Below are 144,179 nucleotides of genomic sequence, written 5' to 3'. Positions count from 1 at the left end.
TAAAACATATTTTTGATTGAGCAGTTATGAAACACTCTTTTTGTAGAAAATGCAAGTGGAGATTCGGAGCGCTAAGAGGGTAATAGTGGAAAAAGGAATGTCTTCAAATATAAACTACACAGAATCATTCGGTGAAACTTCTTTCTGATCTGTGCATTCAGCTAACAGAGTTAAACCATACTTTTGATTGAGCAGACCTGAACACTCTTTCTGTAGAAAATGCAACTGGACATTTGGAGTGCTAAGAGCGTAGTAGTGGAAAAAGGAATATATTCAAATATAAACTACACAGAAGCATTCTGTGAAACTTCTTTCTGATCTGAGCATTCAGCTAACAGATTTAAACCATACTTTTGATTGAGCAGTTTTGAAACACTCTGTCTGTAGAAAATGCAACTGGACATTCGTAGCGCTTAGTGGGTAATAGTGGAAAAAAGAATATGTTCAAATGTAAACTACACAGAAGCATTGTATGAAACTTCTTTCTGTTCTGTGCATTCAACTAACAGAGTTGAACCTTACTTTTGATTGAGCCTTTCTGAAACACTCTTTCTGTAGAAACTGCAATAGGACATTCTGAGCGCTAAGAGGCCTATATTGGGAAAAATAATACCTTCAAATAAAAACTACACAGAAGCATTGTGTGAAACTTATTTCTGATATGTTCATTAAGCTAACAGAGTTAAACCATACTTTTGATTGCGCAGTTCTGAACACTCTTTCTGTAGAAAATGCAAGTGGACATTCGGAGCGCTAAGAGGGTAATAGTGGAAAAAGGAATATATTCAAATATAAACTACACAGTAGCATTCTGTGAAAATTCTTTCTGTTCTGTGCATTCAACTAACAGAGTTGAACCTTACTTTTGATTGAGCCGTTCTGAAACACTCTTTCTGTAGAAACTGCAATTGGACATGCTAAGCGCTAAGAGGCCTACATTGGGAAAAAGAATATCTTCAAATAAAAACTACACAGATGCATTCTGTGAAACTTATTTCTGATCTGTAAATTCAGTTAACAGAGATAAAACATATTTTTGATTGAGCAGTTATGAAAAACTCTTTTTGTAGAAAATGCAAGTGGAGATTCGGAGCGCTAAGAGGGTAATAGTGGAAAAAGGAATGTCTTCAAATATAAAAAACACAGAATCATTCGGTGAAACTTCTTTCTGATCTGTGCATTCAGCTAACAGAGTTAAACCATACTTTTGATTGAGCAGATCTGAACACTCTTTCTGTAGAAAATGCAACTGGACATTTGGAGCGCTAAGAGAGTAGTAGTGGAAAAAGGAATATATTCAAATATAAACTACACAGAAGCATTCTGTGAAACTTCTTTCTGATCTGAGCATTCGGCTAACAGAGTTAAACCATACTTTTGATTGAGCAGTTTTGAAACACTCTGTCTGTAGAAAATGCAACTGGACATTCGTAGCGCTAAGTGGGTAATAGTGGAAAAAAGAATATGTTCAAATATAAACTACACAGAAGCATTGTATGAAACTTCTTTCTGTTCTGTGCATTCAACTAACAGAGTTGAACCTGACTTTTGATTGAGCCTTTCTGAAACACTCTTTCTGTAGAAACTGCAATTGGACTTTCTGAGCCCTAAGATGCCTATATTGGGAAAAATAATATCTTCAAATAAAAACTACACAGAAGAATTGTGTGAAACTTATTTCTGATATGTTCATTAAGCTAACAGAGTTAAACCATACTTTTGATTGCGCAGTTCTGAACACTCTTTCTGTAGAAAATGCTAGTGGACATTCGGAGCGCTAAGAGGGTAATAGTGGAAAAAGGAATATATTCAAATATAAACTACACAGTAGCATTCTGTGAAAATTCTTTCTGTTCTGTGCATTCAACTAACAGAGTTGAACCTTACTTTTGATTGAGCCGTTCTGAAACACTCTTTCTGTAGAAACTGCAATTGGACATGCTAAGCGCTAAGAGGCCTACATTGGGAAAAAGAATATCTTCAAATAAAAACTACACAGATGCATTCTGTGAAACTTATTTCTGATCTGTAGATTCAGTTAACAGAGATAAAACATATTTTTGATTGAGCAGTTATGAAACACTCTTTTTGTAGAAAATGCAAGTGGAGATTCGTAGCGCTAAGAGGGTAATAGTGGAAAAAGGAATGTCTCCAAATATAAACTACACAGAATCATTCTGTGAAACTTCTTTCTGATTTGTGCATTCAGCTAACAGAGTTAAACCATACTTTTGATTGAGCATATCTGAACACTCTTTCTGTAGAAAATGCAACTGGACATTTGGAGCGCTAAGAGAGTAGTAGTGGAAAAAGGAATATACTCAAATATAAACTACACAGAAGCATTCTGTGAAACTTCTTTCTGATCTGAGCATTCAGCTAACAGAGTTAAACCATACTTTTGATTGAGCAGTTTTGAAACACTCTGTCTGTAGAAAATGCAACTGGACATTCGTAGCGCTAAGTGGGTAATAGTGGAAAAAAGAATATGTTCAAATATAAACTACACAGAAGCATTGTATGAAACTTCTTTCTGTTCTGTGCATTCAACTAACAGAGTTGAACCTGACTTTTGATTGAGCTTTTCTGAATCACTCTTTCTGTAGAAACTGCAATTGGACATTCTGAGCGCTAAGAGGCCTATATTGGGAAAAATAATATCTTCAAATAAAAACTACACAGAAGCATTGTGTGAAACTTATTTCTGATATGTTCATTAAGCTAACAGAGTTAAACCATACTTTTGATTGCGCAGTTCTGAACACTCTTTCTGTAGAAAATGCAAGTGGACATTCGGAGCGCTAAGAGGGTAATAGTGGAAAAAGGAATATATTCAAATATAAACTACACAGTAGCATTCTGTGAAAATTCTTTCTGTTCTGTGCATTCAACTAACAGAGTTGAACCTTACTTTTGATTGAGCCGTTCTGAAACACTCTTTCTGTAGAAACTGCAATTGGACATGCTAAGCGCTAAGAGGCCTACATTGGGAAAAAGAATATCTTCAAATAAAAACTACACAGATGCATTCTGTGAAACTTATTTCTGATCTGTAAATTCAGTTAACAGAGATAAAACATATTTTTGATTGAGCAGTTATGAAACACTCTTTTTGTAGAAAATGCAAGTGGAGATTCGGAGCGCTAAGAGGGTAATAGTGGAAAAAGGAATGTCTTCAAATATAAACTACACAGAATCATTCGGTGAAACTTCTTTCTGATCTGTGCATTCAGCTAACAGAGTTAAACCATACTTTTGATTGAGCAGACCTGAACATTCTTTCTGTAGAAAATGCAACTGGACATTTGGAGTGCTAAGAGCGTAGTAGTGGAAAAAGGAATATATTCAAATATAAACTACACAGAAGCATTCTGTGAAACTTCTTTCTGATCTGAGCATTCAGCTAACAGATTTAAACCATACTTTTGATTGAGCAGTTTTGAAACACTCTGTCTGTAGAAAATGCAACTGGACATTCGTAGCGCTAAGTGGGTAATGGTGGAAAAAAGAATATGTTCAAATATAAACTACACAGAAGCATTGTATGAAACTTCTTTCTGTTCTGTGCATTCAACTAACAGAGTTGAACCTTACTTTTGATTGAGCCGTTCTGAAACATTCTTTCTGTAGAAACTGCAATTGGACATTCTTAGCGCTAGGAGGCCTATATTGGGAAAAATAATGTCTACAAATAAAAACTACACAGAAGAATTGTGTGAAACTTCTTTCTGTTCTGTTTGTTCAACTAAAAGAGTTGAATCTTAGTTTTGATTGAGCCGTTCTGAAACACTCTTTCTGTAGAAAATGCAAGTGGAGATTCGGAGCGCTAAGAGGGTAATAGTGGAAAAAGGAATGTCCCCAAATATAAACTACACAGAATCATTCTGTGAAACTTCTTTCTGATCTGTGCATTCAGCTAACAGAGTTAAACCATACTTTTGATTGAGCAGATCTGAACACTCTTTCTGTAGAAAATGCAACTGGACATTTTGAGCGCTAAGAGAGTAGTAGTGGAAAAAGGAATATATTCAAATATAAACTACACAGAAGCATTCTGTGAAACTTCTTTCTGATCTGAGCATTCAGCTAACAGAGTTAAACCATACTTTTGATTGAGCAGTTTTGAAACACTCTGTCTGTAGAAAATGCAACTGGACATTCGTAGCGCTTAGTGGGTAATAGTGGAAAAAAGAATATGTTCAAATATAAACTACACAGAAGCATTGTATGAAACTTCTTTCTGTTCTGTGCATTCAACTAACAGAGTTGAACCTTACTTTTGATTGAGCCTTTCTGAAACACTCTTTCTGTAGAAACTGCAATTGGACATTCTGAGCGCTAAGAGGCCTCTATTGGGAAAAATAATATCTTCAAATAAAAACTACACAGAAGCATTGTGTGAAACTTATTTCTGATATGTTCATTAAGCTAACAGAGTTAAACCATACTTTTGATTGCGCAGTTCTGAACACTCTTTCTGTAGAAAATGCAAGTGGACATTCGGAGCGCTAAGAGGGTAATAGTGGAAAAAGGAATATATTCAAATATAAACTACACAGTAGCATTCTGTGAAAATTCTTTCTGTTCTGTGCATTCAACTAACAGAGTTGAACCTTACTTTTGATTGAGCCGTTCTGAAACACTCTTTCTGTAGAAACTGCAATTGGACATGCTAAGCGCTAAGAGGCCTACATTGGGAAAAAGAATATCTTCAAATAAAAACTACACAGATGCATTCTGTGAAACTTATTTCTGATCTGTAAATTCAGTTAACAGAGATAAAACATATTTTTGATTGAGCAGTTATGAAACACTCTTTCTGTAGAAAATGCAAGTGGAGATTCGGAGCGCTAAGAGGGTAATAGTCTAAAAAGGAATGTCTCCAAATATAAACTACACAGAATCATTCTGTGAAAATTCTTTCTGATCTGTGCATTCAGCTAACAGAGTTAAACCATACTTTTGATTGAGCAGATCTGAACACTCTTTCTGTAGAAAATGCAACTGGACATTTGGAACGCTAAGAGAGTAGTAGTGGAAAAAGGAATATATTCAAATATAAACTACACAGAAGCATTCTGTGAAACTTCTACCTGATCTGAGCATTCAGCTAACAGAGTTAAACCATACTTTTGTTTGAGCAGTTTTGAAACACTCTGTCTGTAGAAAATGCAACTGGACATTCGTAGCGCTACGTGGGTAATAGTGGAAAAAAGAATATGCTCAAATATAAACTACACAGAAGCATTGTATGAAACTTCTTTCTGTTCTGTGCATTCAACTAACAGAGTTGAACCTTACTTTTGATTGAGCCTTTCTGAAACACTCTTTCTGTAGAAACTGCAATTGGACATTCTGAGCGCTAAGAGGCCTCTATTGGGAAAAATAATATCTTCAAATAAAAACTACACAGAAGCATTGTGTGAAACTTATTTCTGATATGTTCATTAAGCTAACAGAGTTAAACCATACTTTTGATTGCGCAGTTCTGAACACTCTTTCTGTAGAAAATGCAAGTGGACATTCGGAGCGCTAAGAGGGTATTAGTGGAAAAAGGAATATATTCAAATATAAACTACACAGTAGCATTCTGTGAAAATTCTTTCTGTTCTGTGCATTCAACTAACAGAGTTGAACCTTACTTTTGATTGAGCCTTTCTGAAACACTCTTTCTGTAGAAACTGCAATTGGACATTCTGAGCGCTAAGAGGCCTCTATTGGGAAAAAGAATATCTTCAAATAAAAACTACACAGAAGCATTGTGTGAAACTTATTTCTGATATGTTCATTAAGCTAACAGAGTTAAACCATACTTTTGATTGCGCAGTTCTGAACACTCTTTCTGTAGAAAATGCAAGTGGACATTCGGAGCGCTAAGAGGGTAATAGTGGAAAAAGGAATATATTCAAATATAAACTACACAGTAGCATTCTGTGAAAATTCTTTCTGTTCTGTGCATTCAACTAACAGAGTTGAACCTTACTTTTGATTGAGCCGTTCCGAAACACTCTTTCTGTAGAAACTGCAATTGGACATGCTAAGCGCTAAGAGGCCTACATTGGGAAAAAGAATATCTTCAAATAAAAACTACACAGATGCATTCTGTGAAACTTATTTCTGATCTGCAAATTCAGTTAACAGAGATAAAACATATTTTTGATTGAGCAGTTATGAAACACTCTTTTTGTAGAAAATGCAAGTGGAAATTCGGAGCGCTAAGAGGGTAATAGTGGAAAAAGGAATGTCTTCAAATATAAACTACACAGAATCATTCGGTGAAACTTCTTTCTGATCTGTGCATTCAGCTAACAGAGTTAAACCATACTTTTGATTGAGCAGATCTGAACACTCTTTCTGTAGAAAATGCAACTGGACATTTGGAGCGCTAAGAGCGTAGTAGTGGAAAAAGGAATATATTCAATTATAAACTACACAGAAGCATTCTGTGAAACTTCTTTCTGATCTGAGCATTCAGCTAACAGAGTTAAACCATACTTTTGATTGAGCAGTTTTGAAACACTCTGTCTGTAGAAAATGCAACTGGACATTCGTAACGCTAAGTGGGTAATAGTGGAAAAAAGAATATGTTCAAATATAAACTACACAGAAGCATTGAATGAAACTTCTTTCTGTTCTGTGCATTCAACTAATAGAGTTGAACCTTACTTATGATTGAGCCGTTCTGAAACACTCTTTCTGTAGAAACTGCAATTGAACATTCTGAGAGCTAAGAGGCCTATATTGGGAAAAGAATGTCTACAAATAAAAACTACACAGAAGAATTGTGTGAAACTTCTTTCTGTTCTGTTTGTTCAACTAAAAAAGTTGAACCTTAGTTTGATTGAGCCGTTCTGAAACAATCTTTCTGTAGAAAATGCAAGTGGAGATTCGGAGCGGTAAGAGGGTAATAGTGGAAAAAGGAATGTCTCCAAATATAAACTACACAGAATCATTCTGTGAAACCTCTTTCTGATCTGTGCATTCAGCTAACAGAGTTAAACCATAATTTTGATTGAGCAGATCTGAACACTCTTTCTGTAGAAAATGCAACTGGACATTTTGAGCGCTAAGAGAGTAGTAGTGGAAAAAGGAATATATTCAAATATAAACTACACAGAAGCATTCTGTGAAACTTCTTTCTGATCTGAGCATTCAGCTAACAGAGTTAAACCATACTTTTGATTGAGCAGTTTTGAAACACTCTGTCTGTAGAAAATGCAACTGGATATTCGTAGCGCTAAGTGGGTAATAGTGGAAAAAAGAATATGTTCAAATATAAACTACACAGAAGCATTGTATGAAACTACTTTCTGTTCTGTGCATTCAACTAACAGAGTTGAACCTTACTTTAGATTGAGCCTTTCTGAAACACTCTTTCTGTAGAAACTGCAATTGGACATTCTGAGCGCTAAGAGGCCTATATTGGGAAAAATAATATCTTCAAATAAAAACTTCACAGAAGCATTGTGTGAAACTTATTTCTGATACGTTCATTAAGCTAACAGAGTTAAACCATACTTTTGATTGCGCAGTTCTGAACACTCTTTCTGTAGAAAATGCAAGTGGACTTTCGGAGCGCTAAGAGGGTAATAGTGGAAAAAGGAATATATTCAAATATAAACTACACAGTAGCATTCTGTGAAAATTCTTTCTGTTCTGTGCGTTCAACTAACAGAGTTGAACCTTACTTTTGATTGAGCCGTTCTGAAACACTCTTTCTGTAGAAACTGCAATTGGACATGCTAAGCGCTAAGAGGCCAACATTGGGAAAAAGAATATCTTCAAATAAAAACTACACAGATGCATTCTGTGAAACTTATTTCTGATCTGTAAATTCAGTTAACAGAGATAAAACATATTTTTGATTGAGCAGTTATGAAACACTCTTTTTGTAGAAAATGCAAGTGGAGATTCGGAGCGCTAAGAGGGTAATAGTGGAAAAAGGAATGTCTTCAAATATAAACTACACAGAATCATTCGGTGAAACTTCTTTCTGATCTGTGCATTCAGCTAACAGAGTTAAAACATACTTTTGATTGAGCAGATCTGAACACTCTTTCTGTAGAAAATGCAACTGGACATTTGGAGCGCTAAGAGCGTAGTAGTGGAAAAAGGAATATATTCAAATATAAACTACACAGAAGCATTCTGTGAAACTTCATTCTGATCTGAGCTTTCAGCTAACAGAGTTAAACCATACTTTTGATTGAGCAGTTTTGAAACTCTCTGTCTGCAGAAAATGCAACTGGACATTCGTAGCGCTAAGTGGGTAATAGTGGAAAAAAGAATATGTTCAAATATAAACTACACAGAAGCATTGTATGAAACTTCTTTCTGTTCTGTGCATTCAACTAACAGAGTTGAACCTTACTTTTGATTGAGCCGTTCTGAAACACTCTTTCTGTAGAAACTGCAATTAGACATTCTGAGCGCTAAGAGTCCTATAATGGGAAAAAGAATGTCTACAAATAAAAACTACACAGAAGAATTGTGTGAAACTTATTTCTGTTCTGTTTGTTCAACTAAAAGAGTTGAACCTTAGTTTTGATTGAGCCGTTCTGAAACACTCTTTCTGTAGAAAATGCAAGTGGAGATTCGGAGCGCTAAGAGGGTAATAGTGGAAAAAGGAATGTCTCCAAATATAAACTACACAGAATCATTCTGTGAAACTTCTTTCTGATCTGTGCATTCAGCTAACAGAGTTAAACCATACTTTTGATTGAGCAGATCTGAACACTCTTTCTGTAGAAAATGCAACTGGACATTTGGAGCGCTAAGAGAGTAGTAGTGGAAAAAGGAATATATTCAAATATAAACTACACAGAAGCATTCTGTGGAACTTGTACCTGATCTGAGCATTCAGCTAACAGAGTTAAACCATACTTTTGATTGAGCAGTTTTGAAACACTCTGTCTGTAGAAAGTGCAACTGGACATTCGTAGCGCTAAGTGGGTAATAGTGGAAAAAAGAATATGCTCAAATATAAACTACACAGAAGCATTCTATGAAACTTCTTTCTGTTCTGTGCATTCAACTAACAGAGTTGAACCTTACTTTTGATTGAGCCTTTCTGAAACACTCTTTCTGTAGAAACTGCAATTGGACATTCTGAGCGCTAAGAGGCCTCTATTGGGAAAAATAATATCTTCAAATAAAAACTACACAGAAGCATTGTGTGAAACTTATTTCTGATATGTTCATTAAGCTAACAGAGTTAAACCATACTTTTGATTGCGCAGTTCTGAACACTCTTTCTGTAGAAAATGCTAGTGGACATTCGGAGCGCTAAGAGGGTAATAGTGGAAAAAGGAATATATTCAAATATAAACTACACAGTAGCATTCTGTGAAAATTCTTTCTGTTCTGTGAATTCAACTAACAGAGTTGAACCTTACTTTTGATTGAGCCGTTCTGAAACACTCTTTCTGTAGAAACTGCAATTGGACATGCTAAGCGCTAAGAGGCCTACATTGGGAAAAAGAATATCTTCAAATAAAAACTACACAGATGCATTCTGTGAAACTTATTTCTGATCTGTAAATTCAGTTAACAGAGATAAAACATATTTTTGATTGAGCAGTTATGAAACACTCTTTTTGTAGAAAATGCAAGTGGAGATTCGGAGCGCTAAGAGGGTAATAGTTGAAAAAGGAATGTCTTCAAATATAAACTACACAGAATCATTCGGTGAAACTTCTTTCTGATCTGTGCATTCAGCTAACAGAGTTAAACCATACTTTTGATTGAGCAGATCTGAACACTCTTTCTGTAGAAAATGCAACTGGACATTTGGAGCGCTAAGAGCGTAGTAGTGGAAAAAGGAATATATTCAAATATAAACTACACAGAAGCATTCTGTGAAACTTCTTTCTGATCTGAGCATTCAGCTAACAGAGTTAAACCATACTTTTGATTGAGCAGTTTTGAAACACTCTGTCTGTAGAAAATGCAACTGGACATTCCTAGCAATAAGTGGGTAATAGTGGAAAAAAGAATATGTTCAAATATAAACTACACAGAAGCATTGTATGAAACTTCTTTCTGTTCTGTGCATTCAACTAATAGAGTTGTACCTCACTTTTGATTGAGCCGTTCTGAAACACTCTTTCTGTAGAAACTGAAATTGGACATTCTGAGCGCTAAGAAGCCTATATTGGGAAAAAGAATGTCTACAAATAAAAACTACACAGAAGAATTGTGTGAAACTTCTTTCTGTTCTGTTTGTTCAACTAAAAGAGTTGAACCTTAGTTTGATTGAGCCGTTCTGAAACAATCTTTCTGTAGAAAATGCAAGTGGAGATTCGGAGCGGTAAGAGGGTAATAGTGGAAAAAGAATGTCTCCAAATATAAACTACACAGAATCATTCTGTGAAACCTCTTTCTGATCTGTGCATTCAGCTAACAGAGTTAAACCATACTTTTGATTGAGCAGATCTGAACACTCTTTCTGTAGAAAATGCAACTGGACATTTGGAGCGCTAAGAGAGTAGTAGTGGAAAAAGGAATATATTCAAATATAAACTACACAGAAGCATTCTGTGAAACTTCTTTCTGATCTGAGCATTCAGCTAACCGAGTTAAACCATACTTTTGATTGAGCAGTTTTGAAACACTCTGTCTGTAGAAAATGCAACTGGATATTCGTAGCGCTAAGTGGGTAATAGTGGAAAAAAGAATATGTTCAAATATAAACTACACAGAAGCATTGTATGAAACTACTTTCTGTTCTGTGCATTCAACTAACAGAGTTGAACCTTACTTTTGATTGAGCCTTTCTGAAACACTCTTTCTGTAGAACCTGCAATTGGACATTCTGAGCGCTAAGAGGCCTATATTGGGAAAAATAATATCTTCAAATAAAAACTTCACAGAAGCATTGTGTGAAACTTATTTCTGATATGTTCATTAAGCTAACAGAGTTAAACCATACTTTTGATTGCGCAGTTCTGAACACTCTTTCTGTAGAAAATGCAAGTGGACATTCGGAGCGCTAAGAGGGTAATAGTGGAAAAAGGAATATATTCAAATATAAACTACACAGTAGCATTCTGTGAAAATTCTTTCTGTTCTGTGCGTTCAACTAACAGAGTTGAACCTTACTTTTGATTGAGCCGTTCTGAAACAGTCTTTCTGTAGAAACTGCAATTGGACATGCTAAGCGCTAAGAGGCCTACATTGGGAAAAAGAATATCTTCAAATAAAAACTACACAGATGCATTCTGTGAAACTTATTTCTGATCTGTAAATTCAGTTAACAGAGATAAAACATATTTTTGATTGAGCAGTTAGGAAACACTCTTTTTGTAGAAAATGCAAGTGGAGATTCGGAGCGCTAAGAGGGTAATAGTGGAAAAAGGAATGTCTTCAAATATAAACTACACAGAATAATTCGGTGAAACTTCTTTCTGATCTGTGCATTCAGCTAACAGAGTTAAAACATACTTTTGATTGAGCAGATCTGAACACTCTTTCTGTAGAAAATGCAACTGGACATTTGGAGCGCTAAGAGCGTAGTAGTGGAAAAAGGAATATATTCAAATATAAACTACACAGAAGCATTCTGTGAAACTTCTTTCTGATCTGAGCTTTCAGCTAACAGAGTTAAACCATACTTTTGATTGAGCAGTTTTGAAACTCTCTGTCTGCAGAAAATGCAACTGGACATTCGTAGCGCTAAGTGGGTAATAGTGGAAAAAATAATATGTTCAAATATAAACTACACAGAAGCATTGTATGAAACTTCTTTCTGTTCTGTGCATTCAACTAACAGAGTTGAACCTTACTTTTGATTGAGCCGTTCTGAAACACTCTTTCTGTAGAAACTGCAATTAGACATTCTGAGCGCTAAGAGGCCTATATTGGGAAAAAGAATGTCTACAAATAAAAACTACACAGAAGAATTGTGTGAAACTTATTTCTGTTCTGTTTGTTCAACTAAAAGAGTTGAACTTAATTTTGATTGAGCCGTTCTGAAACACTCTTTCTGTAGAAAATGCAAGTGGAGATTCGGAGCGCTAAGAGGGTAATAGTGGAAAAAGGAATGTCTTCAAATATAAACTACACAGAATCATTCGGTGAAACTTCTTTCTGATCTGTGCATTCAGCTAACAGAGTTAAACCATACTTTTGATTGAGCAGATCTGAACACTCTTTCTGTAGAAAATGCAACTGGACATTTGGAGCGCTAAGAGCGTAGTAGTGGAAAAAGGAATATATTCAAATATAAACTACACAGAAGCATTCTGTGAAACTTCTTTCTGATCTGAGCATTCAGCTAACAGAGTTAAACCATACTTTTGATTGAGCAGTTTGGAAACACTCTGTCTGTAGAAAATGCAACTGGACATTCGTAGCGCTAAGTGGGTAATAGTGGAAAAAAGAATATGTTCAAATATAAACTACACAGAAGCATTGTATGAAACATCTTTCTGTTCTGTGCATTCAACTAACAGAGTTGAACCTTACTTTTGATTGAGCAGTTCTGAAACACTCTTTCTGTAGAAACGGCAATTGGACATTCTGAGCGCTAAGAGGCCTATATTGGGAAAAGAATGTCTACAAATAAAAACTACACAGAAGAATTGTGTGAAACTTCTTTCTGTTCTGTTTGTTCAACTAAAAGAGTTGAACCTTAGTTTTGATTGAGCCGTTCTGAAACACTCTTTCTGTAGAAAATGCAATTGGAGATTCGGAGTGCTAAGAGGGTAATAGTGGAAAAAGGAATGTCTCCAAATATAAACTACACAGAATCATTCTGTGAAACTTCTTTCTGATCTGTGCATTCAGCTAACAGAGTTAAACCATACTTTTGATTGAGCAGATCTGAACACTCTTTCTGTAGAAAATGCAACTGGACATTTGGAGCGCTAAGAGAGTAGTAGTGGAAAAAGGAATATATTCAAATATAAACTACACAGAAGCATTCTGTGGAACTTCTACCTGATCTGAGCATTCAGCTAACATAGTTAAACCATACTTTTTATTGAGCAGTTTTGAAACACTCTGTCTGTAGAAAGTGCAACTGGACATTCGTAGCGCTAAGTGGGTAATAGTGGAAAAAAGAATATGCTCAAATATAAACTACACAGAAGCATTGTATGAAACTTCTTTCTGTTCTGTGCATTCAACTAACAGAGTTGAACCTTACTTTTGATTGAGCCTTTCTGAAACACTCTTTCTGTAGAAACTGCAATTGGACATTTTGAGCGCTAAGAGGCATCTATTGGGAAAAATAATATCTTCAAATAAAAACTACACAGAAGCATTGTGTGAAACTTATTTCTGATATGTTCATTAAGCTAACAGAGTTAAACCATACTTTTGATTGCGCAGTTCTGAAAACTCTTTCTGTAGAAAATGCAAGTGGACATTTGGAGCGCTAAGAGGGTATTAGTGGAAAAAGGAATATATTCAAATATAAACTACACAGTAGCATTCTGTGAAAATTCTTTCTGTTCTGTGAATTCAACTAACAGAGTTGAACCTTACTTTTGATTGAGCCGTTCTGAAACACTCTTTCTGTAGAAACTGCAATTGGACATGCTAAGCGCTAAGAGGCCTACATTGGGAAAAAGAATATCTTCAAATAAAAACTACACAGATGCATTCTGTGAAACTTATTTCTGATCTGTAAATTCAGTTAACAGAGATAAAACATATTTTTGATTGAGCAGTTATGAAACACTCTTTTTGTAGAAAATGCAAGTGGAGATTCGGAGCGCTAAGAGGGTAATAGTTGAAAAAGGAATGTCTTCAAATATAAACTACACAGAATCATTCGGTGAAACTTGTTTCTGATCTGTGCATTCAGCTAACAGAGTTAAACCATACTTTTGATTGAGCAGATCTGAACACTCTTTCTGTAGAAAATGCAACTGGACATTTGGAGCGCTAAGAGCGTAGTAGTGGAAAAAGGAATATATTCAAATATAAACTACACAGAAGCCTTCTGTGAAACTTCTTTCTGATCTGAGCATTCAGCTAACAGAGTTAAACCATACTTTTGATTGAGCAGTTTTGAAACACTCTGTCTGTAGAAAATGCAACTGGACATTCCTAGCAATAAGTGTTTAATAGTGGAAAAAAGAATATGTTCAAATATAAACTACACAGAAGCATTGTATGAAACTTCTTTCTGTTCTGTGCATTCAACTAATAGAGTTGAACCTTACTTTTGATTGAGCCGTTCTGAAACACTCTTTCTGTAGAAACTGCAATTGGACATTCTGAGCGCTAAGAAGCCTATATTGGGAAAAAGAATGTCTACAAATAAAAACTACACAGAAGAATTGTGTGAAACTTCTTTCTGTTCTGTTTGCTCAACTAAAAGAGTTGAACCTTAGTTTGATTGAGCTGTTCTGAAACAATCTTTCTGTAGAAAATGCAAGTGGAGATTCGGAGCGGTAAGTGGGTAATAGTGGAAAAAGGAATGTCTTCAAATCTAAACTACACAGAATCATTCGATGAAACTTCTTTCTGATATGTGCATTCAGCTAACAGAGTTAAACCATACTTTTGATTGAGCAGATCTGAACACTCTTTCTGTAGAAAATGCAACTGGACATTTGGAGCGCTAAGAGCGTAGTAGTGGAAAAAGGAATATATTCAAATATAAACTACACAGAAGCATTCTGTGAAACTTCTTTCTGATCTGAGCATTCAGCTAACAGAGTTAAACCATACTTTTGATTGAGCAGTTTTGAAACACTCTGTCTGTAGAAAATGCAACTGGACATTCGTAGCGCTAAGTGGGTAATAGTGGAAAAAAGAATATGTTCAAATATAAACTACACAGAAGCATTGTATGAAACTTCTTTCTGTTCTGTGCATTCAACTAACAGAGTTGAACCTTACTTTTGATTGAGCCGTTCTGAAACACTCTTTCTGTAGAAACGGCAATTGGACATTCTGAGCGCTAAGAGGCCTATATTGGGAAAAAGAATGTCTACAAATAAAAACTACACAGAAGAATTGTGTGAAACTTCTTTCTGTTCTGTTTGTTCAACTAAAAGAGTTGAACCTTAGTTTTGATTGAGCCGTTCTGAAACACTCTTTCTGTAGAAAATGCAAGTGGAGATTCGGAGCGCTAAGAGGGTAATAGTGGAAAAAGGAATGTCTCCAAATATAAACTACACAGAAGCATTCTGTGAAACTTCTACCTGATCTGAGCATTTAGCTAACAGAGTTAAACCATACTTTTGATTGAGCAGTTTTGAAACACTCTGTCTGTAGAAAGTGCAACTGGACATTCGTAGCGCTAAGTGGGTAATAGTGGAAAAAAGAATATGCTCAAATATAAACTACACAGAAGCATTGTATGAAACTTCTTTCTGTTCTGTGCATTCAACTAACAGAGTTGAACCTTACTTTTGATTGAGCCTTACTGAAACACTCTTTCTGTAGAGACTGCAATTGGACATTCTGAGCGCTAAGAGGCCTATATTGGGAAAAATAATATCTTCAAATAAAAACTTCACAGAAGCATTGTGTGAAACTTATTTCTGATATGTTCATTAAGCTAACAGAGTTAAACCATACTTTTGATTGCGCAGTTCTGAACACTCTTTCTGTAGAAAATGCAAGTGGACATTCGGAGCGCTAAGAGGGTAATAGTGGAAAAAGGAATATATTCAAATATAAACTACACAGTAGCATTCTGTGAAAATTCTTTCTGTTCTGTGCGTTCAACTAACAGAGTTGAACCTTACTTTTGATTGAGCCGTTCTGAAACACTCTTTCTGTAGAAACTGCAATTGGACATGCTAAGCGCTAAGAGGCCTACATTGGGAAAAATAATATCTTCAAATAAAAACTACACAGATGCATTCTGTGAAACTTATTTCTGATCTGTAAATTCAGTTAACAGAGATAAAACATATTTTTGATTGAGCAGTTATGAAACACTCTTTTTGTAGAAAATGCAAGTGGAGATTCGGAGCGCTAAGAGGGTAATAGTGGAAAAAGGAATGTCTTCAAATATAAACTACACAGAATCATTCGGTGAAACTTCTTTCTGATCTGTGCATTCAGCTAACAGAGTTAAACCATACTTTTGATTGAGCAGATCTGAACACTCTTTCTGTAGAAAATGCAACTGGACATTTGGAGCGCTAAGAGCGTAGTAGTGGAAAAAGGAATATAGTCAAATATAAACTACACAGAAGCATTCTGTGAAACTTCTTTCTGATCTGAGCATTCAGCTAACAGAGTTAAACCATACTTTTGATTGAGCAGTTTTGAAACACTCTGTCTGCAGAAAATGCAACTGGATATTCGTAGCGCTAAGTGGGTAATAGTGGAAAAAAGAATATGTTCAAATATAAACTACACAGAAGCATTGTATGAAACTTCTTTCTGTTCTGTGCATTCAACTAACAGAGTTGAACCTTACTTTTGATTGAGCCGTTCTGAAACAGTCTTTCTGTAGAAACTGCAATTAGACATTCTGAGCGCTAAGAGTCCTATATTGGGAAAAAGAATGTCTACAAATAAAAACTACACAGAAGAATTGTGTGAAACTTCTTTCTGTTCTGTTTGTTCAACTAAAAGAGTTGAACTTTAGTTTTGATTGAGCAGTTCTGAAACACTCTTTCTGTAGAAAATGCAAGTGGAGATTCGGAGCGCTAAGAGGGTAATAGTGGAAAAAGGAATGTCTTCAAATATAAACTACACAGAATCATTCGGTGAAACTTCTTTCTGATCTGTGCATTCAGCTAACAGAGTTAAACCATACTTTTGATTGAGCAGATCTGAACACTCTTTCTGTAGAAAATGCAACTGGACATTTGGAGCGCTAAGTGCGTAGTAGTGGAAAAAGGAATATATTCAAATATAAACTACACAGAAGCATTCTGTGAAACTTCTTTCTGATCTGAGCATTCAGCTAACAGAGTTAAACCATACTTTTGATTGAGCAGTTTTGAAACACTCTGTCTGTAGAAAATGCAACTGGACATTCCTAGCAATAAGTGGGTAATAGTGGAAAAAAGATTATGTTCAAATATAAACTACACAGAATCATTCGGTGAAACTTCTTTCTGATCTGTGCATTCAGCTAACAGAGTTAAACCATACTTTTGATTGAGCAGATCTGAACACTCTTTCTGTAGAAAATGCAACTGGACATTTGGAGCGCTAAGAGCGTAGTAGTGGAAAAAGGAATATATTCAAATATAAACTACACAGAAGCATTCTGTGAAACTTCTTTCTGATCTGAGCATTCAGCTAACAGAGTTAAACCATACTTTTGATTGAGCAGTTTTGAAACACTCTGTCTGTAGAAAATGCAACTGGACATTCGTAGCACTAAGTGGGTAATAGTGGAAAAAAGAATATTTTCAAATATAAACTACACAGAAGCATTGTGTGAAACTTCTTTCTGTTCTGTGCATTCAACTAACAGAGTTGAACATTACTTTTGATTGAGCCGTTCTGAAACCCTCTCTCTGTAGAAACTGCAATTGGACATTCTGAGCGCTAAGAGGCCTATATTGGGAAAAAGAATGTCTACAAATAAAAACTACACAGAAGAATTGTGTGAAACTTCTTTCTGTTCTGTTTGTTCAACTAAAAGAGTTGAACCTTAGTTTTGATTGAGCCGTTCTGAAACACTCTTTCTGTAGAAAATGCTAGTGGAGATTCGGAGCGCTAAGAGGGTAATAGTGGAAAAAGGAATGTCTCCAAATATAAACTACACAGAATCATTCTGTGAAAATTCTTTCTGATCTGTGCATTCAGCTAACAGTGTTAAACCATACTTTTGATTGAGCAGATCTGAACACTCTTTCTGTGGAAAATGCAACTGGACATTTGGAGCGCTTAGAGAGTAGTAGTGGAAAAAGGAATATATTCAAATATAAACTACACAGAAGCATTCTGTGAAACTTCTTTCTGATCTGAGCATTCAGCTAACAGAGTTAAACCATACTTTTGATTGAGCAGTTTTGAAACACTCTGTCTGTAGAAAATGCAACTGGACATTCGTAGCGCTAAGTGGGTCATAGTGGAAAAAAGAATATGTTCAAATATAAACTACACAGAAGCATTGTATGAAACTTCTTTCTGTTCTGTGCATTCAACTAACAGAGTTGAACCTTAGTTTTGATTGAGCCGTTCTGAAACACTCTTTCTGTAGAAACTGCAATTGGACATTCTGAGCGCTAAGAGGCCTCTATTGGGAAAAAGAATGTCTACAAATAAAAACTACACAGAAGAATTGTGTGAAACTTCTTTCTGTTCTGTTTGTTCAACTAAAAGAGTTGAACCTTAGTTTTGATTGAGCCGTTCTGAAACACTCTTTCTGTAGAAAATGCAAGTGGAGATTCGGAGCGCTAAGAGGGTAATAGTGGAAAAAGGAATGTCTCCAAGTATAAACTACACAGAATCATTCTGTGAAACTTCTTTCTGATCTGTGCATTCAGCTAACAGAGTTAAACCATACTTTTGATTGAGCAGATCTGAACACTCTTTCTGTAGAAAATGCAACTGGACATTTGGAGCGCTAAGAGAGTAGTAGTGGAAAAAGGAATATATTCAAATATAAACTACACAGAAGCATTCTGTGAAACTTCTTTCTGATCTGAGCATTCAGCTAACAGAGTTAAACCATACTTTTGATTGAGCAGTTTTGAAACACTCTGTCTGTAGAAAATGCAACTGGACATTCGTAGCGCTAAGTGGGTAATAGTGGAAAAAAGAATATGTTCAAATATAAACTACACAGAAGCATTGTATGAAACTACTTTCTGTTCTGTGCATTCAACTAACAGAGTTGAACCTTACTTTTGATTGAGCCTTTCTGAAACACTCTTTCTGTAGAAAGTGCAATTGGACATTCTGAGCGCTAAGAGGCCTCTATTGGGAAAAATAATATCTTCAAATAAAAACTACACAGAAGCATTGTGTGAAACTTATTTCTGATATGTTCATTAAGCTAACAGAGTTAAACCATACTTTTGATTGCGCAGTTCTGAACACTCTTTCTGTAGAAAATGCAAGTGGACATTCGGAGCGCTATGAGGGTAATAGTGGAAAAAGCAATATATTCAAATATAAACTACACAGTAGCATTCTGTGGAAATTCTTTCTGTTCTGTGCATTCAACTAACAGAGTTGAACCTTACTTTTGATTGAGCCGTTCTGAAACACTCTTTCTGTAGAAACTGCAATTGGACAGGCTAAGCGCTAAGAGGCCTACATTGGGAAAAAGAATATCTTCAAATAAAAACTACACAGATGCATTCTGTGAAACTTATTTCTGATCTGTAAATTCAGTTAACAGAGATAAAACATATTTTTGATTGAGCAGTTAGAAACACTCTTTTTGTAGAAAATGCAAGTGGAGATTCGGAGCGCTAAGAGGGTAATAGTGGAAAAAGGAATGTCTTCAAATATAAACTACACAGAATCATTCGGTGAAATTTCTTTCTGATCTGTGCATGCAGCTAACAGAGTTAAACCATACTTTTGATTGAGCAGATCTGAACACTCTTTCTGTAGAAAATGCAACTGGACATTTGGAGCGCTAAGAGCGTAGTAGTGGAAAAAGGAATATATTCAAATATAAACTACACAGAAGCATTCTGTGAAACTTCTTTCTGATCTGAGCATTCAGCTAACAGAGTTAAACCATACTTTTGATTGAGCAGTTTTGAAACACTCTGTCTGTAGAAAATGCAACTGGACATTCGTAGCGCTAAGTGGGTCATAGTGGAAAAAAGAATATGTTCAAATATAAACTACACAGAAGCATTGTATGAAACTTCTTTCTGTTCTGTGCATTCAACTAACAGAGTTGAACCTTAGTTTTGATTGAGCCGTTCTGAAACACTCTTTCTGTAGAAACTGCAATTGGACATTCTGAGCGCTAAGAGGCCTCTATTGGGAAAAAGAATGTCTACAAATAAAAACTACACAGAAGAATTGTGTGAAACTTCTTTCTGTTCTGTTTGTTCAACTAAAAGAGTTGAACCTTAGTTTTGATTGAGCCGTTCTGAAACACTCTTTCTGTAGAAAATGCAAGTGGAGATTCGGAGCGCTAAGAGGGTAATAGTGGAAAAAGGAATGTCTCCAAGTATAAACTACACAGAATCATTCTGTGAAACTTCTTTCTGATCTGTGCATTCAGCTAACAGAGTTAAACCATACTTTTGATTGAGCAGATCTGAACACTCTTTCTGTAGAAAATGCAACTGGACATTTGGAGCGCTAAGAGAGTAGTAGTGGAAAAAGGAATATATTCAAATATAAACTACACAGAAGCATTCTGTGAAACTTCTTTCTGATCTGAGCATTCAGCTAACAGAGTTAAACCATACTTTTGATTGAGCAGTTTTGAAACACTCTGTCTGTAGAAAATGCAACTGGACATTCGTAGCGCTAAGTGGGTAATAGTGGAAAAAAGAATATGTTCAAATATAAACTACACAGAAGCATTGTATGAAACTACTTTCTGTTCTGTGCATTCAACTAACAGAGTTGAACCTTACTTTTGATTGAGCCTTTCTGAAACACTCTTTCTGTAGAAAGTGCAATTGGACATTCTGAGCGCTAAGAGGCCTCTATTGGGAAAAATAATATCTTCAAATAAAAACTACACAGAAGCATTGTGTGAAACTTATTTCTGATATGTTCATTAAGCTAACAGAGTTAAACCATACTTTTGATTGCGCAGTTCTGAACACTCTTTCTGTAGAAAATGCAAGTGGACATTCGGAGCGCTATGAGGGTAATAGTGGAAAAAGCAATATATTCAAATATAAACTACACAGTAGCATTCTGTGGAAATTCTTTCTGTTCTGTGCATTCAACTAACAGAGTTGAACCTTACTTTTGATTGAGCCGTTCTGAAACACTCTTTCTGTAGAAACTGCAATTGGACAGGCTAAGCGCTAAGAGGCCTACATTGGGAAAAAGAATATCTTCAAATAAAAACTACACAGATGCATTCTGTGAAACTTATTTCTGATCTGTAAATTCAGTTAACAGAGATAAAACATATTTTTGATTGAGCAGTTAGAAACACTCTTTTTATAGAAAATGCAAGTGGAGATTCGGAGCGCTAAGAGGGTAATAGTGGAAAAAGGAATGTCTCCAAATATAAACTACACAGAATCATTCTGTGAAACTTCTTTCTGATCTGTGCATTCAGCTAACAGGGTTAAACCATACTTTTGATTGAGCAGATCTGAACACTCTTTCTGGTAGAAAATGCAACTGGACATTTGGAGCGCTAAGAGAGTAGTAGTGGAAAAAGGAATATATTCAAATATAAACTACACAGAAGCATTCTGTGAAACTTCTTTCTGATCTGAGCATTCAGCTAACAGAGTTAAACCATACTTTTGATTGAGCAGTTTTGAAACACTCTGTCTGTAGAAAATGCAACTGGATATTCGTAGCACTAAGTGGGTAATAGTGGAAAAAGAATATGTTCAAATATAAACTACACAGAAGCATTGTATGAAACTTCTTTCTGTTCTGTGCATTCAACTAACAGAGTTGAACCTTACTTTTGATTGAGCCGTTCTGAAACACTCTTTCTGTAGAAACTGCAATTGGACATTCTGAGCGCTAAGAGGCCTATATTGGGAAAAAGAATGTCTACAAATAAAAACTACACAGAAGAATTGTGTGAAACTTCTTTCTGTTCTGTTTGTTCAACTAAAAGAGTTGAAACTTAGTTTTGATTGAGCCGTTCTGAAACACTCTTTCTGTAGAAAATGCAAGTGGAGATTCGGAGCGCTAAGAGGGTAATAGTGGAAAAAGGAATGTCTCCAAATATAAACTACACAGAATCATTCTGTGAAACTTCTTTCTGATCTGTGCATTCAGCTAACAGAGTTAAACCATACTTTTGATTGAGCAGATCTGAACACTCTTTCTGTAGAAAATGCAACTGGACATTTGGAGCGCTAAGAGAGTAGTAGTGGAAAAAGGAATATATTCAAATATAAACTACACAGAAGCATTCTGTGAAACTTCTTTCTGATCTGAGCATTCAGCTAACAGAGTTAAACCATACTTTTGATTGAGCAGTTTTGAAACACTCTGTCTGTAGAAAATGCAACTGGACATTCGTAGCGCTAAGTGGGTAATAGTGGAAAAAAGAATATGTTCAAATATAAACTACACAGAAGCATTGTATGAAACTACTTTCTGTTCTGTGCATTCAACTAACAGAGTTGAACCTTACTTTTGATTGAGCCTTTCTGAAACACTCTTTCTGTAGAAAGTGCAATTGGACATTCTGAGCGCTAAGAGGCCTCTATTGGGAAAAATAATATCTTCAAATAAAAACTACACAGAAGCATTGTGTGAAACTTATTTCTGATATGTTCATTAAGCTAACAGAGTTAAACCATACTTTTGATTGCGCAGTTCTGAACACTCTTTCTGTAGAAAATGCAAGTGGACATTCGGAGCGCTAAGAGGGTAATAGTGGAAAAAGGAATATATTCAAATATAAACTACACAGTAGCATTCTGTGGAAATTCTTTCTGTTCTGTGCATTCAACTAACAGAGTTGAACCTTACTTTTGATTGAGCCGTTCTGAAACACTCTTTCTGTAGAAACTGCAATTGGACAGGCTAAGCGCTAAGAGGCCTACATTGGGAAAAAGAATATCTTCAAATAAAAACTACACAGATGCATTCTGTGAAACTTATTTCTGATCTGTAAATTCAGTTAACACAGATAAAACATATTTTTGATTGAGCAGTTAGAAACACTCTTTTTGTAGAAAATGCAAGTGGAGATTCGGAGCGCTAAGAGGGTAATAGTGGAAAAAGGAATGTCTTCAAATATAAACTACACAGAATCATTCGGTGAAACTTCTTTCTGATCTGTGCATGCAGCTAAGAGAGTTAAACCATACTTTTGATTGAGCAGATCTGAACACTCTTTCTGTAGAAAATGCAACTGGACATTTGGAGCGCTAAGAGCGTAGTAGTGGAAAAAGGAATATATTCAAATATAAACTACACAGAAGCATTCTGTGAAACTTCTTTCTGATCTGAGCATTCAGCTAACAGAGTTAAACCATACTTTTGATTGAGCAGTTTTGAAACACTCTGTCTGTAGAAAATGCAACTGGACATTCGTAGCGCTAAGTGGGTAATAGTGGAAAAAAGAATATGTTCAAATATAAACTACACAGAAGCATTGTATGAAACTTCTTTCTGTTCTGTGCATTCAACTAACAGAGTTGAACCTGAATTTTGATTGAGCCTTTCTGAAACACTCTTTCTGTAGAAACTGCAATTGGACATTCTGAGCGCTAAGAGGCCTATATTGGGAAAAATAATATCTTCAAATAAAAACTACACAGAAGCATTGTGTGAAACTTATTTCTGATATGTTCATTAAGCTAACAGAGTTAAACCATACTTTTGAGTGCGCAGTTCTGAACACTCTTTCTGTAGAAAATGCAAGTGGACATTCGGAGCGCTAAGAGGGTAATAGTGGAAAAAGGAATATATTCAAATATAAACTACACAGTAGCATTCTGTGAAAATTCTTTCTGTTCTGTGCATTCAACTAACAGAGTTGAACCTTACTTTTGATTGAGCCGTTCTGAAACACTCTTTCTGTAGAAACTGCAATTGGACATGCTAAGCGCTAAGAGGCCTACATTGGGAAAAAGAATATCTTCAAATAAAAACTACACAGATGCATTCTGTGAAACTTATTTCTGATCTGTAAATTCAGTTAACAGAGATAAAACATATTTTTGATTGAGCAGTTATGAAACACTCTTTTTGTAGAAAATGCAAGTGGAGATTCGGAGCGCTAAGAGGGTAATAGTGGAAAAAGGAATGTCTTCAAATATAAAATACACAGAATCATTCGGTGAAACTTCTTTCTGATCTGTGCATGCAGCTAACAGAGTTAAACCATACTTTTGATTGAGCAGATCTGAACACTCTTTCTGTAGAAAATGCAACTGGACATTTGGAGCGCTAAGAGCGTAGTAGTTTAAAAAGGAATATATTCAAATATAAACTACACAGAAGCATTCTGTGAAACTTGTTTCTGATCTGAGCATTCAGCTAACAGAGTTAAACCATACTTTTGATTGAGCAGATCTGAACACTCTTTCTGTAGAAAATGCAACTGGACATTTGGAGCGCTAAGAGAGTAGTAGTGGAAAAAGGAATATATTCAAATATACACTACACAGAAGCATTCTGTGAAACTTCTTTCTGATCTGAGCATTCAGCTAACAGAGTTAAACCATACTTTTGATTGAGCAGTTTTCAAACACTCTGTCTGTAGAAAATGCAACTGGACATTCGTAGCGCTAAGTGGGTAATAGTGGAAAAAAGAATATGTTCAAATGTAAACTACACAGAAGCATTGTATGAAACTTCTTTCTGTTCTGTGCATTCAACTAACAGAGTTGAACCTTACTTTTGATTGAGCCTTTCTGAAACACTCTTTCTGTAGAAACTGCAATTGGACATTCTGAGCGCTAAGAGGCCTATATTGGGAAAAATAATATCTTCAAATAAAAACTACACAGAAGCATTGTGTGAAACTTATTTCTGATATGTTCATTAAGCTAACAGAGTTAAACCATACTTTTGATTGCGCAGTTCTGAACACTCTTTCTGTAGAAAATGCAAGTGGACATTCGGAGCGCTAAGAGGGTAATAGTGGAAAAAGGAATATATTCAAATATAAACTACACAGTAGCATTCTGTGAAAATTCTTTCTGTTCTGTGCATTCAACTAACAGAGTTGAACCTTACTTTTGATTGAGCCGTTCTGAAACACTCTTTCTGTAGAAACTGCAATTGGACATGCTAAGCGCTAAGAGGCCTACATAGGGAAAAAGAATATCTTCAAATAAAAACTACACAGATGCATTCTGTGAAACTTATTTCTGATCTGTAAATTCAGTTAACAGAGATAAAACATATTTTTGATTGAGCAGTTATGAAACACTCTTTTTGTAGAAAATGCAAGTGGAGATTCGGAGCGCTAAGAGGGTAATAGTGGAAAAAGGAATGTCTTCAAATATAAAATACACAGAATCATTCGGTGAAACTTCTTTCTGATCTGTGCATGCAGCTAACAGAGTTAAACCATACTTTTGATTGAGCAGATCTGAACACTCTTTCTGTAGAAAATGCAACTGGACATTTGGAGCGCTAAGAGCGTAGTAGTTTAAAAAGTAATATATTCAAATATAAACTACACAGAAGCATTCTGTGAAACTTCTTTCTGATCTGAGCATTCAGCTAACAGAGTTAAACCATACTTTTGATTGAGCAGTTTTGAAACACTCTGTCTGTAGAAAATGCAACTGGACATTCGTAGCGCTAAGTGGGTAATAGTGGAAAAAAGAATATGTTCAAATATAAACTACACAGAAGCATTGTATGAAACATCTTTCTGTTCTGTGCATTCAACTAACAGAGTTGAACCTTACTTTTGATTGAGCCTTTCTGAAACACTCTTTCTGTAGAAACTGCAATTGTACATTCTGAGGGCTAAGAGGCCTATATTGGGAAAAAGAATATCTTCAAATAAAAACTACACAGAAGAATTGTGTGAAACTTCTTTCTGTTCTGTTTGTTCAACTAAAAGAGTTGAACCTTAGTTTTGATTGAGCCGTTCTGAAACACTCTTTCTGTACAAAATGCAAGTGGAGATTCGAAGCGCTACGAGGTTAATAGTGGAAAAAGGAATGTCTCCAAATATAAACTACACAGAATCATTCTGTGAAACTTCTTTCTGATCTGTGCATTCAGCTAACAGGGTTAAACCATACTTTTGATTGAGCAGATCTGAACACTCTTTCTGGTAGAAAATGCAACTGGACATTTGGAGCGCTAAGAGAGTAGTAGTGGAAAAAGGAATATATTCAAATATAAACTACACAGAAGCATTCTGTGAAACTTCTTTCTGATCTGAGCATTCAGCTAACAGAGTTAAACCATACTTTTGATTGAGCAGTTTTGAAACACTCTGTCTGTAGAAAATGCAACTGGACATTCGTAGCACTAAGTGGGTAATAGTGGAAAAAGAATATGTTCAAATATAAACTACACAGAAGCATTGTATGAAACTTCTTTCTGTTCTGTGCATTCAACTAACAGAGTTGAACCTTACTTTTGATTGAGCCGTTCTGAAACACTCTTTCTGTAGAAACTGCAATTGGACATTCTGAGCGCTAAGAGGCCTATATTGGGAAAAAGAATGTCTACAAATAAAAACTACACAGAAGAATTGTGTGAAACTTCTTTCTGTTCTGTTTGTTCAACTAAAAGAGTTGAAACTTAGTTTTGATTGAGCCGTTCTGAAACACTCTTTCTGTAGAAAATGCAAGTGGAGATTCGGAGCGCTAAGAGGGTAATAGTGGAAAAAGGAATGTCTCCAAATATAAACTACACAGAATCATTCTGTGAAACTTCTTTCTGATCTGTGCATTCAGCTAACAGAGTTAAACCATACTTTTGATTGAGCAGATCTGAACACTCTTTCTGTAGAAAATGCAACTGGACATTTGGAGCGCTAAGAGAGTAGTAGTGGAAAAAGGAATATATTCAAATATAAACTACACAGAAGCATTCTGTGAAACTTCTTTCTGATCTGAGCATTCAGCTAACAGAGTTAAACCATACTTTTGATTGAGCAGTTTTGAAACACTCTGTCTGTAGAAAATGCAACTGGACATTCGTAGCGCTAAGTGGGTAATAGTGGAAAAAAGAATATGTTCAAATATAAACTACACAGAAGCATTGTATGAAACTACTTTCTGTTCTGTGCATTCAACTAACAGAGTTGAACCTTACTTTTGATTGAGCCTTTCTGAAACACTCTTTCTGTAGAAAGTGCAATTGGACATTCTGAGCGCTAAGAGGCCTCTATTGGGAAAAATAATATCTTCAAATAAAAACTACACAGAAGCATTGTGTGAAACTTATTTCTGATATGTTCATTAAGCTAACAGAGTTAAACCATACTTTTGATTGCGCAGTTCTGAACACTCTTTCTGTAGAAAATGCAAGTGGACATTCGGAGCGCTAAGAGGGTAATAGTGGAAAAAGGAATATATTCAAATATAAACTACACAGTAGCATTCTGTGGAAATTCTTTCTGTTCTGTGCATTCAACTAACAGAGTTGAACCTTACTTTTGATTGAGCCGTTCTGAAACACTCTTTCTGTAGAAACTGCAATTGGACAGGCTAAGCGCTAAGAGGCCTACATTGGGAAAAAGAATATCTTCAAATAAAAACTACACAGATGCATTCTGTGAAACTTATTTCTGATCTGTAAATTCAGTTAACACAGATAAAACATATTTTTGATTGAGCAGTTAGAAACACTCTTTTTGTAGAAAATGCAAGTGGAGATTCGGAGCGCTAAGAGGGTAATAGTGGAAAAAGGAATGTCTTCAAATATAAACTACACAGAATCATTCGGTGAAACTTCTTTCTGATCTGTGCATGCAGCTAAGAGAGTTAAACCATACTTTTGATTGAGCAGATCTGAACACTCTTTCTGTAGAAAATGCAACTGGACATTTGGAGCGCTAAGAGCGTAGTAGTGGAAAAAGGAATATATTCAAATATAAACTACACAGAAGCATTCTGTGAAACTTCTTTCTGATCTGAGCATTCAGCTAACAGAGTTAAACCATACTTTTGATTGAGCAGTTTTGAAACACTCTGTCTGTAGAAAATGCAACTGGACATTCGTAGCGCTAAGTGGGTAATAGTGGAAAAAAGAATATGTTCAAATATAAACTACACAGAAGCATTGTATGAAACTTCTTTCTGTTCTGTGCATTCAACTAACAGAGTTGAACCTGAATTTTGATTGAGCCTTTCTGAAACACTCTTTCTGTAGAAACTGCAATTGGACATTCTGAGCGCTAAGAGGCCTATATTGGGAAAAATAATATCTTCAAATAAAAACTACACAGAAGCATTGTGTGAAACTTATTTCTGATATGTTCATTAAGCTAACAGAGTTAAACCATACTTTTGAGTGCGCAGTTCTGAACACTCTTTCTGTAGAAAATGCAAGTGGACATTCGGAGCGCTAAGAGGGTAATAGTGGAAAAAGGAATATATTCAAATATAAACTACACAGTAGCATTCTGTGAAAATTCTTTCTGTTCTGTGCATTCAACTAACAGAGTTGAACCTTACTTTTGATTGAGCCGTTCTGAAACACTCTTTCTGTAGAAACTGCAATTGGACATGCTAAGCGCTAAGAGGCCTACATTGGGAAAAAGAATATCTTCAAATAAAAACTACACAGATGCATTCTGTGAAACTTATTTCTGATCTGTAAATTCAGTTAACAGAGATAAAACATATTTTTGATTGAGCAGTTATGAAACACTCTTTTTGTAGAAAATGCAAGTGGAGATTCGGAGCGCTAAGAGGGTAATAGTGGAAAAAGGAATGTCTTCAAATATAAAATACACAGAATCATTCGGTGAAACTTCTTTCTGATCTGTGCATGCAGCTAACAGAGTTAAACCATACTTTTGATTGAGCAGATCTGAACACTCTTTCTGTAGAAAATGCAACTGGACATTTGGAGCGCTAAGAGCGTAGTAGTTTAAAAAGGAATATATTCAAATATAAACTACACAGAAGCATTCTGTGAAACTTGTTTCTGATCTGAGCATTCAGCTAACAGAGTTAAACCATACTTTTGATTGAGCAGATCTGAACACTCTTTCTGTAGAAAATGCAACTGGACATTTGGAGCGCTAAGAGAGTAGTAGTGGAAAAAGGAATATATTCAAATATACACTACACAGAAGCATTCTGTGAAACTTCTTTCTGATCTGAGCATTCAGCTAACAGAGTTAAACCATACTTTTGATTGAGCAGTTTTCAAACACTCTGTCTGTAGAAAATGCAACTGGACATTCGTAGCGCTAAGTGGGTAATAGTGGAAAAAAGAATATGTTCAAATGTAAACTACACAGAAGCATTGTATGAAACTTCTTTCTGTTCTGTGCATTCAACTAACAGAGTTGAACCTTACTTTTGATTGAGCCTTTCTGAAACACTCTTTCTGTAGAAACTGCAATTGGACATTCTGAGCGCTAAGAGGCCTATATTGGGAAAAATAATATCTTCAAATAAAAACTACACAGAAGCATTGTGTGAAACTTATTTCTGATATGTTCATTAAGCTAACAGAGTTAAACCATACTTTTGATTGCGCAGTTCTGAACACTCTTTCTGTAGAAAATGCAAGTGGACATTCGGAGCGCTAAGAGGGTAATAGTGGAAAAAGGAATATATTCAAATATAAACTACACAGTAGCATTCTGTGAAAATTCTTTCTGTTCTGTGCATTCAACTAACAGAGTTGAACCTTACTTTTGATTGAGCCGTTCTGAAACACTCTTTCTGTAGAAACTGCAATTGGACATGCTAAGCGCTAAGAGGCCTACATAGGGAAAAAGAATATCTTCAAATAAAAACTACACAGATGCATTCTGTGAAACTTATTTCTGATCTGTAAATTCAGTTAACAGAGATAAAACATATTTTTGATTGAGCAGTTATGAAACACTCTTTTTGTAGAAAATGCAAGTGGAGATTCGGAGCGCTAAGAGGGTAATAGTGGAAAAAGGAATGTCTTCAAATATAAAATACACAGAATCATTCGGTGAAACTTCTTTCTGATCTGTGCATGCAGCTAACAGAGTTAAACCATACTTTTGATTGAGCAGATCTGAACACTCTTTCTGTAGAAAATGCAACTGGACATTTGGAGCGCTAAGAGCGTAGTAGTTTAAAAAGTAATATATTCAAATATAAACTACACAGAAGCATTCTGTGAAACTTCTTTCTGATCTGAGCATTCAGCTAACAGAGTTAAACCATACTTTTGATTGAGCAGTTTTGAAACACTCTGTCTGTAGAAAATGCAACTGGACATTCGTAGCGCTAAGTGGGTAATAGTGGAAAAAAGAATATGTTCAAATATAAACTACACAGAAGCATTGTATGAAACATCTTTCTGTTCTGTGCATTCAACTAACAGAGTTGAACCTTACTTTTGATTGAGCCTTTCTGAAACACTCTTTCTGTAGAAACTGCAATTGTACATTCTGAGGGCTAAGAGGCCTATATTGGGAAAAAGAATATCTTCAAATAAAAACTACACAGAAGAATTGTGTGAAACTTCTTTCTGTTCTGTTTGTTCAACTAAAAGAGTTGAACCTTAGTTTTGATTGAGCCGTTCTGAAACACTCTTTCTGTACAAAATGCAAGTGGAGATTCGAAGCGCTACGAGGTTAATAGTGGAAAAAGGAATGTCTCCAAATATAAACTACACAGAATCATTCTGTGAAACTTCTTTCTGATCTGTGCATTCAGCTAACAGGGTTAAACCATACTTTTGATTGAGCAGATCTGAACACTCTTTCTGGTAGAAAATGCAACTGGACATTTGGAGCGCTAAGAGAGTAGTAGTGGAAAAAGGAATATATTCAAATATAAACTACACAGAAGCATTCTGTGAAACTTCATTCTGATCTGAGCATTCAGCTAACAGAGTTAAACCATACTTTTGATTGAGCAGTTTTGAAACAATCTGTCTGTAGAAAATGCAACTGGACATTCGTAGCGCTAAGTGGGTCATAGTGGAAAAAAGAATATGTTCAAATATAAACTACACAGAAGCATTGTATGAAACTTCTTTCTGTTCTGTGCATTCAACTAACTGAGTTGAACCTTACTTTTGATTGAGCCGTTCTGAAACCCTCTTTCTGTAGAAACTGCAATTGGACATTCGGAGCGCTAAGAGGCCTATATTGGGAAAAAGAATGTCTACAAATAAAAACTACACAGAAGAATTGTGTGAAACTTCTTTCTGTTCTGTTTGTTCAACTAAAAGAGTTGAACCTTAGTTTTGATTGAGCCGTTCTGAAGCACTCTTTCTGTAGAAAATGCAAGTGGAGATTCGGAGCGCTAAGAGGGTAATAGTGGAAAAAGGAATGTCTCCAAATATAAACTACACAGAATCATTCTGTGAAACTTCTTTCTGATCTGTGCATTCAGCTAACAGAGTTAAACCATACTTTTGATTGAGCAGATCTGAACACTCTTTCTGTAGAAAATGCAACTGGACATTTGGAGCGCTAAGAGAGTAGTAGTGGAAAAAGGAATATATTCAAATATAAACTACACAGAAGCATTCTGTGAAACTTCTTTCTGATCTGAGCATTCAGCTAACAGAGTTAAACCATACTTTTGATTGAGCAGTTTTCAAACACTCTGTCTGTAGAAAATGCAACTGGACATTCGTAGCGCTAAGTGGGTAATAGTGGAAAAAATAATATGTTCAAATATAAACTACACAGAAGCATTGTATGAAACTTCTTTCTGTTCTGTGCATTCAACTAACAGAGTTGAACCTTACTTTTGATTGAGACGTTCTGAAACACTCTTTCTGTAGAAACTGCAATTGGACATTCTGAGCGCTAAGAGGCCTATATTGGGAAAAAGAATGTCTACAAATAAAAACTACACAGAAGAATTGTGTGAAACTTCTTTCTGTTCTGTTTGTTCAACTAAAAGAGTTGAACCTTAGTTTTGATTGAGCCGTTCTGAAACACTCTTTCTGTAGAAAATGCAAGTGGAGATTCGGAGCGCTAACAGGGTAATGGTGGAAAAAGGAATGTCTCCAAATATAAACTACACAGAATCATTCTGTGAAACTTCTTTCTGATCTGTGCATTCAGCTAACAGAGTTAAACCATACTTTTGATTGAGCAGATCTGAACACTCTTTCTGTAGAAAATGCAACTGGACATTTGGAGCGCTAAGAGAGTAGTAGTGGAAAAAGGAATATATTCAAATATAAACTACACAGAAGCATTCTGTGAAACTTCTTTCTGATCTGAGCATTCAGCTAACAGAGTTAAACCATACTTTTGATTGAGCAGTTTTGAAACACTCTGTCTGTAGAAAATGCAACTGGACATTCGTAGCGCTAAGTGGGTAATAGTGGAAAAAAGAATATGTTCAAATATAAACTACACAGAAGCATTGTATGAAACATCTTTCTGTTCTGTGCATTCAACTAACAGAGTTGAACCTTACTTTTGATTGAGCCTTTCTGAAACACTCTTTCTGTAGAAAGTGCAATTGGACATTCTGAGCGCTAAGAGGCCTCTACTGGGAAAAATAATATCTTCAAATAAAAACTACACAGAAGCAGTGTGTGAAACTTATTTCTGATATGTTCATTAAGCTAACAGAGTTAAACCATACTTTTGATTGCGCAGTTCTGAACACTCTTTCTGTAGAAAATGCAAGTGGACATTCGGAGCGCTAAGAGGGTAATAGTGGAAAAAGGAATATATTCAAATATAAACTACACAGTAGCATTCTGTGAAAATTCTTTCTGTTCTGTGCATTCAACTAACAGAGTTGAACCTTACTTTTGATTGAGCCGTTCTGAAACACTCTTTCTGTAGAAACTGCAATTGGACATGCTAAGCGCTAAGAGGCCTACATTGGGAAAAAGAATATCTTCAAATAAAAACTACACAGATGCATTCTGTGAAACTTATTTCTGATCTGTAAATTCAGTTAACAGAGATAAAACATATTTTTGATTGAGCAGTTATGAAACACTCTTTTTGTAGAAAATGCAAGTGGAGATTCGGAGCGCTAAGACGGTAATAGTGGAAAAAGGAATGTCTTCAAATATAAACTACACAGAATCATTCGGTGAAACTTCTTTCTGATCTGTGCATGCAGCTAACAGAGTTAAACCATACTTTTGATTGAGCAGATCTGAACACTCTTTCTGTAGAAAATGCAACTGGACATTTGGAGCGCTAAGAGCGTAGTAGTGGAAAAAGGAATATATTCAAATATAAACTACACAGAAGCATTCTGTGAAACTTCTTTCTGATCTGAGCATTCAGCTAACAGAGTTAAACCATACTTTTGATTGAGCAGATTTGAAACACTCTGTCTGTAGAAAATGCAACTGGACTTTCGTAGCACTAAGTGGGTAATAGTGGAAAAAAGAATATGTTCAAATATAAACTACACAGAAGCATTGTATGAAACTTCTTTCTGTTCTGTGCATTCAACTAACAGAGTTGAACCTTACTTTTGATTGAGCCGTTCTGAAACACTCTTTCTGTAGAAACTGCAATTGGACATTCTGAGCGCTAAGAGGCCTATATTGGGATAAAGAATGTCTACAAATAAAAACTACACAGAAGAATTGTGTGAAACTTCTTTCTGTTCTGTTTGTTCAACTAAAAGAGTTGAACCTTAGTTTTGATTGAGCCGTTCTGAAACACTCTTTCTGTAGAAACTGCAATTGGACATTCTGAGCGCTAAGAGGCCTATATTGGGAAAAAGAATGTCTACAAATAAAAACTACACAGAAGAATTGTGTGAAACTTCTTTCTGTTCTGTTTGTTCAACTAAAAGATTTGAACCTTAGTTTTGATTGAGCCGTTCTGAAACACTCTTTCTGTAGAAAATGCAAGCGGAGATTCGGAGCGCTAAGAGGGTAATAGTGGAAAAAGGAATGTCTCCAAATATAAACTACACAGAATCATTCTGTGAAACTTCTTTCTGATCTGTGCATTCAGCTAACAGAGTTAAAACATACTTTTGATTGAGCAGATCTGAACACTCTTTCTGTAGAAAATGCAACTGGACATTTGGAGCGCTAAGAGAGTAGTATTGGAAAAAGGAATATATTCAAATATAAACTACACAGAAGCATTCTGTGAAACTTCTTTCTGATCTGAGCATTCAGCTAACAGAGTTAAACCATACTTTTGATTGAGCAGTTTTGAAACACTCTGTCAGTAGAAAATGCAACTGGACATTCGTAGCGCTAAGTGGGTAATAGTGGAAAAAAGAATATGTTCAAATATAAACTACACAGAAGCATTGTATGAAACTACTTTCTGTTCTGTGCATTCAACTAACAGAGTTGAACCTTACTTTTGATTGAGCCTTTCTGAAACACTCTTTCTGTAGAAAGTGCAATTGGACATTCTGAGCGCTAAGAGGCCTCTATTGGGAAAAATAATATCTTCAAATAAAAACTACACAGAAGCATTGTGTGAAACTTATTTCTGATATGTTCATTAAGCTAACAGAGTTAAACCATACTTTTGATTGCGCAGTTCTGAACACTCTTTCTGTAGAAAATGCAAGTGGACATTCGGAGCGCTAAGAGGGTAATAGTGGAAAAAGGAATATATTCAAATATAAACTACACAGTAGCATTCTGTGGAAATTCTTTCTGTTCTGTGCATTCAACTAACAGAGTTGAATCTTACTTTTGATTGAGCCGTTCTGAAACACTCTTTCTGTAGAAACTGCAATTGGACAGGCTAAGCGCTAAGAGGTCTATATTGGGAAAAAGAATATCTTCAAATAAAAACTACACAGATGCATTCTGTGAAACTTATTTCTGATCTGTAAATTCAGTTAACAGAGATAAAACATATTTTTGATTGAGCAGTTATGAAACACTCTTTTTGTAGAAAATGCAAGTGGAGATTCGGAGCGCTAAGACGGTAATAGTGGAAACAGGAATGTCTTCAAATATAAACTACACAGAATCATTCGGTGAAACTTCTTTCTGATCTGTGCATGCAGCTAACAGATTTAAACCATACTTTTGATTGAGCAGATCTGAACACTCTTTCTGTAGAAAATGCAACTGGACATTTGGAGCGCTAAGAGCGTAGTAGTGGAAAAAGGAGTATATTCAAATATAAACTACACAGAAGCATTCTGTGAAACTTCTTTCTGATCTGAGCATTCAGCTAACAGAGTTAAACCATACTTTTGATTGAGCAGTTTTGAAACACTCTGTCTGTAGAAAATGCAACTGGACATTCGTAGCACTAAGTGGGTAATAGTGGAAAAAAGAATATGTTCAAATATAAACTACACAGAAGCATTGTATGAAACTTCTTTCTGTTCTGTGCATTCAACTAACAGAATTGAACGTTACTTTTGATTGAGCCTTTCTGAAACACTCTTTCTGTAGAAACTGCAATTGGACATTCTGAGCGCTAAGAGGCCTCTATTGGGAAAAATAATATCTTCAAATAAAAACTACACAGAAGCATTGTGTGAAACTTATTTCTGATATGTTCATTAAGCTAACAGAGTTAAACCATACTTTTGATTGCGCAGTTCTGAACACACTTTCTGTAGAAAATGCAAGTGGACATTCGGAGCGCTAAGAGGGTAATAGTGGAAAAAGGAATATATTCAAATATAAAATACACAGTATCATTCTGTGAAAATTCTTTCTGTTCTGTGCATTCAACTAACAGAGTTGAACCTTAATTTTGATTGAGTCGTTCTGAAACACTCTTTCTGTAGAAACTGCAATTGGACAGGCTAAGCGCTAAGAGGTCTATATTGGGAAAAAGAACATCTTCAAATAAAAACTACACAGATGCATTCTGGGAAACTTATTTCTGATCTGTAAATTCAGTTAACAGAGATAAAACATATTTTTGATTGAGCAGTTATGAAACAATCTTTTTGTAGAAAATGCAAGTGGAGATTCGGAGCGCTAAGACGGTAATAGTGGAAAAAGGAATGTCTTCAAATATAAACTACACAGAATCATTCGGTGAAACTTCTTTCTGATCTGTGCATGCAGCTAACAGAGTTAAAACATACTTTTGATTGAGCAGATCTGAACACTCTTTCTGTAGAAAATGCAACTGGACATTTGGAGCGCTAAGAGCGTAGTAGTGGAAAAAGGAATATATTCAAATATAAACTACACAGAAGCATTCTGTGAAACTTCTTTCTGATCTGAGCATTCAGCTAACAGAGTTAAACCATACTTTTGATTGAGCAGTTTTGAAACACTCTGTCTGTAGAAAATGCAACTGGACATTCGTAGCACTAAGTGGGTAATAGTGGAAAAAAGAATATGTTCAAATATAAACTACACAGAAGCATTGTATGAAACTTCTTTCTGTTCTGTGCATTCAACTAACAGAGTTGAACCTTACTTTTGATTGAGCCGTTCTGAAACACTCTTTCTGTAGAAACTGCAATTGGACATTCTGAGCGCTAAGAGGCCTATATTGGGAAAAAGAATGTCTACAAATAAAAACTACACAGAAGAATTGTGTGAAACATCTTTCTGTTCTGTTTGTTCAACTAAAAGAGTTGAACCTTAGTTTTGATTGAGCCGTTCTGAAACACTCTTTCTGTAGAAAATGCAAGTGGAGATTCGGAGCGCTAAGAGGGTAATAGTGGAAAAAGGAATGTCTCCAAATATAAACTACACAGAATCATTCTGTGAAACTTCTTTCTGATCTGTGCATTCAGCTAACAGAGTTAAACCATACTTTTGATTGAGCAGATCTGAACACTCTTTCTGTAGAAAATGCAACTGGACATTTGGAGCGCTAAGAGAGTAGTAGTGGAAAAAGGAATATATTCAAATATAAACTACACAGAAGCATTCTGTGAAACTTCTTTCTGATCTGAGCATTCAACTAACAGAGTTAAGCCATACTTTTGATTGAGCAGTTTTGAAACACTCTGTCTGTAGAAAATGCAACTGGACATTCGTAGCGCTAAGTGGGTAATAGTGGAAAAAACAATATGTTCAAATATAAACTACACAGAAGCATTGTATGAAACTACTTTCTGTTCTGTGCAATCAACTAACAGAGTTCAACCTTACTTTTGATTGAGCCGTTCTGAAACACTCTTTCTGTAGAAAGTGCAATTGGACATTCTGAGCGCTAAGAGGCCTCTATTGGGAAAAATAATATCTTCAAATAAAAACTACAAAGAAGCATTGTGTGAAACTTATTTCTGATATGTTCATTAAGCTAACAGAGTTAAACCATACTTTTGATTGCGCAGTTCTGAACACTCTTTCTGTAGAAAATGCAAGTGGACATTCGGAGCGCTAAGAGGTTAATAGTGGAAAAAGGAATGTCTCCAAATATAAACTACACAGAATCATTCTGTGATACTTCTTTCTGCTCTGTGCATTCAGCTAACAGGGTTAAACCATACTTTTGATTGAGCAGATCTGAACACTCTTTCTGTAGAAAATGCAACTGGACATTTGGAGCGCTAAGAGAGTAGTAGTGGAAAAAGGAATATATTCAAATATAAACTACACAGAAGCATTCTGTGAAACTTCTTTCTGATCTGAGCATTCAGCTAACAGAGTTAAACCATACTTTTGATTGAGCAGTTTTCAAACACTCTGTCTGTAGAAAATGCAACTGGACATTCGTAGCGCTAAGAGGGTAATAGTGGAAAAAAGAATATGTTCAAATATAAACTACACAGAAGCATTGTATGAAACTTCTTTCTGTTCTGTGCATTCAACTAACAGAGTTGAACCTTACTTTTGATTGAGCCTTTCTGAAACACTCTTTCTGTAGAAACTGCAATTGGACATTCTGAGCGCTAAGAGGCCTATATTGGGAAAAATAATATCTTCAAATAAAAACTACACAGAAGCATTGTGTGAAACTTATTTCTGATATGTTCATTAAGCTAACAGACTTAAACCAGACTTTTGATTGCGCAGTTCTGAACACTCTTTCTGTAGAAAATGCAAGTGGACATTCGGAGCGCTAAGAGGGTAATAGTGGAAAAAGGAATATATTCAAATATAAACTACACAGTAGCATTCTGTGAAAATTCTTTCTGTTCTGTGCATTCAACTAACAGAGTTGAACCTTACTTTTGATTGAGCCGTTCTGAAACACTCTTTCTGTAGAAACTGCAATTGGACATGCTAAGCGCTAAGAGGCCTACATTGGGAAAAAGAATATCTTCAAATAAAAACTACACAGATGCATTCTGTGAAACTTATTTCTGATCTGTAAATTCAGTTAACAGAGATAAAACATATTTTTGATTGAGCAGTTATGAAACACTCTTTTTGTAGAAAATGCAAGTGGAGATTCGGAGCGCTAAGACGGTAATAGTGGAAAAAGGAATGTCCTCAAATATAAACTACACAGAATCATTCGGTGAAACTTCTTTCTGATCTGTGCATGCAGCTAACAGAGTTAAACCATACTTTTGATTGAGCAGATCTGAACACTCTTTCTGTAGAAAATGCAACTGGACATTTGGAGCGCTAAGAGCGTAGTAGTGGAAAAAGGAATATATTCAAATATAAACTACACAGAAGCATTCTGTGAAACTTCTTTCTGATCTGAGCATTCAGCTAACAGAGTTAAACCATACTTTTGATTGAGCAGTTTTGAAACACTCTGTCTGTAGAAAATGCAACTGGACTTTCGTAGCACTAAGTGGGTAATAGTGGAAAAAAGAATATGTTCAAATATAAACTACACAGAAGCATTGTATGAAACTTCTTTCTGTTCAGTGCATTCAACTAACAGAGTTGAACCTTACTTTTGATTGAGCCGTTCTGAAACACTCTTTCTGTAGAAACTGCAATTGGACATTCTGAGCGCTAAGAGGCCTATATTGGGAAAAAGAATGTCTACAAATAAAAACTACACAGAAGAATTGTGTGAAACTTCTTTCTGTTCTGTTTGTTCAACTAAAAGAGTTGAACCTTAGTTTTGATTGAGCCGTTCTGAAACACTCTTTCTGTAGAAACTGCAATTGGACATTCTGAGCGCTAAGAGGCCTATATTGGGAAAAAGAATGTCTACAAATAAAAACTACACAGAAGAATTGTGTGAAACTTCTTTCTGTTCTGTTTGTTCAACTAAAAGAGTTGAACCTTAGTTTTGATTGAGCCGTTCTGAAACACTCTTTCTGTAGAAAATGCAAGTGGAGATTCGGAGCGCTAAGAGGGTTATAGTGGAAAAAGGAATGTCTCCAAATATAAACTACACAGAATCATTCTGTGAAACTTCTTTCTGATCTGTGCATTCAGCTAACAGAGTTAAAACATACTTTTGATTGAGCAGATCTGAACACTCTTTCTGTAGAAAATGCAACTGGACATTTGGAGCGCTAAGAGAGTAGTATTGGAAAAAGGAATATATTCAAATATAAACTACACAGAAGCATTCTGTGAAACTTCTTTCTGTTCTGTGCATTCAACTAACAGAGTTGAACCTTAATTTTGATTGAGCCGTTCTGAAACACTCTTTCTGTAGAAACTGCAATTGGACAGGCTAAGCGCTAAGAGGTCTATATTGGGAAAAAGAATATCTTCAAATAAAAACTACACAGATGCATTCTGTGAAACTTATTTCTGATCTGTAAATTCAGTTAACAGAGATAAAACATATTTTTGATTGAGCAGTTATGAAACTCTCTTTTTGTAGAAAATGCAAGTGGAGATTCGGAGCGCTAAGACGGTAATAGTGGAAAAAGGAATGTCTTCAAATATAAACTACACAGAATCATTCGGTGAAACTTCTTTCTGATCTGTGCATGCAGCTAACAGAGTTAAACCATACTTTTGATTGAGCAGATCTGAACACTCTTTCTGTAGAAAATGCAACTGGACATTTGGAGCGCTAAGAGCGTAGTAGTGGAAAAAGGAATATATTCAAATATAAACTACACAGAAGCATTCTGTGAAACTTCTTTCTGATCTGAGCATTCAGCTAACAGAGTTAAACCATACTTTTGATTGAGCAGTTTTGAAACACTTTGTCTGTAGAAAATGCAACTGGACATTCGTAGCACTAAGTGGGTAATAGTGGAAAAAAGAATATGTTCAAATATAAACTACACAGAAGCATTGTATGAAACTTCTTTCTGTTCTGTGCATTCAACTAACAGAGTTGAACCTTACTTTTGATTGAGCCGTTCTGAAACACTCTTTCTGTAGAAACTGCAATTGGACATTCTGAGCGCTAAGAGGCCTATATTGGGAAAAAGAATGTCTACAAATAAAAACTACACAGAAGAATTGTGTGAAACATCTTTCTGTTCTGTTTGTTCAACTAAAAGAGTTGAACCTTAGTTTTGATTGAGCCGTTCTGAAACACGCTTTCTGTAGAAAATGCAAGTGGAGATTCGGAGCGCTAAGAGGGTAATAGTGGAAAAAGGAATATCTCCAAATATAAACTACACAGAATCATTCTGTGAAACTTCTTTCTGATCTGTGCATTCAGCTAACAGAGTTAAACCATACTTTTGATTGAGCAGATCTGAACACTCTTTCTGTAGAAAATGCAACTGGACATTTGGAGCGCTAAGAGAGTAGTAGTGGAAAAAGGAATATATTCAAATATAAACTACACAGAAGCATTCTGTGAAACTTCTTTCTGATCTGAGCATTCAACTAACAGAGTTAAGCCATACTTTTGATTGAGCAGTTTTGAAACACTCTGTCTGTAGAAAATGCAACTGGACATTCGTAGCGCTAAGTGGGTAATAGTGGAAAAAAGAATATGTTCAAATATAAACTACACAGAAGCATTGTATGAAACTACTTTCTGTTCTGTGCATTCAACTAACAGAGTTGAACCTTACTTTTGATTGAGCCGTTCTGAAACACTCTTTCTGTAGAAAGTGCAATTGGACATTCTGAGCGCTAAGAGGCCTCTATTGGGAAAAATAATATCTTCAAATAAAAACTACACAGAAGCATTGTGTGAAACTTATTTCTGATATGTTCATTAAGCTAACAGAGTTAAACCATACTTTTGATTGCGCAGTTCTGAACACTCTTTCTGTAGAAAATGCAAGTGGACATTCGGAGCGCTAAGAGGTTAATAGTGGAAAAAGGAATGTCTCCAAATATAAACTACACAGAATCATTCTGTGAAACTTCTTTCTGCTCTGTGCATTCAGCTAACAGGGTTAAACCATACTTTTGATTGAGCAGATCTGAACACTCTTTCTGTAGAAAATGCAACTGGACATTTGGAGCGCTAAGAGAGTAGTAGTGGAAAAAGGAATATATTCAAATATAAACTACACAGAAGCATTCTGTGAAACTTCTTTCTGATCTGAGCATTCAGCTAACAGAGTTAAACCATACTTTTGATTGAGCAGTTTTGAAACACTCTGTCTGTAGAAAATGCAACTGGACATTCGTAGCGCTAAGTGGGTCATAGTGGAAAAAAGAATATGTTCAAATATAAACTACACAGAAGCATTGTATGAAACTTCTTTCTGTACTGTGCATTCAACTAACAGAGTTGAACCTTACTTTTGATTGAGCCGTTCTGAAACACTCTTTCTGTAGAAACTGCAATTGGACATTCGGAGCGCTAAGAGGCCTATATTGGGAAAAAGAATGTCTACAAATAAAAACTACACAGAAGAATTGTGTGAAACTTCTTTCTGTTCTGTTTGTTCAACTAAAAGAGTTGAACCTTAGTTTTGATTGAGCCGTTCTGAAACACTTTTTCTGTAGAAAATGAAAGTGGAGATTCGGAGCGCTAAGAGGGTAATAGTGGAAAAAGGAATGTCTCCAAATATAAACTACACAGAATCATTCTGTGAAACTTCTTTCTGATCTGTGCATTCAGCTAACAGAGTTAAAACATACTTTTGATTGAGCAGATCTGAACACTCTTTCTGTAGAAAATGCAACTGGACATTTGGAGCGCTAAGAGAGTAGTATTGGAAAAAGGAATATATTCAAATATAAACTACACAGAAGCATTCTGTGAAACTTCTTTCTGATCTGAGCATTCAGCTAACAGAGTTAAACCATACTTTTGATTGAGCAGTTTTGAAACACTCTGTCAGTAGAAAATGCAACTGGACATTCGTAGCGCTAAGTGGGTAATAGTGGAAAAAAGAATATGTTCAAATATAAACTACACAGAAGCATTGTATGAAACTACTTTCTGTTCTGTGCATTCAACTAACAGAGTTGAACCTTACTTTTGATTGAGCCTTTCTGAAACACTCTTTCTGTAGAAAGTGCAATTGGACATTCTGAGCGCTAAGAGGCCTCTATTGGGAAAAATAATATCTTCAAATAAAAACTACACAGAAGCATTGTGTGAAACTTATTTCTGATATGTTCATTAAGCTAACAGAGTTAAACCATACTTTTGATTGCGCAGTTCTGAACACTCTTTCTGTAGAAAATGCAAGTGGACATTCGGAGCGCTAAGAGGGTAATAGTGGAAAAAGGAATACATTCAAATATAAACTACACAGTAGCATTCTGTGGAAATTCTTTCTGTTCTGTGCATTCAACTAACAGAGTTGAACCTTACTTTTGATTGAGCCGTTCTGAAACACTCTTTCTGTAGAAACTGCAATTGGACAGGCTAAGCGCTAAGAGGTCTATATTGGGAAAAAGAATATCTTCAAATAAAAACTACACAGATGCATTCTGTGAAACTTATTTCTGATCTGTAAATTCAGTTAACAGAGATAAAACATATTTTTGATTGAGCAGTTATGAAACACTCTTTTTGTAGAAAATGCAAGTGGAGATTCGGAGCGCTAAGACGGTAATAGTGGAAAAAGGAATGTCTTCACATATAAACTACACAGAATCATTCGGTGAAACTTCTTTCTGATCTGTGCATGCAGCTAACAGAGTTAAACCATACTTTTGATTGAGCAGATCTGAACACTCTTTCTGTAGAAAATGCAACTGGACATTTGGAGCGCTAAGAGCGTAGTAGTGGAAAAAGGAGTATATTCAAATATAAACTACACAGAAGCATTCTGTGAAACTTCTTTCTGATCTGAGCATTCAGCTAACAGAGTTAAACCATACTTTTGATTGAGCAGTTTTGAAACACTCTGTCTGTAGAAAATGCAACTGGACATTCGTAGCGCTAAGTGGGTAATAGTGGAAAAAAGAATATGTTCAAATATAAACTACACAGAAGCATTGTATGAAACTTCTTTCTGTTCTGTGCATTCAACTAACAGAGTTGAACCTTACTTTTGATTGAGCCTTTCTGAAACACTCTTTCTGTAGAAATTGCAATTGGACATTCTGAGCGCTAAGAGGCCTATATTGGGAAAAATAATATCTTCAAATAAAAACTACACAGAAGCATTGTGTGAAACTTATTTCTGATATGTTCATTAAGCTAACAGACTTAAACCAGACTTTTCATTGCGCAGTTCTGGACACTCTTTCTGTAGAAAATGCAAGTGGACATTCGGAGCGCTAAGAGGGTAATAGTGGAAAAAGGAATATATTCAAATATAAACTACACAGTAGCATTCTGTGAAAATTCTTTCTGTTCTGTGCATTCAACTAACACAGTTGAACCTTACTTTTGATTGAGCCGTTCTGAAACACTCTTTCTGTAGAAACTGCAATTGGACATGCTAAGCGCTAAGAGGCCTACATTGGGAAAAAGAATATCTTCAAATAAAAACTACACAGATGCATTCTGTGAAACTTATTTCTGATCTGTAAATTCAGTTAACAGAGATAAAACATATTTTTGATTTAGCAGTTATGAAACACTCTTTTTGTAGAAAATGCAAGTGGAGATTCGGAGCGCTAAGACGGTAATAGTGGAAAAAGGAATGTCTTCAAATATAAACTACACAGAATCATTCGGTGAAACTTCTTTCTGATCTGTGCATGCAGCTAACAGAGTTAAACCATACTTTTGATTGAGCAGATCTGAACACTCTTTCTGTAGAAAATGCAACTGGACATTTGGAGCGCTAAGAGCGTAGTAGTGGAAAAAGGAATATATTCAAATATAAACTACACAGAAGCATTCTGTGAAACTTCTTTCTGATCTGAGCATTCAGCTAACAGAGTTAAACCATACTTTTGATTGAGCAGTTTTGAAACACTCTGTCTGTAGAAAATGCAACTGGACTTTCGTAGCACTAAGTGGGTAATAGTGGAAAAAAGAATATGTTCAAATATAAACTACACAGAAGCATTGTATGAAACTTCTTTCTGTTCTGTGCATTCAACTAACAGAGTTGAACCTTACTTTTGATTGAGCCGTTCTGAAACACTCTTTCTGTAGAAACTGCAATTGGACATTCTGAGCGCTAAGAGGCCTATATTGGGAAAAAGAATGTCTACAAATAAAAACTACACAGAAGAATTGTGTGAAACTTCTTTCTGTTCTGTTTGTTCAACTAAAAGAGTTGAACCTTAGTTTTGATTGAGCCGTTCTGAAACACTCTTTCTGTAGAAACTGCAATTGGACATTCTGAGCGCTAAGAGGCCTATATTGGGAAAAAGAATGTCTACAAATAAAAACTACACAGAAGAATTGTGTGAAACTTCTTTCTGTTCTGTTTGTTCAACTAAAAGAGTTGAACCTTAGTTTTGATTGAGCCGTTCTGAAACACTCTTTCTGTAGAAAATGCAAGTGGAGATTCGGAGCGCTAAGAGGGTAATAGTGGAAAAAGGAATGTCTCCAAATATAAACTACACAGAATCATTCTGTGAAACTTCTTTCTGATCTGTGCATTCAGCTAACAGAGTTAAAACATACTTTTGATTGAGCAGATCTGAACACTCTTTCTGTAGAAAATGCAACTGGACATTTGGAGCGCTAAGAGAGTAGTATTGGAAAAAGGAATATATTCAAATATAAACTACACAGAAGCATTCTGTGAAACTTCTTTCTGATCTGAGCATTCAGCTAACAGAGTTAAACCATACTTTTGATTGAGCAGTTTTGAAACACTCTGTCAGTAGAAAATGCAACTGGACATTCGTAGCGCTAAGTGGGTAATAGTGGAAAAAAGAATATGTTCAAATATAAACTACACAGAAGCATTGTATGAAACTACTTTCTGTTCTGTGCATTCAACTAACAGAGTTGAACCTTACTTTTGATTGAGCCTTTCTGAAACACTCTTTCTGTAGAAAGTGCAATTGGACATTCTGAGCGCTAAGAGGCCTCTATTGGGAAAAATAATATCTTCAAATAAAAACTACACAGAAGCATTGTGTGAAACTTATTTCTGATATGTTCATTAAGCTAACAGAGTTAAACCATACTTTTGATTGCGCAGTTCTGAACACTCTTTCTGTAGAAAATGCAAGTGGACATTCGGAGCGCTAAGAGGGTAATAGTGGAAAAAGGAATACATTCAAATATAAACTACACAGTAGCATTCTGTGGAAATTCTTTCTGTTCTGTGCATTCAACTAACAGAGTTGAACCTTACTTTTGATTGAGCCGTTCTGAAACACTCTTTCTGTAGAAACTGCAATTGGACAGGCTAAGCGCTAAGAGGTCTATATTGGGAAAAAGAATATCTTCAAATAAAAACTACACAGATGCATTCTGTGAAACTTATTTCTGATCTGTAAATTCAGTTAACAGAGATAAAACATATTTTTGATTGAGCAGTTATGAAACACTCTTTTTGTAGAAAATGCAAGTGGAGATTCGGAGCGCTAAGACGGTAATAGTGGAAAAAGGAATGTCTTCACATATAAACTACACAGAATCATTCGGTGAAACTTCTTTCTGATCTGTGCATGCAGCTAACAGAGTTAAACCATACTTTTGATTGAGCAGATCTGAACACTCTTTCTGTAGAACATGCAACTGGACATTTGGAGCGCTAAGAGCGTAGTAGTGGAAAAAGGAGTATATTCAAATATAAACTACACAGAAGCATTCTGTGAAACTTCTTTCTGATCTGAGCATTCAGCTAACAGAGTTAAACCATACTTTTGATTGAGCAGTTTTGAAACACTCTGTCTGTAGAAAATGCAACTGGACATTCGTAGCACTAAGTGGGTAATAGTGGAAAAAAGAATATGTTCAAATATAAACTACACAGAAGCATTGTATGAAACTTCTTTCTGTTCTGTGCATTCAACTAACAGAATTGAACGTTACTTTTGATTGAGCCTTTCTGAAACACTCTTTCTGTAGAAACTGCTATTGGACATTCTGAGCGCTAAGAGGCCTCTATTGGGAAAAATAATATCTTCAAATAAAAACTACACAGAAGCATTGTGTGAAACTTATTTCTGATATGTTCATTAAGCTAACAGAGTTAAACCATACTTTTGATTGCGCAGTTCTGAACACACTTTCTGTAGAAAATGCAAGTGGACATTCGGAGCGCTAAGAGGGTAATAGTGGAAAAAGGAATATATTCAAATATAAACTACACAGTAGCATTCTGTGAAAATTCTTTCTGTTCTGTGCATTCAACTAACAGAGTTGAACCTTAATTTTGATTGAGCCGTTCTGAAACACTCTTTCTGTAGAAACTGCAATTGGACAGGCTAAGCGCTAAGAGGTCTATATTGGGAAAAAGAATATCTTCAAATAAAAACTACACAGATGCATTCTGTGAAACTTATTTCTGATCTGTAAATTCAGTTAACAGAGATAAAACATATTTTTGATTGAGCAGTTATGAAACACTCTTTTTGTAGAAAATGCAAGTGGAGATTCGGAGCGCTGAGACGGTAATAGTGGAAAAAGGAATGTCTTCAAATATAAACTACACAGAATCATTCGGTGAAACTTCTTTCTGATCTGTGCATGCAGCTAACAGAGTTAAACCATACTTTTGATTGAGCAGATCTGAACACTCTTTCTGTAGAAAATGCAACTGGACATTTGGAGCGCTAAGAGCGTAGTAGTGGAAAAAGGAATATATTCAAATATAAACTACACAGAAGCATTCTGTGAAACTTCTTTCTGATCTGAGCATTCAGCTAACAGAGTTAAACCATACTTTTGATTGAGCAGTTTTGAAACACTCTGTCTGTAGAAAATGCAACTGGACTTTCGTAGCACTAAGTGGGTAATAGTGGAAAAAAGAATATGTTAAAATATAAACTACACAGAAGCATTGTATGAAACTTCTTTCTGTTCTGTGCATTCAACTAACAGAGTTGAACCTTACTTTTGATTGAGCCGTTCTGAAACACTCTTTCTGTAGAAACTGCAATTGGACATTCTGAGCGCTAAGAGGCCTATATTGGGAAAAAGAATGTCTACAAATAAAAACTACACAGAAGAATTGTGTGAAACTTCTTTCTGTTCTGTTTGTTCAACTAAAAGAGTTGAACCTTAGTTTTGATTGAGCCGTTCTGAAACACTCTTTCTGTAGAAAATGCAAGTGGAGATTCGGAGCGCTAAGAGGGTAATAGTGGAAAAAGGAATGTCTCCAAATATAAACTACACAGAATCATTCTGTGAAACTTCTTTCTGATCTGTGCATTCAGCTAACAGAGTTAAACCATACTTTTGATTGAGCAGATCTGAACACTCTTTCTGTAGAAAATGCAACTGGACATTTGGAGCGCTAAGAGCGTAGTAGTGGAAAAAGGAATATATTCAAATATAAACTACACAGAAGCATTCTGTGAAACTTCTTTCTGATCTGAGCATTCAGCTAACAGAGTTAAACCATACTTTTGATTGAGCAGTTTTGAAACACTCTGTCTGTAGAAAATGCAACTGGACATTCGTAGCACTAAGTGGGTAATAGTGGAAAAAAGAATATGTTCAAATATAAACTACACAGAAGCATTGTATGAAACTTCTTTCTGTTCTGTGCATTCAACTAACAGAGTTGAACCTTACTTTTGATTGAGCCGTTCTGAAACTCTCTTTCTGTAGAAACTGCAATTGGACATTCTGAGCGCTAAGAGGCCTATATTGGGAAAAAGAATGTCTACAAATAAAAACTACACAGAAGAATTTTGTGAAACTTCTTTCTGTTCTCTTTGTTCAACTAAAAGAGTTGAACCTTAGTTTTGATTGAGCCGTTCTGAAACACTCTTTCCGTAGAAACTGCAATTGGACATTCGGAGCGCTAAGAGGCCTCTATTGGGAAAAATAATATCTTCAAATAAAAACTACACAGAAGCATTGTGTGAAACTTATTTCTGATATGTTCATTAAGCTAACAGAGTTAAACCATACTTTTGATTGCGCAGTTCTGAACACTCTTTCTGTAGAAAATGCAAGTGGACATTCGGAGCGCTAAGAGGTTAATAGTGGAAAAAGGAATGTCTCCAAATATAAACTACACAGAATCATTCTGTGAAACTTCTTTCTGCTCTGTGCATACAGCTAACAGGGTTAAACCATACTTTTGATTGAGCAGATCTGAACACTCTTTCTGTAGAAAATGCAATTGTACATTTGGAGCGCTAAGAGAGTAGTAGTGGAAAAAGGAATATATTCAAATATAAACTACACAGAAGCATTCTGTGAAACTTCTTTCTGATCTGAGCATTCAGCTAACAGAGTTAAACCATACTTTTGATTGAGCAGTTTTGAAACACTCTGTCTGTAGAAAATGCAACTGGACATTCGTAGCGCTAAGTGGGTCATAGTGGAAAAAAGAATATGTTCAAATATAAACTACACAGAAGCATTGTATGAAACTTCTTTCTGTACTGTGCATTCAACTAACAGTGTTGAACCTTACTTTTGATTGAGCCGTTCTGAAACACTCTTTCTGTAGAAACTGCAATTGGACATTCAGAGCGCTAAGAGGCCTATATTGGGAAAAAGAATGTCTACAAATAAAAACTACACAGAAGAATTGTGTGAAACTTCTTTCTGTTCTGTTTGTTCAACTAAAAGAGTTGAACCTTAGTTTTGATTGAGCCGTTCTGAAGCACTCTTTCTGTAGAAAATGCAAGTGGAGATTCGGAGCGCTAAGAGGGTAATAGTGGAAAAAGGAATGTCTCCAAATATAAACTACACAGAATCATTCTGTGAAACTTCTTTCTGATCTGTGCATTCAGCTAACAGAGTTAAACCATACTTTTGATTGAGCAGATCTGAACACTCTTTCTGTAGAAAATGCAACTGGACATTTGGAGCGCTAAGAGAGTAGTAGTGGAAAAAGGAATATATTCATATATAAACTACACAGAAGCATTCTGTGAAACTTCTTTCTGATCTGAGCATTCAGCTAACAGAGTTAAACCATACTTTTGATTGAGCAGTTTTCAAACACTCTGTCTGTAGAAAATGCAACTGGACATTCGTAGCGCTAAGTGGGTAATAGTGGAAAAAAGAATATGTTCAAATATAAACTACACAGAAGCATTGTATGAAACTTCTTTCTGTTCTGTGCATTCAACTAACAGAGTTGAACCTTACTTTTGATTGAGCCTTTCTGAAACACTCTTTCTGTAGAAACTGCAATTGGACATTCTGAGCGCTAAGAGGCGTATATTGGGAAAAATAATATCTTCAAATAAAAACTACACAGAAGCATTGTGTGAAACTTATTTCTGATATGTTCATTAAGCTAACAGACTTAAACCAGACTTTTGATTGCGCAGTTCTCAACACTCTTTCTGTAGAAAATGCAAGTGGACATTCGGAGCGCTAAGAGGGTAATAGTGGAAAAAGGAATATATTCAAATATAAACTACACAGTAGCATTCTGTGGAAATTCTTTCTGTTCTGTGCATTCAACTAACAGAGTTGAACCTTACTTTTGATTGAGCCGTTCTGAAACACTCTTTCTGTAGAAACTGCAATTGGACAGGCTAAGCGCTAAGAGGTCTATATTGGGAAAAAGAATATCTTCAAATAAAAACTACACAGATGCATTCTGTGAAACTTATTTCTGATCTGTAAATTCAGTTAACAGAGATAAAACATATTTTTGATTGAGCAGTTATGAAACACTCTTTTTGTAGAAAATGCAAGGGGAGATTCGGAGCGCTAAGACGGTAATAGTGGAAAAAGGAATGTCTTCAAATATAAACTACACAGAATCATTCGGTGAAACTTCTTTCTGATCTGTGCATGCAGCTAACAGAGTTAAACCATACTTTTGATTGAGCAGATCTGAACACTCTTTCTGTTGAAAATGCAACTGGACATTTGGAGCGCTAAGAGCGTAGTAGTGGAAAAAGGAATATATTCAAATATAAACTACACAGAAGCATTCTGTGAAACTTCTTTCTGATCTGAGCATTCAGCTAACAGAGTTAAACCATACTTTTGATTGAGCAGTTTTGAAACACTTTGTCTGTAGAAAATGCAACTGGACATTCGTAGCACTAAGTGGGTAATAGTGGAAAAAAGAATATGTTCAAATATAAACTACACAGAAGCATTGTATGAAACTTCTTTCTGTTCTGTGCATTCAACTAACAGAGTTGAACCTTACTTTTGATTGAGCCGTTCTGAAACACTCTTTCTGTAGAAACTGCAATTGGACATTCTGAGCGCTAAGAGGCCTATATTGGGAAAAAGAATGTCTACAAATAAAAACTACACAGAAGAATTGTGTGAAACTTCTTTCTGTTCTGTTTGTTCAACTAAAAGAGTTGAACCTTAGTTTTGATTGAGCCGTTCTGAATCACTCTTTCTGTAGAAAATGCAAGTGGAGATTCGGAGCGCTAAGAGGGTAATAGTGGAAAAAGGAAAGTCTCCAAATATAAACTACACAAAATCATTCTGTGAAACTTCTTTCTGATCTGTGCATTCAGCTAACAGAGTTAAACCATACTTTTGATTGAGCAGATCTGAACACTCTTTCTGTAGAAAATGCAACTGGACATTTGGAGCGCTAAGAGAGTAGTAGTGGAAAAAGGAATATATTCAAATATAAACTACACAGAAGCATTCTGTGAAACTTCTTTCTGATCTGAGCATTCAGCTAACAGAGTTAAACCATACTTTTGATTGAGCAGTTTTGAAACACTCTGTCTGTAGAAAATGCAACTGGACATTCGTAGCGCTAAGTGGGTAATAGTGGAAAAAAGAATATGTTCAAATATAAACTACACAGAAGCATTGTATGAAACTACTTTCTGTTCTGTGCATTCAACTAACAGAGTTGAACCTTACTTTTGATTGAGCCGTTCTGAAACACTCTTTCTGTAGAAAGTGCAATTGGACATTCTGAGCGCTAAGAGGCCTCTATTGGGAAAAATAATATCTTCAAATAAAAACTACACAGAAGCATTGTGTGAAACTTATTTCTGATATGTTCATTAAGCTAACAGAGTTAAACCATACTTTTGATTGCGCAGTTCTGAACACTCTTTCTGTAGAAAATGCAAGTGGACATTCGGAGCGCTAAGAGGTTAATAGTGGAAAAAGGAATGTCTCCAAATATAAACTACACAGAATCATTCTGTGAAACTTCTTTCTGCTCTGTGCATTCAGCTAACAGGGTTAAACCATACTTTTGATTGAGCAGATCTGAACACTCTTTCTGTAGAAAATGCAACTGGACATTTGGAGCGCTAAGAGAGTAGTAGTGGAAAAAGGAATATATTCAAATATAAACTACACAGAAGCATTCTGTGAAACTTCTTTCTGATCTGAGCATTCAGCTAACAGAGTTAAACCATACTTTTGATTGAGCAGTTTTGAAACACTTTGTCTGTAGAAAATGCAACTGGACATTCGTAGCACTAAGTGGGTAATAGTGGAAAAAAGAATATGTTCAAATATAAACTACACAGAAGCATTGTATGAAACTTCTTTCTGTTCTGTGCATTCAACTAACAGAGTTGAACCTTACTTTTGATTGAGCCGTTCTGAAACACTCTTTCTGTAGAAACTGCAATTGGACATTCTGAGCGCTAAGAGGCCTATATTGGGAAAAAGAATGTCTACAAATAAAAACTACACAGAAGAATTGTGTGAAACTTCTTTCTGTTCTGTTTGTTCAACTAAAAGAGTTGAACCTTAGTTTTGATTGAGCCGTTCTGAATCACTCTTTCTGTAGAAAATGCAAGTGGAGATTCGGAGCGCTAAGAGGGTAATAGTGGAAAAAGGAATGTCTCCAAATATAAACTACACACAATCATTCTGTGAAACTTCTTTCTGATCTGTGCATTCAGCTAACAGAGTTAAACCATACTTTTGATTGAGCAGATCTGAACACTCTTTCTGTAGAAAATGCAACTGGACATTTGGAGCGCTAAGAGAGTAGTAGTGGAAAAAGGAATATATTCAAATATAAACTACACAGAAGCATTCTGTGAAACTTCTTTCTGATCTGAGCATTCAGCTAACAGAGTTAAACCATACTTTTGATTGAGCAGTTTTGAAACACTCTGTCTGTAGAAAATGCAACTGGACATTCGTAGCGCTAAGTGGGTAATAGCGGAAAAAAGAATATGTTCAAATATAAACTACACAGAAGCATTGTATGAAACTACTTTCTGTTCTGTGCATTCAACTAACAGAGTTGAACCTTACTTTTGATTGAGCCGTTCTGAAACACTCTTTCTGTAGAAAGTGCAATTGGACATTCTGAGGGCTAAGAGGCCTCTATTGGAAAAAAAAATATCTTCAAATAAAAACTACACAGAAGCATTGTGTGAAACTTATTTCTGATATGTTCATTAAGCTAACAGAGTTAAACCATACTTTTGATTGCGCAGTTCTGAACACTCTTTCTGTAGAAAATGCAAGTGGACATTCGGAGCGCTAAGAGGTTAATAGTGGAAAAAGGAATGTCTCCAAATATAAACTACACAGAATCATTCTGTGAAACTTCTTTCTGCTCTGTGCATTCAGCTAACAGGGTTAAACCATACTTTTGATTGAGCAGATCTGAACACTCTTTCTGTAGAAAATGCAACTGGACATTTGGAGCGCTAAGAGAGTAGTAGTGGAAAAAGGAATATATTCAAATATAAACTACACAGAAGCATTCTGTGAAACTTCTTTCTGATCTGAGCATTCAGCTAACAGAGTTAAACCATACTTTTGATTGAGCAGTTTTGAAACACTCTGTCTGTAGAAAATGCAACTGGACATTCGTAGCGCTAAGTGGGTCATAGTGGAAAAAAGAATATGTTCAAATATAAACTACACAGAAGCATTGTATGAAACTTCTTTCTGTACTGTGCATTCAACTAACAGAGTTGAACCTTACTTTTGATTGAGCCGTTCTGAAACACTCTTTCTGTAGAAACTGCAATTGGACATTCGGAGCGCTAAGAGGCCTATATTGGGAAAAAGAATGTCTACAAATAAAAACTACACAGAAGAATTGTGTGAAACTTCTTTCTGTTCTGTTTGTTCAACTAAAAGAGTTGAACCTTAGTTTTGATTGAGCCGTTCTGAAGCACTCTTTCTGTAGAAAATGCAAGTGGAGATTCGGAGCGCTAAGAGGGTAATAGTGGAAAAAGGAATGTCTCCAAATATAAACTACACAGAATCATTCTGTGAAACTTCTTTCTGATCTGTGCATTCAGCTAACAGAGTTAAACCATACTTTTGATTGAGCAGATCTGAACACTCTTTCTGTAGAAAATGCAACTGGACATTTGGAGCGCTAAGAGAGTAGTAGTGGAAAAAGGAATATATTCATATATAAACTACACAGAAGCATTCTGTGAAACTTCTTTCTGATCTGAGCATTCAGCTAACAGAGTTAAACCATACTTTTGATTGAGCAGTTTTCAAACACTCTGTCTGTAGAAAATGCAACTGGACATTCGTAGCGCTAAGTGGGTAATAGTGGAAAAAAGAATAAGTTCAAATATAAACTACACAGAAGCATTGTATGAAACTTCTTTCTGTTCTGTGCATTCAACTAACAGAGTTGAACCTTACTTTTGATTGAGCCTTTCTGAAACACTCTTTCTGTAGAAACTGCAATTGGACATTCTGAGCGCTAAGAGGCCTCTATTGGGAAAAATAATATCTTCAAATAAAAACTACACAGAAGCATTGTGTGAAACTTATTTCTGATATGTTCATTAAGCTAACAGAGTTAAACCATACTTTTGATTGCGCAGTTCTGAACACTCTTTCTGTAGAAAATGCAAGTGGACATTCGGAGCGCTAAGAGGGTAATAGTGGAAAAAGGAATATATTCAAATATAAACTACACAGTAGCATTCTGTGGAAATTCTTTCTGTTCTGTGCATTCAACTAACAGAGTTGAACCTTACTTTTGATTGAGCCGTTCTGAAACACTCTTTCTGTAGAAACTGCAATTGGACAGGCTAAGCGCTAAGAGGTCTATATTGGGAAAAAGAATATCTTCAAATAAAAACTACACAGATGCATTCTGTGAAACTTATTTCTGATCTGTAAATTCAGTTAACAGAGATAAAACATATTTTTGATTGAGCAGTTATGAAACACTCTTTTTGTAGAAAATGCAAGGGGAGATTCGGAGCGCTAAGACGGTAATAGTGGAAAAAGGAATGTCTTCAAATATAAACTACACAGAATCATTCGGTGAAACTTCTTTCTGATCTGTGCATGCAGCTAACAGAGTTAAACCATACTTTTGATTGAGCAGATCTGAACACTCTTTCTGTTGAAAATGCAACTGGACATTTGGAGCGCTAAGAGCGTAGTAGTGGAAAAAGGAATATATTCAAATATAAACTACACAGAAGCATTCTGTGAAACTTCTTTCTGATCTGAGCATTCAGCTAACAGAGTTAAACCATACTTTTGATTGAGCAGTTTTGAAACACTGTGTCTGTAGAAAATGCAACTGGACATTCGTAGCACTAAGTGGGTAATAGTGGAAAAAAGAATATGTTCAAATATAAACTACACAGAAGCATTGTATGAAACTTCTTTCTGTTCTGTGCATTCAACTAACAGAGTTGAACCTTACTTTTGATTGAGCCGTTCTGAAACACTCTTTCTGTAGAAACTGCAATTGGACATTCTGAGCGCTAAGAGGCCTATATTGGGAAAAAGAATGTCTACAAATAAAAACTACACAGAAGAATTGTGTGAAACTTCTTTCTGTTCTGTTTGTTCAACTAAAAGAGTTGAACCTTAGTTTTGATTGAGCCGTTCTGAATCACTCTTTCTGTAGAAAATGCAAGTGGAGATTCGGAGCGCTAAGAGGGTAATAGTGGAAAAAGGAATGTCTCCAAATATAAACTACACAAAATCATTCTGTGAAACTTCTTTCTGATCTGTGCATTCAGCTAACAGAGTTAAACCATACTTTTGATTGAGCAGATCTGAACACTCTTTCTGTAGAAAATGCAACTGGACATTTGGAGCGCTAAGAGAGTAGTAGTGGAAAAAGGAATATATTCAAATATAAACTACACAGAAGCATTCTGTGAAACTTCTTTCTGATCTGAGCATTCAGCTAACAGAGTTAAACCATACTTTTGATTGAGCAGTTTTGAAACACTCTGTCTGTAGAAAATGCAACTGGACATTCGTAGCGCTAAGTGGGTAATAGTGGAAAAAAGAATATGTTCAAATATAAACTACACAGAAGCATTGTATGAAACTACTTTCTGTTCTGTGCATTCAACTAACAGAGTTGAACCTTACTTTTGATTGAGCCGTTCTGAAACACTCTTTCTGTAGAAAGTGCAATTGGACATTCTGAGCGCTAAGAGGCCTCTATTGGGAAAAATAATATCTTCAAATAAAAACTACACAGAAGCATTGTGTGAAACTTATTTCTGATATGTTCATTAAGCTAACAGAGTTAAACCATACTTTTGATTGCGCAGTTCTGAACACTCTTTCTGTAGAAAATGCAAGTGGACATTCGGAGCGCTAAGAGGTTAATAGTGGAAAAAGGAATGTCTCCAAATATAAACTACACAGAATCATTCTGTGAAACTTCTTTCTGCTCTGTGCATTCAGCTAACAGGGTTAAACCATACTTTTGATTGAGCAGATCTGAACACTCTTTCTGTAGAAAATGCAACTGGACATTTGGAGCGCTAAGAGAGTAGTAGTGGAAAAAGGAATATATTCAAATATAAACTACACAGAAGCATTCTGTGAAACTTCTTTCTGATCTGAGCATTCAGCTAACAGAGTTAAACCATACTTTTGATTGAGCAGTTTTGAAACACTCTGTCTGTAGAAAATGCAACTGGACATTCGTAGCGCTAAGTGGGTCATAGTGGAAAAAAGAATATGTTCAAATATAAACTACACAGAAGCATTGTATGAAACTTCTTTCTGTACTGTGCATTCAACTAACAGAGTTGAACCTTACTTTTGATTGAGCCGTTCTGAAACACTCTTTCTGTAGAAACTGCAATTGGACATTCGGAGCGCTAAGAGGCCTATATTGGGAAAAAGAATGTCTACAAATAAAAACTACACAGAAGAATTGTGTGAAACTTCTTTCTGTTCTGTTTGTTCAACTAAAAGAGTTGAACCTTAGTTTTGATTGAGCCGTTCTGAAGCACTCTTTCTGTAGAAAATGCAAGTGGAGATTCGGAGCGCTAAGAGGGTAATAGTGGAAAAAGGAATGTCTCCAAATATAACCTACACAGAATCATTCTGTGAAACTTCTTTCTGATCTGTGCATTCAGCTAACAGAGTTAAACCATACTTTTGATTGAGCAGATCTGAACACTCTTTCTGTAGAAAATGCAACTGGACATTTGGAGCGCTAAGAGAGTAGTAGTGGAAAAAGGAATATATTCATATATAAACTACACAGAAGCATTCTGTGAAACTTCTTTCTGATCTGAGCATTCAGCTAACAGAGTTAAACCATACTTTTGATTGAGCAGTTTTCAAACACTCTGTCTGTAGAAAATGCAACTGGACATTCGTAGCGCTAAGTGGGTAATAGTGGAAAAAAGAATATGTTCAAATATAAACTACACAGAAGCATTGTATGAAACTTCTTTCTGTTCTGTGCATTCAACTAACAGAGTTGAACCTGAATTTTGATTGAGCCGTTCTGAAACACTCTTTCTGTAGAAACTGCAATTGGACAGGCTAAGCGCTAAGAGGTCTATATTGGGAAAAAGAATATCTTCAAATAAAAACTACACAGATGCATTCTGTGAAACTTATTTCTGATCTGTAAATTCAGTTAACAGAGATAAAACATATTTTTGATTGAGCAGTTATGAAACACTCTTTTTGTAGAAAATGCAAGGGGAGATTCGGAGCGCTAAGAGGGTAATAGTGGAAAAAGGAATGTCTTCAAATATAAACTACACAGAATCATTCGGTGAAACTTCTTTCTGATCTGTGCATTCAGCTAACAGAGTTAAACCATACTTTTGATTGAGCAGATCTGAACACTCTTTCTGTTGAAAATGCAACTGGACATTTGGAGCGCTAAGAGCGTAGTAGTGGAAAAAGGAATATATTCAAATATAAACTCCACAGAAGCATTCTGTGAAACTTCTTTCTGATCTGAGCATTCAGCTAACAGAGTTAAACCATACTTTTGATTGAGCAGTTTTGAAACACTCTGTCTGTAGAAAATGCAACTGGACATTCGTAGCACTAAGAGGGTAATAGTGGAAAAAAGAATATGTTCAAATATAAACTACACAGAAGCATTGTATGAAACTTCTTTCTGTTCTGTGCATTCAACTAACAGAGTTGAACCTTACTTTTGATTGAGCCGTTTTGAAACACTCTTTCTGTAGAAACTGCAATTGGACATTCGGAGCGCTAAGAGGCCTATATTGGGAAAAAGAATGTCTACAAATAAAAACTACACAGAAGAATTGTGTGAAACTTCTTTCTGTTCTGTTTGTTCAACTAAAAGAGTTGAACCTTAGTTTTGATTGAGCCGTTCTGAAGCACTCTTTCTGTAGAAAATGCAAGTGGAGATTCGGAGCGCTAAGAGGGTAATAGTGCAAAATGGAATGTCTCCAAATATAAACTACACAGAATCATTCTGTGAAACTTCTTTCTGATCTGTGCATTCAGGTAACAGAGTTAAACCATACTTTTGATTGAGCAGATCTGAACACTCTTTCTGTAGAAAATGCAACTGGACATTTGGAGCGCTAAGAGAGTAGTAGTGGAAAAAGGAATATATTCATATATAAACTACACAGAAGCATTCTGTGAAACTTCTTTCTGATCTGAGCATTCAGCTAACAGAGTTAAACCATACTTTTGATTGAGCAGTTTTCAAACACTCTGTCTGTAGAAAATGCAACTGGACATTCGTAGCGCTAAGTGGGTAATAGTGGAAAAAAGAATATGTTCAAATATAAACTACACAGAAGCATTGTATGAAACTTCTTTCTGTTCTGTGCATTCAACTAACAGAGTTGAACCTTACTTTTGATTGAGCCTTTCTGAAACACTCTTTCTGTAGAAACTGCAATTGGACATTCTGAGCGCTAAGAGGCCTATATTGGGAAAAATAATATCTTCAAATAAAAACTACACAGAAGCATTGTGTGAAACTTATTTCTGATATGTTCATTAAGCTAACAGACTTAAACCAGACTTTTGATTGCGCAGTTCTCAACACTCTTTCTGTAGGAAATGCAAGTGGACATTCGGAGCGCTAAGAGGGTAATAGTGGAAAAAGGAATATATTCAAATATAAACTACACAGTAGCATTCTGTGGAAATTCTTTCTGTTCTGTGCATTCAACTAACAGAGTTGAACCTTACTTTTGATTGAGCCGTTCTGAAACACTCTTTCTGTAGAAACTGCAATTGGACAGGCTAAGCGCTAAGAGGTCTATATTGGGAAAAAGAATATCTTCAAATAAAAACTACACAGATGCATTCTGTGAAACATATTTCTGATATGTAAATTCAGTTAACAGAGATAAAACATATTTTTGATTGAGCAGTTATGAAACACTCTTTTTGTAGAAAATGCAAGGGGAGATTCGGAGCGCTAAGACGGTAATAGTGGAAAAAGGAATGTCTTCAAATATAAACTACACAGAATCATTCGGTGAAACTTCTTTCTGATCTGTGCATGCAGCTAACAGAGTTAAACCATACTTTTGATTGAGCAGATCTGAACACTCTTTCTGTTGAAAATGCAACTGGACATTTGGAGCGCTAAGAGCGTAGTAGTGGAAAAAGGAATATATTCAAATATAAACTACACAGAATCATTCTGTGAAACTTCTTTCTGATCTGAGCATTCAGCTAACAGAGTTAAACCATACTTTTGATTGAGCAGTTTTGAAACACTTTGTCTGTAGAAAATGCAACTGGACATTCGTAGCACTAAGTGGGTAATAGTGGAAAAAAGAATATGTTCAAATATAAACTACACAGAAGCATTGTATGAAACTTCTTTCTGTTCTGTGCATTCAACTAACAGAGTTGAACCTTACTTTTGATTGAGCCGTTCTGAAACACTCTTTCTGTAGAAACTGCAATTGGACATTCTGAGCGCTAAGAGGCCTATATTGGGAAAAAGAATGTCTACAAATAAAAACTACACAGAAGAATTGTGTGAAACTTCTTTCTGTTCTGTTTGTTCAACTAAAAGAGTTGAACCTTAGTTTTGATTGAGCCGTTCTGAATCACTCTTTCTGTAGAAAATGCAAGTGGAGATTCGGAGCGCTAAGAGGGTAATAGTGGAAGAAGGAATGTCTCCAAATATAAACTACACACAATCATTCTGTGAAACTTCTTTCTGATCTGTGCATTCAGCTAACAGAGTTAAACCATACTTTTGATTGAGCAGATCTGAACACTCTTTCTGTAGAAAATGCAACTGGACATTTGGAGCGCTAAGAGAGTAGTAGTGGGAAAAGGAATATATTCAAATATAAACTACACAGAAGCATTCTGTGAAACTTCTTTCTGATCTGAGCATTCAGCTAACAGAGTTAAACCATACTTTTGATTGAGCAGTTTTGAAACACTCTGTCTGTAGAAAATGCAACTGGACATTCGTAGCGCTAAGTGGGTAATAGTGGAAAAAAGAATATGTTCAAATATAAACTACACAGAAGCATTGTATGAAACTACTTTCTGTTCTGTGCATTCAACTAACAGAGTTGAACCTTACTTTTGATTGAGCCGTTCTGAAACACTCTTTCTGTAGAAAGTGCAATTGGACATTCTGAGCGCTAAGAGGACTCTATTGGGAAAAATAATATCTTCAAATAAAAACTACACAGAAGCATTGTGTGAAACTTATTTCTGATATGCTCATTAAGCTAACAGAGTTAAACCATACTTTTGATTGCGCAGTTCTGAACACTCTTTCTTTAGAAAATGCAAGTGGACATTCGGAGCGCTAAGAGGTTAATAGTGGAAAAAGGAATGTCTCCAAATATAAACTACACAGAATCATTCTGTGAAACTTCTTTCTGCTCTGTGCATTCAGCTAACAGGGTTAAACCATACTTTTGATTGAGCAGATCTGAACACTCTTTCTGTAGAAAATGCAACTGGACATTTGGAGCGCTAAGAGAGTAGTAGTGGAAAAAGGAATATATTCAAATATAAACTACACAGAAGCATTCTGTGAAACTTCTTTCTGATCTGAGCATTCAGCTAACAGAGTTAAACCATACTTTTGATTGAGCAGTTTTGAAACACTCTGTCTGTAGAAAATGCAACTGGACATTCGTAGCGCTAAGTGGGTCATAGTGGAAAAAAGAATATGTTCAAATATAAACTACACAGAAGCATTGTATGAAACTTCTTTCTGTACTGTGCATTCAACTAACAGAGTTGAACCTTACTTTTGATTGAGCCGTTCTGAAACACTCTTTCTGTAGAAACTGCAATTGGACATTCGGAGCGCTAAGAGGCCTATATTGGGAAAAAGAATGTCTACAAATTAAAACTACACAGAAGAATTGTGTGAAACTTCTTTCTGTTCTGTTTGTTCAACTAAAAGAGTTGAACCTTAGTTTTGATTGAGCCGTTCTGAAGCACTCTTTCTGTAGAAAATGCAAGTGGAGATTCGGAGCGCTAAGAGGGTAATAGTGGAAAAAGGAATGTCTCCAAATATAAACTACACAGAATCATTCTGTGAAACTTCTTTCTGATCTGTGCATTCAGCTAACAGAGTTAAACCATACTTTTGATTGAGCAGATCTGAACACTCTTTCTGTAGAAAATGCAACTGGACAATTGGAGCGCTACGAGAGTAGTAGTGGAAAAAGGAATATATTCATATATAAACTACACAGAAGCATTCTGTGAAACTTCTTTCTGATCTGAGCATTCAGCTAACAGAGTTAAACCATACTTTTGATTGAGCAGTTTTCAAACACTCTGTCTGTAGAAAATGCAACTGGACATTCGTAGCGCTAAGTGGGTAATAGTGGAAAAAAGAATATGTTCAAATATAAACTACACAGAAGCATTGTATGAAACTTCTTTCTGTTCTGTGCATTCAACTAACAGAGTTGAACCTTACTTTTGATTGAGCCTTTCTGAAACACTCTTTCTGTAGAAACTGCAATTGGACATTCTGAGCGCTAAGAGGCCTATATTGGGAAAAATAATATCTTCAAATAAAAACTACACAGAAGAATTGTGTGAAACTTATTTCTGATATGTTCATTAAGCTAACAGACTTAAACCAGACTTTTGATTGCGCAGTTCTCAACACTCTTTCTGTAGAAAATGCAAGTGGACATTCGGAGCGCTAAGAGGGTAATAGTGGAAAAAGGAATATATTCAAATATAAACTACACAGTAGCATTCTGTGGAAATTCTTTCTGTTCTGTGCATTCAACTAACAGAGTTGAACCTTACTTTTGATTGAGCCGTTCTGAAACACTCTTTCTGTAGAAACTGCAATTGGACAGGCTAAGCGCTAAGAGGTCTATATTGGGAAAAAGAATATCTTCAAATAAAAACTACACAGATGCATTCTGTGAAACTTATTTCTGATCTGTAAATTCAGTTAACAGAGATAAAACATATTTTTGATTGAGCAGTTATGAAACACTCTTTTTGTAGAAAATGCAAGGGGAGATTCGGAGCGCTAAGACGGTAATAGTGGAAAAAGGAATGTCTTCAAATATAAACTACACAGAATCATTCGGTGAAACTTCTTTCTGATCTGTGCATGCAGCTAACAGAGTTAAACCATACTTTTGATTGAGCAGATCTGAACACTCTTTCTGTTGAAAATGCAACTGGACATTTGGAGCGCTAAGAGCGTAGTAGTGGAAAAAGGAATATATTCAAATATAAACTACACAGAAGCATTCTGTGAAACTTCTTTCTGATCTGAGCATTCAGCTAACAGAGTTAAACCATACTTTTGATTGAGCAGTTTTGAAACACTTTGTCTGTAGAAAATGCAACTGGACATTCGTAGCACTAAGTGGGTAATAGTGGAAAAAAGAATATGTTCAAATATAAACTACACAGAAGCATTGTATGAAACTTCTTTCTGTTCTGTGCATTCAACTAACAGAGTTGAACCTTACTTTTGATTGAGCCGTTCTGAAACACTCTTTCTGTAGAAACTGCAATTGGACATTCTGAGCGCTAAGAGGCCTATATTGGGAAAAAGAATGTCTACAAATAAAAACTACACAGAAGAATTGTGTGAAACTTCTTTCTGTTCTGTTTGTTCAACTAAAAGAGTTGAACCTTAGTTTTGATTGAGCCGTTCTGAATCACTCTTTCTGTAGAAAATGCAAGTGGAGATTCGGAGCGCTAAGAGGGTAATAGTGGAAGAAGGAATGTCTCCAAATATAAACTACACACAATCATTCTGTGAAACTTCTTTCTGATCTGTGCATTCAGCTAACAGAGTTAAACCATACTTTTGATTGAGCAGATCTGAACACTCTTTCTGTAGAAAATGCAACTGGACATTTGGAGCGCTAAGAGAGTAGTAGTGGGAAAAGGAATATATTCAAATATAAACTACACAGAAGCATTCTGTGAAACTTCTTTCTGATCTGAGCATTCAGCTAACAGAGTTAAACCATACTTTTGATTGAGCAGTTTTGAAACACTCTGTCTGTAGAAAATGCAACTGGACATTCGTAGCGCTAAGTGGGTAATAGTGGAAAAAAGAATATGTTCAAATATAAACTACACAGAAGCATTGTATGAAACTACTTTCTGTTCTGTGCATTCAACTAACAGAGTTGAACCTTACTTTTGATTGAGCCGTTCTGAAACACTCTTTCTGTAGAAAGTGCAATTGGACATTCTGAGCGCTAAGAGGACTCTATTGGGAAAAATAATATCTTCAAATAAAAACTACACAGAAGCATTGTGTGAAACTTATTTCTGATATGCTCATTAAGCTAACAGAGTTAAACCATACTTTTGATTGCGCAGTTCTGAACACTCTTTCTTTAGAAAATGCAAGTGGACATTCGGAGCGCTAAGAGGTTAATAGTGGAAAAAGGAATGTCTCCAAATATAAACTACACAGAATCATTCTGTGAAACTTCTTTCTGCTCTGTGCATTCAGCTAACAGGGTTAAACCATACTTTTGATTGAGCAGATCTGAACACTCTTTCTGTAGAAAATGCAACTGGACATTTGGAGCGCTAAGAGAGTAGTAGTGGAAAAAGGAATATATTCAAATATAAACTACACAGAAGCATTCTGTGAAACTTCTTTCTGATCTGAGCATTCAGCTAACAGAGTTAAACCATACTTTTGATTGAGCAGTTTTGAAACACTCTGTCTGTAGAAAATGCAACTGGACATTCGTAGCGCTAAGTGGGTCATAGTGGAAAAAAGAATATGTTCAAATATAAACTACACAGAAGCATTGTATGAAACTTCTTTCTGTACTGTGCATTCAACTAACAGAGTTGAACCTTACTTTTGATTGAGCCGTTCTGAAACACTCTTTCTGTAGAAACTGCAATTGGACATTCGGAGCGCTAAGAGGCCTATATTGGGAAAAAGAATGTCTACAAATTAAAACTACACAGAAGAATTGTGTGAAACTTCTTTCTGTTCTGTTTGTTCAACTAAAAGAGTTGAACCTTAGTTTTGATTGAGCCGTTCTGAAGCACTCTTTCTGTAGAAAATGCAAGTGGAGATTCGGAGCGCTAAGAGGGTAATAGTGGAAAAAGGAATGTCTCCAAATATAAACTACACAGAATCATTCTGTGAAACTTCTTTCTGATCTGTGCATTCAGCTAACAGAGTTAAACCATACTTTTGATTGAGCAGATCTGAACACTCTTTCTGTAGAAAATGCAACTGGACAATTGGAGCGCTACGAGAGTAGTAGTGGAAAAAGGAATATATTCATATATAAACTACACAGAAGCATTCTGTGAAACTTCTTTCTGATCTGAGCATTCAGCTAACAGAGTTAAACCATACTTTTGATTGAGCAGTTTTCAAACACTCTGTCTGTAGAAAATGCAACTGGACATTCGTAGCGCTAAGTGGGTAATAGTGGAAAAAAGAATATGTTCAAATATAAACTACACAGAAGCATTGTATGAAACTTCTTTCTGTTCTGTGCATTCAACTAACAGAGTTGAACCTTACTTTTGATTGAGCCTTTCTGAAACACTCTTTCTGTAGAAACTGCAATTGGACATTCTGAGCGCTAAGAGGCCTATATTGGGAAAAATAATATCTTCAAATAAAAACTACACAGAAGAATTGTGTGAAACTTATTTCTGATATGTTCATTAAGCTAACAGACTTAAACCAGACTTTTGATTGCGCAGTTCTCAACACTCTTTCTGTAGAAAATGCAAGTGGACATTCGGAGCGCTAAGAGGGTAATAGTGGAAAAAGGAATATATTCAAATATAAACTACACAGTAGCATTCTGTGGAAATTCTTTCTGTTCTGTGCATTCAACTAACAGAGTTGAACCTTACTTTTGATTGAGCCGTTCTGAAACACTCTTTCTGTAGAAACTGCAATTGGACAGGCTAAGCGCTAAGAGGTCTATATTGGGAAAAAGAATATCTTCAAATAAAAACTACACAGATGCATTCTGTGAAACTTATTTCTGATCTGTAAATTCAGTTAACAGAGATAAAACATATTTTTGATTGAGCAGTTATGAAACACTCTTTTTGTAGAAAATGCAAGGGGAGATTCGGAGCGCTAAGACGGTAATAGTGGAAAAAGGAATGTCTTCAAATATAAACTACACAGAATCATTCGGTGAAACTTCTTTCTGATCTGTGCATGCAGCTAACAGAGTTAAACCATACTTTTGATTGAGCAGATCTGAACACTCTTTCTGTTGAAAATGCAACTGGACATTTGGAGCGCTAAGAGCGTAGTAGTGGAAAAAGGAATATATTCAAATATAAACTACACAGAAGCATTCTGTGAAACTTCTTTCTGATCTGAGCATTCAGCTAACAGAGTTAAACCATACTTTTGATTGAGCAGTTTTGAAACACTTTGTCTCTAGAAAATGCAACTGGACATTCGTAGCACTAAGTGGGTAATAGTGGAAAAAAGAATATGTTCAAATATAAACTACACAGAAGCATTGTATGAAACTTCTTTCTGTTCTGTGCATTCAACTAACAGAGTTGAACCTTACTTTTGATTGAGCCGTTCTGAAACACTCTTTCTGTAGAAACTGCAATTGGACATTCTGAGCGCTAAGAGGCCTATATTGGGAAAAAGAATGTCTACAAATAAAAACTACACAGAAGAATTGTGTGAAACTTCTTTCTGTTCTGTTTGTTCAACTAAAAGAGTTGAACCTTAGTTTTGATTGAGCCGTTCTGAATCACTCTTTCTGTAGAAAATGCAAGTGGAGATTCGGAGCGCTAAGAGGGTAATAGTGGAAGAAGGAATGTCTCCAAATATAAACTACACACAATCATTCTGTGAAACTTCTTTCTGATCTGTGCATTCAGCTAACAGAGTTAAACCATACTTTTGATTGAGCAGATCTGAACACTCTTTCTGTAGAAAATGCAACTGGACATTTGGAGCGCTAAGAGAGTAGTAGTGGGAAAAGGAATATATTCAAATATAAACTACACAGAAGCATTCTGTGAAACTTCTTTCTGATCTGAGCATTCAGCTAACAGAGTTAAACCATACTTTTGATTGAGCAGTTTTGAAACACTCTGTCTGTAGAAAATGCAACTGGACATTCGTAGCGCTAAGTGGGTAATAGTGGAAAAAAGAATATGTTCAAATATAAACTACACAGAAGCATTGTATGAAACTACTTTCTGTTCTGTGCATTCAACTAACAGAGTTGAACCTTACTTTTGATTGAGCCGTTCTGAAACACTCTTTCTGTAGAAAGTGCAATTGGACATTCTGAGCGCTAAGAGGACTCTATTGGGAAAAATAATATCTTCAAATAAAAACTACACAGAAGCATTGTGTGAAACTTATTTCTGATATGCTCATTAAGCTAACAGAGTTAAACCATACTTTTGATTGCGCAGTTCTGAACACTCTTTCTTTAGAAAATGCAAGTGGACATTCGGAGCGCTAAGAGGTTAATAGTGGAAAAAGGAATGTCTCCAAATATAAACTACACAGAATCATTCTGTGAAACTTCTTTCTGCTCTGTGCATTCAGCTAACAGGGTTAAACCATACTTTTGATTGAGCAGATCTGAACACTCTTTCTGTAGAAAATGCAACTGGACATTTGGAGCGCTAAGAGAGTAGTAGTGGAAAAAGGAATATATTCAAATATAAACTACACAGAAGCATTCTGTGAAACTTCTTTCTGATCTGAGCATTCAGCTAACAGAGTTAAACCATACTTTTGATTGAGCAGTTTTGAAACACTCTGTCTGTAGAAAATGCAACTGGACATTCGTAGCGCTAAGTGGGTCATAGTGGAAAAAAGAATATGTTCAAATATAAACTACACAGAAGCATTGTATGAAACTTCTTTCTGTACTGTGCATTCAACTAACAGAGTTGAACCTTACTTTTGATTGAGCCGTTCTGAAACACTCTTTCTGTAGAAACTGCAATTGGACATTCGGAGCGCTAAGAGGCCTATATTGGGAAAAAGAATGTCTACAAATTAAAACTACACAGAAGAATTGTGTGAAACTTCTTTCTGTTCTGTTTGTTCAACTAAAAGAGTTGAACCTTAGTTTTGATTGAGCCGTTCTGAAGCACTCTTTCTGTAGAAAATGCAAGTGGAGATTCGGAGCGCTAAGAGGGTAATAGTGGAAAAAGGAATGTCTCCAAATATAAACTACACAGAATCATTCTGTGAAACTTCTTTCTGATCTGTGCATTCAGCTAACAGAGTTAAACCATACTTTTGATTGAGCAGATCTGAACACTCTTTCTGTAGAAAATGCAACTGGACAATTGGAGCGCTACGAGAGTAGTAGTGGAAAAAGGAATATATTCATATATAAACTACACAGAAGCATTCTGTGAAACTTCTTTCTGATCTGAGCATTCAGCTAACAGAGTTAAACCATACTTTTGATTGAGCAGTTTTCAAACACTCTGTCTGTAGAAAATGCAACTGGACATTCGTAGCGCTAAGTGGGTAATAGTGGAAAAAAGAATATGTTCAAATATAAACTACACAGAAGCATTGTATGAAACTTCTTTCTGTTCTGTGCATTCAACTAACAGAGTTGAACCTTACTTTTGATTGAGCCTTTCTGAAACACTCTTTCTGTAGAAACTGCAATTGGACATTCTGAGCGCTAAGAGGCCTATATTGGGAAAAATAATATCTTCAAATAAAAACTACACAGAAGAATTGTGTGAAACTTATTTCTGATATGTTCATTAAGCTAACAGACTTAAACCAGACTTTTGATTGCGCAGTTCTCAACACTCTTTCTGTAGAAAATGCAAGTGGACATTCGGAGCGCTAAGAGGGTAATAGTGGAAAAAGGAATATATTCAAATATAAACTACACAGTAGCATTCTGTGGAAATTCTTTCTGTTCTGTGCATTCAACTAACAGAGTTGAACCTTACTTTTGATTGAGCCGTTCTGAAACACTCTTTCTGTAGAAACTGCAATTGGACAGGCTAAGCGCTAAGAGGTCTATATTGGGAAAAAGAATATCTTCAAATAAAAACTACACAGATGCATTCTGTGAAACTTATTTCTGATCTGTAAATTCAGTTAACAGAGATAAAACATATTTTTGATTGAGCAGTTATGAAACACTCTTTTTGTAGAAAATGCAAGGGGAGATTCGGAGCGCTAAGACGGTAATAGTGGAAAAAGGAATGTCTTCAAATATAAACTACACAGAATCATTCGGTGAAACTTCTTTCTGATCTGTGCATGCAGCTAACAGAGTTAAACCATACTTTTGATTGAGCAGATCTGAACACTCTTTCTGTTGAAAATGCAACTGGACATTTGGAGCGCTAAGAGCGTAGTAGTGGAAAAAGGAATATATTCAAATATAAACTACACAGAAGCATTCTGTGAAACTTCTTTCTGATCTGAGCATTCAGCTAACAGAGTTAAACCATACTTTTGATTGAGCAGTTTTGAAACACTTTGTCTCTAGAAAATGCAACTGGACATTCGTAGCACTAAGTGGGTAATAGTGGAAAAAAGAATATGTTCAAATATAAACTACACAGAAGCATTGTATGAAACTTCTTTCTGTTCTGTGCATTCAACTAACAGAGTTGAACCTTACTTTTGATTGAGCCGTTCTGAAACACTCTTTCTGTAGAAACTGCAATTGGACATTCTGAGCGCTAAGAGGCCTATATTGGGAAAAAGAATGTCTACAAATAAAAACTACACAGAAGAATTGTGTGAAACTTCTTTCTGTTCTGTTTGTTCAACTAAAAGAGTTGAACCTTAGTTTTGATTGAGCCGTTCTGAATCACTCTTTCTGTAGAAAATGCAAGTGGAGATTCGGAGCGCTAAGAGGGTAATAGTGGAAGAAGGAATGTCTCCAAATATAAACTACACACAATCATTCTGTGAAACTTCTTTCTGATCTGTGCATTCAGCTAACAGAGTTAAACCATACTTTTGATTGAGCAGATCTGAACACTCTTTCTGTAGAAAATGCAACTGGACATTTGGAGCGCTAAGAGAGTAGTAGTGGGAAAAGGAATATATTCAAATATAAACTACACAGAAGCATTCTGTGAAACTTCTTTCTGATCTGAGCATTCAGCTAACAGAGTTAAACCATACTTTTGATTGAGCAGTTTTGAAACACTCTGTCTGTAGAAAATGCAACTGGACATTCGTAGCGCTAAGTGGGTAATAGTGGAAAAAAGAATATGTTCAAATATAAACTACACAGAAGCATTGTATGAAACTACTTTCTGTTCTGTGCATTCAACTAACAGAGTTGAACCTTACTTTTGATTGAGCCGTTCTGAAACACTCTTTCTGTAGAAAGTGCAATTGGACATTCTGAGCGCTAAGAGGACTCTATTGGGAAAAATAATATCTTCAAATAAAAACTACACAGAAGCATTGTGTGAAACTTATTTCTGATATGCTCATTAAGCTAACAGAGTTAAACCATACTTTTGATTGCGCAGTTCTGAACACTCTTTCTGTAGAAAATGCAAGTGGACATTCGGAGCGCTAAGAGGTTAATAGTGGAAAAAGGAATGTCTCCAAATATAAACTACACAGAATCATTCTGTGAAACTTCTTTCTGCTCTGTGCATTCAGCTAACAGGGTTAAACCATACTTTTGATTGAGCAGATCTGAACACTCTTTCTGTAGAAAATGCAACTGGACATTTGGAGCGCTAAGAGAGTAGTAGTGGAAAAAGGAATATATTCAAATATAAACTACACAGAAGCATTCTGTGAAACTTCTTTCTGATCTGAGCATTCAGCTAACAGAGTTAAACCATACTTTTGATTGAGCAGTTTTGAAACACTCTGTCTGTAGAAAATGCAACTGGACATTCGTAGCGCTAAGTGGGTCATAGTGGAAAAAAGAATATGTTCAAATATAAACTACACAGAAGCATTGTATGAAACTTCTTTCTGTACTGTGCATTCAACTAACAGAGTTGAACCTTACTTTTGATTGAGCCGTTCTGAAACACTCTTTCTGTAGAAACTGCAATTGGACATTCGGAGCGCTAAGAGGCCTATATTGGGAAAAAGAATGTCTACAAATTAAAACTACACAGAAGAATTGTGTGAAACTTCTTTCTGTTCTGTTTGTTCAACTAAAAGAGTTGAACCTTAGTTTTGATTGAGCCGTTCTGAAGCACTCTTTCTGTAGAAAATGCAAGTGGAGATTCGGAGCGCTAAGAGGGTAATAGTGGAAAAAGGAATGTCTCCAAATATAAACTACACAGAATCATTCTGTGAAACTTCTTTCTGATCTGTGCATTCAGCTAACAGAGTTAAACCATACTTTTGATTGAGCAGATCTGAACACTCTTTCTGTAGAAAATGCAACTGGACAATTGGAGCGCTACGAGAGTAGTAGTGGAAAAAGGAATATATTCATATATAAACTACACAGAAGCATTCTGTGAAACTTCTTTCTGATCTGAGCATTCAGCTAACAGAGTTAAACCATACTTTTGATTGAGCAGTTTTCAAACACTCTGTCTGTAGAAAATGCAACTGGACATTCGTAGCGCTAAGTGGGTAATAGTGGAAAAAAGAATATGTTCAAATATAAACTACACAGAAGCATTGTATGAAACTTCTTTCTGTTCTGTGCATTCAACTAACAGAGTTGAACCTTACTTTTGATTGAGCCTTTCTGAAACACTCTTTCTGTAGAAACTGCAATTGGACATTCTGAGCGCTAAGAGGCCTATATTGGGAAAAATAATATCTTCAAATAAAAACTACACAGAAGAATTGTGTGAAACTTATTTCTGATATGTTCATTAAGCTAACAGACTTAAACCAGACTTTTGATTGCGCAGTTCTCAACACTCTTTCTGTAGAAAATGCAAGTGGACATTCGGAGCGCTAAGAGGGTAATAGTGGAAAAAGGAATATATTCAAATATAAACTACACAGTAGCATTCTGTGGAAATTCTTTCTGTTCTGTGCATTCAACTAACAGAGTTGAACCTTACTTTTGATTGAGCCGTTCTGAAACACTCTTTCTGTAGAAACTGCAATTGGACAGGCTAAGCGCTAAGAGGTCTATATTGGGAAAAAGAATATCTTCAAATAAAAACTACACAGATGCATTCTGTGAAACTTATTTCTGATCTGTAAATTCAGTTAACAGAGATAAAACATATTTTTGATTGAGCAGTTATGAAACACTCTTTTTGTAGAAAATGCAAGGGGAGATTCGGAGCGCTAAGACGGTAATAGTGGAAAAAGGAATGTCTTCAAATATAAACTACACAGAATCATTCGGTGAAACTTCTTTCTGATCTGTGCATGCAGCTAACAGAGTTAAACCATACTTTTGATTGAGCAGATCTGAACACTCTTTCTGTTGAAAATGCAACTGGACATTTGGAGCGCTAAGAGCGTAGTAGTGGAAAAAGGAATATATTCAAATATAAACTACACAGAAGCATTCTGTGAAACTTCTTTCTGATCTGAGCATTCAGCTAACAGAGTTAAACCATACTTTTGATTGAGCAGTTTTGAAACACTTTGTCTCTAGAAAATGCAACTGGACATTCGTAGCACTAAGTGGGTAATAGTGGAAAAAAGAATATGTTCAAATATAAACTACACAGAAGCATTGTATGAAACTTCTTTCTGTTCTGTGCATTCAACTAACAGAGTTGAACCTTACATTTGATTGAGCCGTTCTGAAACACTCTTTCAGTAGAAACTGCAATTGGACATTCTGAGCGCTAAGAGGCCTATATTGGGAAAAAGAATGTCTACAAATAAAAACTACACAGAAGAATTGTGTGAAACTTCTTTCTGTTCTGTTTGTTCAACTAAAAGAGTTGAACCTTAGTTTTGATTGAGCCGTTCTGAATCACTCTTTCTGTAGAAAATGCAAGTGGAGATTCGGAGCGCTAAGAGGGTAATAGTGGAAAAAGGAATGTCTCCAAATATAAACTACACAAAATCATTCTGTGAAACTTCTTTCTGATCTGTGCATTCAGCTAACAGAGTTAAACCATACTTTTGATTGAGCAGATCTGAACACTCTTTCTGTAGAAAATGCAACTGGACATTTGGAGCGCTAAGAGAGTAGTAGTGGAAAAAGGAATATATTCAAATATAAACTACACAGAAGCATTCTGTGAAACTTCTTTCTGATCTGAGCATTCAGCTAACAGAGTTAAACCATACTTTTGATTGAGCAGTTTTGAAACACTCTGTCTGTAGAAAATGCAACTGGACATTCGTAGCGCTAAGTGGGTAATAGTGGAAAAAAGAATATGTTCAAATATAAACTACACAGAAGCCTTGTATGAAACTACTTTCTGTTCTGTGCATTCAACTAACAGAGTTGAACCTTACTTTTGATTGAGCCGTTCTGAAACACTCTTTCTGTAGAAAGTGCAATTGGACATTCTGAGCGCTAAGAGGCCTCTATTGGGAAAAATAATATCTTCAAATAAAAACTACACAGAAGCATTGTGTGAAACTTATTTCTGATATGTTCATTAAGCTAACAGAGTTAAACCATACTTTTGATTGCGCAGTTCTGAACACTCTTTCTGTAGAAAATGCAAGTGGACATTCGGAGCGCTAAGAGGGTAATAGTGGAAAAAGGAATGTCTCCAAATATAAACTGCACAGAATCATTCTGTGAAACTTCTTTCTGCTCTGTGCATTCAGCTAACAGGGTTAAACCATACTTTTGATTGAGCAGATCTGAACACTCTTTCTGTAGAAAATGCAACTGGACATTTGGAGCGCTAAGAGAGTAGTAGTGGAAAAAGGAATATATTCAAATATAAACTACACAGAAGCATTCTGTGAAACTTCTTTCTGATCTGAGCATTCAGCTAACAGAGTTAAACCATACTTTTGATTGAGCAGTTTTGAAACACTCTGTCTGTAGAAAATGCAACTGGACATTCGTAGCGCTAAGTGGGTCATAGTGGAAAAAAGAATATGTTCAAATATAAACTACACAGAAGCATTGTATGAAACTTCTTTCTGTACTGTGCATTCAACTAACAGAGTTGAACCTTACTTTTGATTGAGCCGTTCTGAAACACTCTTTCTGTAGAAACTGCAATTGGACATTCGGAGCGCTAAGAGGCCTATATTGGGAAAAAGAATGTCTACAAATAAAAACTACACAGAAGAATTGTGTGAAACTTCTTTCTGTTCTGTTTGTTCAACTAAAAGAGTTGAACCTTAGTTTTGATTGAGCCGTTCGGAAGCACTCTTTCTGTAGAAAATGCAAGTGGAGATTCGGAGCGCTAAGAGGGTAATAGTGGAAAAAGGAATGTCTCCAAATATAAACTACACAGAATCATTCTGTGAAACTTCTTTCTGATCTGTGCATTCAGCTAACAGAGTTAAACCATACTTTTGATTGAGCAGATCTGAACACTCTTTCTGTAGAAAATGCAACTGGACATTTGGAGCGCTAAGAGAGTAGTAGTGGAAAAAGGAATATATTCATATATAAACTACACAGAAGCATTCTGTGAAACTTCTTTCTGATCTGAGCATTCAGCTAACAGAGTTAAACCATACTTTTGATTGAGCAGTTTTCAAACACTCTGTCTGTAGAAAATGCAACTGGACATTCGTAGCGCTAAGTGGGTAATAGTGGAAAAAAGAATATGTTCAAATATAAACTACACAGAAGCATTGTATGAAACTTCTTTCTGTTCTGTGCATTCAACTAACAGAGTTGAACGTTACTTTTGATTGAGCCTTTCTGAAACACTCTTTCTGTAGAAACTGCAATTGGACATTCTGAGCGCTAAGAGGCCTATATTGGGAAAAATAATATCTTCAAATAAAAACTACACAGAAGCATTGTGTGAAACTTATTTCTGATATGTTCATTAAGCTAACAGACTTAAACCAGACTTTTGATTGCGCAGTTCTCAACACTCTTTCTGTAGAAAATGCAAGTGGACATTCGGAGCGCTAAGAGGGTAATAGTGGAAAAAGGAATATATTCAAATATAAACTACACAGTAGCATTCTGTGGAAATTCTTTCTGTTCTGTGCATTCAACTAACAGAGTTGAACCTTACTTTTGATTGAGCCGTTCTGAAACACTCTTTCTGTAGAAACTGCAATTGGACAGGCTAAGCGCTAAGAGGTCTATATTGGGAAAAAGAATATCTTCAAATAAAAACTACACAGATGCATTCTGTGAAACTTATTTCTGATCTGTAAATTCAGTTAACAGAGATAAAACATATTTTTGATTGAGCAGTTATGAAACACTCTTTTTGTAGAAAATGCAAGGGGAGATTCGGAGCGCTAAGACGGTAATAGTGGAAAAAGGAATGTCTTCAAATATAAACTACACAGAATCATTCGTTGAAACTTCTTTCTGATCTGTGCATGCAGCTAACAGAGTTAAACCATACTTTTGATTGAGCAGATCTGAACACTCTTTCTGTTGAAAATGCAACTGGACATTTGGAGCGCTAAGAGCGTAGTAGTGGAAAAAGGAATATATTCAAATATAAACTACACAGAAGCATTCTGTGAAACTTCTTTCTGATCTGAGCATTCAGCTAACAGAGTTAAACCATACTTTTGATTGAGCAGTTTTGAAACACTTTGTCTGTAGAAAATGCAACTGGACATTCGTAGCACTAAGTGGGTAATAGTGGAAAAAAGAATATGTTCAAATATAAACTACACAGAAGCATTGTATGAAACTTCTTTCTGTTCTGTGCATTCAACTAACAGAGTTGAACCTTACTTTTGATTGAGCCGTTCTGAAACACTCTTTCTGTAGAAACTGCAATTGGACATTCTGAGCGCTAAGAGGCCTATATTGGGAAAAAGAATGTCTACAAATAAAAACTACACAGAAGAATTGTGTGAAACTTCTTTCTGTTCTGTTTGTTCAACTAAAAGAGTTGAACCTTAGTTTTGATTGAGCCGTTCTGAATCACTCTTTCTGTAGAAAATGCAAGTGGAGATTCGGAGCGCTAAGAGGGTAATAGTGGAAAAAGGAATGTCTCCAAATATAAACTACACACAATCATTCTGTGAAACTTCTTTCTGATCTGTGCATTCAGCTAACAGAGTTAAACCATACTTTTGATTGAGCAGATCTGAACACTCTTTCTGTAGAAAATGCAACTGGACATTTGGAGCGCTAAGAGAGTAGTAGTGGGAAAAGGAATATATTCAAATATAAACTACACAGAAGCATTCTGTGAAATTTCTTTCTGATCTGAGCATTCAGCTAACAGAGTTAAACCATACTTTTGATTGAGCAGTTTTGAAACACTCTGTCTGTAGAAAATGCAACTGGACATTCGTAGCGCTAAGTGCTTAATAATGGAAAAAAGAATATGTTCAAATATAAACTACACAGAAGCATTGTATGAAACTACTTTCTGTTCTGTGCATTCAACTAACAGAGTTGAACCTTACTTTTGATTGAGCCGTTCTGAAACACTCTTTCTGTAGAAAGTGCAATTGGACATTCTGAGCGCTAAGAGGACTCTATTGGGAAAAATAATATCTTCAAATAAAAACTACACAGAAGCATTGTGTGAAACTTATTTCTGATATGTTCATTAAGCTAACAGAGTTAAACCATACTTTTGATTGCGCAGTTCTGAACACTCTTTCTGTAGAAAATGCAAGTGGACATTCGGAGCGCTAAGAGGTTAATAGTGGAAAAAGGAATGTCTCCAAATATAAACTACACAGAATCATTCTGTGAAACTTCTTTCTGCTCTGTGCATTCAGCTAACAGGGTTAAACCATACTTTTGATTGAGCAGATCTGAACACTCTTTCTGTAGAAAATGCAACTGGACATTTGGAGCGCTAAGAGAGTAGTAGTGGAAAAAGGAATATATTCAAATATAAACTACACAGAAGCATTCTGTGAAACTTCTTTCTGATCTGAGCATTCAGCTAACAGAGTTAAACCATACTTTTGATTGAGCAGTTTTGAAACACTCTGTCTGTAGAAAATGCAACTGGACATTCGTAGCGCTAAGTGGGTCATAGTGGAAAAAAGAATATGTTCAAATATAAACTACACAGAAGCATTGTATGAAACTTCTTTCTGTACTGTGCATTCAACTAACAGAGTTGAACCTTACTTTTGATTGAGCCGTTCTGAAACACTCTTTCTGTAGAAACTGCAATTGGACATTCGGAGCGCTAAGAGGCCTATATTGGGAAAAAGAATGTCTACAAATAAAAACTACACAGAAGAATTGTGTGAAACTTCTTTCTGTTCTGTTTGTTCAACTAAAAGAGTTGAACCTTAGTTTTGATTGAGCCGTTCTGAAGCACTCTTTCTGTAGAAAATGCAAGTGGAGATTCGGAGCGCTAAGAGGGTAATAGTGGAAAAAGGAATGTCCCCAAATATAAACTACACAGAATCATTCTGTGAAACTTCTTTCTGATCTGTGCATTCAGCTAACAGAGTTAAACCATACTTTTGATTGAGCAGATCTGAACACTCTTTCTGTAGAAAATGCAACTGGACATTTGGAGCGCTAAGAGAGTAGTAGTGGAAAAAGGAATATATTCATATATAAACTACACAGAAGCATTCTGTGAAACTTCTTTCTGATCTGAGCATTCAGCTAACAGAGTTAAACCATACTTTTGATTGAGCAGTTTTCAAACACTCTGTCTGTAGAAAATGCAACTGGACATTCGTAGCGCTAAGTGGGTAATAGTGGAAAAAAGAATATGTTCAAATATAAACTACACAGAAGCATTGTATGAAACTTCTTTCTGTTCTGTGCATTCAACTAACAGAGTTGAACCTTACTTTTGATTGAGCCTTTCTGAAACACTCTTTCTGTAGAAACTGCAATTGGACATTCTGAGCGCTAAGAGGCCTATATTGGGAAAAATAATATCTTCAAATAAAAACTACACAGAAGCATTGTGTGAAACTTATTTCTGATATGTTCATTAAGCTAACAGACTTAAACCAGACTTTTGATTGCGCAGTTCTCAACACTCTTTCTGTAGAAAATGCAAGTGGACATTCGGAGCGCTAAGAGGGTAATAGTGGAAAAAGGAATATATTCAAATATAAACTACACAGTAGCATTCTGTGGAAATTCTTTCTGTTCTGTGCATTCAACTAACAGAGTTGAACCTTACTTTTGATTGAGCCGTTCTGAAACACTCTTTCTGTAGAAACTGCAATTGGACAGGCTAAGCGCTAAGAGGTCTATATTGGGAAAAAGAATATCTTCAAATAAAAACTACACAGATGCATTCTGTGAAACTTATTTCTGATCTGTAAATTCAGTTAACAGAGATAAAACATATTTTTGATTGAGCAGTTATGAAACATTCTTTTTGTAGAAAATGCAAGGGGAGATTCGGAGCGCTAAGACGGTAATAGTGGAAAAAGGAATGTCTTCAAATATAAACTACACAGAATCATTCGTTGAAACTTCTTTCTGATCTGTGCATGCAGCTAACAGAGTTAAACCATACTTTTGATTGAGCAGATCTGAACACTCTTTCTGTTGAAAATGCAACTGGACATTTGGAGCGCTAAGAGCGTAGTAGTGGAAAAAGGAATATATTCAAATATAAACTACACAGAAGCATTCTGTGAAACTTCTTTCTGATCTGAGCATTCAGCTAACAGAGTTAAACCATACTTTTGATTGAGCAGTTTTGAAACACTTTGTCTGTAGAAAATGCAACTGGACATTCGTAGCACTAAGTGGGTAATAGTGGAAAAAAGAATATGTTCAAATATAAACTACACAGAAGCATTGTATGAAACTTCTTTCTGTTCTGTGCATTCAACTAACAGAGTTGAACCTTACTTTTGATTGAGCCGTTCTGAAACACTCTTTCTGTAGAAACTGCAATTGGACATTCTGAGCGCTAAGAGGCCTATATTGGGAAAAAGAATGTCTACAAATAAAAACTACACAGAAGAATTGTGTGAAACTTCTTTCTGTTCTGTTTGTTCAACTAAAAGAGTTGAACCTTAGTTTTGATTGAGCCGTTCTGAATCACTCTTTCTGTAGAAAATGCAAGTGGAGATTCGGAGCGCTAAGAGGGTAATAGTGGAAAAAGGAATGTCTCCAAATATAAACTACACACAATCATTCTGTGAAACTTCTTTCTGATCTGTGCATTCAGCTAACAGAGTTAAACCATACTTTTGATTGAGCAGATCTGAACACTCTTTCTGTAGAAAATGCAACTGGACATTTGGAGCGCTAAGAGAGTAGTAGTGGGAAAAGGAATATATTCAAATATAAACTACACAGAAGCATTCTGTGAAACTTCTTTCTGATCTGAGCATTCAGCTAACAGAGTTAAACCATACTTTTGATTGAGCAGTTTTGAAACACTCTGTCTGTAGAAAATGCAACTGGACATTCGTAGCGCTAAGTGCTTAATAATGGAAAAAAGAATATGTTCAAATATAAACTACACAGAAGCATTGTATGAAACTACTTTCTGTTCTGTGCATTCAACTAACAGAGTTGAACCTTACTTTTGATTGAGCCGTTCTGAAACACTCTTTCTGTAGAAAGTGCAATTGGACATTCTGAGCGCTAAGAGGACTCTATTGGGAAAAATAATATCTTCAAATAAAAACTACACAGAAGCATTGTGTGAAACTTATTTCTGATATGTTCATTAAGCTAACAGAGTTAAACCATACTTTTGATTGCGCAGTTCTGAACACTCTTTCTGTAGAAAATGCAAGTGGACATTCGGAGCGCTAAGAGGTTAATAGTGGAAAAAGGAATGTCTCCAAATATAAACTACACAGAATCATTCTGTGAAACTTCTTTCTGCTCTGTGCATTCAGCTAACAGGGTTAAACCATACTTTTGATTGAGCAGATCTGAACACTCTTTCTGTAGAAAATGCAACTGGACATTTGGAGCGCTAAGAGAGTAGTAGTGGAAAAAGGAATATATTCAAATATAAACTACACAGAAGCATTCTGTGAAACTTCTTTCTGATCTGAGCATTCAGCTAACAGAGTTAAACCATACTTTTGATTGAGCAGTTTTGAAACACTCTGTCTGTAGAAAATGCAACTGGACATTCGTAGCGCTAAGTGGGTCATAGTGGAAAAAAGAATATGTTCAAATATAAACTACACAGAAGCATTGTATGAAACTTCTTTCTGTACTGTGCATTCAACTAACAGAGTTGAACCTTACTTTTGATTGAGCCGTTCTGAAACACTCTTTCTGTAGAAACTGCAATTGGACATTCGGAGCGCTAAGAGGCCTATATTGGGAAAAAGAATGTCTACAAATAAAAACTACACAGAAGAATTGTGTGAAACTTCTTTCTGTTCTGTTTGTTCAACTAAAAGAGTTGAACCTTAGTTTTGATTGAGCCGTTCTGAAGCACTCTTTCTGTAGAAAATGCAAGTGGAGATTCGGAGCGCTAAGAGGGTAATAGTGGAAAAAGGAATGTCTCCAAATATAAACTACACAGAATCATTCTGTGAAACTTCTTTCTGATCTGTGCATTCAGCTAACAGAGTTAAACCATACTTTTGATTGAGCAGATCTGAACACTCTTTCTGTAGAAAATGCAACTGGACATTTGGAGCGCTAAGAGAGTAGTAGTGGAAAAAGGAATATATTCATATATAAACTACACAGAAGCATTCTGTGAAACTTCTTTCTGATCTGAGCATTCAGCTAACAGAGTTAAACCATACTTTTGATTGAGCAGTTTTCAAACACTCTGTCTGTAGAAAATGCAACTGGACATTCGTAGCGCTAAGTGGGTAATAGTGGAAAAAAGAATATGTTCAAATATAAACTACACAGAAGCATTGTATGAAACTTCTTTCTGTTCTGTGCATTCAACTAACAGAGTTGAACCTTACTTTTGATTGAGCCTTTCTGAAACACTCTTTCTGTAGAAACTGCAATTGGACATTCTGAGCGCTAAGAGGCCTATATTGGGAAAAATAATATCTTCAAATAAAAACTACACAGAAGCATTGTGTGAAACTTATTTCTGATATGTTCATTAAGCTAACAGACTTAAACCAGACTTTTGATTGCGCAGTTCTCAACACTCTTTCTGTAGAAAATGCAAGTGGACATTCGGAGCGCTAAGAGGGTAATAGTGGAAAAAGGAATATATTCAAATATAAACTACACAGTAGCATTCTGTGGAAATTCTTTCTGTTCTGTGCATTCAACTAACAGAGTTGAACCTTATTTTGATTGAGCCGTTCTGAAACACTCTTTCTGTAGAAACTGCAATTGGACAGGCTAAGCGCTAAGAGGTCTATATTGGGAAAAAGAATATCTTCAAATAAAAACTACACAGATGCATTCTGTGAAACTTATTTCTGATCTGTAAATTCAGTTAACAGAGATAAAACATATTTTTGATTGAGCAGTTATGAAACACTCTTTTTGTAGAAAATGCAAGGGGAGATTCGGAGCGCTAAGACGGTAATAGTGGAAAAAGGAATGTCTTCAAATATAAACTACACAGAATCATTCGGTGAAACTTCTTTCTGATCTGTGCATGCAGCTAACAGAGTTAAACCATACTTTTGATTGAGCAGATCTGCACACTCTTTCTGTTGAAAATGCAACTGGACATTTGGAGCGCTAAGAGCGTAGTAGTGGAAAAAGGAATATATTCAAATATAAACTACACAGAAGCATTCTGTGAAACTTCTTTCTGATCTGAGCATTCAGCTAACAGAGTTAAACCATACTTTTGATTGAGCAGTTTTGAAACACTTTGTCTGTAGAAAATGCAACTGGACATTCGTAGCACTAAGTGGGTAATAGTGGAAAAAAGAATATGTTCAAATATAAACTACACAGAAGCATTGTATGAAACTTCTTTCTGTTCTGTGCATTCAACTAACAGAGTTGAACCTTACTTTTGATTGAGCCGTTCTGAAACACTCTTTCTGTAGAAACTGCAATTGGACATTCTGAGCGCTAAGAGGCCTATATTGGGAAAAAGAATGTCTACAAATAAAAACTACACAGAAGAATTGTGTGAAACTTCTTTCTGTTCTGTTTGTTCAACTAAAAGAGTTGAACCTTAGTTTTGATTGAGCCGTTCTGAATCACTCTTTCTGTAGAAAATGCAAGTGGAGATTCGGAGCGCTAAGAGGGTAATAGTGGAAAAAGGAATGTCTCCAAATATAAACTACACACAATCATTCTGTGAAACTTCTTTCTGATCTGTGCATTCAGCTAACAGAGTTAAACCATACTTTTGATTGAGCAGATCTGAACACTCTTTCTGTAGAAAATGCAACTGGACATTTGGAGCGCTAAGAGAGTAGTAGTGGGAAAAGGAATATATTCAAATATAAACTACACAGAAGCATTCTGTGAAACTTCTTTCTGATCTGAGCATTCAGCTAACAGATTTAAACCATACTTTTGATTGAGCAGTTTTGAAACACTCTGTCTGTAGAAAATGCAACTGGACATTCGTAGCGCTAAGTGGGTAATAGTGGAAAAAAGAATATGTTCAAATATAAACTACACAGAAGCATTGTATGAAACTACTTTCTGTTCTGTGCATTCAACTAACAGAGTTGAACCTTACTTTTGATTGAGCCGTTCTGAAACACTCTTTCTGTAGAAAGTGCAATTGGACATTCTGAGCGCTAAGAGGCCTCTATTGGGAAAAATAATATCTTCAAATAAAAACTACACAGAAGCATTGTGTGAAACTTATTTCTGATATGTTAATTAAGCTAACAGAGTTAAACCATACTTTTGATTGCGCAGTTCTGAACACTCTTTCTGTAGAAAATGCAAGTGGACATTCGGAGCGCTAAGAGGGTAATAGTGGAAAAAGGAATGTCTCCAAATATAAACTACACAGAATCATTCTGTGAAACTTCTTTCTGCTCTGTGCATTCAGCTAACAGGGTTAAACCATACTTTTGATTGAGCAGATCTGAACACTCTTTCTGTAGAAAATGCAACTGGACATTTGGAGCGCTAAGAGAGTAGTAGTGGAAAAAGGAATATATTCAAATATAAACTACACAGAAGCATTCTGTGAAACTTCTTTCTGATCTGAGCATTCAGCTAACAGAGTTAAACCATACTTTTGATTGAGCAGTTTTGAAACACTCTGTCTGTAGAAAATGCAACTGGACATTCGTAGCGCTAAGTGGGTCATAGTGGAAAAAAGAATATGTTCAAATATAAACTACACAGAAGCATTGTATGAAACTTCTTTCTGTACTGTGCATTCAACTAACAGAGTTGAACCTTACTTTTGATTGAGCCGTTCTGAAACACTCTTTCTGTAGAAACTGCAATTGGACATTCGGAGCGCTAAGAGGCCTATATTGGGAAAAAGAATGTCTACAAATAAAAACTACACAGAAGAATTGTGTGAAACTTCTTTCTGTTCTGTTTGTTCAACTAAAAGAGTTGAACCTTAGTTTTGATTGAGCCGTTCTGAAGCACTCTTTCTGTAGAAAATGCAAGTGGAGATTCGGAGCGCTAAGAGGGTAATAGTGGAAAAAGGAATCTCTCCAAATATAAACTACACAGAATCATTCTGTGAAACTTCTTTCTGATCTGTGCATTCAGCTAACAGAGTTAAACCATACTTTTGATTGAGCAGATCTGAACACTCTTTCTGTAGAAAATGCAACTGGACATTTGGAGCGCTAAGAGAGTAGTAGTGGAAAAAGGAATATATTCATATATAAACTACACAGAAGCATTCTGTGAAACTTCTTTCTGATCTGAGCATTCAGCTAACAGAGTTAAACCATACTTTTGATTGAGCAGTTTTCAAACACTCTGTCTGTAGAAAATGCAACTGGACATTCGTAGCGCTAAGTGGGTAATAGTGGAAAAAAGAATATGTTCAAATATAAACTACACAGAAGCATTGTATGAAACTTCTTTCTGTTCTGTGCATTCAACTAACAGAGTTGAACCTTACTTTTGATTGAGCCTTTCTGAAACACTCTTTCTGTAGAAACTGCAATTGGACATTCTGAGCGCTAAGAGGCCTCTATTGGGAAAAATAATATGTTCAAATAAAAACTACACAGAAGCATTGTGTGAAACTTATTTCTGATATGTTCATTAAGCTAACAGAGTTAAACCATACTTTTGATTGCGCAGTTCTGAACACTCTTTCTGTAGAAAATGCAAGTGGACATTCGGAGCGCTAAGAGGGTAATAGTGGAAAAAGGAATATATTAAAATATAAACTACACAGTAGCATTCTGTGGAAATTCTTTCTGTTCTGTGCATTCAACTAACAGAGTTGAACCTTACTTTTGATTGAGCCGTTCTGAAACACTCTTTCTGTAGAAACTGCAATTGGACAGGCTAAGCGCTAAGAGGTCTATATTGGGAAAAAGAATATCTTCAAATAAAAACTACACAGATGCATTCTGTGAAACTTATTTCTGATCTGTAAATTCAGTTAACAGAGATAAAACATATTTTTGATTGAGCAGTTATGAAACACTCTTTTTGTAGAAAATGCAAGGGGAGATTCGGAGCGCTAAGACGGTAATAGTGGAAAAAGGAATGTCTTCAAATATAAACTACACAGAATCATTCGGTGAAACTTCTTTCTGATCTGTGCATGCAGCTAACAGAGTTAAACCATACTTTTGATTGAGCAGATCTGCACACTCTTTCTGTTGAAAATGCAACTGGACATTTGGAGCGCTAAGAGCGTAGTAGTGGAAAAAGGAATATATTCAAATATAAACTACACAGAAGCATTCTGTGAAACTTCTTTCTGATCTGAGCATTCAGCTAACAGAGTTAAACCATACTTTTGATTGAGCAGTTTTGAAACACTTTGTCTGTAGAAAATGCAACTGGACATTCGTAGCACTAAGTGGGTAATAGTGGAAAAAAGAATATGTTCAAATATAAACTACACAGAAGCATTGTATGAAACTTCTTTCTGTTCTGTGCATTCAACTAACAGAGTTGAACCTTACTTTTGATTGAGCCGTTCTGAAACACTCTTTCTGTAGAAACTGCAATTGGACATTCTGAGCGCTAAGAGGCCTATATTGGGAAAAAGAATGTCTACAAATAAAAACTACACAGAAGAATTGTGTGAAACTTCTTTCTGTTCTGTTTGTTCAACTAAAAGAGTTGAACCTTAGTTTTGATTGAGCCGTTCTGAATCACTCTTTCTGTAGAAAATGCAAGTGAAGATTCGGAGCGCTAAGAGGGTAATAGTGGAAAAAGGAATGTCTCCAAATATAAACTACACACAATCATTCTGTGAAACATCTTTCTGATCTGTGCATTCAGCTAACAGAGTTAAATCATACTTTTGATTGAGCAGATCTGAACACTCTTTCTGTAGAAAATGCAACTGGACATTTGGGGCGCTAAGAGAGTAGTAGTGGAAAAAGGAATATATTCAAATATAAACTACACAGAAGCATTCTGTGAAACTTCTTTCTGATCTGAGCATTCAGCTAACAGAGTTAAACCATACTTTTGATTGAGCAGTTTTGAAACACTCTGTCTGTAGAAAATGCAACTGGACATTCGTAGCGCTAAGTGGGTAATAGTGGAAAAAAGAATATGTTCAAATATAAACTACACAGAAGCATTGTATGAAACTACTTTCTGTTCTGTGCATTCAACTAACAGAGTTGAACCTTACTTTTGATTGAGCCGTTCTGAAACACTCTTTCTGTAGAAAGTGCAATTGGACATTCTGAGCGCTAAGAGGCCTCTATTGGGAAAAATATTATCTTCAAATAAAAACTACACAGAAGCATTGTGTGAAACTTATTTCTGATATGTTCATTAAGCTAACAGAGTTAAACCATACTTTTGATTGCGCAGTTCTGAACACTCTTTCTGTAGAAAATGCAAGTGGACATTCGGAGCGCTAAGAGGTTAATAGTGGAAAAAGGAATGTCTCCAAATATAAACTACACAGAATCATTCTGTGAAACTTCTTTCTGCTCTGTGCATTCAGCTAACAGGGTTAAACCATACTTTTGATTGAGCAGATCTGAACACTCTTTCTGTAGAAAATGCAACTGGACATTTGGAGCGCTAAGAGAGTAGTAGTGGAAAAAGGAATATATTCAAATATAAACTACACAGAAGCATTCTGTGAAACTTCTTTCTGATCTGAGCATTCAGCTAACAGAGTTAAACCATACTTTTGATTGAGCAGTTTTGAAACACTCTGTCTGTAGAAAATGCAACTGGACATTCGTAGCGCTAAGTGGGTAATAGTGGAAAAAGAATATGTTCAAATATAAACTACACAGAAGCATTGTATGAAACTTCTTTCTGTACTGTGCATTCAACTAACAGAGTTGAACCTTACTTTTGATTGAGCCGTTCTGAAACACTCTTTCTGTAGAAACTGCAATTGGACATTCGGAGCGCTAAGAGGCCTATATTGGGAAAAAGAATGTCTACAAATAAAAACTACACAGAAGAATTGTGTGAAACTTCTTTCTGTTCTGTTTGTTCAACTAAAAGAGTTGAACCTTAGTTTTGATTGAGCCGTTCTGAAGCACTCTTTCTGTAGAAAATGCAAGTGGAGATTCGGAGCGCTAAGAGGGTAATAGTGGAAAAAGGAATGTCTCCAAATATAAACTACACAGAATCATTCTGTGAAACTTCTTTCTGATCTGTGCATTCAGCTAACAGAGTTAAACCATACTTTTGATTGAGCAGATCTGAACACTCTTTCTGTAGAAAATGCAACTGGACATTTGGAGCGCTAAGAGAGTAGTAGTGGAAAAAGGAATATATTCATATATAAACTACACAGAAGCATTCTGTGAAACTTCTTTCTGATCTGAGCATTCAGCTAACAGAGTTAAACCATACTTTTGATTGAGCAGTTTTCAAACACTCTGTCTGTAGAAAATGCAACTGGACATTCGTAGCGCTAAGTGGGTAATAGTGGAAAAAAGAATATGTTCAAATATAAACTACACAGAAGCATTGTATGAAACTTCTTTCTGTTCTGTGCATTCAACTAACAGAGTTGAACCTTACTTTTGATTGAGCCTTTCTGAAACACTCTTTCTGTAGAAACTGCAATTGGACATTCTGAGCGCTAAGAGGCCTATATTGGGAAAAATAATATCTTCAAATAAAAACTACACAGAAGCATTGTGTGAAACTTATTTCTGATATGTTCATTAAGCTAACAGACTTAAACCAGACTTTTGATTGCGCAGTTCTCAACACTCTTTCTGTAGAAAATGCAAGTGGACATTCGGAGCGCTAAGAGGGTAATAGTGGAAAAAGGAATATATTCAAATATAAACTACACAGTAGCATTCTGTGGAAATTCTTTCTGTTCTGTGCATTCAACTAACAGAGTTGAACCTTACTTTTGATTGAGCCGTTCTAAAACACTCTTTCTGTAGAAACTGCAATTGGACAGGCTAAGCGCTAAGAGGTCTATATTGGGAAAAAAATATCTTCAAATAAAAACTACACAGATGCATTCTGTGAAACTTATTTCTGATCTGTAAATTCAGTTAACAGAGATAAAACATATTTTTGATTGAGCAGTTATGAAACACTCTTTTTGTAGAAAATGCAAGGGGAGATTCGGAGCGCTAAGACGGTAATAGTGGAAAAAGGAATGTCTTCAAATATAAACTACACAGAATCATTCGGTGAAACTTCTTTCTGATCTGTGCATGCAGCTAACAGAGTTAAACCATACTTTTGATTGAGCAGATCTGAACACTCTTTCTGTTGAAAATGCAACTGGACATTTGGAGCGCTAAGAGCGTAGTAGTGGAAAAAGGAATATATTCAAATATAAACTACACAGAAGCATTCTGTGAAACTTCTTTCTGATCTGAGCATTCAGCTAACAGAGTTAAACCATACGTTTGATTGAGCAGTTTTGAAACACTCTGTCTGTAGAAAATGCAACTGGACATTCGTAGCACTAAGAGGGTAATAGTGGAAAAAAGAATATGTTCAAATATAAACTACACAGAAGCATTGTATGAAACTTCTTTCTGTTCTGTGCATTCAACTAACAGAGTTGAACCTTACTTTTGATTGAGCCGTTCTGAAACACTCTTTCTGTAGAAAGTGCAATTGGACATTCTGAGCGCTAAGAGGCCTCTATTGGGAAAAATAATATCTTCAAATAAAAATTACACAGAAGCATTGTGTGAAACTTATTTCTGATATGTTCATTAAGCTAACAGAGTTAAACCATACTTTTGATTGCGCAGTTCTGAACACTCTTTCTGTAGAAAATGCAAGTGGACATTCGGAGCGCTAAGAGGTTAATAGTGGAAAAAGTAATGTCTCCAAATATAAACTACACAGAATCATTCTGTGAAACTTCTTTCTGCTCTGTGCATTCAGCTAACAGAGTTAAACCATACTTTTGATTGAGCAGATCTGAACACTCTTTCTGTAGAAAATGCAACTGGACATTTGGAGCGCTAAGAGAGTAGTAGTGGAAAAAGGAATATATTCAAATATAAACTACACAGAAGCATTCTGTGAAACTTCTTTCTGATCTGAGCATTCAGCTAACAGAGTTAAACCATACTTTTGATTGAGCAGTTTTGAAACACTCTGTCTGTAGAAAATGCAACTGGACATTCGTAGCGCTAAGTGGGTCATAGTGGAAAAAAGAATATGTTCAAATATAAACTACACAGAAGCATTATAGGAAACTTCTTTCTGTACTGTGCATTCAACTAACAGAGTTGAACCTTACTTTTGATTGAGCCGTTCTGAAACACTCTTTCTGTAGAAACTGCAATTGGACATTCGGAGCGCTAAGAGGCCTATATTGGGAAAAAGAATGTCTACAAATAAAAACTACACAGAAGAATTGTGTGAAACTTCTTTCTGTTCTGTTTGTTCAACTAAAAGAGTTGAACCTTAGTTTTGATTGAGCCGTTCTGAAGCACTCTTTCTGTAGAAAATGCAAGTGGAGATTCGGAGCGCTAAGAGGGTAATAGTGGAAAAAGGAATGTCTCCAAATATAAACTACACAGAATCATTCTCTGAAACTTCTTTCTGATCTGTGCATTCAGCTAACAGAGTTAAACCATACTTTTGATTGAGCAGATCTGAACACTCTTTCTGTAGAAAATGCAACTGGACATTTGGAGCGCTAAGAGAGTAGTAGTGGAAAAAGGAATATATTCATATATAAACTACACAGAAGCATTCTGTGAAACTTCTTTCTGATCTGAGCATTCAGCTAACAGAGTTAAACCATACTTTTGATTGAGCAGTTTTCAAACACTCTGTCTGTAGAAAATGCAACTGGACATTCGTAGCGCTAAGTGGGTAATAGTGGAAAAAAGAATATGTTCAAATATAAACTACACAGAAGCATTGTATGAAACTTCTTTCTGTTCTGTGCATTCAACTAACAGAGTTGAACCTTACTTTTTATTGAGCCTTTCTGAAACACTCTTTCTGTAGAAACTGCAATTGGACATTCTGAGCGCTAAGAGGCCTATATTGGGAAAAATAATATCTTCAAATAAAAACTACACAGAAGCATTGTGTGAAACTTATTTCTGATATGTTCATTAAGCTAACAGAACCAGACTTTTGATTGCGCAGTTCTGAACACTCTTTCTGTAGAAAATGCAAGTGGACATTCGGAGCGCTAAGAGGGTAATAGTGGAAAAAGGAATATATTCAAATATAAACTACACAGTAGCATTCTGTGAAAATTCTTTCTGTTCTGTGCATTCAACTAACAGAGTTGAACCTTACTTTTGATTGAGCCGTTCTGAAACACTCTTTCTGTAGAAACTGCAATTGGACATGCTAAGCGCTAAGAGGCCTACATTGGGAAAAAGAATATCTTCAAATAAAAACTACACAGATGCATTCTGTGAAACTTATTTCGGATCTGTAAATTCAGTTAACAGAGATAAAACATATTTTTGATTGAGCAGTTATGAAACACTCTTTTTGTAGAAAATGCAAGTGGAGATTCGGAGCGCTAAGAGGGTAATAGTGGAAAAAGGAATGTCTTCAAATATAAACTACACAGAATCATTCGGTGAAACTTCTTTCTGATCTGTGCATGCAGCTAACAGAGTTAAACCATACATTTGATTGAGCAGATCTGAACACTCTTTCTGTAGAAAATGCAACTGGACATTTGGAGCGCTAAGAGCGTAGTAGTGGAAAAAGGAATATATTCAAATATAAACTACACAGAAGCATTCTGTGAAACTTCTTTCTGATCTGAGCATTCAGCTAACAGAGTTAAACCATACTTTTGATTGAGCAGTTTTGAAACACTCTGTCTGTAGAAAATGCAACTGGACATTCGTAGCACTAAGTGGGTAATAGTGGAAAAAAGAATATGTTCAAATATAAACTACACAGAAGCATTGTATGAAACTTCTTTCTGTTCTGTGCATTCAACTAACAGAGTTGAACCTTACTTTTGATTGAGCCGTTCTGAAACACTCTTTCTGTAGAAACTGCAATTGGACATTCTGAGCGCTAAGAGGCCTATATTGGGAAAAAGAATGTCTAGAAATAAAAACTACACAGAAGAATTGTGTGAAACTTCTTTCTGTTCTGTTTGTTCAACTAAAAGAGTTGAACCTTAGTTTTGATTGAGCCGTTCTGAAGCACCCTTTCTGTAGAAAATGCAAGTGGAGATTCGGAGCGCTAAGAGGGTAATAGTGGAAAAAGTAATGTCTCCAAATATAAACTACACAGAATCATTCTGTGAAACTTCTTTCTGATCTGTGCATTCAGCTAACAGAGTTAAACCATACTTTTGATTGAGCAGATCTGAACACTCTTTCTGTAGAAAATGCAACTGGACTTTTGGAGCGCTAAGAGAGTAGTAGTGGAAAAAGGAATATATTCAAATATAAACTACACAGAAGCATTCTGTGAAACTTCTTTCTGATCTGAGCATTCAGCCAACAGAGTTAAACCATACTTTTGATTGAGCAGTTTTCAAACACTCTGTCTGTGGAAAATGCAACTGGACATTCGTAGCGCTAAGTGGGTAATAGTGGAAAAAAGAATATGTTCAAATATAAACTACACAGAAGCATTGTATGAAACTTCTTTCTGTTCTGTGCATTCAACTAACAGAGTTGAACCTTACTTTTGATTGAGCCTTTCTGAAACACTCTTTCTGTAGAAACTGCAATTGGACATTCTGAGCGCTAAGAGGACTATATTGGGAAAAATAATATCTTCAAATAAAAACTACACAGAAGCATTGTGTGAAACTTATTTCTGATATGTTCATTAAGCTAACAGAGTTAAACCATACTTTTGATTGCGCAGTTCTGAACACTCTTTCTGTAGAAAATGCAAGTGGACATTCGGAGCGCTAAGAGGGTAATAGTGGAAAAAGGAATATATTCAAATATAAACTACACAGTAGCATTCTGTGAAAATTCTTTCTGTTCTGTGCATTCAACTAACAGAGTTGAACCTTACTTTTGATTGAGCCGTTCTGAAACACTCTTTCTGTAGAAACTGCAATTGGACATGCTATGCGCTAAGAGGCCTACATTGGGAAAAAGAATATCTTCAAATAAAAACTACACAGATGCATTCTGTGAAACTTATTTCTGATCTGTAAATTCAGTTAACAGAGATAAAACATATTTTTGATTGAGCAGTTATGAAACACTCTTTTTGTAGAAAATGCAAGTGGAGATTCGGAGCGCTAAGAGGGTAATAGTGGAAAAAGGAATGTCTTCAAATATAAACTACACAGAATCATTCGGTGAAACTTCTTTCTGATCTGTGCATGCAGCTAACAGAGTTAAACCATACTTTTGATTGAGCAGATCTGAACACTCTTTCTGTAGAAAATGCAACTGGACATTTGGAGCGCTAAGAGCGTAGTAGTGGAAAAAGTAATATATTCAAATATAAACTACACAGAAGCATTCTGTGAAACTTCTTTCTGATCTGAGCATTCAGCTAACAGAGTTAAACCATACTTTTGATTGAGCAGTTTTGAAACACTCTGTCTGTAGAAAATGCAACTGGACATTCGTAGCACTAAGTGGGTAATAGTGGAAAAAAGAATATGTTCAAATATAAACTACACAGAAGCATTGTATGAAACTTCTTTCTGTTCTGTGCATTCAACTAACAGAGTTGAACCTTACTTTTGATTGAGCCGTTCTGAAACACTCTTTCTGTAGAAACTGCAATTGGACATTCTGAGCGCTAAGAGGCCTATATTGGGAAAAAGAATGTCTAGAAATAAAAACTACACAGAAGAATTGTGTGAAACATATTTCTGTTCTGTTTGTTCAACTAAAAGAGTTGAACCTTAGTTTTGATTGAGCCGTTCTGAAACACTCTTTCTGTAGAAAATGCAAGTGGACTTTCGGAGCGCTAAGAGGGTAATAGTGGAAAAAGGAATGTCTCCAAATATAAACTACACAGAATCATTCTGTGAAACTTCTTTCTGATCTGTGCATTCAGCTAACAGAGTTAAACCATACTTTTGATTGAGCAGATCTGAACACTCTTTCTGTAGAAAATGCAACTGGACATTTGGAGCGCTAAGAGAGTAGTAGTGGAAAAAGGAATATATTCAAATATAAACTACACAGAAGCATTCTGTGAAACTTCTTTCTGATCTGAGCATTCAGCTAACAGAGTTAAACCATACTTTTGATTGAGCAGTTTTCAAACACTCTGTCTGTAGAAAATGCAACTGGACATTCGTAGCGCTAAGTGGGTAATAGTGGAAAAAAGAATATGTTCAAATATAAACTACACAGAAGCATTGTATGAAACTTCTTTCTGTTCTGTGCATTCAACTAACAGAATTGAACCTTACTTTTGATTGAGCCTTTCTGAAACACTCTTTCTGTAGAAACTGCAATTGGACATTCTGAGCGATAAGAGGCCTCTATTGGGAAAAATGATATCTTCAAATAAAAACTACACAGAAGCATTGTGTGAAACTTATTTCTGATATGTTCATTAAGCTAACAGAGTTAAACCATACTTTTGATTGCGCAGTTCTGAACACTCTTTCTGTAGAAAATGCAAGTGGACATTCGGAGCGCTAAGAGGGTAATAGTGGAAAAAGGAATATATTCAAATATAAACTACACAGTAGCATTCTGTGGAAATTCTTTCTGTTCTGTGCATTCAACTAACAGAGTTGAACCTTACTTTTGATTGAGCCGTTCTGAAACACTCTTTCTGTGGAAACTGCAATTGGACAGGCTAAGTGCTAAGAGGTCTATATTGGGAAAAAGAATATCTTCAAATAAAAACTACACAGATGCATTCTGTGAAACTTATTTCTGATCTGTAAATTCAGTTAACAGAGATAAAACATATTTTTGATTGAGCAGTTATGAAACACTCTTTTTGTAGAAAATGCAATTGGAGATTCGGAGCGCTAAGACGGTAATAGTGGAAAAAGGAATGTCTTCAAATATAAACTACACAGAATCATTCGGTGAAACTTCTTTCTGATCTGTGCATGCAGCTAACAGAGTTAAACCATACTTTTGATTGAGCAGATCTGAACACTCTTTCTGTAGAAAATGCAACTGGACATTTGGAGCGCTAAGAGCGTAGTAGTGGAAAAAGGAATATATTCAAATATAAACTACACAGAAGCATTCTGTGAAACTTCTTTCTGATCTGAGCATTCAGCTAACAGAGTTAAACCATACTTTTGATTGAGCAGTTTTGAAACACTCTGTCTGTAGAAAATGTAACTGGACATTCGTAGCACTAAGTGGGTAATAGTGGAAAAAAGAATATGTTCAAATATAAACTACACAGAAGCATTGTATGAAACTTCTTTCTGTTCTGTGCATTCAACTAACAGAGTTGAACCTTACTTTTGATTGAGTCGTTCTGAAACACTCTTTCTGTAGAAACTGCAATTGGACATTCTGAGCGCTAAGAGGCCTATATTGGGAAAAAGAATGTCTACAAATAAAAACTACACAGAAGAATTGTGTGAAACTTCTTTCTGTTCTGTTTGTTCAACTAAAAGAGTTGAACCTTAGTTTTGATTGAGCCATTCTGAAACACTCTTTCTGTAGAAAATGCAAGTGGAGATTCGGAGCGCTAAGAGGGTAATAGTGGAAAAAGGAATGTCTCCAAATATAAACTACACAGAATCATTCTGTGAAACTTCTTTCTGATCTGTGCATTCAGCTAACAGAGTTAAACCATACTTTTGATTGAGCAGATCTGAACACTCTTTCTGTAGAAAATGCAACTGGACATTTGGAGCCCTAAGAGAGTAGTAGTGGAAAAAGGAATATATTCAAATATAAACTACACAGAAGCATTCTGTGAAACTTCATTCTGATCTGAGCATTCAGCTAACAGAGTTAAACCATACTTTTGATTGAGCAGATTTGAAACACTCTGTCTGTAAAAAATGCAACTGGACATTCGTAGCGCTAAGTGGGTAATAGTGGAAAAAAGAATATGTTCAAATATAAACTACACAGAAGCATTGTATGAAACTTCTTTCTGTTCTGTGCATTCAACTAACAGAATTGAACCTTACTTTTGATTGAGCCTTTCTGAAACACTCTTTCTGTAGAAACTGCAATTGGACATTCTGAGCGCTAAGAGGCCTCTATTGGGAAATATAATATCTTCAAATAAAAACTACACAGAAGCATTGTGTGAAACTTATTTCTGATATGTTCATTAAGCTAACAGAGTTAAACCATACTTTTGATTGAGCAGTTTTGAAACACTCTGTCTGTAGAAAATGCAACTGGACATTCGTAGCGCTAAGTGGGTCATAGTGGAAAAAAGAATATGTTCAAATATAAACTACACAGAAGCATTGTATGAAACTTCTTTCTGTTCTGTGCATTCAACTAACAGAGTTGAACCTTACTTTTGATTGAGCCGTTCTGAAACACTCTTTCTGTAGAAACTGCAATTGGACATTCTGAGCGCTAAGAGGACTATATTGGGAAAAAGAATGTCTAGAAATAAAAACTACACAGAAGAATTGTGTGAAACTTCTTTCTGTTCTGTTTGTTCAACTAAAAGAGTTGAACCTTAGTTTTGATTGAGCCGTTCTGAAGCACCCTTTCTGTAGAAAATGCAAGTGGAGATTCGGAGCGCTAAGAGGGTAATAGTGGAAAAAGTAATGTCTCCAAATATAAACTACACAGAATCATTCTGTGAAACTTCTTTCTGATCTGTGCATTCAGCTAACAGAGTTAAACCATACTTTTGATTGAGCAGATCTGAACACTCTTTCTGTAGAAAATGCAACTGGACTTTTGGAGCGCTAAGAGAGTAGTAGTGGAAAAAGGAATATATTCAAATATAAACTACACAGAAGCATTCTGTGAAACTTCTTTCTGATCTGAGCATTCAGCCAACAGAGTTAAACCATACTTTTGATTGAGCAGTTTTCAAACACTCTGTCTGTGGAAAATGCAACTGGACATTCGTAGCGCTAAGTGGGTAATAGTGGAAAAAAGAATATGTTCAAATATAAACTACACAGAAGCATTGTATGAAACTTCTTTCTGTTCTGTGCATTCAACTAACAGAGTTGAACCTTACTTTTGATTGAGCCTTTCTGAAACACTCTTTCTGTAGAAACTGCAATTGGACATTCTGAGCGCTAAGAGGACTATATTGGGAAAAATAATATCTTCAAATAAAAACTACACAGAAGCATTGTGTGAAACTTATTTCTGATATGTTCATTAAGCTAACAGAGTTAAACCATACTTTTGATTGCGCAGTTCTGAACACTCTTTCTGTAGAAAATGCAAGTGGACATTCGGAGCGCTAAGAGGGTAATAGTGGAAAAAGGAATATATTCAAATATAAACTACACAGTAGCATTCTGTGAAAATTCTTTCTGTTCTGTGCATTCAACTAACAGAGTTGAACCTTACTTTTGATTGAGCCGTTCTGAAACACTCTTTCTGTAGAAACTGCAATTGGACATGCTATGCGCTAAGAGGCCTACATTGGGAAAAAGAATATCTTCAAATAAAAACTACACAGATGCATTCTGTGAAACTTATTTCTGATCTGTAAATTCAGTTAACAGAGATAAAACATATTTTTGATTGAGCAGTTATGAAACACTCTTTTTGTAGAAAATGCAAGTGGAGATTCGGAGCGCTAAGAGGGTAATAGTGGAAAAAGGAATGTCTTCAAATATAAACTACACAGAATCATTCGGTGAAACTTCTTTCTGATCTGTGCATGCAGCTAACAGAGTTAAACCATACTTTTGATTGAGCAGATCTGAACACTCTTTCTGTAGAAAATGCAACTGGACATTTGGAGCGCTAAGAGCGTAGTAGTGGAAAAAGTAATATATTCAAATATAAACTACACAGAAGCATTCTGTGAAACTTCTTTCTGATCTGAGCATTCAGCTAACAGAGTTAAACCATACTTTTGATTGAGCAGTTTTGAAACACTCTGTCTGTAGAAAATGCAACTGGACATTCGTAGCACTAAGTGGGTAATAGTGGAAAAAAGAATATGTTCAAATATAAACTACACAGAAGCATTGTATGAAACTTCTTTCTGTTCTGTGCATTCAACTAACAGAGTTGAACCTTACTTTTGATTGAGCCGTTCTGAAACACTCTTTCTGTAGAAACTGCAATTGGACATTCTGAGCGCTAAGAGGCCTATATTGGGAAAAAGAATGTCTAGAAATAAAAACTACACAGAAGAATTGTGTGAAACATATTTCTGTTCTGTTTGTTCAACTAAAAGAGTTGAAGCTTAGTTTTGATTGAGCCGTTCTGAAACACTCTTTCTGTAGAAAATGCAAGTGGACTTTCGGAGCGCTAAGAGGGTAATAGTGGAAAAAGGAATGTCTCCAAATATAAACTACACAGAATCATTCTGTGAAACTTCTTTCTGATCTGTGCATTCAGCTAACAGAGTTAAACCATACTTTTGATTGAGCAGATCTGAACACTCTTTCTGTAGAAAATGCAACTGGACATTTGGAGCGCTAAGAGAGTAGTAGTGGAAAAAGGAATATATTCAAATATAAACTACACAGAAGCATTCTGTGAAACTTCTTTCTGATCTGAGCATTCAGCTAACAGAGTTAAACCATACTTTTGATTGAGCAGTTTTCAAACACTCTGTCTGTAGAAAATGCAACTGGACATTCGTAGCGCTAAGTGGGTAATAGTGGAAAAAAGAATATGTTCAAATATAAACTACACAGAAGCATTGTATGAAACTTCTTTCTGTTCTGTGCATTCAACTAACAGAATTGAACCTTACTTTTGATTGAGCCTTTCTGAAACACTCTTTCTGTAGAAACTGCAATTGGACATTCTGAGCGATAAGAGGCCTCTATTGGGAAAAATGATATCTTCAAATAAAAACTACACAGAAGCATTGTGTGAAACTTATTTCTGATATGTTCATTAAGCTAACAGAGTTAAACCATACTTTTGATTGCGCAGTTCTGAACACTCTTTCTGTAGAAAATGCAAGTGGACATTCGGAGCGCTAAGAGGGTAATAGTGGAAAAAGGAATATATTCAAATATAAACTACACAGTAGCATTCTGTGGAAATTCTTTCTGTTCTGTGCATTCAACTAACAGAGTTGAACCTTACTTTTGATTGAGCCGTTCTGAAACACTCTTTCTGTAGAAACTGCAATTGGACAGGCTAAGTGCTAAGAGGTCTATATTGGGAAAAAGAATATCTTCAAATAAAAACTACACAGATGCATTCTGTGAAACTTATTTCTGATCTGTAAATTCAGTTAACAGAGATAAAACATATTTTTGATTGAGCAGTTATGAAACACTCTTTTTGTAGAAAATGCAATTGGAGATTCGGAGCGCTAAGACGGTAATAGTGGAAAAAGGAATGTCTTCAAATATAAACTACACAGAATCATTCGGTGAAACTTCTTTCTGATCTGTGCATGCAGCTAACAGAGTTAAACCATACTTTTGATTGAGCAGATCTGAACACTCTTTCTGTAGAAAATGCAACTGGACATTTGGAGCGCTAAGAGCGTAGTAGTGGAAAAAGGAATATATTCAAATATAAACTACACAGAAGCATTCTGTGAAACTTCTTTCTGATCTGAGCATTCAGCTAACAGAGTTAAACCATACTTTTGATTGAGCAGTTTTGAAACACTCTGTCTGTAGAAAATGTAACTGGACATTCGTAGCACTAAGTGGGTAATAGTGGAAAAAAGAATATGTTCAAATATAAACTACACAGAAGCATTGTATGAAACTTCTTTCTGTTCTGTGCATTCAACTAACAGAGTTGAACCTTACTTTTGATTGAGTCGTTCTGAAACACTCTTTCTGTAGAAACTGCAATTGGACATTCTGAGCGCTAAGAGGCCTATATTGGGAAAAAGAATGTCTACAAATAAAAACTACACAGAAGAATTGTGTGAAACTTCTTTCTGTTCTGTTTGTTCAACTAAAAGATTTGAACCTTAGTTTTGATTGAGCCGTTCTGAAACACTCTTTCTGTAGAAAATGCAAGTGGAGATTCGGAGCGCTAAGAGGGTAATAGTGGAAAAAGGAATGTCTCCAAATATAAACTACACAGAATCATTCTGTGAAACTTCTTTCTGATCTGTGCATTCAGCTAACAGAGTTAAACCATACTTTTGATTGAGCAGATCTGAACACTCTTTCTGTAGAAAATGCAACTGGACATTTGGAGCCCTAAGAGAGTAGTAGTGGAAAAAGGAATATATTCAAATATAAACTACACAGAAGCATTCTGTGAAACTTCATTCTGATCTGAGCATTCAGCTAACAGAGTTAAACCATACTTTTGATTGAGCAGTTTTGAAACACTCTGTCTGTAAAAAATGCAACTGGACATTCGTAGCGCTAAGTGGGTAATAGTGGAAAAAAGAATATGTTCAAATATAAACTACACAGAAGCATTGTATGAAACTTCTTTCTGTTCTGTGCATTCAACTAACAGAATTGAACCTTACTTTTGATTGAGCCTTTCTGAAACACTCTTTCTGTAGAAACTGCAATTGGACATTCTGAGCGCTAAGAGGCCTCTATTGGGAAATATAATATCTTCAAATAAAAACTACACAGAAGCATTGTGTGAAACTTATTTCTGATATGTTCATTAAGCTAACAGAGTTAAACCATACTTTTGATTGAGCAGTTTTGAAACACTCTGTCTGTAGAAAATGCAACTGGACATTCGTAGCGCTAAGTGGGTCATAGTGGAAAAAAGAATATGTTCAAATATAAACTACACAGAAGCATTGTATGAAACTTCTTTCTGTTCTGTGCATTCAACTAACAGAGTTGAACCTTACTTTTGATTGAGCCGTTCTGAAACACTCTTTCTGTAGAAACTGCAATTGGACATTCTGAGCGCTAAGAGGACTATATTGGGAAAAAGAATGTCTAGAAATAAAAACTACACAGAAGAATTGTATGAAACTTCTTTCTGTTCTGTTTGTTCAACTAAAAGAGTTGAACCTTAGTTTTGATTGAGCCGTTCTGAAGCACTCTTTCTGTAGAAAATGCAAGTGGAGATTCGGAGCGCTAAGAGGGTAATAGTGGAAAAAGGAATGTCTCCAAATATAAACTACACAGAATCATTCTGTGAAACTTCTTTCTGATCTGTGCATTCAGCTAACAGAGTTAAACCATACTTTTGATTGAGCAGATCTGAACACTCTTTCTGTAGAAAATGCAACTGGACATTTGGAGCGCTAAGAGAGTAGTAGTGGAAAAAGGAATATATTCAAATATAAACTACACAGAAGCATTCTGTGAAACTTCTTTCTGATCTGAGCATTCAGCTAACAGAGTTAAACCATACTTTTGTTGAGCAGTTTTCAAACACTCTGTCTGTAGAAAATGCAACTGGACATTCGTAGCGCTAAGTGGGTAATAGTGGAAAAAAGAATATGTTCAAATATAAACTACACAGAGGAATTGTATGAAACTTCTTTCTGTTCTGTGCATTCAACTAACAGAGGTGAAAATTACTTTTGATTGAGCCTTTCTGAAACACTCTTTCTGTAGAAACTGCAATTGGACATTCTGAGCGCTAAGAGGCCTCTATTGGGAAAAATAATATCTTCAAATAAAAACTACACAGAAGCATTGTGTGAAACTTATTTCTGATATGTTCATTAAGCTAACAGAGTTAAACCATACTTTTGATTGCGCAGTTCTGAACACTCTTTCTGTAGAAAATGCAAGTGGACATTCGGAGCGCTAAGAGGGTAATAGTGGAAAAAGGAATATATTCAAATATAAACTACACAGTAGCATTCTGTGAAAATTCTTTCTGTTCTGTGCATTCAACTAACAGAGTTGAACCTTACTTTTGATTGAGCCGTTCTGAAACACTCTTTCTGTAGAAACTGCAATTGGACATGCTAAGCGCTAAGAGGCCTACATTGGGAAAAAGAATATCTTCAAATAAAAACTACACAGATGCATTCTGTGAAACTTATTTCTGATCTGTAAATTCAGTTAACAGAGATAAAACATATTTTTGATTGAGCAGTTATGAAACACTCTTTTTGTAGAAAATGCAAGTGGAGATTCGGAGCGCTAAGAGGGTAATAGTGGAAAAAGCAATGTCTTCAAATATAAACTACACAGAATCATTCGGTGAAACTTCTTTCTGATCTGTGCATGCAGCTAACAGAGTTAAACCATACATTTGATTGAGCAGATCTGAACACTCTTTCTGTAGAAAATGCAACTGGACATTTGGAGCGCTAAGAGCGTAGTAGTGGAAAAAGGAATATATTCAAATATAAACTACACAGAAGCATTCTGTGAAACTTCTTTCTGATCTGAGCATTCAGCTAACAGAGTTAAACCATACTTTTGATTGAGCAGTTTTGAAACACTCTGTCTGTAGAAAATGCAACTGGACATTCGTAGCACTAAGTGGGTAATAGTGGAAAAAAGAATATGTTCAAATATAAACTACACAGAAGCATTGTATGAAACTTCTTTCTGTTCTGTGCATTCAACTAACAGAGTTGAACCTTACTTTTGATTGAGCCGTTCTGAAACACTCTTTCTGTAGAAACTGCAATTGGACATTCTGAGCGCTAAGAGGCCTATATTGGGAAAAAGAATGTCTACAAATAAAAACTACACAGAAGAATTGTGTGAAACTTCTTTCTGTTCTGTTTGTTCAACTAAAAGAGTTGAACCTTAGTTTTGATTGAGCCGTTCTGAAACACTCTTTCTGTAGAAAATGCAAGTGGAGATTCGGAGCGCTAAGAGGGTAATAGTGGAAAAAGGAATGTCTCCAAATATAAACTACACAGAATCATTCTGTGAAACTTCTTTCTGATCTGTGCATTCAGCTAACAGAGTTAAACCATACTTTTGATTGAGCAGATCTGAACACTCTTTCTGTAGAAAATGCAACTGGACATTTGGAGCCCTAAGAGAGTAGTAGTGGAAAAAGGAATATATTCAAATATAAACTACACAGAAGCATTCTGTGAAACTTCATTCTGATCTGAGCATTCAGCTAACAGAGTTAAACCATACTTTTGATTGAGCAGTTTTGAAACACTCTGTCTGTAAAAAATGCAACTGGACATTCGTAGCGCTAAGTGGGTAATAGTGGAAAAAAGAATATGTTCAAATATAAACTACACAGAAGCATTGTATGAAACTTCTTTCTGTTCTGTGCATTCAACTAACAGAATTGAACCTTACTTTTGATTGAGCCTTTCTGAAACACTCTTTCTGTAGAAACTGCAATTGGACATTCTGAGCGCTAAGAGGCCTCTATTGGGAAATATAATATCTTCAAATAAAAACTACACAGAAGCATTGTGTGAAACTTATTTCTGATATGTTCATTAAGCTAACAGAGTTAAACCATACTTTTGATTGCGCAGTTCTGAACACTCTTTCTGTAGAAAATGCAAGTGGACATTCTTAGCGCTAAGAGGGTAATAGTGGAAAAGGAATATATTCATATATAAACTACACAGTAGCATTCTGTGAAAATTCTTTCTGTTCTGTGCATTCAACTAACAGAGTTGAACCTTACTTTTGATTGAGCCGTTCTGAAACACTCTTTCTGTAGAAAGTGCAATTGGACATTCTGAGCGCTAAGAGGCCTCTATTGGGAAAAATAATATCTTCAAATAAAAACTACACAGAAGCATTGTATGATACATCTTTCTGTTCTGTGCATTCAACTAACAGAGTTGAACCTTACTTTTGATTGAGCCTTTCTGAAACACTCTTTCTGTAGAAACTGCAATTGGACATTCTGAGCGCTAAGAGGCCTATATTGGGAAAAAGAATATCTTCAAATAAAAACTACACAGAAGAATTGTGTGAAACTTCTTTCTGTTCTGTTTGTTCAACTAAAAGAGTTGAACCTTAGTTTTGATTGAGCCGTTCTGAAACACTCTTTCTGTAGAAAATGCAAGTGGAGATTCGGAGCGCTAAGAGGGTAATAGTGGAAAAAGGAATGTCTCCAAATATAAACTACACAGAATCATTCTGTGAAACTTCTTTCTGATCTGTGCATTCAGCTAACAGGGTTAAACCATACTTTTAATTGAGCAGATCTGAACACTCTTTCTGTAGAAAATGCAACTGGACATTTGGAGCGCTAAGAGGGTAGTAGTGGAAAAAGGAATATATTCAAATATAAACTACACAGAAGCATTCTGTGAAACTTCTTTCTGATCTGAGCATTCAGCTAACAGAGTTAAACCATACTTTTGATTGAGCAGTTTTGAAACACTCTGTCTGTAGAAAATGCAACTGGACATTCGTAGCGCTAAGTGGGTCATAGTGGAAAAAAGAGTATGTTCAAATATAAACTACACAGAAGCATTGTATGAAACTTCTTTCTGTTCTGTGCATTCAACTAACAGAGTTGAACCTTACTTTTGATTGAGCCGTTCTGAAACACTCTTTCTGTAGAAACTGCAATTGGACATTCTGAGCGCTAAGAGGACTATATTGGGAAAAAGAATGTCTAGAAATAAAAACTACACAGAAGAATTGTGTGAAACTTCTTTCTGTTCTGTTTGTTCAACTAAACGAGTTGAACCTTAGTTTTGATTGAGCCGTTCTGAAGCACTCTTTCTGTAGAAAATGCAAGTGGAGATTCGGAGCGCTAAGAGGGTAATAGTGGAAAAAGGAATGTCTCCAAATATAAACTACACAGAATCATTCTGTGAAACTTCTTTCTGATCTGTGCATTCAGCTAACAGAGTTAAACCATACTTTTGATTGAGCAGATCTGAACACTCTTTCTGTAGAAAATGCAACTGGACATTTGGAGCGCTAAGAGAGTAGTAGTGGAAAAAGGAATATATTCAAATATAAACTACACAGAAGCATTCTGTGAAACTTCTTTCTGATCTGAGCATTCAGCTAACAGAGTTAAACCATACTTTTGATTGAGCAGTTTTCAAACACTCTGTCTGTAGAAAATGCAACTGGACATTCGTAGCGCTAAGTGGGTAATAGTGGAAAAAAGAATATGTTCAAATATAAACTACACAGAAGCATTGTATGAAACTTCTTTCTGTTCTGTGCATTCAACTAACAGAATTGAACCTTACTTTTGATTGAGCCTTTCTGAAACACTCTTTCTGTAGAAACTGCAATTGGACATTCTGAGCGATAAGAGGCCTCTATTGGGAAAAATGATATCTTCAAATAAAAACTACACAGAAGCATTGTGTGAAACTTATTTCTGATATGTTCATTAAGCTAACAGAGTTAAACCATACTTTTGATTGCGCAGTTCTGAACACTCTTTCTGTAGAAAATGCAAGTGGACATTCGGAGCGCTAAGAGGGTAATAGTGGAAAAAGGAATATATTCAAATATAAACTACACAGTAGCATTCTGTGGAAATTCTTTCTGTTCTGTGCATTCAACTAACAGAGTTGAACCTTACTTTTGATTGAGCCGTTCTGAAACACTCTTTCTGTAGAAACTGCAATTGGACAGGCTAAGTGCTAAGAGGTCTATATTGGGAAAAAGAATATCTTCAAATAAAAACTACACAGATGCATTCTGTGAAACTTATTTCTGATCTGTAAATTCAGTTAACAGAGATAAAACATATTTTTGATTGAGCAGTTATGAAACACTCTTTTTGTAGAAAATGCAATTGGAGATTCGGAGCGCTAAGACGGTAATAGTGGAAAAAGGAATGTCTTCAAATATAAACTACACAGAATCATTCGGTGAAACTTCTTTCTGATCTGTGCATGCAGCTAACAGAGTTAAACCATACTTTTGATTGAGCAGATCTGAACACTCTTTCTGTAGAAAATGCAACTGGACATTTGGAGCGCTAAGAGCGTAGTAGTGGAAAAAGGAATATATTCAAATATAAACTACACAGAAGCATTCTGTGAAACTTCTTTCTGATCTGAGCATTCAGCTAACAGAGTTAAACCATACTTTTGATTGAGCAGTTTTGAAACACTCTGTCTGTAGAAAATGTAACTGGACATTCGTAGCACTAAGTGGGTAATAGTGGAAAAAAGAATATGTTCAAATATAAACTACACAGAAGCATTGTATGAAACTTCTTTCTGTTCTGTGCATTCAACTAACAGAGTTGAACCTTACTTTTGATTGAGTCGTTCTGAAACACTCTTTCTGTAGAAACTGCAATTGGACATTCTGAGCGCTAAGAGGCCTATATTGGGAAAAAGAATGTCTACAAATAAAAACTACACAGAAGAATTGTGTGAAACTTCTTTCTGTTCTGTTTGTTCAACTAAAAGATTTGAACCTTAGTTTTGATTGAGCCGTTCTGAAACACTCTTTCTGTAGAAAATGCAAGTGGAGATTCGGAGCGCTAAGAGGGTAATAGTGGAAAAAGGAATGTCTCCAAATATAAACTACACAGAATCATTCTGTGAAACTTCTTTCTGATCTGTGCATTCAGCTAACAGAGTTAAACCATACTTTTGATTGAGCAGATCTGAACACTCTTTCTGTAGAAAATGCAACTGGACATTTGGAGCCCTAAGAGAGTAGTAGTGGAAAAAGGAATATATTCAAATATAAACTACACAGAAGCATTCTGTGAAACTTCATTCTGATCTGAGCATTCAGCTAACAGAGTTAAACCATACTTTTGATTGAGCAGTTTTGAAACACTCTGTCTGTAAAAAATGCAACTGGACATTCGTAGCGCTAAGTGGGTAATAGTGGAAAAAAGAATATGTTCAAATATAAACTACACAGAAGCATTGTATGAAACTTCTTTCTGTTCTGTGCATTCAACTAACAGAATTGAACCTTACTTTTGATTGAGCCTTTCTGAAACACTCTTTCTGTAGAAACTGCAATTGGACATTCTGAGCGCTAAGAGGCCTCTATTGGGAAATATAATATCTTCAAATAAAAACTACACAGAAGCATTGTGTGAAACTTATTTCTGATATGTTCATTAAGCTAACAGAGTTAAACCATACTTTTGATTGAGCAGTTTTGAAACACTCTGTCTGTAGAAAATGCAACTGGACATTCGTAGCGCTAAGAGGGTCATAGTGGAAAAAAGAATATGTTCAAATATAAACTACACAGAAGCATTGTATGAAACTTCTTTCTGTTCTGTGCATTCAACTAACAGAGTTGAACCTTACTTTTGATTGAGCCGTTCTGAAACACTCTTTCTGTAGAAACTGCAATTGGACATTCTGAGCGCTAAGAGGACTATATTGGGAAAAAGAATGTCTAGAAATAAAAACTACACAGAAGAATTGTGTGAAACTTCTTTCTGTTCTGTTTGTTCAACTAAAAGAGTTGAACCTTAGTTTTGATTGAGCCGTTCTGAAGCACTCTTTCTGTAGAAAATGCAAGTGGAGATTCGGAGCGCTAAGAGGGTAATAGTGGAAAAAGGAATGTCTCCAAATATAAACTACACAGAATCATTCTGTGAAACTTCTTTCTGATCTGTGCATTCAGCTAACAGAGTTAAACCATACTTTTGATTGAGCAGATCTGAACACTCTTTCTGTAGAAAATGCAACTGGACATTTGGAGCGCTAAGAGAGTAGTAGTGGAAAAAGGAATATATTCAAATATAAACTACACAGAAGCATTCTGTGAAACTTCTTTCTGATCTGAGCATTCAGCTAACAGAGTTAAACCATACTTTTGTTGAGCAGTTTTCAAACACTCTGTCTGTAGAAAATGCAACTGGACATTCGTAGCGCTAAGTGGGTAATAGTGGAAAAAAGAATATGTTCAAATATAAACTACACAGAGGAATTGTATGAAACTTCTTTCTGTTCTGTGCATTCAACTAACAGAGGTGAAAATTACTTTTGATTGAGCCTTTCTGAAACACTCTTTCTGTAGAAACTGCAATTGGACATTCTGAGCGCTAAGAGGCCTCTATTGGGAAAAATAATATCTTCAAATAAAAACTACACAGAAGCATTGTGTGAAACTTATTTCTGATATGTTCATTAAGCTAACAGAGTTAAACCATACTTTTGATTGCGCAGTTCTGAACACTCTTTCTGTAGAAAATGCAAGTGGACATTCGGAGCGCTAAGAGGGTAATAGTGGAAAAAGGAATATATTCAAATATAAACTACACAGTAGCATTCTGTGAAAATTCTTTCTGTTCTGTGCATTCAACTAACAGAGTTGAACCTTACTTTTGATTGAGCCGTTCTGAAACACTCTTTCTGTAGAAACTGCAATTGGACATGCTAAGCGCTAAGAGGCCTACATTGGGAAAAAGAATATCTTCAAATAAAAACTACACAGATGCATTCTGTGAAACTTATTTCTGATCTGTAAATTCAGTTAACAGAGATAAAACATATTTTTGATTGAGCAGTTATGAAACACTCTTTTTGTAGAAAATGCAAGTGGAGATTCGGAGCGCTAAGAGGGTAATAGTGGAAAAAGCAATGTCTTCAAATATAAACTACACAGAATCATTCGGTGAAACTTCTTTCTGATCTGTGCATGCAGCTAACAGAGTTAAACCATACATTTGATTGAGCAGATCTGAACACTCTTTCTGTAGAAAATGCAACTGGACATTTGGAGCGCTAAGAGCGTAGTAGTGGAAAAAGGAATATATTCAAATATAAACTACACAGAAGCATTCTGTGAAACTTCTTTCTGATCTGAGCATTCAGCTAACAGAGTTAAACCATACTTTTGATTGAGCAGTTTTGAAACACTCTGTCTGTAGAAAATGCAACTGGACATTCGTAGCACTAAGTGGGTAATAGTGGAAAAAAGAATATGTTCAAATATAAACTACACAGAAGCATTGTATGAAACTTCTTTCTGTTCTGTGCATTCAACTAACAGAGTTGAACCTTACTTTTGATTGAGCCGTTCTGAAACACTCTTTCTGTAGAAACTGCAATTGGACATTCTGAGCGCTAAGAGGCCTATATTGGGAAAAAGAATGTCTACAAATAAAAACTACACAGAAGAATTGTGTGAAACTACTTTCTGTTCTGTTTGTTCAACTAAAAGAGTTGAACCTTAGTTTTGATTGAGCCGTTCTGAAACACTCTTTCTGTAGAAAATGCAAGTGGAGATTCGGAGCGCTAAGAGGGTAATAGTGGAAAAAGGAATGTCTCCAAATATAAACTACACAGAATCATTCTGTGAAACTTCTTTCTGATCTGTGCATTCAGCTAACAGAGTTAAACCATACTTTTGATTGAGCAGATCTGAACACTCTTTCTGTAGAAAATGCAACTGGACATTTGGAGCCCTAAGAGAGTAGTAGTGGAAAAAGGAATATATTCAAATATAAACTACACAGAAGCATTCTGTGAAACTTCATTCTGATCTGAGCATTCAGCTAACAGAGTTAAACCATACTTTTGATTGAGCAGTTTTGAAACACTCTGTCTGTAAAAAATGCAACTGGACATTCGTAGCGCTAAGTGGGTAATAGTGGAAAAAAGAATATGTTCAAATATAAACTACACAGAAGCATTGTATGAAACTTCTTTCTGTTCTGTGCATTCAACTAACAGAATTGAACCTTACTTTTGATTGAGCCTTTCTGAAACACTCTTTCTGTAGAAACTGCAATTGGACATTCTGAGCGCTAAGAGGCCTCTATTGGGAAATATAATATCTTCAAATAAAAACTACACAGAAGCATTGTGTGAAACTTATTTCTGATATGTTCATTAAGCTAACAGAGTTAAACCATACTTTTGATTGCGCAGTTCTGAACACTCTTTCTGTAGAAAATGCAAGTGGACATTCTTAGCGCTAAGAGGGTAATAGTGGAAAAGGAATATATTCAAATATAAACTACACAGTAGCATTCTGTGAAAATTCTTTCTGTTCTGTGCATTCAACTAACAGAGTTGAACCTTACTTTTGATTGAGCCGTTCTGAAACACTCTTTCTGTAGAAAGTGCAATTGGACATTCTGAGCGCTAAGAGGCCTCTATTGGGAAAAATAATATCTTCAAATAAAAACTACACAGAAGCATTGTATGATACATCTTTCTGTTCTGTGCATTCAACTAACAGAGTTGAACCTTACTTTTGATTGAGCCTTTCTGAAACACTCTTTCTGTAGAAACTGCAATTGGACATTCTGAGCGCTAAGAGGCCTATATTGGGAAAAAGAATATCTTCAAATAAAAACTACACAGAAGAATTGTGTGAAACTTCTTTCTGTTCTGTTTGTTCAACTAAAAGAGTTGAACCTTAGTTTTGATTGAGCCGTTCTGAAACACTCTTTCTGTAGAAAATGCAAGTGGAGATTCGGAGCGCTAAGAGGGTAATAGTGGAAAAAGGAATGTCTCCAAATATAAACTACACAGAATCATTCTGTGAAACTTCTTTCTGATCTGTGCATTCAGCTAACAGGGTTAAACCATACTTTTAATTGAGCAGATCTGAACACTCTTTCTGTAGAAAATGCAACTGGACATTTGGAGCGCTAAGAGGGTAGTAGTGGAAAAAGGAATATATTCAAATATAAACTACACAGAAGCATTCTGTGAAACTTCTTTCTGATCTGAGCATTCAGCTAACAGAGTTAAACCATACTTTTGATTGAGCAGTTTTGAAACACTCTGTCTGTAGAAAATGCAACTGGACATTCGTAGCGCTAAGTGGGTCATAGTGGAAAAAAGAATATGTTCAAATATAAACTACACAGAAGCATTGTATGAAACTTCTTTCTGTTCTGTGCATTCAACTAACAGAGTTGAACCTTACTTTTGATTGAGCCGTTCTGAAACACTCTTTCTGTAGAAACTGCAATTGGACATTCTGAGCGCTAAGAGGACTATATTGGGAAAAAGAATGTCTAGAAATAAAAACTACACAGAAGAATTGTGTGAAACTTCTTTCTGTTCTGTTTGTTCAACTAAACGAGTTGAACCTTAGTTTTGATTGAGCCGTTCTGAAGCACTCTTTCTGTAGAAAATGCAAGTGGAGATTCGGAGCGCTAAGAGGGTAATAGTGGAAAAAGGAATGTCTCCAAATATAAACTACACAGAATCATTCTGTGAAACTTCTTTCTGATCTGTGCATTCAGCTAACAGAGTTAAACCATACTTTTGATTGAGCAGATCTGAACACTCTTTCTGTAGAAAATGCAACTGGACATTTGGAGCGCTAAGAGAGTAGTAGTGGAAAAAGGAATATATTCAAATATAAACTACACAGAAGCATTCTGTGAAACTTCTTTCTGATCTGAGCATTCAGCTAACAGAGTTAAACCATACTTTTGTTGAGCAGTTTTCAAACACTCTGTCTGTAGAAAATGCAACTGGACATTCGTAGCGCTAAGTGGGTAATAGTGGAAAAAAGAATATGTTCAAATATAAACTACACAGAGGAATTGTATGAAACTTCTTTCTGTTCTGTGCATTCAACTAACAGAGGTGAAAATTACTTTTGATTGAGCCTTTCTGAAACACTCTTTCTGTAGAAACTGCAATTGGACATTCTGAGCGCTAAGAGGCCTCTATTGGGAAAAATAATATCTTCAAATAAAAACTACACAGAAGCATTGTGTGAAACTTATTTCTGATATGTTCATTAAGCTAACAGAGTTAAACCATACTTTTGATTGCGCAGTTCTGAACAGTCTTTCTGTAGAAAATGCAAGTGGACATTCGGAGCGCTAAGAGGGTAATAGTGGAAAAAGGAATATATTCAAATATAAACTACACAGTAGCATTCTGTGAAAATTCTTTCTGTTCTGTGCATTCAACTAACAGAGTTGAACCTTACTTTTGATTGAGCCGTTCTGAAACACTCTTTCTGTAGAAACTGCAATTGGACATGCTAAGCGCTAAGAGGCCTACATTGGGAAAAAGAATATCTTCAAATAAAAACTACACAGATGCATTCTGTGAAACTTATTTCTGATCTGTAAATTCAGTTAACAGAGATAAAACATATTTTTGATTGAGCAGTTATGAAACACTCTTTTTGTAGAAAATGCAAGTGGAGATTCGGAGCGCTAAGAGGGTAATAGTGGAAAAAGCAATGTCTTCAAATATAAACTACACAGAATCATTCGGTGAAACTTCTTTCTGATCTGTGCATGCAGCTAACAGAGTTAAACCATACATTTCATTGAGCAGATCTGAACACTCTTTCTGTAGAAAATGCAACTGGACATTTGGAGCGCTAAGAGCGTAGTAGTGGAAAAAGGAATATATTCAAATATAAACTACACAGAAGCATTCTGTGAAACTTCTTTCTGATCTGAGCATTCAGCTAACAGAGTTAAACCATACTTTTGATTGAGCAGTTTTGAAACACTCTGTCTGTAGAAAATGCAACTGGACATTCGTAGCACTAAGTGGGTAATAGTGGAAAAAAGAATATGTTCAAATATAAACTACACAGAAGCATTGTATGAAACTTCTTTCTGTTCTGTGCATTCAACTAACAGAGTTGAACCTTACTTTTGATTGAGCCGTTCTGAAACACTCTTTCTGTAGAAACTGCAATTGGACATTCTGAGCGCTAAGAGGCCTATATTGGGAAAAAGAATGTCTAGAAATAAAAACTACACAGAAGAATTGTGTGAAACTTCTTTCTGTTCTGTTTGTTCAACTAAAAGAGTTGAACCTTAGTTTTGATTGAGCCGTTCTGAAGCACCCTTTCTGTAGAAAATGCAAGTGGAGATTCGGAGCGCTAAGAGGGTAATAGTGGAAAAAGTAATGTCTCCAAATATAAACTACACAGAATCATTCTGTGAAACTTCTTTCTGATCTGTGCATTCAGCTAACAGAGTTAAACCATACTTTTGATTGAGCAGATCTGAACACTCTTTCTGTAGAAAATGCAACTGGACTTTTGGAGCGCTAAGAGAGTAGTAGTGGAAAAAGGAATATATTCAAATATAAACTACACAGAAGCATTCTGTGAAACTTCTTTCTGATCTGAGCATTCAGCCAACAGAGTTAAACCATACTTTTGATTGAGCAGTTTTCAAACACTCTGTCTGTGGAAAATGCAACTGGACATTCGTAGCGCTAAGTGGGTAATAGTGGAAAAAAGAATATGTTCAAATATAAACTACACAGAAGCATTGTATGAAACTTCTTTCTGTTCTGTGCATTCAACTAACAGAGTTGAACCTTACTTTTGATTGAGCCTTTCTGAAACACTCTTTCTGTAGAAACTGCAATTGGACATTCTGAGCGCTAAGAGGCCTATATTGGGAAAAATAATATCTTCAAATAAAAACTACACAGAAGAATTGTGTGAAACTTCTTTCTGTTCTGTTTGTTCAACTAAAAGAGTTGAACCTTAGTTTTGATTGAGCCGTTCTGAAACACTCTTTCTGTAGAAAATGCAAGTGGAGATTCGGAGCGCTAAGAGGGTAATAGTGGAAAAAGGAATGTCTCCAAATATAAACTACACAGAATCATTCTGTGAAACTTCTTTCTGATCTGTGCATTCAGCTAACAGGGATAAACCATACTTTTAATTGAGCAGATCTGAACACTCTTTCTGTAGAAAATGCAACTGGACATTTGGAGCGCTAAGAGGGTAGTAGTGGAAAAAGGAATATATTCAAATATAAACTACACAGAAGCATTCTGTGAAACTTCTTTCTGATCTGAGCATTCAGCTAACAGAGTTAAACCATACTTTTGATTGAGCAGTTTTGAAACACTCTGTCTGTAGAAAATGCAACTGGACATTCGTAGCGCTAAGTGGGTCATAGTGGAAAAAAGAATATGTTCAAATATAAACTACACAGAAGCATTGTATGAAACTTCTTTCTGTTCTGTGCATTCAACTAACAGAGTTGAACCTTACTTTTGATTGAGCCGTTCTGAAACACTCTTTCTGTAGAAACTGCAATTGGACATTCTGAGCGCTAAGAGGACTATATTGGGAAAAAGAATGTCTAGAAATAAAAACTACACAGAAGAATTGTGTGAAACTTCTTTCTGTTCTGTTTGTTCAACTAAACGAGTTGAACCTTAGTTTTGATTGAGCCGTTCTGAAGCACTCTTTCTGTAGAAAATGCAAGTGGAGATTCGGAGCGCTAAGAGGGTAATAGTGGAAAAAGGAATGTCTCCAAATATAAACTACACAGAATCATTCTGTGAAACTTCTTTCTGATCTGTGCATTCAGCTAACAGAGTTAAACCATACTTTTGATTGAGCAGATCTGAACACTCTTTCTGTAGAAAATGCAACTGGACATTTGGAGCGCTAAGAGAGTAGTAGTGGAAAAAGGAATATATTCAAATATAAACTACACAGAAGCATTCTGTGAAACTTCTTTCTGATCTGAGCATTCAGCTAACAGAGTTAAATCATACTTTTGTTGAGCAGTTTTCAAACACTCTGTCTGTAGAAAATGCAACTGGACATTCGTAGCGCTAAGTGGGTAATAGTGGAAAAAAGAATATGTTCAAATATAAACTACACAGAGGAATTGTATGAAACTTCTTTCTGTTCTGTGCATTCAACTAACAGAGGTGAAAATTACTTTTGATTGAGCCTTTCTGAAACACTCTTTCTGTAGAAACTGCAATTGGACATTCTGAGCGCTAAGAGGCCTCTATTGGGAAAAATAATATCTTCAAATAAAAACTACACAGAAGCATTGTGTGAAACTTATTTCTGATATGTTCATTAAGCTAACAGAGTTAAACCATACTTTTGATTGCGCAGTTCTGAACACTCTTTCTGTAGAAAATGCAAGTGGACATTCGGAGCGCTAAGAGGGTAATAGTGGAAAAAGGAATATATTCAAATATAAACTACACAGTAGCATTCTGTGAAAATTCTTTCTGTTCTGTGCATTCAACTAACAGAGTTGAACCTTACTTTTGATTGAGCCGTTCTGAAACACTCTTTCTGTAGAAACTGCAATTGGACATGCTAAGCGCTAAGAGGCCTACATTGGGAAAAAGAATATCTTCAAATAAAAACTACACAGATGCATTCTGTGAAACTTATTTCTGATCTGTAAATTCAGTTAACAGAGATAAAACATATTTTTGATTGAGCAGTTATGAAACACTCTTTTTGTAGAAAATGCAAGTGGAGATTCGGAGCGCTAAGAGGGTAATAGTGGAAAAAGCAATGTCTTCAAATATAAACTACAAAGAATCATTCGGTGAAACTTCTTTCTGATCTGTGCATGCAGCTAACAGAGTTAAACCATACATTTGATTGAGCAGATCTGAACACTCTTTCTGTAGAAAATGCAACTGGACATTTGGAGCGCTAAGAGCGTAGTAGTGGAAAAAGGAATATATTCAAATATAAACTACACAGAAGCATTCTGTGAAACTTCTTTCTGATCTGAGCATTCAGCTAACAGAGTTAAACCATACTTTTGATAGAGCAGTTTTGAAACACTCTGTCTGTAGAAAATGCAACTGGACATTCGTAGCACTAAGTGGGTAATAGTGGAAAAAAGAATATGTTCAAATATAAACTACACAGAAGCATTGTATGAAACTTCTTTCTGTTCTGTGCATTCAACTAACAGAGTTGAACCTTACTTTTGATTGAGCCGTTCTGAAACACTCTTTCTGTAGAAACTGCAATTGGACATTCTGAGCGCTAAGAGGCCTATATTGGGAAAAAGAATGTCTAGAAATAAAAACTACACAGAAGAATTGTGTGAAACTTCTTTCTGTTCTGTTTGTTCAACTAAAAGAGTTGAACCTTAGTTTTGATTGAGCCGTTCTGAAGCACCCTTTCTGTAGAAAATGCAAGTGGAGATTCGGAGCGCTAAGAGGGTAATAGTGGAAAAAGTAATGTCTCCAAATATAAACTACACAGAATCATTCTGTGAAACTTCTTTCTGATCTGTGCATTCAGCTAACAGAGTTAAACCATACTTATGATTGAGCAGATCTGAACACTCTTTCTGTAGAAAATGCAACTGGACTTTTGGAGCGCTAAGAGAGTAGTAGTGGAAAAAGGAATATATTCAAATATAAACTACACAGAAGCATTCTGTGAAACTTCTTTCTGATCTGAGCATTCAGCCAACAGAGTTAAACCATACTTTTGATTGAGCAGTTTTCAAACACTCTGTCTGTGGAAAATGCAACTGGACATTCGTAGCGCTAAGTGGGTAATAGTGGAAAAAAGAATATGTTCAAATATAAACTACACAGAAGCATTGTATGAAACTTCTTTCTGTTCTGTGCATTCAACTAACAGAGTTGAACCTTACTTTTGATTGAGCCTTTCTGAAACACTCTTTCTGTAGAAACTGCAATTGGACATTCTGAGCGCTAAGAGGCCTATATTGGGAAAAATAATATCTTCAAATAAAAACTACACAGAAGCATTGTGTGAAACTTATTTCTGATATGTTCATTAAGCTAACAGAGTTAAACCATACTTTTGATTGCGCAGTTCTGAACACTCTTTCTGTAGAAAATGCAAGTGGACATTCGGAGCGCTAAGAGGGTAATAGTGGAAAAAGGAATATATTCAAATATAAACTACACAGTAGCATTCTGTGAAAATTCTTTCTGTTCTGTGCATTCAACTAACAGAGTTGAACCTTACTTTTGATTGAGCCGTTCTGAAACACTCTTTCTGTAGAAACTGCAATTGGACATGCTAAGCGCTAAGAGGCCTACATTGGGAAAAAGAATATCTTCAAATAAAAACTACACAGATGCATTCTGTGAAACTTATTTCTGATCTGTAAATTCAGTTAACAGAGATAAAACATATTTTTGATTGAGCAGTTATGAAACACTCTTTTTGTAGAAAATGCAAGTGGAGATTCGGAGCGCTAAGAGGGTAATAGTGGAAAAAGGAATGTCTTCAAATATAAACTACACAGAATCATTCGGTGAAACTTCTTTCTGATCTGTGCATGCAGCTAACAGAGTTAAACCATACTTTTGATTGAGCAGATCTGAACACTCTTTCTGTAGAAAATGCAACTGGACATTTGGAGCGCTAAGAGCGTAGTAGTGGAAAAAGTAATATATTCAAATATAAACTACACAGAAGCATTCTGTGAAACTTTTTTCTGATCTGAGCATTCAGCTAACAGAGTTAAACCATACTTTTGATTGAGCAGTTTTGAAACACTCTGTCTGTAGAAAATGCAACTGGACATTCGTAGCACTAAGTGGGTAATAGTGGAAAAAAGAATATGTTCAAATATAAACTACACAGAAGCATTGTATGAAACTTCTTTCTGTTCTGTGCATTCAACTAACAGAGTTGAACCTTACTTTTGATTGAGCCGTTCTGAAACACTCTTTCTGTAGAAAGTGCAATTGGACATTCTGAGCGCTAAGAGGCCTCTATTGGGAAAAATAATATCTTCAAATAAAAACTACACAGAAGCATTGTATGATACATCTTTCTGTTCTGTGCATTCAACTAACAGAGTTGAACCTTACTTTTGATTGAGCCTTTCTGAAACACTCTTTCTGTAGAAACTGCAATTGGACATTCTGAGCGCTAAGAGGCCTATATTGGGAAAAAGAATATCTTCAAATAAAAACTACACAGAAGAATTGTGTGAAACTTCTTTCTGTTCTGTTTGTTCAACTAAAAGAGTTGAACCTTAGTTTTGATTGAGCCGTTCTGAAACACTCTTTCTGTAGAAAATGCAAGTGGAGATTCGGAGCGCTAAGAGGGTAATAGTGGAAAAAGGAATGTCTCCAAATATAAACTACACAGAATCATTCTGTGAAACTTCTTTCTGATCTGTGCATTCAGCTAACAGGGTTAAACCATACTTTTAATTGAGCAGATCTGAACACTCTTTCTGTAGAAAATGCAACTGGACATTTGGAGCGCTAAGAGGGTAGTAGTGGAAAAAGGAATATATTCAAATATAAACTACACAGAAGCATTCTGTGAAACTTCTTTCTGATCTGAGCATTCAGCTAACAGAGTTAAACCATACTTTTGATTGAGCAGTTTTGAAACACTCTGTCTGTAGAAAATGCAACTGGACATTCGTAGCGCTAAGTGGGTCATAGTGGAAAAAAGAATATGTTCAAATATAAACTACACAGAAGCATTGTATGAAACTTCTTTCTGTTCTGTGCATTCAACTAACAGAGTTGAACCTTACTTTTGATTGAGCCGTTCTGAAACACTCTTTCTGTAGAAACTGCAATTGGACATTCTGAGCGCTAAGAGGACTATATTGGGAAAAAGAATGTCTAGAAATAAAAACTACACAGAAGAATTGTGTGAAACTTCTTTCTGTTCTGTTTGTTCAACTAAACGAGTTGAACCTTAGTTTTGATTGAGCCGTTCTGAAGCACTCTTTCTGTAGAAAATGCAAGTGGAGATTCGGAGCGCTAAGAGGGTAATAGTGGAAAAAGGAATGTCTCCAAATATAAACTACACAGAATCATTCTGTGAAACTTCTTTCTGATCTGTGCATTCAGCTAACAGAGTTAAACCATACTTTTGATTGAGCAGATCTGAACACTCTTTCTGTAGAAAATGCAACTGGACATTTGGAGCGCTAAGAGAGTAGTAGTGGAAAAAGGAATATATTCAAATATAAACTACACAGAAGCATTCTGTGAAACTTCTTTCTGATCTGAGCATTCAGCTAACAGAGTTAAACCATACTTTTGATTGAGCAGTTTTCAAACACTCTGTCTGTAGAAAATGCAACTGGACATTCGTAGCGCTAAGTGGGTAATAGTGGAAAAAAGAATATGTTCAAATATAAACTACACAGAAGCATTGTATGAAACTTCTTTCTGTTCTGTGCATTCAACTAACAGAATTGAACCTTACTTTTGATTGAGCCTTTCTGAAACACTCTTTCTGTAGAAACTGCAATTGGACATTCTGAGCGATAAGAGGCCTCTATTGGGAAAAATGATATCTTCAAATAAAAACTACACAGAAGCATTGTGTGAAACTTATTTCTGATATGTTCATTAAGCTAACAGAGTTAAACCATACTTTTGATTGCGCAGTTCTGAACACTCTTTCTGTAGAAAATGCAAGTGGACATTCGGAGCGCTAAGAGGGTAATAGTGGAAAAAGGAATATATTCAAATATAAACTACACAGTAGCATTCTGTGGAAATTCTTTCTGTTCTGTGCATTCAACTAACAGAGTTGAACCTTACTTTTGATTGAGCCGTTCTGAAACACTCTTTCTGTAGAAACTGCAATTGGACAGGCTAAGTGCTAAGAGGTCTATATTGGGAAAAAGAATATCTTCAAATAAAAACTACACAGATGCATTCTGTGAAACTTATTTCTGATCTGTAAATTCAGTTAACAGAGATAAAACATATTTTTGATTGAGCAGTTATGAAACACTCTTTTTGTAGAAAATGCAATTGGAGATTCGGAGCGCTAAGACGGTAATAGTGGAAAAAGGAATGTCTTCAAATATAAACTACACAGAATCATTCGGTGAAACTTCTTTCTGATCTGTGCATGCAGCTAACAGAGTTAAACCATACTTTTGATTGAGCAGATCTGAACACTCTTTCTGTAGAAAATGCAACTGGACATTTGGAGCGCTATGAGCGTAGTAGTGGAAAAAGGAATATATTCAAATATAAACTACACAGAAGCATTCTGTGAAACTTCTTTCTGATCTGAGCATTCAGCTAACAGAGTTAAACCATACTTTTGATTGAGCAGTTTTGAAACACTCTGTCTGTAGAAAATGTAACTGGACATTCGTAGCACTAAGTGGGTAATAGTGGAAAAAAGAATATGTTCAAATATAAACTACACAGAAGCATTGTATGAAACTTCTTTCTGTTCTGTGCATTCAACTAACAGAGTTGAACCTTACTTTTGATTGAGTCGTTCTGAAACACTCTTTCTGTAGAAACTGCAATTGGACATTCTGAGCGCTAAGAGGCCTATATTGGGAAAAAGAATGTCTACAAATAAAAACTACACAGAAGAATTGTGTGAAACTTCTTTCTGTTCTGTTTGTTCAACTAAAAGATTTGAACCTTAGTTTTGATTGAGCCGTTCTGAAACACTCTTTCTGTAGAAAATGCAAGTGGAGATTCGGAGCGCTAAGAGGGTAATAGTGGAAAAAGGAATGTCTCCAAATATAAACTACACAGAATCATTCTGTGAAACTTCTTTCTGATCTGTGCATTCAGCTAACAGAGTTAAACCATACTTTTGATTGAGCAGATCTGAACACTCTTTCTGTAGAAAATGCAACTGGACATTTGGAGCCCTAAGAGAGTAGTAGTGGAAAAAGGAATATATTCAAATATAAACTACACAGAAGCATTCTGTGAAACTTCATTCTGATCTGAGCATTCAGCTAACAGAGTTAAACCATACTTTTGATTGAGCAGTTTTGAAACACTCTGTCTGTAAAAAATGCAACTGGACATTCGTAGCGCTAAGTGGGTAATAGTGGAAAAAAGAATATGTTCAAATATAAACTACACAGAAGCATTGTATGAAACTTCTTTCTGTTCTGTGCATTCAACTAACAGAATTGAACCTTACTTTTGATTGAGCCTTTCTGAAACACTCTTTCTGTAGAAACTGCAATTGGACATTCTGAGCGCTAAGAGGCCTCTATTGGGAAATATAATATCTTCAAATAAAAACTACACAGAAGCATTGTGTGAAACTTATTTCTGATATGTTCATTAAGCTAACAGAGTTAAACCATACTTTTGATTGAGCAGTTTTGAAACACTCTGTCTGTAGAAAATGCAACTGGACATTCGTAGCGCTAAGTGGGTCATAGTGGAAAAAAGAATATGTTCAAATATAAACTACACAGAAGCATTGTATGAAACTTCTTTCTGTTCTGTGCATTCAACTAACAGAGTTGAACCTTACTTTTGATTGAGCCGTTCTGAAACACTCTTTCTGTAGAAAGTGCAATTGGACATTCTGAGCGCTAAGAGGACTATATTGGGAAAAAGAATGTCTAGAAATAAAAACTACACAGAAGAATTGTGTGAAACTTCTTTCTGTTCTGTTTGTTCAACTAAAAGAGTTGAACCTTAGTTTTGATTGAGCCGTTCTGAAGCACTCTTTCTGTAGAAAATGCAAGTGGAGATTCGGAGCGCTAAGAGGGTAATAGTGGAAAAAGGAATGTCTCCAAATATAAACTACACAGAATCATTCTGTGAAACTTCTTTCTGATCTGTGCATTCAGCTAACAGAGTTAAACCATACTTTTGATTGAGCAGATCTGAACACTCTTTCTGTAGAAAATGCAACTGGACATTTGGAGCGCTAAGAGAGTAGTAGTGGAAAAAGGAATATATTCAAATATAAACTACACAGAAGCATTCTGTGAAACTTCTTTCTGATCTGAGCATTCAGCTAACAGAGTTAAACCATACTTTTGTTGAGCAGTTTTCAAACACTCTGTCTGTAGAAAATGCAACTGGACATTCGTAGCGCTAAGTGGGTAATAGTGGAAAAAAGAATATGTTCAAATATAAACTACACAGAGGAATTGTATGAAACTTCTTTCTGTTCTGTGCATTCAACTAACAGAGGTGAAAATTACTTTTGATTGAGCCTTTCTGAAACACTCTTTCTGTAGAAACTGCAATTGGACATTCTGAGCGCTAAGAGGCCTCTATTGGGAAAAATAATATCTTCAAATAAAAACTACACAGAAGCATTGTGTGAAACTTATTTCTGATATGTTCATTAAGCTAACAGAGTTAAACCATACTTTTGATTGCGCAGTTCTGAACACTCTTTCTGTAGAAAATGCAAGTGGACATTCGGAGCGCTAAGAGGGTAATAGTGGAAAAAGGAATATATTCAAATATAAACTACACAGTAGCATTCTGTGAAAATTCTTTCTGTTCTGTGCATTCAACTAACAGAGTTGAACCTTACTTTTGATTGAGCCGTTCTGAAACACTCTTTCTGTAGAAACTGCAATTGGACATGCTAAGCGCTAAGAGGCCTACATTGGGAAAAAGAATATCTTCAAATAAAAACTACACAGATGCATTCTGTGAAACTTATTTCTGATCTGTAAATTCAGTTAACAGAGATAAAACATATTTTTGATTGAGCAGTTATGAAACACTCTTTTTGTAGAAAATGCAAGTGGAGATTCGGAGCGCTAAGAGGGTAATAGTGGAAAAAGCAATGTCTTCAAATATAAACTACACAGAATCATTCGGTGAAACTTCTTTCTGATCTGTGCATGCAGCTAACAGAGTTAAACCATACATTTGATTGAGCAGATCTGAACACTCTTTCTGTAGAAAATGCAACTGGACATTTGGAGCGCTAAGAGCGTAGTAGTGGAAAAAGGAATATATTCAAATATAAACTACACAGAAGCATTCTGTGAAACTTCTTTCTGATCTGAGCATTCAGCTAACAGAGTTAAACCATACTTTTGATTGAGCAGTTTTGAAACACTCTGTCTGTAGAAAATGCAACTAGACATTCGTAGCACTAAGTGGGTAATAGTGGAAAAAAGAATATGTTCAAATATAAACTACACAGAAGCATTGTATGAAACTTCTTTCTGTTCTGTGCATTCAACTAACAGAGTTGAACCTTACTTTTGATTGAGCCGTTCTGAAACACTCTTTCTGTAGAAACTGCAATTGGACATTCTGAGCGCTAAGAGGCCTATATTGGGAAAAAGAATGTCTACAAATAAAAACTACACAGAAGAATTGTGTGAAACTTCTTTCTGTTCTGTTTGTTCAACTAAAAGAGTTGAACCTTAGTTTTGATTGAGCCGTTCTGAAACACTCTTTCTGTAGAAAATGCAAGTGGAGATTCGGAGCGCTAAGAGGGTAATAGTGGAAAAAGGAATGTCTCCAAATATAAACTACACAGAATCATTCTGTGAAACTTCTTTCTGATCTGTGCATTCAGCTAACAGAGTTAAACCATACTTTTGATTGAGCAGATCTGAACACTCTTTCTGTAGAAAATGCAACTGGACATTTGGAGCCCTAAGAGAGTAGTAGTGGAAAAAGGAATATATTCAAATATAAACTACACAGAAGCATTCTGTGAAACTTCATTCTGATCTGAGCATTCAGCTAACAGAGTTAAACCATACTTTTGATTGAGCAGTTTTGAAACACTCTGTCTGTAAAAAATGCAACTGGACATTCGTAGCGCTAAGTGGGTAATAGTGGAAAAAAGAATATGTTCAAATATAAACTACACAGAAGCATTGTATGAAACTTCTTTCTGTTCTGTGCATTCAACTAACAGAATTGAACCTTACTTTTGATTGAGCCTTTCTGAAACACTCTTTCTGTAGAAACTGCAATTGGACATTCTGAGCGCTAAGAGGCCTCTATTGGGAAATATAATATCTTCAAATAAAAACTACACAGAAGCATTGTGTGAAACTTATTTCTGATATGTTCATTAAGCTAACAGAGTTAAACCATACTTTTGATTGCGCAGTTCTGAACACTCTTTCTGTAGAAAATGCAAGTGGACATTCTTAGCGCTAAGAGGGTAATAGTGGAAAAGGAATATATTCAAATATAAACTACACAGTAGCATTCTGTGAAAATTCTTTCTGTTCTGTGCATTCAACTAACAGAGTTGAACCTTACTTTTGATTGAGCCGTTCTGAAACACTCTTTCTGTAGAAAGTGCAATTGGACATTCTGAGCGCTAAGAGGCCTCTATTGGGAAAAATAATATCTTCAAATAAAAACTACACAGAAGCATTGTATGATACATCTTTCTGTTCTGTGCATTCAACTAACAGAGTTGAACCTTACTTTTGATTGAGCCTTTCTGAAACACTCTTTCTGTAGAAACTGCAATTGGACATTCTGAGCGCTAAGAGGCCTATATTGGGAAAAAGAATATCTTCAAATAAAAACTACACAGAAGAATTGTGTGAAACTTCTTTCTGTTCTGTTTGTTCAACTAAAAGAGTTGAACCTTAGTTTTGATTGAGCCGTTCTGAAACACTCTTTCTGTAGAAAATGCAAGTGGAGATTCGGAGCGCTAAGAGGGTAATAGTGGAAAAAGGAATGTCTCCAAATATAAACTACACAGAATCATTCTGTGAAACTTCTTTCTGATCTGTGCATTCAGCTAACAGGGTTAAACCATACTTTTAATTGAGCAGATCTGAACACTCTTTCTGTAGAAAATGCAACTGGACATTTGGAGCGCTAAGAGGGTAGTAGTGGAAAAAGGAATATATTCAAATATAAACTACACAGAAGCATTCTGTGAAACTTCTTTCTGATCTGAGCATTCAGCTAACAGAGTTAAACCATACTTTTGATTGAGCAGTTTTGAAACACTCTGTCTGTAGAAAATGCAACTGGACATTCGTAGCGCTAAGTGGGTCATAGTGGAAAAAAGAATATGTTCAAATATAAACTACACAGAAGCATTGTATGAAACTTCTTTCTGTTCTGTGCATTCAACTAACAGAGTTGAACCTTACTTTTGATTGAGCCGTTCTGAAACACTCTTTCTGTAGAAACTGCAATTGGACATTCTGAGCGCTAAGAGGACTATATTGGGAAAAAGAATGTCTAGAAATAAAAACTACACAGAAGAATTGTGTGAAACTTCTTTCTGTTCTGTTTGTTCAACTAAACGAGTTGAACCTTAGTTTTGATTGAGCCGTTCTGAAGCACTCTTTCTGTAGAAAATGCAAGTGGAGATTCGGAGCGCTAAGAGGGTAATAGTGGAAAAAGGAATGTCTCCAAATATAAACTACACAGAATCATTCTGTGAAACTTCTTTCTGATCTGTGCATTCAGCTAACAGAGTTAAACCATACTTTTGATTGAGCAGATCTGAACACTCTTTCTGTAGAAAATGCAACTGGACATTTGGAGCGCTAAGAGAGTAGTAGTGGAAAAAGGAATATATTCAAATATAAACTACACAGAAGCATTCTGTGAAACTTCTTTCTGATCTGAGCATTCAGCTAACAGAGTTAAACCATACTTTTGTTGAGCAGTTTTCAAACACTCTGTCTGTAGAAAATGCAACTGGACATTCGTAGCGCTAAGTGGGTAATAGTGGAAAAAAGAATATGTTCAAATATAAACTACACAGAGGAATTGTATGAAACGTCTTTCTGTTCTGTGCATTCAACTAACAGAGGTGAAAATTACTTTTGATTGAGCCTTTCTGAAACACTCTTTCTGTAGAAACTGCAATTGGACATTCTGAGCGCTAAGAGGCCTCTATTGGGAAAAATAATATCTTCAAATAAAAACTACACAGAAGCATTGTGTGAAACTTATTTCTGATATGTTCATTAAGCTAACAGAGTTAAACCATACTTTTGATTGCGCAGTTCTGAACACTCTTTCTGTAGAAAATGCAAGTGGACATTCGGAGCGCTAAGAGGGTAATAGTGGAAAAAGGAATATATTCAAATATAAACTACACAGTAGCATTCTGTGAAAATTCTTTCTGTTCTGTGCATTCAACTAACAGAGTTGAACCTTACTTTTGATTGAGCCGTTCTGAAACACTCTTTCTGTAGAAACTGCAATTGGACATGCTAAGCGCTAAGAGGCCTACATTGGGAAAAAGAATATCTTCAAATAAAAACTACACAGATGCATTCTGTGAAACTTATTTCTGATCTGTAAATTCAGTTAACAGAGATAAAACATATTTTTGATTGAGCAGTTATGAAACACTCTTTTTGTAGAAAATGCAAGTGGAGATTCGGAGCGCTAAGAGGGTAATAGTGGAAAAAGCAATGTCTTCAAATATAAACTACACAGAATCATTCGGTGAAACTTCTTTCTGATCTGTGCATGCAGCTAACAGAGTTAAACCATACATTTCATTGAGCAGATCTGAACACTCTTTCTGTAGAAAATGCAACTGGACATTTGGAGCGCTAAGAGCGTAGTAGTGGAAAAAGGAATATATTCAAATATAAACTACACAGAAGCATTCTGTGAAACTTCTTTCTGATCTGAGCATTCAGCTAACAGAGTTAAACCATACTTTTGATTGAGCAGTTTTGAAACACTCTGTCTGTAGAAAATGCAACTGGACATTCGTAGCACTAAGTGGGTAATAGTGGAAAAAAGAATATGTTCAAATATAAACTACACAGAAGCATTGTATGAAACTTCTTTCTGTTCTGTGCATTCAACTAACAGAGTTGAACCTTACTTTTGATTGAGCCGTTCTGAAACACTCTTTCTGTAGAAACTGCAATTGGACATTCTGAGCGCTAAGAGGCCTATATTGGGAAAAAGAATGTCTAGAAATAAAAACTACACAGAAGAATTGTGTGAAACTTCTTTCTGTTCTGTTTGTTCAACTAAAAGAGTTGAACCTTAGTTTTGATTGAGCCGTTCTGAAGCACCCTTTCTGTAGAAAATGCAAGTGGAGATTCGGAGCGCTAAGAGGGTAATAGTGGAAAAAGTAATGTCTCCAAATATAAACTACACAGAATCATTCTGTGAAACTTCTTTCTGATCTGTGCATTCAGCTAACAGAGTTAAACCATACTTTTGATTGAGCAGATCTGAACACTCTTTCTGTAGAAAATGCAACTGGACTTTTGGAGCGCTAAGAGAGTAGTAGTGGAAAAAGGAATATATTCAAATATAAACTACACAGAAGCATTCTGTGAAACTTCTTTCTGATCTGAGCATTCAGCCAACAGAGTTAAACCATACTTTTGATTGAGCAGTTTTCAAACACTCTGTCTGTGGAAAATGCAACTGGACATTCGTAGCGCTAAGTGGGTAATAGTGGAAAAAAGAATATGTTCAAATATAAACTACACAGAAGCATTGTATGAAACTTCTTTCTGTTCTGTGCATTCAACTAACAGAGTTGAACCTTACTTTTGATTGAGCCTTTCTGAAACACTCTTTCTGTAGAAACTGCAATTGGACATTCTGAGCGCTAAGAGGCCTATATTGGGAAAAATAATATCTTCAAATAAAAACTACACAGAAGCATTGTGTGAAACTTATTTCTGATATGTTCATTAAGCTAACAGAGTTAAACCATACTTTTGATTGCGCAGTTCTGAACACTCTTTCTGTAGAAAATGCAAGTGGACATTCGGAGCGCTAAGAGGGTAATAGTGGAAAAAGGAATATATTCAAATATAAACTACACAGTAGCATTCTGTGAAAATTCTTTCTGTTCTGTGCATTCAACTAACAGAGTTGAACCTTACTTTTGATTGAGCCGTTCTGAAACACTCTTTCTGTAGAAACTGCAATTGGACATGCTAAGCGCTAAGAGGCCTACATTGGGAAAAAGAATATCTTCAAATAAAAACTACACAGATGCATTCTGTGAAACTTATTTCTGATCTGTAAATTCAGTTAACAGAGATAAAACATATTTTTGATTGAGCAGTTATGAAACACTCTTTTTGTAGAAAATGCAAGTGGAGATTCGGAGCGCTAAGAGGGTAATAGTGGAAAAAGGAATGTCTTCAAATATAAACTACACAGAATCATTCGGTGAAACTTCTTTCTGATCTGTGCATGCAGCTAACAGAGTTAAACCATACTTTTGATTGAGCAGATCTGAACACTCTTTCTGTAGAAAATGCAACTGGACATTTGGAGCGCTAAGAGCGTAGTAGTGGAAAAAGTAATATATTCAAATATAAACTACACAGAAGCATTCTGTGAAACTTTTTTCTGATCTGAGCATTCAGCTAACAGAGTTAAACCATACTTTTGATTGAGCAGTTTTGAAACACTCTGTCTGTAGAAAATGCAACTGGACATTCGTAGCACTAAGTGGGTAATAGTGGAAAAAAGAATATGTTCAAATATAAACTACACAGAAGCATTGTATGAAACTTCTTTCTGTTCTGTGCATTCAACTAACAGAGTTGAACCTTACTTTTGATTTAGCCGTTCTGAAACACTCTTTCTGTAGAAACTGCAATTGGACATTCTGAGCGCTAAGAGGCCTATATTGGGAAAAAGAATGTCTAGAAATAAAAACTACACAGAAGAATTGTGTGAAACATATTTCTGTTCTGTTTGTTCAACTAAAAGAGTTGAACCTTAGTTTTGATTGAGCCGTTCTGAAACACTCTTTCTGTAGAAAATGCAAGTGGAGTTTCGGAGCGCTAAGAGGGTAATAGTGGAAAAAGGAATGTCTCCAAATATAAACTACACAGAATCATTCTGTGAAACTTCTTTCTGATCTGTGCATTCAGCTAACAGAGTTAAACCATACTTTTGATTGAGCAGATCTGAACACTCTTTCTGTAGAAAATGCAACTGGACATTTGGAGCGCTAAGAGAGTAGTAGTGGAAAAAGGAATATATTCAAATATAAACTACACAGAAGCATTCTGTGAAACTTCTTTCTGATCTGAGCATTCAGCTAACAGAGTTAAACCATACTTTTGATTGAGCAGTTTTCAAACACTCTGTCTGTAGAAAATGCAACTGGACATTCGTAGCGCTAAGTGGGTAATAGTGGAAAAAAGAATATGTTCAAATATAAACTACACAGAAGCATTGTATGAAACTTCTTTCTGTTCTGTGCATTCAACTAACAGAATTGAACCTTACTTTTGATTGAGCCTTTCTGAAACACTCTTTCTGTAGAAACTGCAATTGGACATTCTGAGCGATAAGAGGCCTCTATTGGGAAAAATGATATCTTCAAATAAAAACTACACAGAAGCATTGTGTGAAACTTATTTCTGATATGTTCATTAAGCGAACAGAGTTAAACCATACTTTTGATTGCGCAGTTCTGAACACTCTTTCTGTAGAAAATGCAAGTGGACATTCGGAGCGCTAAGAGGGTAATAGTGGAAAAAGGAATATATTCAAATATAAACTACACAGTAGCATTCTGTGGAAATTCTTTCTGTTCTGTGCATTCAACTAACAGAGTTGAACCTTACTTTTGATTGAGCCGTTCTGAAACACTCTTTCTGTAGAAACTGCAATTGGACAGGCTAAGTGCTAAGAGGTCTATATTGGGAAAAAGAATATCTTCAAATAAAAACTACACAGATGCATTCTGTGAAACTTATTTCTGATCTGTAAATTCAGTTAACAGAGATAAAACATATTTTTGATTGAGCAGTTATGAAACACTCTTTTTGTAGAAAATGCAATTGGAGATTCGGAGCGCTAAGACGGTAATAGTGGAAAAAGGAATGTCTTCAAATATAAACTACACAGAATCATTCGGTGAAACTTCTTTCTGATCTGTGCATGCAGCTAACAGAGTTAAACCATACTTTTGATTGAGCAGATCTGAACACTCTTTCTGTAGAAAATGCAACTGGACATTTGGAGCGCTAAGAGCGTAGTAGTGGAAAAAGGAATATATTCAAATATAAACTACACGGAAGCATTCTGTGAAACTTCTTTCTGATCTGAGCATTCAGCTAACAGAGTTAAACCATACTTTTGATTGAGCAGTTTTGAAACACTCTGTCTGTAGAAAATGTAACTGGACATTCGTAGCACTAAGTGGGTAATAGTGGAAAAAAGAATATGTTCAAATATAAACTACACAGAAGCATTGTATGAAACTTCTTTCTGTTCTGTGCATTCAACTAACAGAGTTGAACCTTACTTTTGATTGAGTCGTTCTGAAACACTCTTTCTGTAGAAACTGCAATTGGACATTCTGAGCGCTAAGAGGCCTATATTGGGAAAAAGAATGTCTACAAATAAAAACTACACAGAAGAATTGTGTGAAACTTCTTTCTGTTCTGTTTGTTCAACTAAAAGAGTTGAACCTTAGTTTTGATTGAGCCGTTCTGAAACACTCTTTCTGTAGAAAATGCAAGTGGAGATTCGGAGCGCTAAGAGGGTAATAGTGGAAAAAGGAATGTCTCCAAATATAAACTACACAGAATCATTCTGTGAAACTTCTTTCTGATCTGTGCATTCAGCTAACAGAGTTAAACCATACTTTTGATTGAGCAGATCTGAACACTCTTTCTGTAGAAAATGCAACTGGACATTTGGAGCCCTAAGAGAGTAGTAGTGGAAAAAGGAATATATTCAAATATAAACTACACAGAAGCATTCTGTGAAACTTCATTCTGATCTGAACATTCAGCTAACAGAGTTAAACCATACTTTTGATTGAGCAGTTTTGAAACACTCTGTCTGTAAAAAATGCAACTGGACATTCGTAGCGCTAAGTGGGTAATAGTGGAAAAAAGAATATGTTCAAATATAAACTACACAGAAGCATTGTATGAAACTTCTTTCTGTTCTGTGCATTCAACTAACAGAATTGAACCTTACTTTTGATTGAGCCTTTCTGAAACACTCTTTCTGTAGAAACTGCAATTGGACATTCTGAGCGCTAAGAGGCCTCTATTGGGAAATATAATATCTTCAAATAAAAACTACACAGAAGCATTGTGTGAAACTTATTTCTGATATGTTCATTAAGCTAACAGAGTTAAACCATACTTTTGATTGCGCAGTTCTGAACACTCTTTCTGTAGAAAATGCAAGTGGACATTCTTAGCGCTAAGAGGGTAATAGTGGAAAAGGAATATATTCAAATATAAACTACACAGTAGCATTCTGTGAAAATACTTTCTGTTCTGTGCATTCAACTAACAGAGTTGAACCTTACTTTTGATTGAGCCGTTCTGAAACACTCTTTCTGTAGAAACTGCAATTGGACAGGCTAAGCGCTAAGAGGTCTATATTGGGAAAAAGAATATCTTCAAATAAAAACTACACAGATGCATTCTGTGAAACTTATTTCTGATCTGTAAATTCAGTTAACAGAGATAAAACATATTTTTGATTGAGCAGTTATGAAACACTCTTTTTGTAGAAAATGCAAGTGGAGATTCGGAGCGCTAAGACGGTAATAGTGGAAAAAGGAATGTCTTCAAATATAAACTACACAGAATCATTCGGTGAAACTTCTTTCTGATCTGTGCATGCAGCTAACAGAGTTAAAACATACTTTTGATTGAGCAGATCTGAACACTCTTTCTGTAGAAAATGCAACTGGACATTTGGAGTGCTAAGAGAGTAGTAGTGGAAAAAGGAATATATTCAAATATAAACTACACAGAAGCATTCTGTGAAACTTCTTTCTGATCTGAGCATTCAGCTAACAGAGTTAAACCATACTTTTGATTGAGCAGTTTTGAAACACTCTGTCTGTAGAAAATGCAACTGGACATTCGTAGCGCTAAGTAGGTAATAGTGGAAAAAAGAATATGTTCAAATATAAACTACACAGAAGCATTGTATGAAACTTCTTTCTGTTCTGTGCATTCAACTAACAGAGTTGAACCTTACTTTTGATTGAGCCTTTCTGAATCACTCTTTCTGTAGAAACTGCAATTGGACATTCTGAGCGCTAAGAGGCCTATATTGGGAAAAATAATATCTTCAAATAAAAACTACACAGAAGCATTGTGTGAAACTTATTTCTGATATGTTCATTAAGCTAACGGAGTTAAACCATACTTTTGATTGCGCAGTTCTGAACACTCTTTCTGTAGAAAATGCAAGTGGACATTCGGAGCGCTAAGAGGGTATTAGTGGAAAAAGGAATATATTCAAATATAAACTACACAGTATCATTCTGTGAAAATTCTTTCTGTTCTGTGCATTCAACTAACAGAGTTGAACCTTACTTTTGATTGAGCCGTTCTGAAACACTCTTTCTGTATAAACTGCAATTGGACATCCTAAGCGCTAAGAGGCCTACATTGGGAAAAAGAATATCTTCAAAAAAAAACTACACAGATGCATTCTGTGAAACTTATTTCTGATCTGTAAATTCAGTTAACACAGATAAAACATATTTTTGATTGAGCAGTTATGAAACACTCTTTTTGTAGAAAATGCAAGTGGAGATTCGGAGCGCTAAGAGGGTAATAGTGGAAAATGGAATGTCTTCAAATATAAACTACACAGAATCATTCGGTGAAACTTCTTTCTGATCTGTGCATGCAGCTAACAGAGTTAAACCATACTTTTGATTGAGCAGATCTGAACCCTCTTTCTGTAGAAAATGCAACTGGACATTTGGAGCGCTAAGAGCGTAGTAGTGGAAAAAGGAATATATTCAAATATAAACTACACAGAAGCATTCTGTGAAACTTTTTTCTGATCTGAGCATTCAGCTAACAGAGTTAAACCATACTTTTGATTGAGCAGTTTTGAAACACTCTGTCTGTAGAAAATGCAACTGGACATTCGTAGCACTAAGTGGGTAATAGTGGAAAAAAGAATATGTTCAAATATAAACTACACAGAAGCGTTGTATGAAACTTCTTTCTGTTCTGTGCATTCAACTAACAGAGTTGAACCTTACTTTTGATTGAGCCGTTCTGAAACACTCTTTCTGTAGAAACTGCAATTGGACATTCTGAGCGCTAAGAGGCCTATATTGGGAAAAAGAATGTCTACAAATAAAAACTACACAGAAGAATTGTGTGAAACTTCTTTCTGTTCTGTTTGTTCAACTAAAAGAGTTGAAACTTAGTTTTGATTGAGCCGTTCTGAAACACTCTTTCTGTAGAAAATGCAAGTGGAGATTCGGAGCGCTAAGAGGGTAATAGTGGAAAAAGGAATGTCTCCAAATATAAACTACACAGAATCATTCTGTGAAACATCTTTCTGATCTGTGCATTCAGCTAACAGAGTTAAACCATACTTTTGATTGAGCAGATCTGAACACTCTTTCTGTAGAAAATGCAACTGGACATTTGGAGCGCTAAGAGAGTAGTAGTGGAAAAAGGAATATATTCAAATATAAACTACACAGAAGCATTCTGTGAAACTTCTTTCTGATCTGAGCATTCAGCTAACAGAGTTAAACCATACTTTTGATTGAGCAGTTTTGAAACACTCTGTCTGTAGAAAATGCAACTGGACATTCGTAGCGCTAAGTGGGTAATAGTGGAAAAAAGAATATGTTCAAATATAAACTACACAGAAGCATTGTATGAAACTTCTTTCTGTTCTGTGCATTCAACTAACAGAGTTGAACCTTACTTTTGATTGAGCCTTTCTGAAACACTGTTTCTGTAGAAACTGCAATTGGACATTCTGAGCGCTAAGAGGCCTCTATTGGGAAAAATAATATCTTCAAATAAAAACTACACAGAAGCATTGTGTGAAACTTATTTCTGATATGTTCATTAAGCTGACAGCGTTAAACCATACTTTTGATTGCGCAGTTCTGAACACTCTTTCTGTAGAAAATGCAAGTGGACATTCGGAGCGCTAAGAGGGTAATAGTGGAAAAAGGAATATATTCAAATATAAACTACACAGTAGCATTCTGTGAAAATTCTTTCTGTTCTGTGCATTCAACTAACAGAGTTGAGCCTTACTTTTGATTGAGCCGTTCTGAAACACTCTTTCTGTAGAAACTGCAATTGGACATGCTAAGCGCTAAGAGGCCTACATTGGGAAAAAGAATATCTTCAAATAAAAACTACACAGATGCATTCTGTGAAATTTATTTCTGATCTGTAAATTCAGTTAACAGAGATAAAACATATTTTTGATTGAGCAGTTATGAAACACTCTTTTTGTAGAAAATGCAAGTGGAGATTCGGAGCGCTAAGAGGGTAATAGTGGAAAAAGGAATGTCTTCAAATATAAACTACACAGAATCATTCGGTGAAACTTCTTTCTGATCTGTGCATGCAGCTAACAGAGTTAAACCATACTTTTGATTGAGCAGATCTGAACACTCTTTCTGTAGAAAATGCAACTGGACATTTTGAGCGCTAAGAGCGTAGTAGTGGAAAAAGGAATATATTCAAATATAAACTACACAGAAGCATTCTGTGAAACTTTTTTCTGATCTGAGCATTCAGCTAACAGAGTTAAACCATACTTTTGATTGAGCAGTTTTGAAACACTCTGTCTGTAGAAAATGCAACTGGACATTCGTAGCACTAAGTGGGTAATAGTGGAAAAAAGAATATGTTCAAATATAAACTACACAGAAGCGTTGTATGAAACTTCTTTCTGTTCTGTGCATTCAACTAACAGAGTTGAACCTTACTTTTGATTGAGCCGTTCTGAAACACTCTTTCTGTAGAAACTGCAATTGGACATTCTGAGCGCTAAGAGGCCTATATTGGGAAAAAGAATGTCTACAAATAAAAACTACACAGAAGAATTGTGTGAAAATTCTTTCTGTTCTGTTTGTTCAACTAAAAGAGTTGAATCTTAGTTTTGATTGAGCCGTTCTGAAACACTCTTTCTGTAGAAAATGCAAGTGGAGATTCGGAGCGCTAAGGGGGTAATAGTGGAAAAAGGAATGTCTCCAAATATAAACTACACAGAATCATTCTGTGAAACTTATTTCTGATCTGTGCATTCAGCTAACAGAGTTAAACCATACTTTTGATTGAGCAGATCTGAACACTCTTTCTGTAGAAAATGCAACTGGACATTTGGAGCGCTAAGAGAGTAGTAGTGGAAAAAGGAATATATTCAAATATAAACTACACAGAAGCATTCTGTGAAACTTCTTTCTGATCTGAGCATTCAGCTAACAGAGTTAAACCATACTTTTGATTGAGCAGTTTTGAAACACTCTGTCTGTAGAAAATGCAACTGGACATTTGTAGCGCTAAGTGGGTAATAGTGGAAATAAGAATATGTTCAAATATAAACTACACAGAAGCATTGTATGAAACTTCTTTCTGTTCTGTGCATTCAACTAACAGAGTTGAACCTTACTTTTGATTGAGCCGTTCTGAAACACTCTTTCTGTAGAAACTGCAATTGGACATTCTGAGCGCTAAGAGGCCTATATTGGGAAAAAGAATGTCTACAAATAAAAACTACACAGAAGAATTGTGTGAAACTTCTTTCTGTTCTGTTTGTTCAACTAAAAGAGTTGAACCTTAGTTTTGATTGAGCCGTCCTGAAACACTCTTTCTGTAGAAACTGCAATTGGACATTCTGAGCGCTAAGAGGCCTCTATTGGGAAATACAATATCTTCAAATAAAAACTACACAGAAGCATTGTGTGAAACTTATTTCTGATATGTTCATTAAGCTGACAGAGTTAAACCATACTTTTGATTGCGCAGTTCTGAACACTCTTTCTGTAGAAAATGCAAGTGGACATTCGGAGCTCTAAGAGGGTAATAGTGGAAAAAGGAATATATTCAAATATAAACTACACAGTAGCATTCTGTGAAAATTCTTTCTGTTCTGTGCATTCAACTAACAGAGTTGAACCTTACTTTTGATTGAGCCGTTCTGAAACACTCTTTCTGTAGAAACTGCAATTGGACATGCTAAGCGCCAAGAGGCCTACATTGGGAAAAAGAATATCTTCAAATAAAAACTACACAGATGCATTCTGTGAAACTTATTTCTGATCTGTAAATTCAGTTAACAGAGATAAAACATGTTTTTGATTGAGCAGTTATGAAACACTCTTTTAGTAGAAAATGCAAGTGGAGATTCGGAGCGCTAAGAGGGTAATAGTGGAAAAAGGAATGTCTTCAAATATAAACTACACAGAATCATTCGGTGAAACTTCTTTCTGATCTGTGCATTCAGCTAACAGAGTTAAACCATACTTTTGATTGAGCAGATCTGAACACTCTTTCTGTAGATAATGCAACTGGACATTTGGAGCGCTAAGAGCGTAGTAGTGGAAAAAGGAATATATTCAAATATAAACTACACAGAAGCATTCTGTGAAACTTCTTTCTGATCTGAGCATTCAGCTAACAGAGTTATACCATACATTTGATTGAGCAGTTTTGAAACACTCTGTCTGTAGAAAATGCAACTGGACATTCGTAGCGCTAAGTGGGTAATAGTGGAAAAATGAATATGTTCAAATATAAACTACACAGAAGCATTTTATGAAACTTCTTTCTGTTCTGTGCATTCTACTAACAGAGTTGAACCTTACTTTTGATTGAGCCGTTCTGAAACACTCTTTCTGTTGAAACTGCAATTGGACATTCTGAGCGCTTAGAGGCCTATATTGGGAAAAAGAATGTCTACCAACAAAAACTACACAGAAGAATTGTGTGAAACTTCTTTCTGTTCTGTTTGTTCAACTAAAAGAGTTGAACCTTAGTTTTGATTGAGCCGTTCTGAAACACTCTTTCTGTAGAAAATGCAAGTGGAGATTCGGAGCGCAAAGAGGGTAATAGTGGAAAAAGGAATGTCTCCAAATATAAACTACACAGAATCATTCTGTGAAACTTCTTTCTGATCTGTGCATTCAGCTAACAGAGTTAAACCATACTTTTGATTGAGCAGATCTGAACACTCTTTCTGTAGAAAATGCAACTGGACATTTGGAGCGCTAAGAGAGTAGTAGTGGAAAAAGGAATATATTCAAATATAAACTACACAGAAGCATTCTGTGAAACTTCTTTCTGATCTGAGCATTCAGCTAACAGAGTTAAACCATACTTTTGATTGAGCAGTTTTGAAACACTCTGTCTGTAGAAAATGCAACTGGACATTCGTAGCGCTAAGTGGGTAATAGTGGAAAAAAGAATATGTTCAAATATAAACTACACAGAAGCATTGTATGAAACTTCTTTCTGTTCTGTGCATTCAACTAACAGAGTTGAACCTTACTTTTGATTGAGCCTTTCTGAAACACTCTTTCTGTAGAAACTGCAATTGGACATTCTGAGCGCTAAGAGGCCTCTATTGTTAAAAAAAATATCTTCAAATAAAAACTACACAGAAGCATTGTGTGAAACTTATTACTGATATGTTCATTAAGCTGACAGAGTTAAACCATACTTTTGATTGCGCAGTTCTGAACACTCTTTCTGTAGAAAATGCAAGTGGACATTCGGAGCGCTAAGAGGGTAATAGTGGAAAAAGGAATATATTCAAATATAAACTACACAGTAGCATTCTGTGAAAATTCTTTCTGTTCTGTGCATTCAACTAACAGAGTTGAACCTTACTTTTGATTGAGCCGTTCTGAAACACTCTTTCTGTAGAAACTGCAATTGGACACGCTAAGCGCTAAGAGGCCTACATTGGGAAAAAGAATATCTTCAAATAAAAACTACACAGATGCATTCTGTGAAACTTATTTCTGATCTGTAAATTCAGTTAACAGAGATAAAACATATTTTTGATTGAGCAGTTATGAAATTCTCTTTTTGTAGAAAGTGCAAGTGGAGATTCGGAGCGCTAAGAGGGTAATAGTGGAAAAAGGAATGTCTTCAAATATAAACTACACAGAATCATTCGGTGAAACTTCTTTCTGATCTGTGCATTCAGCTAACAGAGTTAAACCATAATTTTGATTGAGCAGATCTGAACACTCTTTCTGTAGAAAATGCAACTGGACATTTGGAGCGCTAAGAGCGTAGTAGTGGAAAAAGGAATATATTCAAATATAAACTACACAGAAGCATTCTGTGAAACTTCTTTCTGATCTGAGCATTCAGCTAACAGATTTAAACCATACATTTGATTGAGCAGTTTTGAAACACTCTGTCTGTAGAAAATGCAACTGGACATTCGTAGCACTAAGTGGGTAATAGTGGAAAAAAGAATATGTTCAAATATAAACTACACAGAAGCATTGTATGAAACTTCTTTCTGTTCTGTGCATTCAACTAACAGAGTTGAACCTTACTTTTGATTGAGCCGTTCTGAAACACTCTTTCTGTAGAAACTGCAATTGGACATTCTGAGCGCTAAGAGGCCTATATTGGGAAAAAGAATGTCTACAAATAAAAACTACACAGAAGAATTGTGTGAAACTTCTTTCTGTTCTGTTTGTTCAACTAAAAGAGTTGAACCTTAGTTTTGATTGAGCCGTTCTGAAACACTCTTTCTGTAGAAAATGCAAGTGGAGATTCGGAGCGCTAAGAGGGTAATAGTGGAAAAAGGAATGTCTCCAAATATAAACTACACAGAATCATTCTGTGAAACTTCTTTCTGATCTGTGCATTCAGCTAACAGAGTTAAACCATACTTTTGATTGAGCAGATCTGAACACTCTTTCTGTAGAAAATGCAACTGGACATTTGGAGCGCTAAGTGAGTAGTAGTGGAGAAAGGAATATATTCAAATATAAACTACACAGAAGCATTCTGTGAAACTTCTTTCTGATCTGAGCATTCTGCTAACAGAGTTAAACCATAGTTTTGATTGAGCAGTTTTGAAACACTCTGTCTGTAAAAAATGCAACTGGACATTCGTAGCGCTAAGTGGGTAATAGTGGAAAAAAGAATATGTTCAAATATAAACTACACAGAAGCATTGTATGAAACTTCTTTCTGTTCTGTGCATTCAACTAACAGAGTTGAACCTGACTTTTGATTGAGCCTTTCTGAAACAGTCTTTCTGTAGAAACTGCAATTGGACATTCTGAGCCCTAAGATGCCTATTTTCGGAAAAATAATATCTTCAAATAAAAACTACACAGAAGCACTGTGTGAAACTTATTTCTGATATGTTCATTAAGCTAACAGAGTTAAACCATACTTTTGATTGCGCAGTTCTGAACACTCTTTCTGTAGAAAATGCTAGTGGACATTCGGAGCGCTAAGAGGGTAATAGTGGAAAAAGGAATATATTCAAATATAAACTACACAGTAGCATTCTGTGAAAATTCTTTCTGTTCTGTGCATTCAACTAACAGAGTTGAACCTTACTTTTGATTGAGCCGTTCTGAAACACTCTTTCTGTAGAAACTGCAATTGGACATGCTAAGCGCTAAGAGGCCTACATTGGGAAAAAGAATATCTTCAAATAAAAACTACACAGATGCATTCTGTGAAACTTATTTCTGATCTGTAGATTCAGTTAACAGAGATAAAACATATTTTTGATTGAGCAGTTATGAAACACTCTTTTTGTAGAAAATGCAAGTGGAGATTCGGAGCGCTAAGAGGGTAATAGTGGAAAAAGGAATGTCTCCAAATATAAACTACACAGAATCATTCTGTGAAACTTCTTTCTGATTTGTGCATTCAGCTAACAGAGTTAAACCATACTTTTGATTGAGCATATCTGAACACTCTTTCTGTAGAAAATGCAACTGGACATTTGGAGCGCTAAGAGAGTAGTAGTGGAAAAAGGAATATATTCAAATATAAACTACACAGAAGCACTCTGTGAAACTTCTTTCTGATCTGAACATTCAGCAAACAGAGTTAAACCATACTTTTGATTGAGCAGTTTTGAAACACTCTGTCTGTAGAAAATGCAACTGGACATTCGTAGCGCTAAGTAGGTAATAGTGGAAAAAAGAATATGTTCAAATATAAACTACACAGAAGCATTGTATGAAACTTCTTTCTGTTCTGTGCATTCAACTAACAGAGTTGAACCTTACTTTTGATTGAGCGTTTCTGAATCACTCTTTCTGTAGAAACTGCAATTGGACATTCTGAGCGCTAAGAGGCCTATATTGGGAAAAATAATATCTTCAAATAAAAACTACACAGAAGCATTGTGTGAAACTTATTTCTGATATGTTCATTAAGCTAACGAACTTAAACCATACTTTTGATTGCGCAGTTCTGAACACTCTTTCTGTAGAAAATGCAAGTGGACATTCGGAGCGCTAAGAGGGTAATAGTGTAAAAAGGAATATATTCAAATATAAACTACACAGTAGCATTCTGTGAAAATTCTTTCTGTTCTGTGCATTCAACTAACAGAGTTGAACCTTACTTTTGATTGAGCCGCTCTGAAACACTCTTTCTGTAGAAACTGCAATTGGACATGCTAAGCGCTAAGAGGCCTACATTGGGAAAAATAATATCTTCAAATAAAAACTACACAGATGCATTCTGTGAAACTTATTTCTGATCTGTAAATTCAGTTAACAGAGACAAAACATATTTTTGATTGAGCAGTTATGAAACACTCTTTTTGTAGAAAATGCAAGTGGAGATTCGGAGCGCTAAGAGGATAATAGTGGAAAAAGGAATGTCTTCAAATATAAACTACACAGAATCATTCGGTGAAACTTCTTTCTGATCTGTGCATTCAGCTAACAGAGTTAAACCATAATTTTGATTGAGCAGATCTGAACACTCTTTCTGTAGAAAATGCAACTGGACATTTGGAGCGCTAAGAGCGTAGTAGTGGAAAAGGGAATATATTCAAATATAAACTACACAGAAGCATTCTGTGAAACTTCTTTCTGATCTGAGCATTCAGCTAACAGAGTTAAACCATACTTTTGATTGAGCAGTTTTGAAACACTCTGTCTGTAGAAAATGCAACTGGACATTCGTAGCACTAAGTGGGTAATAGTGGAAAAAAGAATATGTTCAAATATAAACTACACAGAAGCATTGTATGAAACTTCTTTCTGTTCTGTGCATTCAACTAACAGAGTTGAACCTTACTTTTGATGGAGCCGTTCTGAAACACTCTTTCTGTAGAAACTGCAATTGGACACTCTGAGCGCTAAGAGGCCTATATTGGGAAAAAGAATGTCTACAAATAAAAACTACACAGAAGAATTGTGTGAAACTTCTTTCTGTTCTGTTTGTTCAACTAAAAGAGTTGAACCTTAGTTTTGATTGAGCCGTTCTGAAACACTCTTTCTGTAGAAAATGCAAGTGGAGATTCGGAGCGCTAAGAGGGTAATAGTGGAAAAAGGAATGTCTCCAAATATAAACTACACAGAATCATTCTGTGAAACTTCTTTCTGATCTGTGCATTCAGCTAACAGAGTTAAACCATACTTTTGATTGAGCAGATCTGAACACTCTTTCTGTAGAAAATGCAACTGGACATTTGGAGCGCTAAGAGAGTAGTAGTGGAAAAAGGAATATATTCAAATATAAAATACACAGAAGCATTCTCTGAAACTTCTTTCTGATCTGAGCATTCAGCTAACAGAGTTAAACCATACTTTTTATTGAGCAGTTTTGAAACACTCTGTCTGTAGAAAATGCAACTGGACATTCGTAGCGCTAAGTGGGTAATAGTGGAAAAAAGAATATGTTCAAATATAAACTACACAGAAGCATTGTATGAAACTTCTTTCTGTTCTGTGCATTCAACTAACAGAGTTGAACCTGACTTTTGATTGAGCCTTTCTGAAACACTCTTTCTGTAGAAACTGCAATTGGACATTCTGAGCGCTAAGATGCCTATATTGGGAAAAATAATATCTTCAAATAAAAACTACACAGAAGCATTGTGTGAAACTTATTTCTGATATGTTCATTAAGCTAACAGAGTTAAACCATACTTTTGATTGCGCAGTTCTGAACACTCTTTCTGTAGAAAATGCAAGTGGACATTCGGAGCGCTAAGAGGGTAATAGTGGAAAAAGGAATATATTCAAATATAAACTACACAGTAGCATTCTGTGAAAATTCTTTCTGTTCTGTGCATTCAACTAACAGAGTTGAACCTTACTTTTGATTGAGCCGTTCTGAAACACTCTTTCTGTAGAAACTGCAATTGGACATGCTAAGCGCTAAGAGGCCTACATTGGGAAAAAGAATATCTTCAAATAAAAACTACACAGATGCATTCTGTGAAACTTATTTCTGATCTGTAAATTCAGTTAACAGAGATAAAACATATTTTTGATTGAGCAGTTATGAAACACTCTTTTTGTAGAAAATGCAAGTGGAGATTCGGAGTGCTAAGAGGGTAATAGTGGAAAAAGGAATGTCTTCAAATATAAACTACACAGAATCATTCGGTGAAAGTTCTTTCTGATCTGTGCATGCAGCTAACAGAGTTAAACCATACTTTTGATTGAGCAGATCTGAACACTCTTTCTGTAGAAAATGCAACTGGACATTTTGAGCGCTAAGAGCGTAGTAGTGGAAAAAGGAATATATTCAAATATAAACTACACAGAAGCATTCTATGAAACTTTTTTCTGATCTGAGCATTCAGCTAACAGAGTTAAACCATACTTTTGATTGAGCAGTTTTGAAACACTCTGTCTGTAGAAAATGCATCTGGACATTCGTAGCACTAAGTGGGTAATAGTGGAAAAAAGAATATGTTCAAATATAAACTACACAGAAACATTGTATGAAAATTCTTTCTGTTCTGTGCATTCAACTAACAGAGTTGAACCTTACTTTTGATTGAGCCGTTCTGAAACACTCTTTCTGTAGAAACTGCAATTGGACATTCTGAGCGCTAAGAGGCCTATATTGGGAAAAAGAATGTCTACAAATAAAAACTACACAGAAGAATTGTGTGAAACTTCTTTCTGTTCTGTTTGTTCAACTAAAAGAGTGGAACCTTAGTTTTGATTGAGCCGTTCTGAAACACTCTTTCTGTAGAAAATGCAAGTGGAGTTTCGGAGCGCTAAGAGGGTAATAGTGGAAAAAGTAATGTCTAGAAATATAAACTACACGGAATCATTCTGTGAAACTTCTTTCTGATCTGTGCATTCAGCTAACAGACTTAAACCATACTTTTGATTGAGCAGATCTGAACACTCTTTCAGTAGAAAATGCAACTGGACATTTGGAGCGCTAAGAGAGTAGTAGTGGAAAAAGGAATATATTCAAATATAAACTACACAGAAGCATTCTGTGAAACTTCTTTCTGATCTGAGCATTCAGCTAACAGAGTTAAACCATACTTTTGATTGAGCAGTTTTGAAACACTCTGTCTGTAGAAAATGCAACTGGACATTCGTAGCGCTAAGTGGGTAATAGTGGAAAAAAGAATATGTTCAAATATAAACTACACAGAAGCATTGTATGAAACATCTTTCTGTTCTGTGCATTCAACTAACAGAGTTGAACCTTACTTTTGATTGACCCTTTCTGAAACACTCTTTCTGTAGAAACTGCAATTGGACATTCTGAGCGCTAAGAGGCCTCTATTGGGAAAAATAATATCTTCAAATAAAAACTACACAGAAGCATTGTGTGAAACTTATTTCTGATATGTTCATTAAGCTGACAGAGTTAACCATACTTTTGATTGCGCAGTTCTGAACACTCTTTCTGTAGAAAATGCAAGTGGACATTCGCAGCGCTAAGAGGGTAATAGTGGAAAAAGGAATATATTCAAATATAAACTACACAGTAGCATTCTGTGAAAATTCTTTCTGTTCTGTGCATTCAACTAACAGAGTTGAACCTTACTTTTGATTGAGCCGTTCTGAAACACTCTTTCTGTAGAAACTGCAATTGGACATGCTAAGCGCTAAGAGGCCTACATTGGGAAAAAGAATATCTTCAAATAAAAACTACACAGATGCATTCTGTGAAACTTATTTCTGATCTGTAAATTCAGTTAACAGAGATAAAACATATTTTTGATTGAGCAGTTATGAAACACACTTTTTGTAGAAAATGCAAGTGGAGATTCGGAGCGCTAAGAGGGTAATAGTGGAAAAAGGAATGTCTTCAAATATAAACTACACAGAATCATTCGGGGAAACTTCTTTCTGATCTGTGCATTCAGCTAACAGAGTTAAACCATACTTTTGATTGAGCAGATCTGAACACACTTTCTGTAGAAAATGCAACTGGACATTTGGAGCGCTAAGAGCGTAGTAGTGGAAAAAGGAATATATTCAAATATAAACTACACAGAAGCATTCTGTGAAACTACTTTCTGATCTGAGCATTCAGCTAACAGAGTTAAACCATACTTTTGATTGAGCAGTTTTGAAACACTCTGTCTGTAGAAAATGCAACTGGACATTCGTAGCGCTAAGTGGGTAATAGTGGAAAAAAGAATATGTTCAAATATAAACTACACAGAAGCATTGTATGAAACTTCTTTCTGTTCTGTGCATTCAACTAACAGAGTTGAACCTTACTTTTGATTGAGCGTTTCTGAATCACTCTTTCTGTAGAAACTGCAATTGGACATTCTGAGCGCTAAGAGGCCTATATTGGGAAAAATAATATCTTCAAATAAAAACTACACAGAAGCATTGTGTGAAACTTATTTCTGATATGTTCATTAAGCTAACGAACTTAAACCATACTTTTGATTGCGCAGTTCTGAACACTATTTCTGTAGAAAATGCAAGTGGACATTCGGAGCGCTAAGAGGGTAATAGTGTAAAAAGGAATATATTCAAATATAAACTACACAGTAGCATTCTGTGAAAATTCTTTCTGTTCTGTGCATTCAACTAACAGAGTTGAACCTTACTTTTGATTGAGCCGCTCTGAAACACTCTTTCTGTAGAAACTGCAATTGGACATGCTAAGCGCTAAGAGGCCTACATTGGGAAAAATAATATCTTCAAATAAAAACTACACAGATGCATTCTGTGAAACTTATTTCTGATCTGTAAATTCAGTTAACAGAGACAAAACATATTTTTGATTGAGCAGTTATGAAACACTCTTTTTGTAGAAAATGCAAGTGGAGATTCGGAGCGCTAAGAGGATAATAGTGGAAAAAGGAATGTCTTCAAATATAAACTACACAGAATCATTCGGTGAAACTTCTTTCTGATCTGTGCATTCAGCTAACAGAGTTAAACCATAATTTTGATTGAGCAGATCTGAACACTCTTTCTGTAGAAAATGCAACTGGACATTTGGAGCGCTAAGAGCGTAGTAGTGGAAAAGGGAATATATTCAAATATAAACTACACAGAAGCATTCTGTGAAACTTCTTTCTGATCTGAGCATTCAGCTAACAGAGTTAAACCATACTTTTGATTGAGCAGTTTTGAAACACTCTGTCTGTAGAAAATGCAACTGGACATTCGTAGCACTAAGTGGGTAATAGTGGAAAAAAGAATATGTTCAAATATAAACTACACAGAAGCATTGTATGAAACTTCTTTCTGTTCTGTGCATTCAACTAACAGAGTTGAACCTTACTTTTGATGGAGCCGTTCTGAAACACTCTTTCTGTAGAAACTGCAATTGGACACTCTGAGCACTAAGAGGCCTATATTGGGAAAAAGAATGTCTACAAATAAAAACTACACAGAAGAATTGTGTGAAACTTCTTTCTGTTCTGTGTGTTCAACTAAAAGAGTTGAACCTTAGTTTTGATTGAGCCGTTCTGAAACACTCTTTCTGTAGAAAATGCAAGTGGAGATTCGGAGCGCTAAGAGGGTAATAGTGGAAAAAGGAATGTCTCCAAATATAAACTACACAGAATCATTCTGTGAAACTTCTTTCTGATCTGTGCATTCAGCTAACAGAGTTAAACCATACTTTTGATTGAGCAGATCTGAACACTCTTTCTGTAGAAAATGCAACTGGACATTTGGAGCGCTAAGAGAGTAGTAGTGGAAAAAGGAATATATTCAAATATAAACTACACAGAAGCATTCTGTGAAACTTCTTTCTGATCAGAGCATTCAGCTAACAGAGTTAAACCATACTTTTGATTGAGCAGTTTTGAAACACTCTGTCTGTAGAAAATGCAACTGGACATTCGTAGCGCTAAGTGGGTAATAGTGGAAAAAAGAATATGTTCAAATATAAACTACACAGAAACATTGTATGAAACATCTTTCTGTTCTGTGCATTCAACTAACAGAGTTGAACCTTACTTTTGATTGACCCTTTCTGAAACACTCTTTCTGTAGAAACTGCAATTGGACATTCTGAGCGCTAAGAGGCCTCTATTGGGAAAAATAATATCTTCAAATAAAAACTACACAGAAGCATTGTGTGAAACTTATTTCTGATATGTTCATTAAGCTGACAGAGTTAACCATACTTTTGATTGCGCAGTTCTGAACACTCTTTCTGTAGAAAATGCAAGTTGACATTCGCAGCGCTAAGAGGGTAATAGTGGAAAAAGGAATATATTCAAATATAAACTACACAGTAGCATTCTGTGAAAATTCTTTCTGTTCTGTGCATTCAACTAACAGAGTTGAACCTTACTTTTGATTGAGCCGTTCTGAAACACTCTTTCTGTAGAAACTGCAATTGGACATGCTAAGCGCTAAGAGGCCTACATTGGGAAAAAGAATATCTTCAAATAAAAACTACACAGATGCATTCTGTGAAACTTATTTCTGATCTGTAAATTCAGTTAACAGAGATAAAACATATTTTTGATTGAGCAGTTATGAAACACACTTTTTGAAGAAAATGCAAGTGGAGATTCGGAGCGCTAAGAGGGTAATAGTGGAAAAAGGAATGTCTTCAAATATAAACTACACAGAATCATTCGGGGAAACTTCTTTCTGATCTGTGCATTCAGCTAACAGAGTTAAACCATACTTTTGATTGAGCAGATCTGAACACACTTTCTGTAGAAAATGCAACTGGACATTTGGAGCGCTATGAGCGTAGTAGTGGAAAAAGGAATATATTCAAATATAAACTACACAGAAGCATTCTGTGAAACTACTTTCTGATCTGAGCATTCAGCTAACAGAGTTAAACCATACTTTTGATTGAGCAGTTTTGAAACACTCTGTCTGTAGAAAATGCAACTGGACATTCGTAGCGCTAAGTGGGTAATAGTGGAAAAAAGAATATGTTCAAATATAAACTACACAGAAGCATTGTATGAAACTTCTTTCTGTTCTGTGCATTCAACTAACAGAGTTGAACCTTACTTTTGATTGAGCGTTTCTGAATCACTCTTTCTGTAGAAACTGCAATTGGACATTCTGAGCGCTAAGAGGCCTATATTGGGAAAAATAATATCTTCAAATAAAAACTACACAGAAGCATTGTGTGAAACTTATTTCTGATATGTTCATTAAGCTAACGAACTTAAACCATACTTTTGATTGCGCAGTTCTGAACACTATTTCTGTAGAAAATGCAAGTGGACATTCGGAGCGCTAAGAGGGTAATAGTGTAAAAAGGAATATATTCAAATATAAACTACACAGTAGCATTCTGTGAAAATTCTTTCTGTTCTGTGCATTCAACTAACAGAGTTGAACCTTACTTTTGATTGAGCCGCTCTGAAACACTCTTTCTGTAGAAACTGCAATTGGACATGCTAAGCGCTAAGAGGCCTACATTGGGAAAAATAATATCTTCAAATAAAAACTACACAGATGCATTCTGTGAAACTTATTTCTGATCTGTAAATTCAGTTAACAGAGACAAAACATATTTTTGATTGAGCAGTTATGAAACACTCTTTTTGTAGAAAATGCAAGTGGAGATTCGGAGCGCTAAGAGGATAATAGTGGAAAAAGGAATGTCTTCAAATATAAACTACACAGAATCATTCGGTGAAACTTCTTTCTGATCTGTGCATTCAGCTAACAGAGTTAAACCATAATTTTGATTGAGCAGATCTGAACACTCTTTCTGTAGAAAATGCAACTGGACATTTGGAGCGCTAAGAGCGTAGTAGTGGAAAAGGGAATATATTCAAATATAAACTACACAGAAGCATTCTGTGAAACTTCTTTC

The sequence above is a fragment of the Symphalangus syndactylus genome, chromosome 12 (assembly GCF_028878055.3).
Source record: "Symphalangus syndactylus isolate Jambi chromosome 12, NHGRI_mSymSyn1-v2.1_pri, whole genome shotgun sequence".
Lineage (NCBI taxonomy): Eukaryota > Metazoa > Chordata > Mammalia > Primates > Hylobatidae > Symphalangus > Symphalangus syndactylus.
The sequence above is the reverse complement of the archived record's forward strand: the minus strand, read 5'-3'. Positions refer to the sequence as shown.